Raw genomic sequence first — 144,179 nt, forward strand, 5'->3', positions numbered from 1 at the left:
TATCGTGTTAGCTAGTAGGGGGTAGGGCTTTCCTTAATGTCATGCAAATGAGCAGCATTATGTGCCCGCCCTGCACCCAGAGTAACTGAGATGGAAAACTTTGAGGGCAATTTTCTCCCTTTTCTGTTTTAAGAAGTATACACTTTCAAAAGGCCACACATTCTTCAAATATTGTCAGATCTCCACATGGACGGCATCATTGGAAAGCTTAGAAACTGTACTTTCTGAATCTGTCAATAACTCAAAATGCCCCCGGGCCGACATGTGTCCCTGGATTCTGTGATCTGCCACATATGTGTGGACTGTTGATGCATGTATAGGTATCGCTTAGATACCATCAGAAATGGGACTGAGAGCTACAACACTTATTCAACCCTTGAAGCATATCTTGTTTTACAAACCTTTTTTTTTTTCTTTGACTGACCAAAGACTTAATTGAAGAAATCTGTATATATTATGTGTCACCCCCGAGCAGAGAAAACGTAATAAAAAAAAAAAAAAACACATACGGCGGCACGGTGGTGTAGTGGTTAGCGCTGTCGCCTCACAGCAAGAAGGTCCTGGGTTCGAGCCCCGTGGCCGGCGAGGGCCTTTCTGTGTGGAGTTTGCATGTTCTCCCCGTGTCCGCGTGGGTTTCCTCCGGGTGCTCCGGTTTCCCCCACAGTCCAAAGACATGCAGGTTAGGTTAACTGGTGACTCTAAATTGAGCGTAGGTGTGAATGTGAGTGTGAATGGTTGTCTGTGTCTATGTGTCAGCCCTGTGATGACCTGGTGACTTGTCCAGGGTGAACCCCGCCTTTCGCCCGTAGTCAGCTGGGATAGGCTCCAGCTCGCCTGCGACCCTGTAGAACAGGATAAAGCGGCTACAGATAATGGGATGAGATGAAAAAACACATACTAAAGGTACAAAGGATGGACACTTGAGGTGGACCAGAAAAGCTCTAACCCCATTTCCTTAGCACTTGTATAAGGACACAAATCTGAGTGATCTGGCAACCTGCAGCACCTCTCTGCTCAGGTTTCCTCCAGATGTCGCTGTTGGAAGTGGAACACTGTACTTGGGACTGTGGGACTCAGAGCGCATGGTCACGGTTGTGTTTTTCCATCCCTCCTCCTCCCCCCCCCCGGCTCCTGTGTGATCTCGGCGCGGTTATAAAGTGGCCCCCCGCCGCCCGGCTCGCTCTCTTCCCCCCGGCCACCGCACCGTGAGTGTCCAACTCACTGCTGTCTCTTTTAAAAAAAAAAAAAAAAGAAAAAAAGAAAAAATATATTTAAAAAAAAAACAAAAAAACAAACAAACAAAAAAATAATAATAATCAGGACCTTTAAATAAAAAGAGAAGATAATTTATTTTTAAAAAATTCCCCAAATTTTGACAAGGCCTCGGTTTTGTTTATTATTATTATTATTATTATTATTATATTGTAATTATTTCCCGGCGCTGTGGTGTAAGAGCAGAGTCCAGATTTGCGCGCCGGCCGCAGCTCAGAACCCCAGCGGAACCCCAGCGGAACCGGAGAATTCAAGGCGCGTCAAAGTTTTATTCCGGGTCAGAGCAGAAGGCGCACTTTGGATCAGCAGAACCGGGATCATGAACACGGCGGGGAGCAGCTACCCGATGGCCTCTCTGTATGTCGGCGACCTGCACCCGGACATCACGGAGGCCATGCTGTATGAGAAGTTCAGCCCGGCCGGCCCGGTGCTCTCCATCCGCGTCTGCCGGGACATGATCACGCGCAGGTCTCTGGGCTACGCGTACGTCAACTTCCAGCAGCCCGCGGACGGTAAGCGCACACACCCATACACACACACACACACACACACACACATCCCCGCAGTCACACCACCGCACTCTGGAGGCATCGAACCAAATAAGAGCGAGTGCGCAACCGGAGTGTCGGGGATTCGACCCAATGACCTTCCACTCATGACGCACTAGTGAGCTGTGTAGTGTGTGTGTACCCCATGTAACCTTCACCTGCGTGTCACCATATTGTCGGCTAATACTGCTGGTTGGACTACATGTGAACAGAACCACGTTTTTGGCTCGAGTAATCCTGCGCTATGGCTACCTTCAGGGGTTGCCAGATTTCCACATCAAAATCCTATACAGCTCCCATTCCTTTCTTGCAGTCACCTTAAAGAATAGATACATGACAAACCAAAAATAAATAAATAAACAAATAAATAATACACCTGAAGCCTTTTTTTTTTTTTTTTTTTTTTTTGCATTTTGTGTCCGCCAAATATCTCAAGTGTCCAGATGTGTCCAATCTGGCAACATCATAGCGCACTGTTTCCATTCCTGTTAACACTCGGTGACATATTTAAGATTGTAACAAGTAAAAAATTACTTTGTGTTCTTATCTCAAATCTGTAGAAATGTGACCAATCTGGCAACCTGTACCCAACACTAAACTTTATTCTAAATTGTAGGCTTGTATAATAACGCTCCAAAATATTAAAAAAAATTTTTTTTTTGCATTTTGTGTCTAATAAATATCTCAAAAATGTCCAGAAATGTCCAATCTGGCAACATCATAGCACACTGTTTCCAATCCTAACACTGTAACTGACATATTTATGATTATGATTAAGCTGTATATAAAACAAGTAAAAATTACTTTGTGTTCAACATATCTCAAATCTGTAGAAATGTGGCCAATCTGGCAACCTTCACCCACCACTAAACTTTATTCTAAATTGTAGGCTTATATAATAACGCTCCAAAAAAAAATATAGACATTGATATTGAGACACCTATCTCAAAAGTGTCCAGAAATGTCTGGCAACATTATACAGCACTGTATCGATTCGTGTATACACTATAACTGATATATTTATGATTAAGTTGGCTATACATACAGTATATAAAACGAGTAAAAAAAAAAAGTTAATTTGTGTTTAACATGTCACTCAAGCCTGGAGAAAGTTCACCAATCTGGCAACCTGCATCCACCACTAAGCTTTATTCTAAATTGTAGGCCTATACAACAACAATATTTTAAACTTTTTTTTGTTGTTGCATTTTGTGTCTAATAAACGTCTCAAAACTGTCCAGAAATGTCCAATCTGGCAACTAGCACTATCCAGCACGGTTTCCATTCCTGTATACACTATAACTGACATGTTTATGATTACAGAAGTTATATATACAATATATAAAACAAGTAAAAAGTTACTTTGTGTTTAAAACAGGGCTTTGAACCAGAATTTTTTTCCTATTGGTTCGTTCCGAACAGAAACGGAATTTTAACGTTTCCGGTTTTGGGTTCCACCATTAAATAGACGTTCCCGAACCGGTTAGAACAAAAAAATTTCGTTCCCGGAACGGTTAATTACATTCCCTGTCAGCTGTTTAACAAATGGCTATAAAATTATGTCTCTGTCTCATCCAGCTTAAGCCAAATGTAGGCTAATTCTATTACAACCTTCATTAAATAAGACAAGAAATAATTCAAAACAATTATTATTTCAAATGTTGGCGATTTGGATTCTCAGTATGTCTTCCCATCTACACAAACAGAAAAAGTGCCAAAAATGAAAGAGAATTCGTTTAGTGTGTTACCAAAGGCGAGTCAGGCCCTATGCATTGATAGGCTAACAGAGGTTAACGTCATTTAATGTTCGCGAGCCTCTCATTAACGTGGACAAATATATTGATATCGTGTTTGAAATTGACATTTTTGAATAACGATAGACTGCAATATTTACCTCTTATTTAAGATGTGGAGACGTGATAGTAGTCCACCCTCCTGCTCTCTCCATTCAGTCAGCGAACGTCACACAGGAAGTGAACCCCAGCGGGTCATAGAAACTTGCGCAGGAGAAGAATGACTTTTTTATTTGTAGGCTACGGAAACTTTGAGGAACGAAATAAAAACCGGTATTAACCCGTTACCATTATTTTTAATAAGCGTTTCTGTTCCGGAACATAAAAAATAATAAAGTTTCTGGTTTCGTTTCTGTTCCATGTGAAATAGAAAAAGTTCCCGGTTTTCGTTTTCGTTCCTTGAACCGGTTCAAAGCCCTGGTTTAAAATATAACTCAAACATGTAGAAAAGTATCCAATCTGGCAACCTGCATCCACCACTCAGCAACTACTAGCTTACATTTATCCTAAAGTCTAGGCTTATATCATAATAATCCCCTCCCTCTCCAAAAAATACACTTTCAACGTGTTTGTGTGGTCATATTTTATTTTTCCTCAATATCTCATGAGTGTTTGGAAGTGTCCAATCTGGCAACCTGCAATCCACATGTTTCCGTTACAAGACTACGTGCAGTATAACTGATTTATATTCTTCATAAATGATCTACGCTGTGCCAAAAACAGACTTTAGACCTCTTTTCTTTTCTTGACACTTTACCCATTAAGTTTTGTGTGCAGCAAATATAGCAGGAGTGTGTGAAAGTGTCCAATCTGGCAACCCTGCTCAGCTGGCTGCACTCCAGGCCTGGATAATGCACTACACAGCACATGTGCATTTCAGAGCTCCCCCAACCACCACTTGCTTAGTCATGTGTCAGGCATTTATTTATTTATATTTTATTTTATTTTATTTATTATAAACCATACAGTTTTTTATTTATTCGGCTGCTGTACAGTTACAGGCCGTAGGAATAAAACTAACACATGGGTTGATTTATGATTGTAGATTTCTACTCAAGTGTTTATGTAATATCATACATCATTATAAATAATAATAATAAAAAACGCATGCGTTATTGCGTAAATGATCCGCTGAATTCTAACGACAAGAATTAATTCACGGTAAAATCCACAGTGTTTAAATAACACCAGGTTGAATGAAGTCCAGATGAACTCGAACAATCTGAGAGCTTGGAGTTAGATTAAAGAATTCTAAACAGTATTATACAGTATATGATATTGGTTTATTACTTTTTATTTTTTAGAATTATGTAACTTTTTTAGATGTAGCTTAGACCTGAGTTTTTTTTAATCCTGGTCGCTATTTAACCGGTACTTTTTTAAAAAAAATATATTTGCATTGATTTTATTTGTCGTTATTATATAGTATGAGCTACTTCTGTTAAAATTGTGCGCTCTGATTGGTTGCTTGGCAGGCAGAATTTTCACGTAATGCCCGTGGGCGATTACGGACTTTCTTTCCAAGGCGCCGGTTTTCAATGTTGCCAAAAAAAAAAAAAGATGACTTGGAAAATCAAAATGGAATCACAAACCGCCGGAAGGCAAACAAGAGTCAGCAAGTTATTCAAGAAATGATCAACAAAGAACATTCAGAAACTGCTAACCGCTAACAAATTCAGTTTTGAAACCGCTAGCCGTTTATTCTGATGCGTGACTCAACTACGTTACAAGTATGATGCGACTGAAAGCAGTGTCACGACTCATTATAATGACTGTCTATTTTAATCTTAGAAATAAAAAAACCCTCCTTTATATAATAAACTCCTCATTAACCTCGCTTGCTCAGTCTTTGTAGGAAAATATCAGACTGAAGTCTTGACAGTACGGACTCGGTCCGATATTTTCCCGTAAAGACCTCATGCTCAGTTAATAAGTAGTTATTATTTTATGGCAGAAATTTAGCACCACAATATTGCCCAAAAGTGTAACCTTAAAATTAGAAAGCATCTCTTTTGAACATTATCGTGGTCAAAAGTGTCCCAAAATCCTAAAATTACAGAAACTTATGGCTATTTAAGTTATTCCGCGAAATCGAGTCGTACATGAGCTGACAGCCGACAAGGCGCGTAGCACCAAGTTGTCTATAAGCCATGTATGACAAGATTGAGTGGAATAACTGTTTTATTCTATCCACATTGACTGGATTTTGAGAAACAGAGCATTTTTATTTTTTGCAAAATCGATCAATAAAAATTTCATACGAAACGTCTGACAAAATCATTTCCGCTTAGAATGTAAACAAACCGGCGGAATGACGAGCAATTTGTGAAAAATGTGGTGACAATTCTTGAAAAAGTAAAAAAAAAAAAACTTACCATATAGCATATACACTATAGCTGATATTTATGATTAAGTTGGCTATATATACAGTATATAAAACGAGTAAAGAAAAATGTAATTTGTGTTTAACATGTAACTCAAGCCTGGAGAAAAGTAGCCAATCTGGCAACCTGCATCCACCAACAAGCTTTATCATAAATGGTATGTATGTTTATATATCACCCCCCAAAAAAAACACTTTAAACATTTTTTGTTCTTGCATTTTGTGTCTTGAAAATATCTCAAAAGAGTCCAGAAATGTCCAATCTGGCAACCAGCAGTCAACAGCACTGTTGCCCCTTTTCCACCAAAGCAGTTCCAGGGCTGGTTCGGGGCCAGTGCTTAGTTTGGAACCGGGTTTTCTGTTTCCACTGACAAAGAACTGGCTCTGGGGCCAGAAAAACCGGTTCCAGGCTAGCACCAACTATCTGCTGGGCCAGAGGAAAGAACCACTTACATCAGCGGGGGGCGGAGTTGTTAAGACCAACAACAATAACAAGACCGCGAAAGATCGCCATTTTTAAGCGATGAGAAGCAGCAGCTGTACAAACGCGAAGTCATCCATTATTATTATTATTGTTGTTGCTGCTGCTTCTTCCGGGTTGTTTTTGCTTCGATATTCGCGCCAAGGTTTATGCAAACGTAGCGACATAACCGACGTATACAGCGATGTAATGACGTGGCTTCCCTTAGCACCACAAGCTATGGAAAAGCAAACTGGTTCTCAGCTGGCTCGCAAGTTGAACGAGTTGCGAACCAGCACTGGCCCCGAACCTAGTCTGGCTAACGCAACTTCAAAGCTCTGCGAGCATTTGGTCTGGCAAAAGATATTAAGCCCAACCGTTTCCCAAAGCGTGTGGTTGACCCGCCTCCCTGAAATGCCTCAGTTTGCTACTGGTCGAAGCCAGAAAAGGCTGTGACGAAGCTTAAACCAATCACATCACTCTTTCCTCTGACGTATGTGACGCGACGGAAACTGCTTGAGTAACAGGAAGAAGATAAATACCTCCAGGGCTGCTCTTTGCTCCGTTTTCAATGAGAACTTCCCGTTGAATGCTTTCAATACAGCATCTACCGCTGTGTCAAAGGCTTGCCGCTGCTCCATGTTCGTAATGTTTCTAGTGAATGAAGCGCTTCCGGCATAGATTCTGTAAACAATCTATGGCTTCCGGTCGCAGTTCTACTACGTCACTGCCTTGAACACGCCTCTACCCAGGGCCGTTGGAGATGCTCAAAGTTGATTGGCTCCCGATTTTTCGGGAGCTTGGAAGAGCTGGAGATAGCTTGCCTGGCCAGACTAAGTTCGCAACAGGCCCCAGTGTTGCGTCACACTTAGGATGGGCGGGCCCAGGCTACCCCGAACCAGCCCTGGAACTGATTTGGTGGAAAAGGGGTGTGTTTCCGTTCCTGTATAGACCCTTTTCAGTCACGTGACCTTCGTAAACGCGACCGCCATTTTGGACATGTAGTGGACTTCGGCTCGAATCGGTTTGAATGCGAGGAAGGCGACAAACAAAAAACAAAAGAAAAAGGAGCGAGATGCAGAAAACACCTTCACTATCCAGCGACGTAGGGCATTTACAGGGCGAGCAGAGGGAGAGGTGTTTGCAAAAATTGAGGTTAGCAGGCTTAGAGAACGACGTTTACCTGCTTCCACCAGGATTGTTCACTGACGTACGGAAGTACACGAAGCCCTCGTCTTTACCTGACTTCGGCCCACATGATCTGTATACCTATGTCGTTAAAAACCCATCGCCGTACACAGGTATTGATCTGAAAGCGTATAAGAGTTTGGATGCCTACAAATATTTTGTGTCAGGCTGGGTAACATGCCTACATCAGCGGGTCGTCCCTGGAGCCGGTGGTCGCCATCTTATTACAGCTAAGGTTTGTTCACATTTTCATTTACTTTCGGTCCTCAGGATAAACAAAATGTTATTAAATGTCATTGAAATAACTTCTTAGTCTGTTGAGACATGGCCCGTTATAAATTTGCTGTTACCAGGCAATGACCAAGAACTGTATTATTAGGGTCGGTGTCTGTGTTGTAGCAGTGTACTAGCAGCTAGCTGTTAGCACTAGCTAATGTCAACAACATAGTAGCTAGTATGTTACTGTAGCAATGTTTACGTTCAGTCATTTGGATGACTGTTAAAACCTTTCAGCCTCAAGTTTTTCCTTTACTGGATTTACTAGTTTACTGTAATTATGATCCGACAGCTATTTACACCGGATCCAGTGTAAATAGCTGCCGGAGCCAACGTCCGAGGTTCCGGAGCGCGCTCCGGCTTGCTCCCCCTCAAATTAAACCCTGTACAGGTAAATAGCTATTTACCTGTACAGGGGCAGGTATTTACACTGGATCCGGTGTAAATAGCTGCCGGATCATAATTACAGTAAACTAGTAAATCCAGTAAAGGAAAAACTTGAGACTGAAAGGTTTTAACAGTCATCCAAATGACTGAACGTAAACATTGCTACAGTAACATACTAGCTACTATGTTGTTGACATTAGCTAGTCAACAATAGCTACTACAGAAGAACAAAGAGGTTACAATGGGTTATTTTAGCCTATTTGGTTACACACTCGCCGCCACAGAATGTTAACAGCAATGTAATGCCTTTTCTGGCTAATTTTATTCGTCTTACCTCCAACAAAGTGATCACTACAAGCGTTGGTATGCCGAAGGCTGCCAATCTTTCCTGTTAATGGCCGCTATCCATCTTCTCCGTCGGGATCCGATAAAATGATAAACTTTGCCTTGTTTGTTGATGGTTACTACATCCAGGTGCACAACAATATAGTGGCATGATGGAAGTCTTGCTGAAAGTAAAAACTTTCTTTGCTGCCGTTCCTCAATGTTGGCTGTGGTAAACTACTGGTAGTACATGTCCAAAATGGCGGCCACGTTTGTCGTGACGTCACGTGAAAAGGGTCTATAGAGGTTTTCGACCCACGTGACCGTTGCCATGTCGATAAGTAGATGGCGCCATTTTGGCGGTCACAACAATGGCGACTCCCGCTAGCCCAACATGTCAGAGATTTGTCAAAAAATATGTATTTTCCCTTTTCACAGCATGCATTGTTTGAATGGTTGCCATGACAATATATGCAAAGATTTCCAACAACATTTTGTGGCAAAAAAATTCTATAACAGTGTACGTCAACATGATACCAAATAAAAGTAAATTCATTGCAGTTAGAAAAATAGTGTCCAGGTTGAGAGAGAGAGAGAGAGAGAGAGAGAGAGAGAGAGAGAGAGTTACATTAATCATATAGAAAAACGCATAATAATTAATATGTCTAGTATCGAATTCTAGTTTTGTCCATTACATATTCACATCTAAAAAGTACAACCCACCCAACAACATGGCTCTGCCTCGCCTGAGGGCACCGTGTATGTTCAACCTAGACTACACGTAAGCCGCCCAAACACTAGTAAGAAGCCCGGTGCCAGGTCGCCCCATTGATGAGGCCGAGCGGTCCCCGTCTCACGTATATAAAACCATCGTAGCCTGACTAGTGGGGCTCGGTGCCAGGTAGCCTGGACACCGCCTAACAGGGCTTACGTGTAGGCTAGGTGCTAGGCTACATGTATAATTTGTCATTTATCTCGCATACGATATCTTTAAACTTTTGGAAAAGTTACCTGAGACAAAATGTTCGCCACACAAACGCGTGTGTTCGCTTGATCGCCGCGATCCACTTTTCGCGACGCTGTCAATCGGCCAGGAACCTATGGAACGTTAATCCAGGTTTATCCCCTCTTCTGTTGTGGCAGCTAACTGCACAACACGTATCAGGCATTCTATGATAAAAGTAAGCGATGAAGAAGATGGATATTACAAGCGTTGTTTGCTGATAAGCGTGGCTTTGTTTGACCTCCAAAATGGCAGTGTAGACAGCATCACGTGACCCTATGACGTCAGGTCGAAAACCTCTATACACTATAAATGATATATGCGGGTTTAAGTAGGATATATACGGTCTATAAAACAAGTCAGAAGTTAGTTTGTGTTTAAAATATAACTCACATCTTTAGACAAGTCACCAATCTGGCAACCTGCATCCACCACCAGCCAAAAAAACAAACAAACAAAAATTCTAACCATCAAATACTTTTCATTCCATATTTTGTATTTTTTGGGGTTTTGTTTTTGAGTCGAGTTTTTATTTCGTCCTCGGTTGGTTCAGCAACACGCTCCGCCATTTTGTTTTTCTCTACTCACGGTATATGAGCCGATATCCTGGTCAGGCCCGCCGACAGGGGGGGACAAACGGGTATGTTGTCCCGGGCCCAGGAATGGGGAGGGCCCAGAACTGGGCTCTCATGAAGTTGCGATTATTTTATTTCATTTCAAAATGTGTTGATTTGGGGGAGAAATGTGCTATATTTGCATTCAATAAATGATTTCTAGATCTTTTGCCTTTATTGCAGGGGTCGGCAATTAAGTTTGGACCCGGGCCAAATTTTTTTCTGACAATGGCATCGCGGGCCATGGCCATGCTTTTCTAATGGGGGAAAAAAGTTGTTATATATTTTTTTTCTATTATATTAAAAATAAACGTTATTTCAATTTTTAAATGCATTTAATTTCATTTCATTTAAAACATTAATTTGCTTCTATGCGCTGTTATTATGCCGACTGCTGCATCTCCTGGCGTCTCTCATGAAACAGGCGACCTGCCTAGCAACCTGCCGTAACTAATATATACAATTGCCGGTTGTTTATTCTTTTGGATGACGTGTAAATGATTAGCTGAAGATTGCTAGCTATCGATGCAAAAATGTCGTTGTCAAAAGCCACGGGCCAACTTTCAGTCACGGTTCCAACCCTACTGTGTCCCAAGGGAAATCGTTGGTTTTGTCCGCGACCCATTCTCCATCCGAAGTGAGGAATTCTCCTTATTGGCGAAAAAAAACATCAGCTCGTTAGACGAGGCAACATTTCAGTTGGAGCTCATTGATTTCCAGACAAGCTCCCTCGTCCGTGATGCGTTTAGTGAGCATTCCGTGGAGGATTTCTGGATCGGATGCTCGGAGGAGGACACGGGGATTAAGAAACTTGCCCTTTATGTGCTGACGATGTTTCCATCTACCTACACTTGCGAGTCAAGCTTTTCTTCAATGAACGCAATCAAAACACACGAGAGGAACCGTCTGACCAATACAAACCTGAGAACTGCTTGAGGATAAAAGTGACATCCCTGTCGCCCGACATCCACAAAATTGTGACCAAAGGGAAGTGTCACTTTTCCCATTAAGTGAGTACTGGCCTTGTTAATAGTCTTTTTAAATAGTCATATTGTTTGATCTTATTTAAATCGTAATTTCCTCTTTTTTCTTTCTTTATTCAGGAGCAGCGCAGATCCTTCTCCCACGCCGCTGATGTGGATTCGCTTTTTTCTTTTTCTTTTTTTTTTTAAATTAGGCTATTTGATATTTGAGCCGACCTTGTTTTTTTAATGTAGCCTAATGAAACATATAGGCTATTTTTTCACCTTGTCCGTCGCGAGAGGGAGACAGGACACTTTTGTTTTCCATAAGATTACGCGCACACGCGTGCCAATTACCGTTCCGACCTGTGCGTCAAGTAAGGCTAAACAGGCTGCAAGGATGTTCTACCTGTTGCTTTTGTCACGTTACTTATCAGCTACACTTCAATAAATGTTACGAAATCGGTGGAATTGTTGTATTTTTTTAAAATAAAACATGAGGTTTAAAAAATATATTAAAAATCATATCGCGTGAGTAGAGACTGGGATAAGAGAGGTGGGTGTGTGTGTGTGGGTTGGCCCAGGGGGGTTGTTAGGGGGGGCCCATTCAGAGCATTTTGTCCCGGGCCCAGCCAAAGCTGTCAGCGGCCCTGATCCTGGTAGTAGAGTAGCCAATCAGAGCGTGCAATTGCTCATATCCAGTGAAATGTAGATAGAACAAACAGTATTATAGAGTATATGATATTAGTTTATTACTTTTTTAGAATTATATACATTTTTAGATATTGTTTGAGTTAATCCTGGTCGCTATTTAACTGGTACCTTTTCTTAAAAACACATTTTATTTGTATATATTTTATGGCAGAAATTTAGCACCACAATATTGCCTGAAAGTATAACTTTAAAATGAGAAAGTATCTATGCGGCGGCACGGTGGTGTAGTGGTTAGCGCTGTCGCCTCACAGCAAGAAGGTCCAGGTTCGAGCCCCGGGGCCAGCGAGGGCCTTTCTGTGCGGAGTTTGCATGTTCTCCCCGTGTCCGCGTGGGTTTCCTCCGGGTGCTCCGGTTTCCCCCACAGTCCAAAGACATGCAGGTTAGGTTAACTGGTGACTCTAAATTGAGCGTAGGTGTGAATGTGAGTGTGAATGGTTGTCTGTGTCTCTGTGTCAGCCCTGTGATGACCTGGCGACTTGTCCAGGGTGTACCCCGCCTTTCGCCCGTAGTCAGCTGGGATAGGCTCCAGCTCGCCTGCGACCCTGTAGAACAGGATAAAGCGGCTACAGATAATGAGATGAGATGAGATGAGTATCTATGCTGAACATTATCGTGGTCAAAAGTGTCCGAAAATCCGAAAATCACAGAAAATTGACTATTTATTTTGTATGATATGATAAGGAATAAAATATTTAGTTTTAAATCCTGAGTAACAGGGTGTTGTGACGCAGCAGTGTTACTTTACTTAACAGTAATCTGCTATGATTTTATCATTTACATTTTAGCGAGGAGGAAATCATTTCCGAGTCGGAAAACGTTGAAATAAAATGTTAAATAAACGTCATGTTGCGGAACGATTCCGAGCGTCTGTTCGGAATTGTGTGAATCCCTGTGAACGAGCTGTTACTATAGAAACGATACCGAGCGCGTGAATATAATCCTGTGATTTGTGGCTGCACAACTGTTATAGAGAATTAATCAACACCTTCCCTTCTTCTGACCAATCAGAATCCAGAATTCTATGACATACTGGTGTAATTTGTTGAACAGGAGCTGCCTTCTGAGTAACGATGACATGACAATATCGTTATCCTTGAGAAAGCTGAGAAGATGAGAGGTTAAAGCAGATACGCAGAGCCATGGCCTCACTTTTCGTTTATAAATGCCTTGAGACCTCAAGAATGGCACAGGAATAGTTTTAAGTGTTAACAATAAATCTAATATAGTCATTTTTACGATTAAAGTGATTTATATAGGTAGCGGTCTGAGTGAACGACCTTGACATCTGTGACGTCACAGCAGGAAGTCTATCGGTCTCATCGTCATTTCCGCTATACTACAACACAGAGCTGACTGCAACTCTGATCCTCCATTTTGAGCTAATTTATCGCCATGCCACGTAGATGTGTTGCTGACTTGTGCAGCAACACGACAGAAGGTGGATTTACATTGCATTCACAGCCCAAGAATGTTCAAACTGCAAAGATTTGGACGCATTTTGCGAGAAGTTCATGAGCACATTGGGCGGCTACAAAGTGGTCTCTCCTCTGCTCTGCACATTTTACTGAAGACTTGTACGAGACCTCTGATCTGTTGAGGAGCGTTGGCTATATTGAAAGAGGGTGCAGTCCCAACAATTAAAGAAAAGGAAAGGAAGTTCAGTTGCACCAGGTCTCCCGGAGTGTGAGCTGAGCAGTAATGGCGGAGTACTCGGTATGGAGAAAATGGAGAATGAGTGGACCCTAGGGCGTAATTTTGGGTAGGGATGCTAGGGACATGTCCTTACCAATATTCAGCCGCTACTGTGTAATCACGATCAATAAAACCGATGTCCTAACCTGAGCAATGATTATATGGCACACAAAGGGTTAAATGTATGACACTGCTAATAATCCCCCCTCTAATGTAGATATCATTCTCTGATTAGCTACCTGTTTCTCGCTAACTTACATGGTTGGCTATCCCAGCTGTCACTCCATCTGCTGTAAAAGCAGCACACTTCCCACAGCAGCCGTGACTACCCGCCCATCAACCCCCCGTATCTCACACGTACACACCTGACCTACCCTACGCACCCCCCACTCTCCGTCAGCCTACAAATTGAGCTGGACTTCGATGTCCATGCATGCTTGCCCTACGACTCGCATGCTGACTTGAGTATCATGGATGACGCCCCCCCCCCCCCCCCCCCCCCAAGAAACGAGACATTCGTTCGTTCATTCTTCAAAGTCAAGAATGTAAGTGCAGGGTTTCCGTCGAGCTCAACAAAATCCTTTTGATGTATGGAAACCCTTCATAAAAGTATTGCTGCGGCTCCTTAGGCAGGTTTAGCAACGTGACAGGACGCATCAGAGCTAGGCTACTGCATAGCTGCAGAGAAAAGGAATGCTGGAGCAATGTAACTTGGTGTTAGATAATATCCTCGATGAATGAATGTTAAATTTATAGACCTAATGGTTTTACAGAATGTAAGTAGTCAGATGTAGGCTACTGCATGGCCATGCAGATGTGCGACTTGCATTTCAGAATCAACAGCGTGACAGTCGCTGAGTCTGCTGCGTTCACCGTTTTACAGAGACCTCTTTTTACTACTACTAGGCTAGATACAACAAATCCATGGTCCTTTACTGCCACCTACAGACGAATATTGGTAACTGCCTTGGATCACTTTTGTGTCCCCACCAATGTCAAAATCAAAGTTACTCCCTTGAGTGGACCAACCGTCTGATTTCTCCGCTGGATCTGCTTACCTCAGCAGCAATATCTCGCCCTTACGTGGAAGAAGCGAATCTAACTGAAAGTCAGACTGTTTTGAAACAATCAGCCACAAGATCGGCCTTCGAGAAGCGAGAATACAGACGGGTAAGATGCGACTCTCATTTGGATACAAAACAACAAAAACAACACGTTGTTTACCTGCATTTAGATTAATACACGTAACTTGTATTGTGTGTTTAAGTTAGCGGTATAAGATTATTTAATTTGCTTTCGAATGTGATTGTCTCAGTTCATCTGATTATTTAATTAGCCTTTTACATTTTATCAGTGAAAATGCATGCTTAAGTTGCACAAGTTATAACACCGATCCTGTTTTAATGAGAGTCAACCCACAATCAACGAAGTCAAATCAGTCTTAGTTGAGCGAGTCGGTAACGGGATTTCTTACTTTCACCATAAATTTTTATTTATAAGACTTTGGTCGATAGCTGTCAAAGGCCTCGGCCTTAAAACCGGTTCCCGCTGTGACGTCACGCGATCAGGGCTGGCTGGCTCAGTGGGGCAGCTTGAACGCTGACTTTGCGGTCGATTTTAACTCTCAAAAATATATATTTTTAACTCCCATTTATGCATCATACAAGAGTCAAGGATAGAGATACTATCCAGTCAGAAATTTATTTAAAAATAAAGGTTCTGCGTATCTGCTTTAAGTATGTGCTCTTTGTCCTACATAGATAAAGTGATCGACTTCTTCCATATCACCTGAGCACCGTGACACTTTATTGAGGAATGTGGAACTGTCGAGACTCAGGGCTTTGTTCTGGACACGCTCAAGTCGAAGGCCTTCGAGGTGCGGTACCTGAGACACATGCACAGAAACGGCTCAGGTTCTAGGCTGGCACGTTGACCCACATTTGGCAATGTGATGTGACCCATTTGCGCTATTTAAAGCGCGATCAGGGGAGAAGAGCGTCGTGAAATTAGCATTCTGCTGCCTTTGTGTCCGCTTACAGAGAGATGGAATTAAAAATGGGGTCTGGAATGATCTCGGGATCTGTTACACAGAATTCCACAGGAAGTCGGAAGCTGGGTCGCATCTCTACGGCAGGTCTGATCAGACAGCCGGATTTCAAACACATCACACACATTTGTGTGATCTATAGCATTGCAGTGACTCTTTTTTAAAAAAATGAACAAAAACGACAGTTTAGAGATAAAGACAGGGTTTGATTTTATGCCACACCAGTATCAGACTCAGGTAGGGGGTGTGGCCTAAAGTCTGTAGATAGAAATGTATGTTGGAAGTGATATGGAGGAGAATACTGACATCGTAGCAAGTCAAAATAACACACACACACACACACACATATATATATATCATCTCATTATCTGTAGCCACTTTATCCTGTTCTACAGGGTCGCAGGCAAGCTGGAGCCTATCCCAGCTGACTACGGGCGAAAGGCGGGGTTCACCCTGGACAAGTCGCCAGGTCATCACAGGGCTGACACATAGACACAGACAACCATTCACACTCACATTCACACCTACGCTCAATTTAGAGTCACCAGTTAACCTAACCTGCATGTCTTTGGACTGTGGGGGAAACCGGAGCACCCGGAGGAAACCCACGCGGACACAGGGAGAACATGCAAACTCCGCACAGAAAGGCCCTCGCCGGGCACGGGGCTCGAACCCAGAACCTTCTAGCTGTGAGGCGACAGCGCTAACCACTACACCACCATGCCGCCATATATATATATATCATGTTATTGACCAGCTGGGAGGTCCATATGGTGAAATACCGTGACCGAGGTCTTGAAAGTACTGCGCGAGGCCCTCTGGGCCGAGGTCAGTATTCAAGGCTGAGGTCACGATATTTCACCATACGGACCGACCTTAAGCTGGTAAATAATATATTTATTTTTTTCTTTACCAAATTCTAACAGAAAACGAGAGCGCCCGAAAGGGAAAACCGAGCCGAGCCGCCATTTTGAATCCTCATTCACGGCTGTAATGCAAATTGCTTCCTCCTCGGTATACAAGTGCACTTCCATGGCAGGAAAAAAACTACATTTTGCCACCTATGTAGTCCCCTATTTATACAAATAGGAGTCATTCAGGTCAGGATTCAGCCATGTTTTTGCTCGGCGTTAGCAACAGTTACAGGTTTTTAGCTTTCTCCTGCAATGTTTTCTTTTATTTCTTCTTCCTTAGGGGAGTAAAACTCGCTTTCGCTGTGAACACTGTCGTTATCGCTATCCATGCTGTAAAATTAATGCTATTCTCCTGAGAAATGCTGGCAAAAATTTATAAGATTTTTGATAAAATCTTATAAATAAATCTTATAAAAAAGATAAATGTTGACAAAAATTGCTACTATGTTTGTTGTTGTTGTGAACGAGCGAGTTGCCAGAGGTCCATAACTGGGGTTCGTACCGTAGGATACAGACCTGCTCGCCAGCCAATCAGAGCGCAGGATTTGATGGAAACCGGACCGCGAAAAATAAATAGAGGATATTACACAGATGCACAAAGATATGAAGTTTATCTTCGAGTGGTGAATATACATCACAAGTGAAAATATTTTTCAACATGAGAAGTAATGTTCTTTATATTATATTATATGGACACACACACACACACACTAAAAACGCAAGTTAATCAAAAGAAGTTTAATTTTGAACCGGTTCGCCATTTTGCCAACGCATGTCTAGTCAGCAGGAAAACACTGGGAGTGACGTCATCGGTGTGAAATATCAGGAATTATTATACTGTACATCCAGGACACTTTATCAAGGGAATAAAAACGTGTTCTATTCCCTTCTCGCGGGTTTCGTTCATTTGGTTTGATAGCATGCAATATTGTTGGCATATCGCTTATCCTGCATGTATTCCGTCACTCTGCCCAATGGAGAATGAGTGTTGAATATGGTTTACGATATTGCACGGTTGTCAAGACGGCATCACGTCACACGTCGGAGATGTAAAACTTCCACGCTAGCGAATGTAAACAAACATGGCCGCCAGGTTTGCTTCGCTTTGCTAAATAGACCCCTTCGCATGTTTGTAAACAAACCGACCGTTGCCAGGATGCGCGCGCAGCCTGGACTCAGAAACAATGGCGCTGCCCATAGACCGGCATTATGAGCTGTCAGATTATGCCAAACAATTGTCGTTACAAGATCGAGAATGCTACATAAATAAGTTAACTCTAACAAGTGGACATCGCCTACCGGATCCGTATTTAATTAAAGAGTGGACGGACGATGTTAGTAAGTTCTCTGGTATACAATGGCCAGATATATACTCGTACCTTATTGACAAGACTTCAGTGTACACCCACGAAAAACTTCGTGCCTACAAGTCTTTAGACGCATATGATTATGTTATGTGCGGGCATGTACAACTTGATTAACAATGGGACATTCATATTCATTTTGTTTTAATCAAATTATGCCAGTGGTGTGATGGCAATGTGGCTTTAGCTACAACAGCAAATACCAACACTAAACAGCAATTTGCAGGAGGTAATGGCATGAAAGGAATGATAGTATAAAGAGTGCAGCTAAGAGAAATCAGAGCTGCGTAAAAAGCGAGAGGCAGAAATGAAGCTGAACGGGGCGGGAGCTAGGTTAGAGCAGTCAACGTACTGTAAGTTGGCATTTAGAGTGAGGGCACACAATTTTACCTTTCCATCCTTGCTTTAAAATTGTGATTTTCGGCATACACAAATAATGACGGCACAAAATCTGGACTGCTTGAGTCAAGCGAGACCTCTCCTACAAACAAAATTGCATGCTAAGCTAAGTTAACATGCTAACAATATTCATTACATTGTGTAACTATGACCAGCTAATCAGACAAACATTACCAAAGTATTTTGCTACATCAATAAACGAAGACTAGAAAGAATAAAAAAGAAAGATTTAATAAATAGCCTGATCTTACCTGTGATGAAGTGGGCGCTGCAAACCCGCGCATTTTTGATAGTGCTTTCATCCCAGTCTACACGTTTGATGGCTTGTAGCCATAGACGTCGGCGATTTTTTTTTTTTTTTGGAATGGGTGAGATCCTGCTGGAATTCTGAACATTTTAACCCCATCACTGCTACGATTCTGACACCCGACAACACAACAACTAGGCATTTCTTCCAAACATTTCTTCTCGTCTCTACCGTCGCTGAGTCTTTTTTGGGTCCAGGCTGCGCGCGCAATTTCCTCTTACGTATGAATGACGTTTACTGCGAAGGGGTCTATATGGAAGATTTTGAGAGAATTTTGAAAGAGAAAGACGCGTTGAACACCTGAAAGGAATGTGTATGTATCATAATAATAATATTGGCTGGCTTTTTTTTGTGGTCTATCAGATATGTTCCATTCAGCTACTCGTCTTCGACTCGTTCATTCAATATCATGCTAGCTGAATGGAATATATCTGATATACCATGAAAAAAAGCCAGACAATATTATTTCAACATGTCACTCAGATCCGCGATGGATTTTGTCTGAAAAATGCGAGTTTTTCAACACGAGAAGATAAACTTCAAGCCAATGTGTGATTTTTTTTTTTTCTTTTTATTATATCGACGCATTCACAAACAAAAAGTCCCCAAATTTATCAAAAGAAATTTATCATTGATTTCCTCATGAGTGACAGAGATTTATGTCCCGGTTTTGGTTCTCCATGTCCCGGATGGAGCTCGGATGAAAAATACCAGTGGCGAGTGGCACATTTCCCAGTAAAACACTCAGGTCTATGTAATGTAATATATATAATTTTTTTCGCGGTTCGGTTTCCATCAAATTCTGCACTCTGATTGGCTGGCGAGTGGGTCCGTATCCTATGGTACGGACCCCAGTTACGGACCCAGGTTACGGACCTCTGGTGACTCGCTCGTTCACAACAACAAACATAGTAGCAATTTTTGTCAACATTTATTTTCGCATTTCTCAGGAGAATAGCGTTAATTTTACAGCATGGACAGCGATAACGACAGTGTTCACAGCGAAAGCGAGTTTTACTCCCCTGAGGAAGAAGAAATAAAAGAAAACATTTCAGGAGAAAGCTAAAAACCTCTAACTGTTGCTAACGCTGAGCAAAAACATGGATGAATCCTGAATGTAGTTTTTTTTTCCTGCCATGGAGGTGCACTTGTATACCGAGGAGGAAGCAATTTGCATTACAGCTGTGAATGAGGATTCAAAATGGCGGCTCGGCTCGGTTTTCCCTTTCGGACGCTCTCGTTTTCTGTTAGAATTTGGTAAAGAAAAAAATAAATATATTATTTACCAGCTTAAGGTCGGTCCGTATGGTGAAATACCGTGACCTCGGCCTGGAATACTGACCTCGGCACAGAGGGCCTCGCTCAGTACTTTCAAGACCTCGGTCACGGTATTTCACCATACGGACCTCCCAGCTGCTAAATAGCATACCTGTTGCTATGAACCCTCTGAATTAATTCTGTTGCTATCATTAATCTTATAAGGAGTGCAACTGAAGTGCCACATGATCCCAATATACTGTATGTAAATACAAATAGAGAACATGGCTAAACAAAAGACCAGGTAGCTAAGAAATCCTGTCTCCTGTTCACTCACAGTTTCCTTCATTTCGTTAAAGTGAGGCGGCCTTTCGATTTCATAAAATCGGTGAAATTTAGTTTCGTCTGAAATGTGGTGATTGTGATACATGTTTATTTCTGTAACATCTCACAAAATATCAGGTCATTCTGTGGCTGGGAAGTTATTTAATTTGAGTGGATTAAAGCAAATAATGTGCATGAAATTACGCAGTCGAGCAGACAGAGGAAGTCCGTGTGCGCATGCACAGGTTTACTTTCTTCTTCTTTTGGGTTTTACAGCAGCTGGCATCCACAGTGTCGCATTACTGCCATCTACAGGTTTCCCTTTGAGCGTGCACTGACGGTTCCATCATTCTGTCGCTAAACGAACAGCTGATCACACCGAGGTGCTCGCTGAGCGCCAATATTTATTAGTTTGGTCCTGCGTTTCCTTTCCTTTGTATATAACATAACGTCTTTTCTTCTTGCTTTCTTTCCGTTACTGTAGTCGGTCTTTCACGTTTCATTCGTACACTCGCGTCCTTGATTTTTCTCTCCTGTTTCAAATTTGTATCCCACAATGTCTTGCGTGACCAGGGAAAGCCCACCATGTGATGTGATGCATGACGTAGTATCTTGAATTGGATCATGGTGAAGCAGGAAAAATTAGCGGAGAATTTAGGGCCATGTGGCTCTAAAGTCATTAATTGTTCTATTATTTTTATAAAACCTAATAAAATTGGAAGTCTGATTCGAATTCAGTAGCTTTTGGTCCACGAAACAAAAATAATCAGATGTCTGGGAAAATTCTTTTTATGACCTACACTTGAAAAATCTGAAAGGCGGTCTAGCTTTAAATTGTCATGCTGCCTTATTTTTCATTCATTTGACAAACAACATATGTAACAGTTATTCTACAAAATCAAGTCGTACATGAGCCGACAGCGCTGTAAGTCATGTACGACCAGATTGAGTGGAATAACTGTTTTATTCTATCTACATTTACTGGATTTTGAGAAACGGAGCATTTTTATTTTTTGCAAATTCGATAAATAAAAACTTTTTTTTTTTAAAGTACAAAACGTCCGACAAAATCATTTCCACTTAGAATGTAAGCAAAGCGGCGAAATTACAGGAGCAAATTGTAAAAAATGCGATGATGATGATAATAATTCTTGAAAAAGATTTTTTTTTAAAAAGATACGTTCTTAACATTAAATACTTTCATTCTATATTTTGTTGCCCTTTTTTAAATTTTTTGGGGTTTTGTTTTCGAGTAAAGTTTTTATTTCGTCCTCGGTTGGTTCAGCAACACGCTCCGCCATTTTGTTTTTCTCTACTCACAGTATATGAGCTGATACTACTCCTAGTAGTAGAGTAGCCAATCAGAGCGCGCGATTGCTCATATCCAGTGAATGTGGAGAGAATAATTTACTTTAGAAGTATCCTTTGTTTGTTAGATTATTCTTGCTATTTAATGCTAGCGTAAAAAAAGCACAGTCTCCTGTAAACATATCTGTACAGCAGCATATGGGGACATTAAAACGAAACTCAGCCGAAAAAAATATTTAATTTGCCTGATTGTGACGTTCTCTCTAGGTTATAGTATGCTCTATAGAGAAAGTTTAAAAAAAATCCAGCAGCTGTTCATGGAGCTTTGAGGTTTGCTTCGTCTTAAACGTTTGACTCATGCTCCCAGGTTAAATTGCAGCTCTTCATCTGGAGTAAATTTTAGTGCAGAGCCCTGTTTTTCTTTTCTCTCCGAGCGAACCGAGTTGTCGTCGGCATGCACCAGCTGTGCATGGAAGCAGTTGTCTCACACACACACTTTTTTTTTTTTGTTTTTTTGTCTGAGGCGTCTGAGCTCCATCAATGGGCAGGGAGCTTGCGGCTCGCTCTGGCTGCCAGAGCACAGCTTTAGCTCGACTAAATATAGACCGAACTAGTGCACGAATCCAACAAACGAGACGCAGCCTGCTGGACAGGATCACTGTCGGCCTACGGGTCTTTTATTACATTAATCAGGTCTGATCAATGTTGACGCAGGGTTATGATGTAATAAAGAAATCAGAATGTTTTCTCGGATATTCTGTAGATTTTATTTTATTTATTTTTTTCATCCAGAAGCCACAAAGAGATGATTATAGATGGAAATGGAAGCATGTGTTATGTATTAGTGCTGACTGTATTATGAACTCACGACATTGGGGGGGAAAAAATTACACCCTGTATTGGTATTTGTATCATTTCTTCATTTTTTACACGTTTTTCACAGTTTCTCGTCTGCATTTTGGTCTTAAACTGAATAACAGGGACAGGGTTGAAAGTAACAGGTTATTTTTAGCCTCGAAGTATCAAATGCACAGAATGTATGTGTATTTGTCTCCGAATATGACGCTAATGGAATGAACACATTAAGCACTTTTGAATAATTTACTTTCCGTACGTGTTTTCTTTAAAACATGGATATAATTAATCATTTCCATCTATAATTTTGCTAATACGATAATACATTCGTTAAAAAGTGACCCTGTTTGGTTCAATATCACAAAAAATAAATACAAAACAAAACATCATTTTCCTCTTCTGATGATTATCAGGATGATGATGAACTCCGTATGATGTAACTTCCTGTTGTGGAATAGTCCAAATAATAATAATAATAATAATAATAATAATAAGTTTAATTTATATAGTGCCTTTCTCACACCCAAGGTCGCTTTACAATTGAGGGGAAAAAAGAAAAAAAATCCACCAAAACAGGGTCAGGATGTAATTCCAGTGGCGTACCTACCACAGTCCCACCAGGCGCACGAAGATAAATCCTACACCTCCTGCACAGCCACCGCGACGCCACCGGGCAACATCACTCGGAACACCGCACCAAGCACATAGCCCTTTTCCACCAAATCAGTTCCAGGGCTGGTTCGGGGCCGGCGCTTAGTTTGGAACCGGGTTTTCTGTTTCCACTGACAAAGAACTGGCCCTGGGCCAGAAAAACCGGTTCCAGGCTAGCACCAACTCTCTGCTGGGCCAGAGGAAAGAACCGCTTACGTCAGCAGCGGGGGGGGGGCGGAGTTGTTAAGACCAACAACAATCGCAAGACCGCGAAAGGTCGCCATTTTTAAATAAGCGACGAGATATCATGGATGCAGTAAAGCAGCAGTCATCCATTGTTGTTGTTGCTGCTGCTGCTTCTTCTTCTTCTCCGTGTTGTTGTTGCTTCGATGTTCGCACCAAGGTTTATGCAAACGCAGCGACGTAACTGACGTATACAGCGACGTAATGACGTGGCTCCCCTTAGCACCCCGAGCTATGGAAAAGCAAACTGGTTCTCAGCTGGCTCGCAAGTTGAACGAGTTGTGAACCAGCACTGGCCCCGAACCAGCCCTGGAACTGATTTGGTGGAAAAGGGGTAACAGAGCGCTGGACAACCCCGATGTTAAAAGAGCAACGAGCTTACTGCAGTCCATAGCGAGGAGCACATGCATCACCCACGGCACACCAAGGCCTGAAGGAAACCGATGCCAAAACTGGGTCTGGAGCTACACTACAACCGTCGGACAAAACATTCAAACAAAAAACAAACCTCAAACTACACACACACACACACACACACACAAAAAGAAAAACAAAAATGAAAAATGAAAAGTTCTGGTGAGAAGCAGCAGCCAAAATGCGCACAGCGTACACTCAACCGGAAACCGGAATATTTCATAAGATTGAATGTGTTCGGGTAACACGACTGAGTGAATGAACTAACGAGCCAAAATGTACATTTTTAATCACCTGTTATGTTTGTAGGTTTCAAGCGCGGGGTTGAAAAAAACTTTACCAGTATGGCTTCAGTGGCAACATCCTCAATTGGTTTCAGTCTTATCTTGTTGACTGTAAACGACAAGTTACCATCCCTGGCGCTACTTCCACTCAAGGTGTCCCTCAGGGTTCAATTCTTGGTCCTTTGCCATTTCTTCTCTACGTGAAAACAGTCTCATCTTGTAGAGTAGGAACATTTGCAGATGGCACTAAACTGTTGAAACCAATTTCCAGCCCGACAGATTCTGCTCTTCTGCAGAAAGATCTAGATGAGCTGTGTGAGTGGTTATCGTCATCATCATCTGGCCTAACATTCAGTGAAAAGAAATGCAAGGTGCAAACCATAAACAGGAAAAAGAATAAGATCTTCCACCCATACTCAAAGAGCAAGATCTCTCTTGAGCGAACGAATGAAGAATGCATAGCTGTCAACCCCAAAATGAAAAAGGAAGTGAGAAAGCCAGGGTCCAGGGGCTGCAGGCCCCGGTCAGGTCCCGGCCAAAGCCCTGGTGGTGGTGGGGGGGTCTAGCCCTCAGCTGAAAATTATTTTGCCAACTTTAAGAGGGGATTGGTGGCGTTAGGATGAATATTTAGTTTTCACTTCCTTGTTACTATTAATAAAAAAAAAAAGGGTACGCAAGGACACCACATGTATTCCCAAAACATTGCCAGGTAAACAACAACAACACATTTCAACATGATCATGAAATGAAAGATGTGCAATGATCACATTAGTAGCTAGGCTAATCAAGTCAAATCAAAGTCCCTTCCACACCAGGATCTGGTCTTCCCAGGTAGTCTCCTGTCCCAGTACTAACCAGCTCTTTTGAGGTGTATGGGTGTGGCACTGATCTCCGTTTCCATAGCCCTCGGTCTCTCGCCTATAGAGGTTTTCGACCCACGTGACCGTTGCCATGTCAACAAGTAGCCGGCGCCATTTTGACGGTCACAAATATGGCGACTACCGGTAGCGATACACTGTTGATCATGACGAAGTCTCATTGTCGAGTATTTTATCCGACCTAGATGACGCGAGTAAGAAGCGATATCACCAGAAAATCAATGATGCTGATGTACGTGATCCGTACACGTTACCAGGCTATCTTTTTTTGGCTTTGCAGCGCGGGTGATCTTCCTGACCTGCAGTCAGGCGTGTGGGAAGTACCAGGGAAAAAACATAAAAGAAAAAGGAGCGAGATGCAGAAAACACCTTCACTATCCAGCGACGTAGGGCATTTACAGGGCGAGCAGAGGGAGAGGTATTTGCAAAAATTGAGGTCAGCAGGCTTAGAGAACGACGTTTACCTGCTTCCACCAGGATTGTTCACTGACGTATGGAAGTACACCAAGCCCTCGTCTTTACCTGACTTCGGCCCACATGATCTGTATACCTATGTCGTTAAAAACCAGGCTGGGTAACATGCCTACATCAGCGGGTCGTCCCTAGAGCCGGTGGTCGCCATCTTATTACAGCTAAGGTTTGTTCACATTTTCATTTACTTTCGGTCCTCAGGATAAACAAAATGTTATTAAATGTCATTGAAATAACTTCTTAGTCTGTTGAGACATGGCCCGTTATAAATTTGCTGTTACCAGGCAATGACCAAGAACTGTATTATTAGGCAAGGCAAGGCAAGTTTATTTATATAGCACATTTCATACACAATGGCAGTTCAATGTGCTTTACAGAAGTAAAAACAAAAACAGTAAACAATAGAGAAATAAAATTACATAAAATAATTTTATCTTTATTCTAAAATAATTAATTAAAAGAATTAAAAGAAAATAATAAGAATTAAACAATAGTAGAAATAAAATATTAAAATGCCAAAAAGAAAAAGGAGAAAGAGAGAGAGAGAAAAAAAAACTAGCAGAATAAAATAGAATAAAGTTAAAATAAATTTAAAACATGCAGAGAAAAAGATTATAAAAAATGTAAAATATTAATTATTTAACAGAAAGCATCTGAAAACAGCTTGGTCTTTAACCTAGATTTGAAGCTGCCAACAGCAGGAGCATTTTTAATGTCCTCTGGCAGTTGGTTCCATAGCTGTACTGCATAGTAGCTAAAAGCTGCTTCACCACACTTTGTTTTAACAACTGGTTTTAATAGTAAATTTTTCTGTTTTGATCTGGTAGATCTGATTGGGTTAGGCCGCTGCAACATATCAGAGAGGTAATTGGGCCCTGTACCATTTAGAGATTTGTACACCAGCAGCAATGCTTTAAAGTCAGTTCTGTAGCTTACTGGAAGCCACAATTAGGGTCACAATTAGGGTCGGTGTCTGTGTTGTAGGAGTGCACTAGCAGCTAGCTGTTAGCACTAGCTAATGTCAACAACATCATAGCTGGTATGTTACTGTAGCAATGTTTACGTTCAGTCATTTGGGTGACTGTTAAAACCTTTCAGTCTCAAGTTTTTCCTTTACTGTATTTACTAGTTTACTGAGCTAGCATGCTCGGGCAGGCTGGGAGCGAGCGCGCTAGCTTGGGCAGCCTGCCCGAGTGCGCTAGCTCAGTAAACTAGTAAATACAGTAAAGGAAAAACTTGAGACTGAAAGGTTTTAACAGTCACCCAAATGACTGAACGTAAACATTGCTACAGTAACATACTAGCTACTGTTGTTGACATTAGCTAGCTTGACCTTCAAAATGGCGGACACCGGGGCGTCACATCACCTGTGACGTCACGTCGAAAACCTCTATACAGCTAGGGTTACAGTGGGGGGCGGGTCCTCTAGTAACCGTGAGAGTTTGACTTCCCTACTTGCATCTGTATTGCAGCGTGCCTTGCCAGATGGCAGTAGGTATAATTTTGATGATGGTCTTTGGTATGACCCGACCGCGAGTAGAACTCACAATCTTCCACCTGAGAGGTGGACACGCTAACCACTAGGCCAACTCATGGTAGCTCGGCCAGTACTGTAACAATAATAAACATACCAAACACAGCATGCAAAATTCCTGTTGAAAAAAATATTTGGCTATACATTTATGAGAACATACAGGGCCTTGCAAAAGTATTCATCCCCCTTGGGGTTTGTCTTGTTTTGTCGCATGACAAGCTGGAATTAAAATGGATTTTTTGGGGGGTTAGCACCATTTGATTTACACAACATGCCGACCACTTTAAGATGGAAAAAAAAAAACAGAAACCTGGAGTGTGAATAAGCATTCACACACTCACCCCCCAAGTCAATACTTTATAGAGCCACCTTTTGCTACAATTACAGCTGTAAGTTTCTTGGGGTATGTCTCTATTAGCTTAGCACATCTAGCCACTGGGATTTTTGCCCATTCCTCAAGGCAAAACTGCTCCAACTCCTTCAAGTTAGATGGGTTACGTTGGTTGGCAGCAATCTTCATGTTATGCCACAGATTCTCAATTGGATTGAGGTCTGAGCTTTGATTAGGCCATTCCAAGACATGTAAATGTTTCCCTTTAAACCACTCCAGTGTAGCTTTAGCAGTATGTTTAGGGTCATTGTCCTGCTGGAACGTGAACCTTCGTCCCAGTCTCAAACCTCTGGCCAACTCAAACAGGTTTTCCTCCAGAATTGCCCTGTATTTAGTGCCATCCATCTTTCCTTCAGTCCTGACCAGCTTTCCTGTCCATGCAGATGATAAACATCCCCACAGCATGATGCTGCCACCACCATGCTTCACTGTAGGAATGGTGTTCTCAGGGTGTTGGGTTTGTGCCACACATGGCATTTCCCATGATGGCCAAAAAGTTCAGTTTTTGTCTCATTTGACCAGAGAATCTTCTTCCATGTGTTTGGGGAGTCTGCCACATGCTGTTCGGCAAACTCCAAACATGATTTTTTTAAGCAATGACTTTTTTTCTGGCCACTCTTCCATGAAGCCCTGCCCACTCTGTGGCGTGTACGGCTTAAAGTGATCCTATGGACAGATACTCTCATCTCCACCGTGGATCTTTGCAGCTCCCACAGCGTTATCGTTGGTGTCTTTGTTGCATCTCTGATTAATGCCCTCCTTGCCCAGTCTGTGAGTTTTGGTGGGCGGGGCCTTCTCTTGTCATGTTTGTAGTGGTGCCATATTCTTTCCATTTTGCTATAATGGATTTTATAGTGCTCCGTGGGATATGCAAAGTTTGGGATATTTTTTATAACCCAATCCTGATCTATACTTCTCCACAACTTTGTCTCTGACCTGTTTGGAGGCTCCTTGGTTCTCATGTTGCTTGCTTAGTAGTGTTGCAGAGTCAGGGTCCTTCCAGAACAGGCTGATTTATACAGACATCATGTGACACTTTGATTGCACACAGGTGGATCTTAATCAACTAATGGCCCTTTTCCACTACCCTTTTTCAGCTCGCTTCAGCTCACTTCAGCCCGACACGGCTCGCGTTTCGACTACCAAAAACCAGCACGACTCAGCTCGCTTCAGCCCTGCTTAGCCCCTAAAACTCGCACCGTTTTGGAGTGGGGCTGAAGCGAGCCAAAGCGAGCCGAGTGAGGCTGGGGGCGTGAGCAGACACTCCCCTGTGCACTGATTGGTGAGGAGGAGTGTCCTCACATGCCCCGCAAGCGCGCTGGGATCTGTAAACACCGCAAACCCGGAAGAAGAATAATTACGAATTATGAGAATTTCTGAAGCCTTATGTGCCTCGCCTCATCTATACGCTCTTGCCAGTATCTGTCCGCGTTGTCAGTGACAACAAGCCACAGAACCAAGACCAGCAACACTAACGACTCCATGTCCTCCATGTTTATTGTTTACTATTCGGGTTGTGAGACTACCGCTTAAAAGATCACTGATGTCACTGTTTGCGCTGCTTAACGACATCACGTGACGTCCACCCACTTTCGCTAACTCCACCCAATGTGTCCACCCACTTCCAGCCAGCACGGTTCAGCGCGGTTGTAGTCGAAATGCAACTCCAACAGCCCCGCTCAGCCCGACTCAGCACGGCACGGCTCAGCCCGACTCAGCCGCGTTTGTAGTGGAAAAGCGGCATAATTATGCGACTTATGAAGTGAATTGGTTGGACCAGCTCTTATTTAGGGGTTTCATACGAAAGGGGGTGAATACTTATGCACACTCCAGATTCCTGTTTTTCATCATTATTTTTGTGTCACAATAAAACAACAATGTGCACCTTTAAAGTGTTGTGTAAATCAAATGGTGCTAACCCCCCAAAAATCCATTTTAATTCCAGCTTGTAATGCGACAAAACAGGACAAACACCAAGGGGGATGAATACTTTTGCAAGGCACTGTATCTGTGGGGCAGGTCAAAACGAGCTATTTTTTTACTTAGCGACTTTGCAAATAGATCTAGTTGAGCTCGGATTAACTGAAACAAAACACATTTAACTTTTTTCAAACACGATAAAATATAACAATATAGCTTCTCACTGACAGAAGTCTGTGCTGCAAACGCGGTCAGGAGTGATCCTGATGACGAGCTTGCTTTTTATCCTCCGCTGGCCGAAAGGCCTGAAGGGGGGTTATGTCGTGGCGATGTCCATCCGTTCTGAAATCAACTCCTCTCACAATTTTGGGTGGAATTTCACGAAACTTGGCAGGATTCTTTGTTATATGTCAGTAATACTCATACTGCAATTTTGTTAAATTCGGTCACATTTTATCAGAGTTACAGCCCTTGATTAACAAAATTATACTTTGACAATTTCATGAGAGAGTGTTTTTTCCTTCTGAAATCAACTCCTCTCACAGTTTTGGGGGGAATTTCATGAAACTTGGCAAGAAGCATTGTTATACGTCAGTAACACGCATATTGTTATTTGTTCAACTCGGTTGCATTTTATCAGAGTTCCAGCCCTTGATTAACAACCTTGTACTTTGACAATTTCCTGAAGGTGTGTTTGCCTTCTGACATCAACTCCTCTCACAATTTGTGGACAAATTTCTCGACGTTTGGCAAAAGGCCTTGTAATACGCAGATTGCGATTTTAATTTCGTTTGTGAAAATTTTCCCAGAGTTTTGAGCCTTGATTAAATAACTTGTACTTTGACAATTTCATGAAGGTGTACGTTCTTCTGAAATCAACTCCTCTCACAATTTGTGGAGGAATTTCACCAAACTCGGCAAAAGGATTCTTTGTTATATGACAGTTATACGCAGATTGAAATTTTGTTTAATTTGGGCAAATTTTCCCAGAGTTCTGCCCTGGATTATTAACAAACCTGTACTTGGGCAATTTCATCAAGGTGTGCTTGCCTTCCGACATCAACTCCTCTCTCAATTTTTGGACGGATTTCTCGAAGCTTGGCGAAAGGCCTTGTTATATGACGGTAATACGCATATTGCAATTTAGTTGGTTTGTGAAAATTTTCCCAGAGTTTTGAGCCTTGATTAAATAACTTGTACTCTGACAATTTCATGAGGGTGTACGTTCTTCTGAAATCAACTTCCCTCACAATTTCTGGAGGAATTTCACCAAACTTGGTAAAAGGATTCTTTGTTATATGACCGTTATAGGGGCGGCACGGTGGTGTAGTGGTTAGCGCTGTCGCCTCACAGCAAGAGGGTCTGGGTTCGAGCCCCGTGGCCGGCGAGGGCCTTTCTGTGCAGAGTTTGCATGTTCTCCCCGTGTCCGCGTGGGTTTCCTCCGGGTGCTCCGGTTTCCCCCACAGTCCAAAGACATGCAGGTTAGGTTAACTGGTGACTCTAAATTGAGTGTAGGTGTGAATGTGAGTGTGAATGGTTGTCTGTGTCTATGTGTCAGCCCTGTGGTGACCTGGCGACTTGTCCAGGGTGTACCCCGCCTTTCGCCCGTAGTCAGCTGGGATAGGCTCCAGCTTGCCTGCGACCCTGTAGAACAGGATAAAGCGGCTACAGATAATGAGATGAGATGACCGTTATACGCAGATTGAAATTTTGTTTAATTTGGGCAAATTTTCCCAGAGTTATGCCCTTGATTATTAACAAACTTTGGCAATTTCATCAAGGTGTGCTTGCTTTCTGAAATCAACTTCCCTCACAGTTTTTATCCCCCGCTGGCTGAAAGACCCGAACAGGGATTACGTCCTGGCGATGTCCGTCTGTCCCGGGAAGGGTACTCACCTTCTGAAATCAACTCCTCTCATAATTTTTGGAGGAATTTTACAAAACTTGGCAGGATTCTTTGTTATATGTCACTAATATGCGTATTGCAATTTCGTTCAATTCAGCCGCATTTTACCAGTGTTATGGCACAGTTGCCTATCCCAGCTGACTATGGGCGAAAGGCGGGATACACCTTGGACAAGTCGCCCTGTAGAACAGGATAAAGCGGCTAGAGATAATGAGATGAGATGGCACAGTTGCCAGCAGGGGATGATCTTGTGCTCTCAGAGCGCTCTTGTTCAAGATCTTTGTGAGACTTTCTTTGCATGCGAAGTTCAACATTTCAAAGGCCTTGGTGTTTATAACTGATACTGGTGCTTGCTCGCAGAATCAGTGATAACGAATGGAGAGATTTTGGTCCAGTTGGAATTAAACTTCGTATCATACTTAACTGCACGTTGCTACTTGGAACGTTTCTGGTTTTTAGAACTTGGAAGGCCCTAAATATTAGGAATCACTCTGGAACCATGCCCTCTTCTAGCCATATTTGGTGTTTCACCCAGTCCACATGTCCTCAGCAAGACCCATGCAAATGTTGTGGCCTTCGCCACTCTACTGGCTAGGCGTAGAATTCTACTTAATTGGAAATCACAACAGCCCCCTCTTCTATCTGTCTGGTTGAAAGACCTCATGTTTTTCTTAAAATTAGAGAAAGTCAGATTCACTCTACGTGGGGACACAAGTAGATTCTTCAAGCACTGGAGTCCTTTTATAGAATACTTTACTGACTTACAAACTCTCCCATGATCTAGTGTGTTTAAGACTACTTTCCAACCCACCAACTTTTAACTGTTCTCCTTCTATACCAGCCTACGGTAGTACTTAGGATATATACAGTAGCTAATCTCCTCAATGGTACTGTAAAGTCTTCCTATTCTTCACTTGAGGGCCTCTATTACTGTCTTGTTATGATGTTATCACAAATACACCATAACTGTGATTGTTATGCAGACAACCACCAAGGATCTGTCCACCAGTGTCCCCTCCCCCCCTTTTTTTTATACGTATATACACTACCGTTCAAAAGTTTGGGGTCACCCAGACAATTTTGTGTTTTCCATGAAAAGTCACACTTTTATTTACCACCATATGTTGTAAAATGAATAGAAAATATAGTCAAGACATTTTTCTGGCCATTTTGAGCATTTAATCGACCCCACAAATGTGATGCTCCAGAAACTCAATCTGCTCAAAGGAAGGTCAGTTTTATAGCTTCTCTAAAGAGCTCAACTGTTTTCAGCTGTGCTAACATGATTGTACAAGGGTTTTCTAATCATCCATTAGCCTTCTGAGGCAATGAGCAAACACATTGTACCATTAGAACACTGGAGTGATATGCCGCTTTTCCACTACAAACGCGGCTGAGTCGGGCTGAGCCGTGCCGTGCTGAGTCGGGCTGAGCGGGGCTGTTGGAGTTGCATTTCAACTACAACCGCGCTGAACCGTGCTGGCTGGAAGTGGGTGGACACATTGGGTGGAGTTAGCGAAAGTGGGTGGACTTCACGTGTCGTTAAGCAGCGCAAACAGTGACATCAGTGAGCTTTTAAGCGGTAGTCTCACGACCCGAATAGTAAACAATAAACATGGAGGACATGGAGTCGTTAGTGTTGCTGGTCTTGGTGCTGTGGCTTGTTGTCACCGACAACGCCAACAGATACTGGCAAGAGCGTATAGATGAGGCGAGGCGCATAAGGCTTCAGAAATTCTCGTAATTCGTAATTCTTCTCCTTCCGGGTTTGCGGTGTTTACAGATCCCAGCGCGCTCGCGGGGCGTGTGTGGGCATGCGAGGACACTCCTCCTCACCAATCAGTGCACAGGGGAGTGTCTGCTCACGCCCCCAGCCTCACTCGGCACGGCTTGGCTCGCTTCAGCCCCACTCCAAAACGGTGCGAGTTTTAGGGGCTAAGCAGGGCTGAAACGAGCTGAGTCGTGCTGGTTTTTGGTAGTCGAAACGCGAGCCGTGTCGGGCTGAAGTGAGCTGAAGTGAGCTGAAAAAGGGTAGTGGAAAAGGGCCAATAGTTGCTGGAAATGGGCCTCTATACACCTATGGAGATATTGCACCAAAAACCAGACATTTGCAGCTAGAATAGTCATTTACCACATTAGCAATGTATAGAGTGGATTTCTGATTAGTTTAAAGTGATCTTCATTGAAAAGAACAGTGCTTTTCTTTCAAAAATAAGGACATTTCAAAGTGATCCCAAACTTTTGAACGGTAGTGTATATATTTTTAGGTGTGTATTTATTATTTACAGTTTATTTGTCTTGTTTTTGCTTTGTTCTCATTTTTTTGTTCTCCTTTACTGTTAATGTTTTAGATGTCCTTGCTTGTGATTTGTGTGCCTGTGATGCATTTCTATGCCTGTTTTGTTTTGTAAAGGGATGGGAATGGTTGGGTGGTGGGAGTTTGTGCTCTTTGACTTTCATACGAATATTTGTACTGTAAAATTTTACATTTGTGCTTTAAAAATAAATAAATAAACCTTGACCAGAACTTGGAAGGCCCTCTGATCCAGAATCGGTCACTCATTTTCACCAGGTGCGTCTTTCCCGCCGGTAACATGGAAATGATGAAGACAAAGTAAGACGCGATTTCATTGGTCGACTTCCTCAACCAATCATGAACATCTTTTCAAAAGCTCTTTCTCTGGGCTTCTAGAAACACGATATCGTGTACATAACGGACATTGCACACACTGGTGCATCAATAACGCTTTGTTTTCCATGAATATATTGTTTTCTGAAAAATCACGAGAATTTGATAGTGGAAGTGTGAGAGCGTGATTCAGTGTAAAAAAAAAAAATAAAAATTGTGAGTCTCATGGCAAAGTCGTAAGAGTTGACAAGTATGAGAACGCAGACTTGGAGTTGGGATTGCTCCTGACCTCTCATGGAAAAACAAGTCCTCATACAGAGGGTGAAAGCAAACCAGTATGTTAGACGGTCAACAAAATATCTAAATTCTCAATGTACAAGACGTTTACTGTACCATCATACACCCGAACTTGGGGTATGCAACACACGGACTAAACTAAAACAAAGACGCTATGAAACATTAGCCTGGGCCCGCCCATCCTAAGCGTGACGCAACACGAGGGCCTGTTGCGAGCTTAGTCTGGCCAGGCAAGCTATCTCCAGCATTTCCAAGCTCCGGAAAAATCGGGAGCCAATCAACTTTGAGCATCTCCAACGGCCCTGGGTAGAGGCGTGTTCAAGGCAGTGACGTAGTAGAACTGCGACCGGAAGCCATAGATTGTTTACAGAATCATGCTGTATTGAAAGCATTCAACGGGAAGTTCTCATTGAAAACAGAGCAAAGAGCAGCCCTGGAGGTATTTATTGAAAGGAAGGACGTTTTCGCCTTGCTCCCGACCGGCTTCGGTAAGAGTTTAATCTACCAGTTAGCCCCGCTAGTAGCCAAATCAATGGGGCTCAGCGAGAATCCTATCGTCGCGTCACGTACGTCAGAGGAAAGAGTGATGTGATTGGTTTAAGCTTCGTCACAGCCTTTTCTGGCTTCGACCAGTAGCAAACTGAGGCATTTCAGGGAGGCGGGTCAACCACGCGCTTTGGGAAACAGTTGGGCTGAATATCTTGGCCAGACCAATAGCTCGTAGAGCTTTGCAGTCGCGTTAGCCAGACTAATGAATTAATAAGAACAAATCTACTCTGTTACTGGTGCAAGTATCTCAACATGGTGCTATTCTTTAACATAGCCACTGGGTCAGCCAAAATTGATTCCCAAGTCCTGCCATCTGCCGTTAGTCCCCCTAAAGTGACAGTACAGCTGGAATCATGTACAAACAACCATTCTGCATGACCTCCACATATCAAAAGTCATTCCTGATAAGAACGAGAATTTGGAACACACTACCACAAGAAACTCGCCAACGTAAACTCGCACTGTCCTCCTACAAGTCCTTCCTCCTACAGTATTCCACCCTGTCCTTGCAGTCTGCTTACAACCCTGACGATCCACGAACATGGAGAACTAAGTGTTAAGTGCAAGTCTACATGTAGCCTTCTTATGCCTTTCACTTGTTTTTTATATTTATATTTTGTTACAAAGTTAGTCATCATTGTTATCTCATCTCATTATCTCTAGCCGCTTTATCCTGTTCTACAGGGTCGCAGGCAAGCTGGAGCCTATCCCAGCTGACTACGGGTGAAAGGCGGGGTACACCCTGGACAAGTCGCCAGGTCATCACAGGACTGACACATAGACACAGACAACCATTCACACTCACATTCACACCTACACTCAATTTAGAGTCACCAGTTAACCTAACCTGCATGTCTTTGGACTGTGGGGGAAACCGGAGCACCCGGAGGAAACCCACGCGGACACGGGGAGAACATGCAAACTCCACACAGAAAGGCCCTCGCCGGCCACGGGGCTCGAACCCGGACCTTCTTGCTGTGAGGCGACAGCGCTAACCACTACACCACCGTGCCGCCCCGTCATCATTGTTATGTAATTTTAATTTTACCTACAGGTCCGCAGTAATTGGCTTTAGCTGTTGCGGCTTCCCTGCCTTATTTTTATCATTATTGTAAAATTATTTAAACTTTGTTTACCCTCAGGCAAAGCTAATAAAAATAAAATAATAAAATAAAGTGTCGTAAAGTTATAGTGAGCGAGAATGCGCAAAGTGAACCATGGAGATTGTTGTTTTGAAGGAAATTTTACCTGGGTTTCAAATAACTTTTCAAATGAACTTTAATTTATAGAAATATTTGTAAATGTGGCGGCACGGTGGTGTAGTGGTTAGCGCTGTCGCCTCACAGCAAGAAGGTCCTGGGTTCGAGCCCCGGGGCCGGCGAGGGCCTTTCTGTGTGGAGTTTGCATGTTCTCCCCGTGTCCGCGTGGGTTTCCTCCGGGTGCTCCGGTTTCCCCCACAGTCCAAAGACATGCAGGTTAGGTTAACTGGTGACTCTAAATTGAGCGTAGGTGTGAATGTGAGTGTGAATGGTTGTCTGTGTCTATGTGTCAGCCCTGTGATGACCTGGCGACTTGTCCAGGGTGTACCCTGCCTTTCGCCTGTAGTCAGCTGGGATAGGCTCCAGCTTGCCTGCGACCCTGTAGAAGGATAAAGTGGCTAGAGATAATGAGATGAGATGAGATTTGTAAATGCAATGTCAGTGGGACACAATTGGTGCCTCGGTGTAATTGAAATTTTGCTATTCTTTAAATATGATCATATCAATTTAAAAATAAGCTGGAATTAATTTACGAACCCCATTTCCAGAAACGTTGGGATATTTTCCAAGATGCGAGCAAAACACAAATCTGTGACTTGTTAATTTATGTGAATCTTTATTTAACGGACGAAAGTACAAAGAAAAGAAATTGTATTTTGTAAATATACAGTAAAATGAAGTTAGAATTTGATGCCTCAAAAAAACACTCAAAAAAAAAAATTGGGACAGAGGCATTATTACCGTTGTGTTACATCACCTTTCCTTTAATAACACTTTTTAATCGTATGGGATCTGAGGATACTAATTGTTGCAATTTTGCAATTGGAATTTTTGTCCGTTCTTGCTTGATACAAGACTTCAGCTGCTTGACAGTCCGTGATCGTTGTTGTCTGATTCTCCTCTACATTCTCAATAGGAGACAGATCTGGACTGGCAGCAGGCCAATCAAGCGCACGCACTCTGTATCTACGAAGCCACACTGTTGTAGCCCATGCAGAATGAGGCGTGGTATTCTCCTGCTCAAATAAGCACGGACTTCCTGGGAAGAGACGTCGCCTTGATGGCAACATATGTCTCTCTAAAATCCCAATATATCAATGGTACCTCCACCCATGCCGTGGGCACTGATGCCCCCCATACCATCACAGCACCTTTCTCTGATAAACTGGATGGTCGTGTTCACCTTTGACACTGAGAAGTTGACGTCTGGTTTTCCTGAAAACAAGCTGAAATGTGACTCATCTGACCACAGCACATGTTTCCACTGTCTTTCGGTCCATCTGAGATGAGTTCCAGCCCAGAGAAATCTGCAGCGTTTCTGTATAGAATTGCACTGATTACTGGCTTCCTCCTTGTGTAATACAGTTTCAGGTTGCATTTCTGGATGCAGCAGTGGACTGTGTTAAGTGAAAATGGTTTTCTGAAGTCCTCCCAAGCCCATGGGGCTATATTTGTCACATGAGCATGATGGTTTCTCAGGCAGTGCCACATGAGGGCTCGAAGGTCACGCCCATTCAACAGTGGTTTCCGACCTCGCCCTTTACACGCTGAGACATCTCTGAATTCCCTGAATCTGTTCTTTTCACAATATTATGGACTGTAGATTTTCATTCATTATCTCTAGCCGCTTTATCGTGTTCTACAGGGTTGCAGGCAAGCTGGAGCCTATCCCAGCTGACTACGGGCGAAAGGCGGGGTACAGGCCTGGACAAGTCGCCAGGTCATCACAGGGCTGACACATAGACACAGACAACCATTCACACTCACATTCACACCTACGCTCAATTTAGAGTCACCAGTTAACCTAACCTGCATGTCTTTGGACTGTGGGGGAAACTGGAGCACCCGGAGGAAACCCACGCGGACACGGGGAGAACATGCAAACTCCGCACAGAAAGGCCCTCGCCGGCCACGGGGCTCGAACCCGGACCTTCTTGCTGTGAGGCGACAGCGCTAACCACTACACCACCGCACCGCCCACTGTAGATTTTGAAGGATCTAAAATCTTGCAGTGAGAAATGTTCTTTTTGAATTGATGAACAATTCTCTCATGAATTTTGGTACAAAGCAGTGAGCCACGCCCCCATCGTCGCTCTTGCTTGCAAAGACTGAGCCTTTGGTGCTGCTTCTTTTAGACCCAGTCATGTGACCAATTAACCTGCTTATTGTGGAATCTTCCAAAATGGTGTTAGTTGAATATCTGATAAACTTTTCAGTCTTGTTTTGTCTCGTTCCCAACTTTTTTGAGTGTTTTGCAGGAATCAAATTCTAACTTCATTCATATGTAAAAATACTGTGTGTATATATAATGAAGTTGGTCAGTAAAACTATTGAAAATCTTTTCTTTTCTGCAGTCTTAGTGGATACTTTGCACAAAACTAGTGAAATGATTCTTGACTATTAAAACTGGAATTGGTAAATATTTTTCTTCTCAAAGTCAAAATCCAAGTGTCAGTTTGGATTTTTTTGGAATGTGAGCTGAAAAAGATCTCAGCACAAGCAGTTTAAATCTGTCATTTTGAATAAAGAAGGCTGCATTTCTGTTTTATATATTTCTCAGAGAGTATCGTGGATCTCGTCAGCACTTTTATAACACTGACCAACTCCATTAAAGCAGGGACAAGTAGCTGTTTGGGTTTGTGAAAATGTTTTCTGAACAGCTTGCTTCATTTTTATCTCGTTCCTTCTAGTAGTACGATACGAATAACTGATGAACCTCCCCAGGACTGAAACACAGGCAGCTCTACTCGTGAGTTTTATCAGACGAGTTCGCTGTATTATCTGAATCATGCAGCTGGAGCTCGTGTGTTTATCAGTCCTGAACTTTCTGCCACGGTTTAGTCGGGTTTATATACAATGATATTAATGAGCTTATTAGATATCAGGTTATTAACCAGCTGGTTAGTAACATAAGCAGAGTGAAGTTAACTTTTCCAGCAACTCTTCTCATCCAAAATGACGTGGAGATAATTCTTCTAGACGTGGACTGGGGTTAATTATTCAATCGCAGGACGCGTTACTGGTTTTGTTGACGGGGCTTTAGATAAGAGTCAGTGAGGTCAGAGCTGGGAATGTTCCAGACCCCCCCATTGATTGAGCCATTTGGCTCTGCCTCTCTCACACACTTTCTCTCACTCTTTCTTTCAGTGTCTGTCTCTCTCATTGTGTCTGTTATCCTCTCTCTGTCTGTCTCTCTTTCTTTCAGTGTCTGTCTCTCTTTGTGTCTGTTATCCTCTCTGTCTGTCTCTTTCTGTGTGTCTCTCTTTCTTTCAGTGTCTGTCTCTCATTGTGTGTTATTCTCTCTCTCTCTTTCATTCAGTGTCTGTCTCTCTCATTGTCTGTTATCCTCTATCTCTCTCTCTCTTTCATTCAGTGTCTGTCTCTCTTATTGTCTGTTATCTTCTCTTTCTCTCTCTTTCAGTGTCTGTCCCTCTCATTGTGTCTGTTATTGTCTCTCTCTGTCTGTCTCTTTCTTTCTCTCTCTCTCTCTCTCTCTCTCTCTCTCTCATTGTGTTATCTTCTCTCTCTGTCTCTCTCTCTTTCTCTTTTTCTCTCTTTCAGTGTCTGTCTTTCTCATTGTGTTATCCTCTCTCTCTCTCTGTGTTTTTCTCTCTCTATTGATCAAGCTATCTGAATCTGACTCTCTCTTTCCCTCTTTCTTTCAGTCTCTGTTTCTCTCATTGTGTCTGTTATCCTCTCTCTCTCTTTCAGTGTCTGTCTCTCTCATTGTGTGTCTGTTATTCTCACTCTCTCTCTTTCTTGCTCTCTCTTTCAGTGTCTGTCTCTGTCATTGTGTCTGTTATTCTCTCTCTCTCTGTCTGTCGCTGTCATTTGTCTGTTATCCTCTCTCTCTTTCAGTGTCTGTTTCTCTCATTGTGTCTGTTACACTCTCTCTCTCTCTTTCAGTGTCTGTTACACACACTCTCTCTTTCAGTGTCTGTTACACACTCTCTCTCTCTCTCTCTCTCTCTCTCTCTCTCTCTCTCTCTCTCTCTCTCTCTCAGTGTCTGTTTCTCTCATTGTGTCTGTTACACTCTCTCTCTCGCTCTCTCTCTCTCTCTGTGTCTGTTTCTCTCATTGTGTCTCTTACACTCTCTCTCTCTTTCAGTGTCTGTTACACACTCTCTCTCTCTCTCTCTCTCTCAGTGTCTTTCTCTCATTGTGTGTCTGTTACACACACTCTCTCTCTCTCTCAGTGTCTGTTTCTCTCATTGTGTCTGTTACACTCTCTCTCTCTCTCTCTCTCTCTCTCTCTCTCTTTCAGTGTCTGTTACACTCTCTCTCTCTCTCTCTCTCTCAGTGTCTGTTTCTCTCATTGTGTGTCTGTTACACACTCTCTCTCTCTCTCTCTCTCTCTCTCTCTCTCTCTCTCTTTCAGTGTCCGTTTCTCTCATTGTGTCTGTTACACACTCTCTCTCTCTCTCTCTCTCTCTCTTTCAGTGTCCGTTTCTCATTGTGTGTCTGTTACACTCTCTCTCTCTCTCTCTCTCTCCATATTAAACACAATCATTGTCCAAACTGCTGATGGTAGCAGAGTCAAGGCTGTTTCGAGTTGTTAACTGGGGGTGTGTGTGTGTGTGTGGTATTAGAGTGATAGGAACAAAAGGAAGCTGATGTGCATGACAACACAGACAAGAGAGCGGGTCGTCTCTCATACACCTCACGGCTGGTGAACTAAATAAGCGGGGGGAGGGGGTAAGAACTCACACTGAAGTGCAAACTCATCAGAAATGATTTTTAAATATTTATTATTCAGTAATACATTATTTAAAACACACACAAATAAATATGAGAAATAAAATCTTGGAATGAAGCTGAAATCTATCTCAGTCTCCCGTTGCATTAAATTTGACCCATGAATCTGTTTAATTGTTGTTGTTTAACGCCAAAGAGCCGTAAACCCGATTCATACAGGATTAATGTCACATGTGGAGGTGAGGTGATGTAATTATTACCGGAGTATCTTTGGGATTTGGGTCATGTCAGTAATTTTTTCCAGACTGTGCGATCCCATGGTCAGGAAAGATCACGCCTTTGTTTTACCTTTTTAAAAACGAGCAGGATGATAGTTTTAGGTAATACAGTACATATCCCGTCCAAAACGGACATTACGGTAATGATTCTGTTCTGTCCTGGTGGAGAAAAGAGGAGGGTTTTTTCAGTATGAACACACTCCAGAAAGCGTTCGCTCTTTCCTCTCGTCTCGAAACGAAATTGAGTGTAAAACACGGACTAATTAACAGTTATTCCATGAAATCGAGTCGTACATGAGCTGATGGGTGATGAGGCGCGTAGCACCGAGTTGTCTATAAGCCATGTACGATGAGATTGAATGGAATAACTGTTTTTATTCTGTCCGCATTCACTGGATTTTGAGAAACGGAGCATTTTTTTATTTTTATGTTTTTCAAATTCGATCAGTAAAAACTTTTGGTACAAAACATCTGACAAAATAATTTCCGCTTAGAATGTAAACAAACCGGCGGAATGACAGGAGCAATTTGTGAAAAATGCGATAATAATAATAATTCTTGAAAAATAAAAAAAAGATACGTTCTTACCATCAAATACTTTTATTCCATATTTTGTTGCTTTTTATTTTTGGGGTTTTCTTCTTCTTCTTTAGGGTTTTTTGATGTTTGGCAAACCAACTTAAAGGTGCATTACTGCCACCAACAGGGCTGGAGAGTGGAACAGGTGATACTGAGGGTGAATGAAAACCATATTCTTTTAGCTATTTCTGTTTCTTTTAAAGACTTGATAACCCTTTTTAGGGTTTTGTTTTTGAGTCGAGTTTTTATTTCGTCCTCGGTTGGTTCACCAACACGCTCCGCCATTTTGTTTTTCTCTACTCACAGTATATGAGCTGATATCCTAGTAGTAGAGTAGCCAAACAGAGTGCGCGATTGCTCATATCCAGTGAATGTGGATGGAATAGTAAAATATCGATGGTCTTTAGAACTTCTCGGGAGATTTCGGTAACTTATAGAGCTCCAAAAGCCTTCGTACATGTTATGGTCATGTGACCTAGTCGTGATCAAACACTACAACAAGAACTTTAAGGATGATAATAAAACAATAAAACACTTGGAGATGTTATTGAAAGTGTATTATTAGCTCACTGGCCATAGACAATGAACTGTTGCCATTACGCGGCGTCCGTCCGTCCGTCTGCCCACAATTCACAACAATCGTTACTCCTCCCTGAACTTTCAGTGGATTTTGATTCTGACTGTTATGTTTGGAAGATCTAATCAGTCTGCACAAAAGTTACTGCCTGGTTTTCTGATTTCTCATTAACAAGTTGCTAATTAGGCCGGTTAACAAACTTTGAGGAGAATCGCTACTTCTCTCTGAGTTTTAAATGGTTTTTGATTCTGATTTTGTTTTGCAGATCAAATTGTTCTAATTGTTCTCATGAAGAACAACTTGGCTAATTATAAACGAGTCTGGTTTCTCATGGTACGGCTGTGTGAGCTCCTGCGTCGCTGATGCTCGGGTTCCTTTCATACCGCCGCGATTTATCAAATCAAACGATCAGGGACGTCACTAACAAGCTTTTTTATATTTATCATACTGTATATCATTCATCACTAATATGATGAGTCTAAGAACCCGTCCACACGTAGCCGGGTATCTGCTAAATCAAAGATAATTTTCTACGTTTTGGCCTGTCATCCACATGAAAACACACCAAAAACGAATATTTAAAAAAACTCCGGGCAAAGTGAAGATTTTTGAAAACTCCGTGTATGCCTTTTCGTGTAGACAGAGATAAACGGAGTTTTGCGTTTTAGAACGTCACAATCTGCGCCAAAAAAATGACAACAAATCTGCCCTGACGTCAAACGTGCGACCTTTGTTTACTGCAGAAGCCAGATTAAGCATGGACAAAGAGTAATGGATCGGATTAGTGCCTTGAAAGCGTTAATTATTGTGCAGGTGCTATTCTGATGTGATTAGAGGGTAGGATTTGGGGAAATAATGCCATCTCTGTTCTGTAAAGTTATCCTACCTCTTGGATTTGTCCTACCAAGCCTACTGCGCATGCGCAGAACACATGACGTCATTACAATTAGCAAGTTCTCATACAGACCGTTTTATTATTCAAAACAAGTCATTACAAATTATTTGACTCGGCCAAAGACTCGACCAATACGCACAAAACAAAAATCGGCAAATGCGTGAAATACTCACCGATTTTCTATCAGCCCAGCTGATCGGTAGGACAAAACTACTGTTGAATTTTCCTACCCTCCTGGATTTCGCGCATGCGCAGTAGGCTTGGTAGGACACCATCTACAGGTTTGGAATGCTTATGAATGTGATTGAAAACGCAGATGTTCGGTTATGTGTGGAAGGGATTTTTTTCGAAGACGAGGTGGTGTGGGTAAAACATTTTTATAAACGGAGGGGGGGAAAATGTTCAGTTTTAAAAATACCCGGCTACGTGTGTACATGGCCTAAGAACCAGAGGAACCCTTAAAGAACCCTGTTTTTTTAAAGAGTTCCTCAAGTTGCTCAGGATATATCCTATGTATGAATAATTGAGGGTGTTTTAGCTTCAATAAATTCTGCTTTGATATATTTTTTTTTACCACTAGCATGTGCTGTGACTTGTACAGTCATTTTTACACTTTTTTACTTCTACAAACCTCTTCTACCCAGAGGTGTTGAGGTTTTCCAGAAGGTTCTCCATCTTTGATAATTCCCCCCCCCCCTTCATTCCAGTCCATTCCTCTAGACCTTAAGCCTTCTCTTATCTCTTCTCATTTTTTTCCTGGGCTTCATCTTGGTCTTCTTCCACTCATCTTCGTGATCCATACCTTCTTCATTATTGCATCTTCTTCCTCTTTTTTTTTTTTTGACTTATCCAGAATGACATACGATGCAGTTAGGTGCCTTGCTCAAGGGCACTTCAGTCATTCCTGCTGGTCCAGGGAATCAAACCGGCAACCTTTTAGTCCCAAAAGTGCTTCTCTAACCATTAGGTCATGGCTTCCCTTAGATAAACAGTCTTGGTACTTGGTGCAAATGGGTTCTTCAAGAGTTTGTAGCCTCTTCAACAGGTTCTACTTTGTTGTCGGATTCTACATAAAATCTTTAAAGGTTCTGTCACTTCACCGGACAACCCAAGAACTCCTAAGGGTTCTTGATTTTTTTTTTTAGCTTGACTCAAATTTTTTCATGGAGAAAATTAGCCATATAATTATTTCACGACATTGTTAGGCATTTACTAACGTGTTCTGTTTTGTAAATAAAAAAAATATGGATTTTTAGAAAAATTCATGTCTTTAGTGGTTCCCGTTGCTCAAGTTAATAAATTTGCAGATATTCATACCAGCATGTTTGTGTTCTAGCCGAGAGAGCTCTGGACACAATGAACTTCGACGTGGTGAAGGGTAAGCCCATCAGGATCATGTGGTCACAGCGAGACCCGTCACTCCGCAAGTCAGGCGTAGGAAATGTCTTCATCAAAAATCTGGACAAGTCCATTGACAACAAGGCCCTGTACGACACCTTCTCCGCCTTCGGGAACATCCTGTCTTGCAAGGTAGAACCAAGACCGCATCATTTAGCATCATGTCCTCTCCAAAAAGTTATTGGATGGCGTGTTGTCAGTATTTCCTCATTGCGTACAGTCACATAGCTGACGAGTTTTCTGTCTGCAGGTGGTGTGTGATGAGAACGGATCCAAAGGCTACGCATTCGTGCACTTTGAGACGCAGGACGCTGCCGACCGCGCCATCGAGAAGATGAACGGCATGCTACTGAACGACCGCAAGGTGTGAGTGTCCACGCAGGGGGTCGAGGGATGCCGTGATGGGGCGGGGCTTCATGCACAGGATTGTTTACTGAACATTAAAGATTACAGATATTTTTACATCAACTTTTGTTCATAACTAATTTTAAAAAATCTGACCTCAGGCCTTATTTGGTTTTTTGTTGTTGTTTTTTTTTTAACAAATAAATGATATATGCTGCCCATCAAAAGTGGTAATATTATTTTAATTAGTGGTTTTGTTTAAATTGTATCATTTTAAATACTCCAGAAATTTAAAAAAATATTAAGTGAAAATTGTAAATGGATAAAGGCCAAAATCTTCATTATCACAATTCCCTAAATCTACTAATTTCATCAGGAATTAATTAAACAAGTCTTTTGCTGTAATGGAGGCGGGGCTTGTACAGCAGTCTTTAACTGTAATGGAGGCGTGGCCTGTAAGCCAGTATTTGGCTGTAATGGAGGTGTGGCCCATAAGCCAGTCTTTTGCTGTAATGGAGGTGTGACCTGTAAGCCAAGCTTTTGCTGAAATGGAGGCGTGGTCTGTAAGCCAGTATTTCGCTGTAATGGAGGCGTGGCCTGTAAGCCAGTCATTGGCAGTAATGGAGGTGTGGCCTGTAAGCCAGTATTTGACTATCATGGAGGCGTGGCCTGTACAGCAGTCTTTAACTGTAATGGAGGCGTGGCCTGTAATCCAGTTTTGACTGTAATGGAGGTGTGGCACATAAGCCAGTCTTTGGCTGTAATGGAGGCATGGCCTGTAAGCCAGTGTTTGGCTGTAATGTAGGCGTGGCCTGTAAGCCAGTCTTTGGCTGTAATGTAGGCGTGGCCTGTAAGCCAGTCTTTGGCTGTAATGTAGGCGTGGCCTGTAAGCCAGTCTTTGAGTGTAATGGAGGCGTGGCCTGTAAGCCAGTCTTTGGCTGTAATGGAGGCATGGCCTGTAAGCCCATCTTTGGCTGTAATGGAGGCGTGGCCTGTAAGCCAGTCTTTGGCTGTAATGGAGGCGTGGCCTGTAAGCCAGTCTTTGGCTGTAATGGAGGCGTGGCCTGTAAGCCCGTCTTTGGCTGTAATGGAGGCGTGGCCTGTAAGCCAGTCTTTGGCTGTAATGGAGGCGTGGCCTGTAAGCCAGTCTTTGGCTGTAATGGAGGCGTGGCCTGTAAGCCAGTCTTTGGTTGTAATGGAGGCGTGGCCTGTAAGCCAGTCTTTGGCTGTAATGGAGGCGTGGCCTGTAAGCCAGTGATTCACCAAGTTTGTTCTCCCACGTCACTCGAGTCACACCTCTTTTGTTTTCCTTGCGCAGGTTCGTGGGGAGGTTTAAATCCAGGAAGGAGAGAGAGGCCGAGCTCGGCGCCAAAGCCAAAGAGTTCACCAACGTCTACATCAAGAACTTCGGCGAGGACATGGACGACGACAGGCTGAAAGACATCTTTGATAAATACGGTACTGAGAAGTGTACTTCACGATGAGGATGACGTGCTGAGAACGTAGCACTGAGTTTATTAGAAAGCCCTTTTTTCCATTCTGACTTTTTTTTTGTTTGATTTATTGATTTATTTATTAAGAATTTAATCAAACACTGATTTGATGATAAAGCACACGACTTTTTGATCGTTTCATTTATTCTTTTTCAAACATTATTAACATCTGAACACTTCTGTTAAAGGTGAAAATTATGTTTTTAAACTTTAATTGCATTTAGGATAATTTAGATTTTGCCCTGTGATGACCTGGCGACTTGTCCAGGGTGTACCCCGCCTTTCGCTCGTAGTCAGCTGGGATAGACTCCAGCTTGCCTGCGACCCTGTAGAAGGATAAAGCGGCTAGAGATAATGAGAATGAGAACTTTAATTGCATTTAGGATAATTTAGATTTTGCCCTGTGATGACCTGGCGACTTGTCCAGGGTGTACCCCGCCTTTCGCCCGTAGTCAGCTGGGATAGGCTCCAGCTCGCCTGCGACCCTGTAGAACAGGATAAAGCGGCTACAGATAATGAGATGAGATGATAATTTAGATTTTATAAGAGTGCACAGTTATTTAATACATTTTCTGAGGCTGATTTTTGGGAAAGTATTGTATTCCTTTCGAGTGATTTGCTTATTTGCTTCAAAAAGTTTTTTGAAAAAAATTTTTTAAACATTTTAACTGCTTTTAATTTAGTTTTTTAAATTTAATTAATTCTCCTAAAATTTTGTAAGAGAATAATTGATCTATTTAACACTGATAATAATTGATAACAATAATAATTGATCTATTTAACATATAACTGTTAAACAGTAAATGTTTTTAAAAGAGATTGAAGTGAATTTATTTATTTATTACTGTTTACTAGCTCCATAAGTTAATATCATATTATTCTAAAACATTCATGTTTTTAATGCTTCTTCTACACTATTTAATTATTAATTTACTATAAAAATGTAAACTAATGCATACATGTAAATTATAATAAAATTACATTTCAAATATTAGTTAATTTTTAGCATAATTATTAACAACATATAATCATACATTTCTGTGTAAGGAGAAAAGATTTATTTGATGGAACAACAGGAAAAAACCCACCATTTTCCTTTTGTCTCTCCTTTTCTGACATGCAGGTAAAACCCTGAGTGTGAAAGTGATGACTGATCCCATGGGGAAATCGCGAGGATTCGGTTTCGTCAGCTACGAGAAACACGAAGATGCTAACAAGGTGCAGTACAAACTCCATCAGCTCCCTGCGAGGACAGGCAGAGAGAGACTGCTGTCTCATATTTACACAGGACAAAAATATCGTTCTTGTCCTGAGACACTGAGTGTTATCACTTACATATTTAAAGATACATTTCCTGAACATGTTCATTGCTATAATTTCTAAAGCAAGTCGATATAATTCTATAGAATCATTATATGGGGATATGGATAGATGTCTTTTGTTGAAAGAGTGGATGAGCAGATGGACATATTACAGCTAAAGAGAAAAAAGTAGCCATTACGGTTCCAGAATTTGGCACGTGTCTATATTCAGAGTGATGTTGTATGTCCTTTTTATTCTCCGTTTAAAGCAAGTCCTCGTGCTCGAACAGATCGGTCAGGACCTGAGAGTCCTGTCCTGTTAAAAGCCTGTTCGTTAGTACAGCAACTAACATGCCTGGGGTTTTACAGGCATTTATTTGTTTGTTTATTTATGTATTTATTACTGGAACAGAAGAATGACTGTTGATTTTCGTCGTGGCTCAGGTGGATAAGGCGCCGTGCCATGTGTGTGTGTGTGTGTGTGTGTGTGTCTGCGCACATGCATTTGTGCACCTATGGCTGCTCTTATTCTCACGTATTTTGTTTGTATTTGTTTTACCTGCCTAGGGACTGCAGATGGAAATTAGCTTTTTAGCTATAATCTGGCGCAAGCCATCTTCTTACTTTTGTAACCAATGACTCTTGTGCATGGTCCCTGTTTCAACTAAACTAAATAAACTAAACTAAACCATGGGTCCGGGGACCCAGGTTCGGCTCCGGCCCGGGGTCATTTCCCGACCCCTCCCCATCTCTCTCTCCCGCTCATTTCCTGTCTCTACACTGTCCTATCCAATAAAGGTGAAAAAAGCCCAAAAAATATCTTTAAAAAAATGGATACATCAAAGGATGGATGGATAAAAGAATGCATAGTAAAGAGATGGTTTGAAGATAGAATGGATGGACTGATTAAAGGATGTATAGCATAGAGAAAGATGGATGGATGAAAAATGTTTGGATGGATGGATGAAACAACATATGGCTTGCTTAATGGATAGATGGAAGAATGAAAAGATGGATGGATGCATACCTAGATGTATGTATATTTGTTTGTATGTATGTATGTGTGTAAGGATGGGTAGATGGATGATTGGGTGAGAGAATGTATGACTAAACAGATGAGTGGATGAACAAAGACATATAGAATAGGATGCAAACGTAAAAAGCATAGAGACGGATGGATGGATGAAAAATGTAGAGATGGATGGACAGATGGATGGGGAATGGATGGATGGAAGAAAAAGTATAGAGAAGGATGGATGGATGGATGGATGGATGGATGGATGGATGGATGGAAGAAAATGTGCATAGAAGGACGGACGGAGGAATTGATGCATAGCTTGATGGATAGATGGAGGAATGGATGGATGAAAAATGTAGGGATGGATTGATGGAAGCACAAGTATAGAGAAGGATGGATGAATGAACGAATTGATGCATAGCTTGATGGATGGGTGGATGGATGAAAAATGTAGAGATGGATGGGTGGATGGATTGATAGAAGAAAATGTGCAGAGAAGGATGGATGAATTAATTGATGCAGAGTTTGATGGATAGATGGAGGGATGGATGGATGGACAGATGGATGGATGAAAAATGTAGGGATGGATGGATTGATGGAAGAAAAAATATAGAGAAGGATGGATGGATGAATGAATGAATTGATGCATAGCTTGATGGATGGATGGATGAAAAATGTAGAGATAGATGGATGGATTGATAGAAGAAAATGTGCAGAGAAGGATGCATGAATGAAGTGATGCATAGCTTGATGGATAGATGGATAAAAAACCGAGATGGATGGATGGATTGAAGAAAATGTGTAGAGAAGGATGGATGGATGGATGGATGGATGGATGGAAATAGAAGTGTGTAGAAAGATGGATGGATGAGATAAAGGATGGATGGATGGATTGAGAGCAGTGTGTTTTTCCACTCCCAGGCTGTGGAGGAGATGAACGGCACGGAGCTGAACGGGAAGACCGTGTTTGTGGGACGCGCTCAGAAGAAGATGGAGAGACAAGCTGAGCTGAAGAGGAAGTTCGAGCAGCTCAAGCAGGAGAGGATCAGCAGATACCAGGTCGCTCACAAAGCTCATGGAATCTCATGACCGTCACTTGGCATCACGCAAACTGAAAGCTAATTCATCGTTACTATACATAACAGTGATGTTTATTTACAGGGTGTGAACTTGTACATCAAAAATCTGGACGACACCATCGACGACGAGAAACTGCGGAAGGAATTCTCTCCTTTCGGCTCCATCACCAGCGCCAAGGTCAGTGCCAGGAAATATATCCACTTCCTGTTTACCTGTTTACTTTTAGCTTTTCATCAGGCTAAGATTCAGAGAATTATATAATTATATAATTGTAACGTATAGAATGAGAATAATTAGATGTGTTGGAATTATTGAAATAAAAAGATAATTACATTTATTTGAGTTAAAAATGAGAATTATTCAAATAAACTGATTAATTAGGTCATTATTGAATTGTAATAATTTGATAATGAGATTTATTATAATTAAAATTAGACTTGTAAGTAAAATCATGACAATTAATAACATTAAAATAATATAATTTGTTGCATTTATTAGAATTAAAATGTGAATATTAAATCATTAGAATGATCATTATAATTAATTAAAATTATTAAAATATTAATATTACTTTGAATAATATTATGCTAATTAAATAATTAGAAAAATAGTGGTCGGTGGGTTTTTTTGTTTGTTTGTTTGTTTTGTTCTTATTCAGTGGACTTTGGTAGTTTCTTTGTTTCAGGTATTTTCTTAAAATTTTCCGGCCCAGAAATTAGCCCCGCCTCTGGTCAGAGCCAGTCCGCTGAGCTGCTTCGTTAAATTGTTACATTATTTAAATATTCATCTCTCTTGCACCAGGTGATGCTGGAGGAAGGACGCTCTAAAGGTTTCGGCTTCGTGTGCTTCTCCTCTCCTGAGGAGGCCACCAAGGCTGTGACGGAGATGAACGGACGCATCGTGGGCTCCAAGCCCCTGTACGTGGCGCTGGCGCAGCGCAAAGAGGAGCGCAAAGCTCACCTCACCAACCAGTACATGCAGCGCATCGCCGGTATGAGAGCCATGCCCGCTAATGCCATCATCAACCAGTTCCAGCCCACCAGTGGGTACTTCATGCCTGCCGTGCCACAGGTGAGCTTAAAGACCGGGGTCACAGCGACTGGTCAGAAGGTGGGGATTCATTTCCTATAACAGCAGCTCAGACAGTAGTGCAGATTTATATTAATATGCTCGTTCTAATATGTTATCGTTTCTATAGTAACAACTCCTTCAAATGGATGTGTACTGAGGACACTCCACATAATCGAAGACTAAAAATACATTAAATTAAAAAAAATTATTTAATAGAGAACATGACTACAAGTTAAAGCTATGAATCTATAAAATCTAGGGATTTTAAAAGTATTAGCATCAGCTGTTGTAAAGTGTATTAGCATTATTTCTTGTGAGTGAAGAGTATTAGCATGAGCTCTTGTGAAAAATGGACAGTATTAGCAGTAGCTGTTGTGAACAGTATTAGCATTAGCTCTTGTGAAAAGTGAACAGTATTAGCAGTAGCTACAGTGCGGCAAAAAAGTATTTAGTCAGTCACCAATTGTGCAAGTTCTCCCACTTAAAAAGATGAGAGAGGCCTGTAATTTTCATCATAGGTACACTTCAACTATGAGAGACAGAATGGGGGGAAAGAATCCAGGAAATCACATTGTAGGATTTTTAATGAATTAATTGGTAAATTCCTCGGTTAAATAAGTATTTGATCACCTACAAAGAAGCAAGATTTCTGGCTCTCACAGACCTGTAACAACTTCTTTAAGAGGCTCCTCTGTCCTCCACTCGTTACCTGTATTAATGGCACCTGTTTGAACTCGTTATCAGTATAAAAGACACCTGTCCACAACCTCAAACAGTCACACTCCAAACTCCACTATGGCCAAGACCAAAGAGCTGTCAAAGGACACCAGAAACAAAATTGTAGACCTGCACCAGGCTGGGAAGACTGAATCTGCAATAGGTAAGCAGCTTGGTGTGAAGAAATCAACTGTGGGAGCAATTATTAGAAAATGGAAGACATACAAGACCACTGATAATCTCCCTCGATCTGGGGCTCCACGCAAGATCTCACCCCGTGGGGTCAAAATGATCACAAGAACGGTGAGCAAAAATCCCAGAACCACACGGGGGGACCTAGTGAATGACCTGCAGAGAGCTGGGACCAAAGTAACAAAGGCTACCATCAGTAACACACTACGCAGCCAGGGACTCAAATCCTGCAGTGCCAGACGTGTCCCCCTGCTTAAGCCAGTACATGTCCAGGCCCGTCTGAAGTTTGCTAGAGAGCATTTGGATGATCCAGAAGAGGATTGGGAGAATGTCATATGGTCAGATGAAACCAAAATAGAACTTTTTGGTAAAAACTCAACTTGTCGTGTTTGGAGGAGAAAGAATGCCGAGTTGCATCCAAAGAACACCATACCTACTGTGAAGCATGGGGGTGGAAACATCATGCTTTGGGGCTGTTTTTCTGCAAAGGGACCAGGACGACTGATCCGTGTAAAGGAAAGAATGAATGGGGCCATGTATCGTGAGATTTTGACTGAAAACCTCCTTCCATCAGCAAGGGCATTGAAGATGAAACGTGGCTGGGTCTTTCAGCATGACAATGATCCCAAACACACCGCCCGGGCAACGAAGGAGTGGCTTCGTAAGAAGCATTTCAAGGTCCTGGAGTGGCCTAGCCAGTCTCCAGATCTCAACCCCATAGAAAATCTTTGGAGGGAGTTGAAAGTCCGTGTTGCCCGGCGACAGCCCCAAAACATCACTGCTCTAGAGGAGATCTGCATGGAGGAATGGGCCAAAATACCAGCAACAGTGTGTGAAAACCTTGTGAAGACTTACAGAAAACGTTTGACCTCTGTCATTGCCAACAAAGGGTATATAACAAAGTATTGAGATGAACTTTTGTTATTGACCAAATACTTATTTTCCACCATAATTTACAAATAAATTCTTTAAAAATTAGACAATGTGATTTCCTGGATTCTTTCCCCCCATTCTGTCTCTCATAGTTGAAGTGTACCTATGATGAAAATTACAGGCCTCTCTCATCTTTTTAAGTGGGAGAACTTGCACAATTGGTGACTGACTAAATACTTTGTGCCCCACTGTACGTATTATGAACAGTATTAGCATTAGCTCTTGTGAAAAGTGGACATTATTAGCAGTAGCTGTTGTGAACAGTATTAGCAGTAGCTGTTGTGAACAGTATTAGCATTAGCTTTTGTGAAAAGTGGACAGTATTAGCAGTAGCTGTTGTGAACAGTATTAGCATTAGCGCTTGTGAAAAATGGACAGTATTAGCAGTAGCTATTGTGAACAGTATTAGCATTAGTTCTTGTGAAAAGTGGATAGTATTAGCAGTAGCTATTGTGAACAGTATTAGCATTAGCTGTTGTGAACAGTATTAGCATTAGTGCTTGTGAAAAATGGACAGTATTAGCAGTAGCTCTTGTGAACAGTAGTAGCATTAGCTCTTGTGAAAAGTGGACAGTATTAGCAGTAGCTGTTGTGAACAGTATTAGCAGTAGCTCTTGTGAAAAGTGGACAGTATTAGCAGTAGCTGTTGTGAACAGTATTAGCATTAGCTGTTCTGAAAAGTGGCAGTATTAGCATTAGCTCTTGTGAACAGTATTAGCAGTAGCTCTTGTGAAACGTGAACAGTATTAGCAGTAGCTATTTTGAACAGTATTAGCATTAGCTCTTGTGAAAAGTGGACAGTATTAGCAGTAGCTGTTGTGAACAGTATTAGCAGTAGCTGTTGTGAACAGTATTAGCATTAGCTCTTGTGAAAAATGGACAGTATTAGCAGTAGCTGTTGTGAACAGTAGTAGCATTAGCTCTTGTGAAAAGTGGACAGTATTAGCAGTAGCTGTTGTGAACAGTAGTAGCATTAGCTCTTGTGAAAAGTAGACAGTATTAGCAGTAGCTGTTGTGAACAGTATTAGCATTAGCGCTTGTGAAAAGTGGACAGTATTAGCAGGAGCTGTTGTGAACAGTATTAGCATTAGCTCTTGTGAAAAGTGGATAGTATTAGCAGTAGCTATTGTGAACAGTATTAGCATTAGCTCTTGTGAAAAGTGGATAGTATTAGCAGTAGCTATTGTGAACAGTATTAGCATTAGCGCTTGTGAAAAGTGGACAGTATTAGCAGGAGCTGTTGTGAACAGTATTAGCATTAGCTCTTGTGAAAAGTGGATAGTATTAGCAGTAGCTATTGTGAACAGTATTAGCATTAGCTCTTGTGAAAAGTGGACAGTATTAGCAGCAACTGTTGTGAACAGTATTATCATTAGTGCTTGTGAAAAATGGACAGTATTAGCAGTAGCTCTTGTGAACAGTATTAGCAGTAGCTGTTGTGAACAGTATTAGCATTAGCTCTTGTGAAAAGTGGATAGTATTAGCAGTAGCTATTGTGAACAGTATTAGCATTAGCTGTTGTGAACAGTATTAGCATTAGCGCTTGTGAAAAATGGACAGTATTAGCAGTAGCTCTTGTGAACAGTAGTAGCATTAGCTCTTGTGAAAAGTGGACAGTATTAGCAGTAGCTGTTGTGAACAGTATTAGCAGTAGCTGTTGTGAACAGTAGTAGCATTAGCTCTTGTGAAAAGTGGATAGTATTAGCAGTAGCTATTGTGAACAGTATTAGCATTAGCTGTTGTGAACAGTATTAGCATTAGCGCTTGTGAAAAATGGACAGTATTAGCAGTAGCTCTTGTGAACAGTAGTAGCATTAGCTCTTGTGAAAAGTGGACAGTATTAGCAGTAGCTGTTGTGAACAGTATTAGCAGTAGCTGTTGTGAACAGTAGTAGCATTAGCTCTTGTGAAAAGTGGACAGTATTAGCAGTAGCTGTTGTGAACAGTATTAGCATTAGCTCTTGTGAAAAGTGGACAGTATTAGCAGTAGCTGTTGTGAAAAGTGGCAGTATTAGCATTAGCTCTTGTGAACAGTATTAGTAGTAGCTATTGTGAACAGTATTAGCATGAGCTCTTGTGAAAAGTGAACATTATTAGCAGTAGCTATTGTGAACAGTATTAGCATGAGCTCTTGTGAAAAGTGAACATTATTAGCAGTAGCTGTTGTGAACAGTATTAGCATTAGCTCTTGTGAAAAGTGGATAGTATTAGCAGTAGCTGTTGTGAACAGTATTAGCATTAGCGCTTGTGAAAAGTGGACAGTATTAGCAGTAGCTGTTGTGAACAGTATTAGCATTAGCTCTTGTGAAAAGTGGATAGTATTAGCAGTAGCTATTGTGAACAGTATTAGCATTAGCTCTTGTGAAAAGTGGATAGTATTAGCAGTAGCTGTTGTGAACAGTATTAGCATTAGCGCTTGTGAAAAGTGGACAGTATTAGCAGTAGCTGTTGTGAACAGTATTAGCAGTAGCTATTGTGAACAGTAGTAGCATTAGCTCTTGTGAAAAGTGGATAGTATTAGCAGTAGCTATTGTGAACAGTATTAGCATTAGCTCTTGTGAAAAGTGGATAGTATTAGCAGTAGCTGTTGTGAACAGTATTAGCATTAGCGCTTGTGAAAAGTGGACAGTATTAGCAGTAGCTGTTGTGAACAGTATTAGCATGAGCTTTTGTGAAAAGTGAACAGTATTAGTAGTAGCTATTGTGAACAGTATTAGCATGAGCTCTTGTGAAAAGTGAACATTATTAGCAGTAGCTGTTGTGAACAGTATTAGCATTAGCTCTTGTGAAAAGTGGATAGTATTAGCAGTAGCTGTTGTGAACAGTATTAGCATTAGCGCTTGTGAAAAGTGGACAGTATTAGCAGTAGCTGTTGTGAACAGTATTAGCAGTAGCTATTGTGAACAGTAGTAGCATTAGCTCTTGTGAAAAGTGGATAGTATTAGCAGTAGCTATTGTGAACAGTATTAACATTAGCTCTTGTGAAAAGTGGACAGTATTAGCAGTAGCTGTTGTGAACAGTATTAGCATTAGCGCTTGTGAAAAGTGGATAGTATTAGCAGTAGCTGTTGTGAACAGTATTAGCATTAGCTCTTGTGAAAAGTAGACAGTATTAGCAGTAGCTGTTGTGAACAGTATTAGCATTAGCTCTTGTGAAAAGTGGACAGTATTAGCAGTAGCTGTTGTGAACAGTATTAGCATTAGCGCTTGTGAAAAGTGGACAGTATTAGCAGTAGCTGTTGTGAACAGTATTAGCAGTAGCTATTGTGAACAGTAGTAGCATTAGCTCTTGTGAAAAGTAGACAGTATTAGCAGTAGCTATTGTGAACAGTATTAGCATTAGCTCTTGTGAAAAGTGTACAGTATTAGCAGTAGCTGTTGTGAACAGTATTAGCAGTAGCTATTGTGAACAGTATTAGCATTAGCTCTTGTGAAAAGTGGACAGTATTAGCAGTAGCTATTTTGAACAGTACAGTATTAGCATTAGCTCTTGTGAAAAGTGGACAGTATTAGCAGTAGCTGTTGTGAACAGTATTAGCAGTAGCTCTTGTGAACAGTATTAGCATTAGTTCTTGTGAAAAGTGGACAGTATTAGCAGTAGCTATTTTGAACAGTACAGTATTAGCATTAGCTCTTGTGAAAAGTGGACAGTATTAGCAGTAGCGGTTGTGAACAGTATTAGCATTAGCGCTTGTGAAAAATGGACAGTATTAGCAGTAGCTGTTGTGAACAGTATTAGCAGTAGCTGTTGTGAACAGTATTCGCATTAGCTCTTGTGAAAAGTGGATAGTATTAGCAGTAGCTATTGTGAACAGTATTAGCATGGGCTCTTGTGAAAAGTGAACAGTATTAGCAGTAGCTATTGTGAACAGTATTAGCATGAGCTCTTGTGAAAAGTGAAGAGTATTAGCAGTAGCTGTTGTGAACAGTATTAGCATTAGCGCTTGTGAAAAATGGACAGTATTAGCAGTAGCTGTTGTGAACAGTATTAGTAGTAGCTATTGTGAACAGTATTAGCATGAGCTCTTGTGAAAAGTGAACATTATTAGCAGTAGCTGTTGTGAACAGTATTAGCATTAGCTCTTGTGAAAAGTGGATAGTATTAGCAGTAGCTGTTGTGAACAGTATTAGCATTAGCGCTTGTGAAAAGTGGACAGTATTAGCAGTAGCTGTTGTGAACAGTATTAGCAGTAGCTATTGTGAACAGTAGCATTAGCTCTTGTGAAAAGTGGACAGTATTAGCAGTAGCTGTTGTGAACAGTATTAGCAGTAGCTATTGTGAACAGTAGCATTAGCTCTTGTGAAAAGTAGACAGTATTAGCAGTAGCTATTGTGAACAGTATTAGCAGTAGCTCTTGTGAAAAGTGGACAGTATTAGCAGTAGCTGTTGTGAACAGTATTAGCAGTAGCTATTGTGAACAGTATTAGCATTAGCTCTTGGGAAAAGTGAACATTATTAGCAGTAGCTGTTGTGAACAGTATTAGCATTAGCTCTTGTGAAAAGTGGATAGTATTAGCAGTAGCTGTTGTGAACAGTATTAGCATTAGCGCTTGTGAAAAGTGGACAGTATTAGCAGTAGCTGTTGTGAACAGTATTAGCAGTAGCTCTTGTGAAAAGTGGACAGTATTAGCAGTAGCTGTTGTGAACAGTATTAGCAGTAGCTATTGTGAACAGTAGCATTAGCTCTTGTGAAAAGTAGACAGTATTAGCAGTAGCTATTGTGAACAGTATTAGCAGTAGCTCTTGTGAAAAGTGGACAGTATTAGCAGTAGCTGTTGTGAACAGTATTAGCAGTAGCTATTGTGAACAGTATTAGCATTAGCTCTTGTGAAAAGTGGACAGTATTAGCAGTAGCTATTTTGAACAGTACAGTATTGGCATTAGCTCTTGTGAAAAGTGGATAGTATTAGCAGTAGCTATTGTAAACAGTATTAGCATTAGCTCTTGTGAAAAGTGGACAGTATTAGCAGTAGCTGTTGTGAACAGTATTAGCAGTAGCTCTTGTGAACAGTAGTAGCATTAGCTCTTGTGAAAAGTGGACAGTATTAGCAGTAGCTGTTGTGAACAGTATTAGCAGTAGCTCTTGTGAAAAGTGGACAGTATTAGCATTAGCTGTTGTGAACAGTATTAGCATTAGCGCTTGTGAAAAATGGACAGTATTAGCAGTAGCTGTTGTGAACAGTATTAGCAGTAGCTGTTGTGAACAGTATTCGCATTAGCTCTTGTGAAAAGTGGATAGTATTAGCAGTAGCTATTGTGAACAGTATTAGCATGGGCTCTTGTGAAAAGTGAACAGTATTAGCAGTAGCTATTGTGAACAGTATTAGCATGAGCTCTTGTGAAAAGTGAAGAGTATTAGCAGGAGCTTTTGTGAAGAGTATTAGCATTAGCTCTTTTGAAGTGTGACAAGTGTTATAATTAGCTCTTGTGACGCATATTAGCATTGGCTCTTGTGAAAAGTGGAGAGTATTAGTAGTAGCCCTTTTGAAGCGTATTAGCAGTAGCTCTTGTGAAGCATGTAGCTCCAAAGTAGCTCCTTTGAAGCATGTCTAGTATTAGCATTAGCTCTTGTGTAGAATATTAGCATTTTCTCTTGTGTAGAGTATTAGCATTAGCTCCTTTGAAGAGTGAAGAGTATTAGCATTACCTGTTGTGAAGTGTGAGGGTTGTAGCATTAGCTTCTGAGTGGAGTGGTAATGTCTTGCCTTGTAATCATCTTGGGAATCTCCTTACTCCCCCTTCAGCCATCACAAGGTTGAAGAAAATCATTCAGTTTTGTTCATCTGAAAATATAACATTAATTTAGATTTACATCTTTGACTTCTATAAATTATTAATAGTGAGTTATTTTATTGTGCAGCAAGGACTTAAAATCAGTGGAAGTCGGAAGCAGCTTTTGATCTGAGAGTGTGTGTATGTATCGTCCAACCCCACAGGCCCAGAACAGAACCACGTACTACGCCCCCAGCCAGCTCACCCAGATGAGGCCGAACCCACGCTGGCAACAGCAGGGGGTTCGAGGTCAGGGGGGCTTCCAGGCTGTGCCCAATTCACTGCGCCAACCCGGCCCTCGTGCCAACATTCGCCACATCGCACCCAGCGGCAATGCCCAGGGACCCCGCGCCATGCCAACAGGTGCCCAGAGAGGGGGTGAGCGAACCCCACTGACCACCTAATGCTAGCATGGGTTACTGCACATGAAGGTCTGATTACACAATGCTAAATCAGGAGGATTTAGGATTTAATATGGTTTCTACCCCTCTGCTCTACAGCTGGTGGCGGTCAGCCCATGGGGGCTCGCCCTGGACTCGGGGTGACCACACCACGTGCCATGCCACCCTACAAATATGCCACTGCGGTGCGTAACACCCAGCCTCAAGTAGTCCAACCCATCACCTTACAACAGGTACGTTTTAACAGTATGATAAACTCATGGTATAGTAACACACGTTATACCAGAGCGCTATCAAATTCTGTATTCTGATTGGTCAGAAGGTCTTGATTAATCAACTCTGATGTTGCCGAGCAATGTTGCTGGCAACGGGCAACTAGGTGAGACTCAGGGCAACTAACAATGGGCAACAACAGTTAGCAACGGCAGTTTACAGTTAGCTAAAAAAAATCGATGTCTTAATTTTTGCTGTGACCATTTAATCAAGCTGTCTGTTGTTTTTTAGAGCTTTGGTGAGGTAAATTCCTCCATATAGAATATTAAAATAACAACTTACCGGCGTAAAAACAGATGAGGAGTCTCTCCATCTCTTCACTCCACTGACACTGAGCGGCCGCCATATTTGTTTGAAATTTCTGATCCGAACCTCACCGGAGGTCACATGACTCGATACTCGCGTTCTGATTGGCTTATCTCAAAAAGTTGCCAGAGATTATCAAAACCATTCAGAAAGAAACAATGTTGCCCAATCTCAATAGAAAAGAGTCAAAACGCAATTGCCCAGCAACATTGCTCGGCAACATTGCCCAAAAAGTTGCCCCGTGTATCATCACCATGACAGTAGTGTAGCTGCAAATCACAAGTTTATATTAATCCACTTGTTCTAATACATTAGATAGATAGATAGATAGATAGATAGATAGATAGATAGATAGATAGATAGATAGATAGATAGAGTGTGTGTGTGTATAATACATTTCATACTGTATATTCTATATTCATTACACGTAAAGTGAAATATTTCAAGCCTTTTTTTGTTTTAATTTTGATAATTATGTCTTACAGCTCATAAAAATCAGAAATCCAGTGTCTCATATTATTAGAGTATTTCCTAAAATCAATCAGAAAGGATTTACAAGACAGACATGTCCAACTTCTGAAAAGTATTTTCATTTATACACTCAGTACTTGGTTGTGGCTCCTTTACCACGAATTACTGCATCAGTGAGGCGTGGTGTGGAGGTGATCAGCCTGTGGCACTGCTGAGGTCTTATTGAAGCCCAGGTTGCTTTGACGTTGGCCTTCAGCTCGTCTGTATTTTTGGGTCGGGTGTTTCTCATCTTCCTCTTAACAACAGCCCATAGATTCTCTCTGGGGTTCAGGTCAGGCGAGTTGCCTGGCCAATCAAACACACCAATATCATGGACAGGAAACCATTTGGTAGTAGTTTTGACACTGGGGGCAGGCGCTAAGTCCTGCTGGAAAAGGAAATTGGCATCTCCATAAAGCTTGTCAGCAGATGGAAGCATGAAGTGCTCTAAAATTTCCTGGTAGACACTGTGTTGACTTTGGACTTGATAAAACACAGTGGACCAACACCAGCAGACGAAATGGCACCCCAAATCATCACAGACTGTGGAAACTTCACACTGGACTTCAGACACCTTGGATTCTGTGCCTCTCCATGCTTCCTTCAGATTCTAGGACCTTGATTTCCAAACGAAACGTAAAATTTACTGAAAAGAGGACTTTGGAGCACTGAGCAACAGTCCAGTTCTTTCTCTCCGTAGCCCAGTTGATGCTGTCTCTGGTTCAGGAGTGGCTTGATATTGGGAATGCGACAGTTTTAGCCCCTTTCCTGAAGACGTCTGTGCATGGTGGCTCTTGATGCACTGACACCAGCCTCAGTCCACTCCTTGTGAAGCTCTCCCAAGTTCTTGAATCAGCTTTTCTTGACAAACCTCTCAAGGCTGTGCTCATCCCTCTTGCTTGTGCACCTTTTCCAGCCAGCCTTTTCAGCAATGACCTTCTGTGGCTTACCCTCCTTGTGGAGGGTGTCGATGATCGTCTTCTGGACAACTCTCAAGTCAGCGGTCTTCCCCATGATTGTGGTTGTGTGTATTGATGAAAAATATTGAACTTCTTCACGATATTCTAATTGTTTGAAATGGCCACTGTAGGAGTCCATATCTATTGGCCCCCTTTGGAACCACCATAGAGCAGATATTATGTTGGATGATGGTTTATTGTCAGCACAGCAGTGGCACTCACGTGGTGCTGGTACAAGTGGATCAGCGACAGCAGTACGGTTGGAGTTTCATCGTGCTTTCACATAGGCAGCGTTTAATCTGTTTAAATTGAGCCCTTGGTGCATTTTCCTCTCTGGTGTGGTCCTTTAGGCAGTTGAGACCACAGCGATTGCTGTCAGGTGATCAAAACAACTGGCCCAAGAGCATCTGAGCGAGGTAGCCTCAGTATGGTATCGCGAGAAACCGACTGAACTCTGAATCGACTCAGCTGTAGGAAGTGAACCAAATGTGTTTTTTGGGTTGTAGGCAACATTTCTCAGCAGATGTAAGCTGCAAAATGATCCGTGGGATGCGAACTGAGCCAAAGGACAGAGCTGGAGAGCTGCAGAAAGTTCATATATAATATATAATAAATGTTGAATGTTTAATGGCACGCAAAATGTTTTAAATTTGATCTCTCATCTCATTCTCATCTCATTATCTCTAGCCGCTTTATCCTGTTCTACAGGGTCGCAGGCAAGCTGGAGCCTATCCCAGCTGACTACGGGTGAAAGGCGGGGTACACCCTGGACAAGTCGCCAGGTCATCACAGGGCTGACACATAGACACAGACAACCATTCACACTCACATTCACACCTACGCTCAATTTAGAGTCACCAGTTAACCTAACCTGCATGTCTTTGGACTGTGGGGGAAACCGGAGCACCCGGAGGAAACCCACGCAGACACGGGGAGAACATGCAAACTCCACACAGAAAGGCCCTCGCCAGCCACGGGGCTCGAACCCGGACTTTCTTGCTGTGAGGCGGCAGCACTAACCACTACACCGCCGTGCTGCCATTTTAAATTTGATATTTTATATAATTAACTTTATTCGGTAATTTATTCAGCTCTGGATCTGTGTTCACACACTGTGTTCAGGTTTCTATGCACACTTGGTAAAGCTTTGTTTACCTTTTTCCATGACCATATTTCTGATCAATGAATGAAAGACAACTTCTCATACGTTTGAAACCTATTCATCCTTCAGACAATGGGTTTGGGGTTTTTTTGTTTGCTTTTTTTGTTTTTAGTTATGTGCCATGAGAAAACAATCCATACCATATAGCAAACAAATAAATAGCATCAAATTTCACTTGGATTCAGAATCAGCAATCGGGTGTAAATAGGTGCTTTTTATTCTTTTGTTGGTCAATAGAAGGGATATATTCAGTAATTGTATACCTATCAAAGGTCAGAAATGGGGGTACAGTAGGAGTCCATTTCTGTCTCCCAAGGTACAGTCTGCACTAATGTACTCCCGAGGGTTTATTATTGGACCTCAAGGTAACTGTGTATACCTTTTTAGGGCCAAAAAGTGGTACTAAGTGGTATATAAAGGGTACAAATAAGTACCTTAGAGGGTACTGATCCAGTGACAAGCCGGCGTACCCTTAAAGGTACAATAATTAAATAATATTGGTTGATGTTGAGTGGTATATCAGATAGATTCCATTCAGCTAGCATGATACTGAACGAGTCGAAGACGAGTAGCTGATTGGAATATATCTGATAGACCACGAAAAAAAGCCATTATTATTATTATTATACATACACATTCCTTTCGGGTGTTCAACGCGTCTTTCTCTTTCAAAATTCTCTCAACATCTTCCCTATTTAAAGGAGAACTGAAAGCAAATTTTTTATCATCAAAATTCTATTTATCTCATTTTTATTAAATATAGGAATGCATTTTTGATCGCTATTTTGTCGCTGCTATAGCAAGTTATGAGTGTTTGAAATCTGCTCTGTAATATATCAGTCCATATGTCAAAGCAATGGCCATAAACGAGATTCGTTGAGACCTCCGCGAGACATCGTAGAACGGAAGTAAAACGTACAGCGGAAATCAAAGTGACTGACATCTGCCAACATTCCCTGTGTCCGAAATCGCTCACTTGTTCACTACTCCCTACTCCCTATATAGGGAATTACTATATAGAGGACTATACAGTGAGCTCATTGGTAAAATGAAAAAACGCTTTCGGACACTACTCCGTCGCGCTGGTATTTACGTAATTACTGTCGCACAATTAAAACGTGCCAGATCAGTCGGCTGGTGGGTTTCAAAATAATAAATACACGCGTGTGTTTTTGTGATAAATCCATATTATACTGAGCACATTTCACACATTAATCAATACAGAGTACTTGCAGCTTTCAGTTATTTTTTTAAATCAAGGCTGAATACTGCCTTTTATTAAATCAAATTTGAGACTTCTAATTTGATTTCTTTCAGCCCGGACAGCACTACAAAATAGCGTCCCCATTATATAGTGCCCTATATAGTGAGTAGGGAGTGATTTCGGACACGGTTTGTCAAAAGACATGCGCACGCCCTCTTTCGAATGCTGACGTGATCAAGCTGGAAGTTTTGTTTGTTTTGAATGCAATCAGGAAAGTTTGAAAAAAGTAGGCAGTAATCGTCATTTAAACTCGTTTTCGTGCAATACTTCGTTTGGAAAACAGTTTTCAAAATGGTGGCGCTGACACTTCATGTTTTGAAGTCTCGTACAAGTCTCGTGAAGATCGCGCGGATAAGCGACGCCTGCCGTGGACCAAACGAACTAAATTCAACACGGCTAAAAACCGAATCGGCCGATAAGTATAATATTTAATTGCAATTAGTTGCCAATACAAGTCACGATATAAGGTTACTAAAACCGAAAACGTAATTGAATAACACGTTAATTAAGAAATAAAGCAAGTTTAAAAATGACTTCAGTTCTCCTTTAACGAAGCAAACCTGGTGCCCATGTTTGTTTACAAATTGTCCCGGTCGCTCGCTAGCACGGAAGTTTTACATCTCCAACATGTGACGTCATGTTGTCTTGACAACCATGCAATATCGTAAACCATATTCAACACTCATTCTCCATTGGGTAGAGTGATGTAATACACGTCGGATAAGCGATATGCTAACAATATCGCATGCTATCAAACTAAATGAATGAAACCCGCTAGAAGGGAATAAAACACGTTTTTATTCCATCGAAAATGTGTCCTGTGTGTATAATCATGTACTTTATTTGCTGAGAGTGTATATACTATAGTAGGAAAATGTAGATGGACTTGATAAAATAGGAAGGGGCAGTTGCGTGTTTATAAAAGTGTGTGTGTTTTCAGGCCCAGCCGGCGGTGCACGTACAGGGTCAGGAGCCTCTGACGGCCTCCATGCTGGCTGCAGCTCCTCCACAGGAACAGAAGCAGATGTTGGGTGAGTGGTATAGTGCCTCCCTTCACTCGTTTTTCCTCTATCTTTCTCATCTTTCCTTTTCCCCTCCTCAATAGACCCCTTCGCAGTAAACGTCATTCATACGTAAGCGGAAATTGCGCGCGCAGCCTGGACCCAAAAAAGACTCAGAAATGCCTAGTTGTTGTGTTGTCGGGTGTCAGAATCGTAGCAGTGATGGGGTTAAAATGTTCAGAATTCCAGCAGGATCTCACCCATTCCAAAAAAAAATCACCGACGTCTATGGCTACAAGCCATCAAACGTGTAGACTGGGATGAAAGCACCATCAAAAATGCGCGGGTTTGCAGCGCCCACTTCATCACAGGTAAGATCAGGCTATTTATTAAATCTTTCTTTTTTATTCTTTCTAGTCTTCGTTTATTGATGTAGCAAAATACTTTGGTAACGTTTGTCTGATTAGCTGCGTCATAGTTACACAATGTAATGACTATTGTTAGCATGTTAACTTAGCTTTGCATGCAGTTTTGTTTGTAGGAGAGGTCTCGCTTGACTCAAGCAGTCCAGATTTTGTGCCGTCATTATTTGTGTATGCCGAAAATCACAATTTTAAAGCAAGGATGGGAAGGGAAAATTGTGTGCCTTCGCTCTAAATGCCAACTTACAGTACGTTGACTGCTCTAACCTAGCTCCCGCCCCGTTCAGTCTCATTTCTGCTCTCTGCCTCTCGCTTTTTACGCAGCTCTGATTTCTCTTAGCTGCACTCTTTACACTATCATTCCTTTCACGCCATTACCTCCTGCAAATTGCTGTTTAGTGTTGGGATTTGCTGTTGTAGCTAAAGCCACATTGCCATCACATCACTGGCATAATTTGATTAAAACAAAATGAATATGAATGTCCCATTGTTAATCAAGTTGTACATGCCCGCACATAATCATATGCGTCTAAAGACTTGTAGGCACGAAGTTTTTCGTGGGTGTACACTGAAGTCTTGTCAATAAGGTACGAGTATATATCTGGCCATTGTATACCAGGGAACTTACTAACATCGTCCGTCCACTCTTTAATTAAATGCGGATCCGGTAGGCGATGTCCACTTGTTAGAGTTAACTTATTTATGTAGCGTTCTCGATCTTGTAACGACAATTGTCTTGCATAATCTGACAGCTCATAATGCCGGTCTATGGGCAGCGCCATTGTTTCTGGGTCCAGGCTGCGCGCGCATCCTGGCAACGGTTGGTTTGTTTACAAACATGCGAAGGGGTCTATATCTCTACCTGCATCTTCTCCTGTTTCACCTTCACCTCATATGCTCTTCTTCCTCATTCTTCGTCATCTGTCCTTACTTCTTTGTACACTTACCCAATCCTCTTTCTCTCAGGTGAGCGCTTGTTCCCGTTGATTCAGGCCATGCACCCGACTCTGGCGGGGAAGATCACAGGGATGCTGCTGGAAATCGATAACTCTGAGCTGCTGCATATGCTCGAGTCCCACGAATCTCTGCGCTCCAAGGTCACAATCTCCGACACGTTCACACGAACACACTGCAGTCCAGAATAAAAACAGCACAGGGTGACTGAACATTATTATTAAAGTGCATATTCTGGACCAAAAGTATGTCCCTTTACACACTCATCCAGAAAGGTAATTTTGCACAAGGCCATCTGTCTACAGCAGAAAAAAAAAACAAACAAACACGTCTGGAAAAATCCCAAGGGAGTCTGGAGCCAGACTCGTGACGTTATCTGCGGAAGCGCCAGCAGGCTGCGAGAGCTTTGCACGGTTTCAGTGCACAGCCTGTGTAGACCAAGTGCTCTCTCATCATTTTTCTCTCATTGTCTGGTCTTTTGGGAAACGATGAGTACTAATCCCATCAAGATTGGTGTTGCTACACCCTCCTACGATACATCTGTTAACCATTTTAATAATTACGCGATAACGTTGAAGAAATGTGCAGAAAACCACCAGGTCGTTTTCTCATAAACAAACCAGCGCTGACGTAAGATTCAGAAGGAGGCGTCCCGCACATATGCGACGTCACGAAAATCAATGTTTCCCGGGAACAAGTTTTTTCAGAGGCGGACCAATTCGCCTCAAATGGCTTGATTTCAACTGAATTTTTCTGGTATTCTCATCTCATCTCATTATCTGTAGCCGCTTTATCCTTCTACAGGGTCGCAGGCGAGCTGGAGCCTATCCCAGCTGACTACGGGCGAAAGGCGGGGTACACCCTGGACAAGTCGCCAGGTCATCACAGGGCTGACACATAGACACAGACAACCATTCACACTCACATTCACACCTACGGTCAATTTAGAGTCACCAGTTAACCTAACCTGCATGTCTTTGGACTGTGGGGGAAACCGGAGCACCCGGAGGAAACCCACGCGGACACGGGGAGAACATGCAAACTCCACACAGAAAGGCCCTCGCCGGCCACGGGGCTCGAACCCAGAACCTTCTTGCTGTGAGGCGACAGTGCTAACCACTACACCACCGTGCCACCCCATTTTTCTGGTATTGCGCAAGGTAAAAAAAATTGCAGAGAATGCAGAATGTTACAGATATTTGACCAAAGTTTAATATAAAATAGGAGAATTATATTGATCTTGCTCCTGAATTTACCCGTGATATGCACTTTAACTTTAGGGGTGTTCACACGGCACATATTTGCATCGATGCTGCACCGATGTATTTTGTTGTGATATATCTTACACCGGTGTAAATTTTGTGGAGCGTTCACACGTCACAAACCTGCTTACTAGAGAGAAGCGTGTTAGCACCGGTGCAGCCCTACTTGCGTTCACACGGCAGTTTTTGCGACCGTGCTATACGATAGTAATAATGCGGAAATGAAATATGCGCATGCGTGAAAATGTACTTCCTTTTCCCGGTTGTCATGGCATCACCAAGTGCCGGGAAAACAACGTGGATGAAGACACCAGTGTTGCCAGATACTGCTGACGTTTTCCAGCCCAAAATATGTTCAAATCCGCCAAAATGCACTTAAAACCGCCCAATCTGGCAACACTGGAAGACACGCAGTTCTGTTGTTGTTGATATTCGCCATTTTGGAAGCGCAAAATACCAGGATGCAAATTACGCAATGCCCGTATGTAATCAACTCTCCTCACGCGTAGCGAGTCTACCCCTGTAGCGTTCAGACGTCCCATTTTATATCGGTGCTGCCCCGCAAACTAGCATTTACTCCGGAGTAAATTTCTTAAACCACCTCCCGAGCAGGGTTAGATTTGCACCGGTTTAAGCAGCTTTCAGGGGCGACACCGGTATAACTTTGTACCGTGTGAACGCTCTACCGGGGCAGCCCCGGTGCTACACCGGAGTAAAAGTTGTCGTGTGAACACCCCTTTTGAGAGAGATCGAGAAAGAGAGGCTGGTGAGGGAATGACCATTTGTAGCTGCTATAACATGAGTGATGACAGGAAATAACTTGCTTTGAGGACATTCCACAACATTAAATGTAACTATAAATGGATTAAAAGCGTGGGCTTTAAAGGTCCCATGGCATGGTGGTTTGTTGATGCTTTAAACGGGCTCGTGGAGGTTTCCGGATCTTATATCCGCAGCCTTTCTCAAAATGAACCCTCGGCACGTAAATATAGCCTCCTGGGAGAAAGCTCCATTTCAGTGCTTTTCCCAGTGCGTCGTTTTGCTAATGAGAAGCAGGAGGCGGGGAAGGGTAGAGGGTGGGGGCGGGCCATGGGGGAGGGGGAGGGGCTTGACCAAGCTGTGCACACACATACTCGCTGCTATCAGCGCCTGTAGCCACGCTGCTAAGACAAAACCCCGTTCTCCCTCGGACTCCTTTTGTAAACTCAACGTGACACAGAGAACAGAGAGTGAGAGTGTTCGGAGTGGTAGTTTATGAACGTATAATACCCTAGGCTTGAACACGCACTCCATAACCAAAGAGGATAGAAGCAGCAACTACAGCAACATATCGCTTATCCAACAGAAGACATGCGTTGCGGAGCAATAGTCAAACATAAGCTCATAAGTTACAGTCAATTTCCAGACTAAACTCAGTTTAACAGAGCATGCTGCATGCTCTTTAGTTATGTAGCGCAGATTACCTGGCTAACTGCAGGAAGCGGTTAGCTGCACAGCTAATGTAGCCATTGCTAGGCTAACGCACCGATTTTAAAACACGGCAAAACGATTTAACAGTTATACACTTACTTGTTCGGTGTTTGTGGCTGATGCGGCAGGGATGCTTGGTACGGACCCAGGCTTCAGTGACAGTTGATGTGCAAAACCTGCCCTGTACTGTCCCAAGTTGTGGAAACATTCATCAGGAAAATGCTTCCGACAAACATACACCGTCTTAGGTAGACTCGACGGCGTATTATTGAAGTAAATAAAATTAAGCCACTGCGTCTTCAGGGGCTCTCCCGTCGGCAGTAAAAACAGACTCTTTTCTGTGTTGTCACATCCATGTACAGCGCAATTTCCATGTTTCGCTCGCTTAGGTGATGCCATGTTGTTGTGTCCTCTATGGTCTCCTCACTACAACTGGGCGGGCAATCCATACAGTGGGTGGGAATCCAGAGGGGGGTGTGGGGATCATCTCCCTTGCTGACGTAGTAAAGGAAAGAGCTCATCAACGCGCCGTTTTGACGCGCCATTCTCAAATGTTGGGCATAGTTTGGTTTACACATTATGACATTTCTAGCCGCTGGGGTGACTTAAGAAGGTCAGAGGAACTCATTTTAACGTTAAAAAACCTCAGAAAGTGAAAATTTCATGCCATGGGACCTTTAAGAATTGACAATTTATAAGGAATAACACACTTCAAGATGCGTTGTTATAGAAAAATAATCAGCTTTAGGGTGGTAACAGTAACTCCACATCATCACACCTACTGTAATTGATTATTTACTTGAACAGAGGTTTATCCCTTACTTAATCCAAGACAACAGTGAAGTTGTTAAAAAGTTTTCCAGCTCGGTTCACTTTTGCTAATCCATCATGGTGTGTGTTTGCAGGTAGAGGAGGCCGTTGCTGTGCTCCAGGCTCACCAGGCGAAGAAAGACGCGACACAGAAAGCTGGAGTAGCTGCTGCCACAGCTACATCTTGACGTGGAAACCTTACGGTCCAAAGGGTAACTGCGTCTGACTTCGTTATGACGTCGGGGTTTTTTTTTTTGTCTGAATTATTCCTTTAATAAACAATTCTCAAAGCTTCATTTCTTTATTATTTGTTTCTTCTGCAGGCTGCTCGAGAAGTGAATGCTACACTGGCTGGTGCCTCCTTTCACAACCATACCAATATTAAAAAAAGAGTAAAAGTGAAAGTCAAAAACATACTTGAACATTTTATTGCAGGGCTTATATTTTATAACTCTGTAATCATTTTTAAATCAACACCCATACCCTATTTAAAGCGTATTTAAACACGGGGAAGTGTGGCCAGGACGGACAGACCCCCTTTTTTTTTCTATGAGGCCATCGAGCTTGGAGTTTTTCTCTTCAGTTGAGAGGTGTGTGTGTTTTCGCTGGTTCCTCAGACTCTGAGTGGTGTGGCCTTCTAAATAAAGGGATGACTATTTCAAATGTCTTTGTGTTCATCTTTACTGACCATCAGTGTATTTTATCTCAATTAAAGAAACATACTCACTGACCACCTTACACCGATCAGCCATAAAATTAAAAACACTGACGGGTGACGGGAATAACATTGATTCTGTCGTTACAGTGGCACCTGTCAAGGGGTGGGATATATCAGGCAGCAAGAGTACAGTCAGTTCTTGAAGTTGATGTGTTGGAAGCAGGAAAAATGGGCAAGCGTAAGGATGTGAGCGACTTTCACAAGGCCCGAATTGTGATGGCGAGATGACTGGGTCTGAGCATCTCCAAAATGGCACATCTTGTGTGGGGGGTGTTCCCGGTATGCAGTAGTTAGTACCTACTAAAAGTGGTCCAAGGATCCAAAGGACAACCGGTGAACCGGCGACAGGGTCATGGGCGGCCAAGGCTCGTTGATTCACATGGGGCACGAAGGCTAGCCCATATGGTCCAATCCAACAGTTCAAAAGAAATTGTCCAGACTAGTTTGAGCAAAAGGCTATGGTAACTCAAATAACCACTCTTTACAACCATGCTGAACAGAAAAGCATCTCGGAATGCACAATAATTCGAACCTTGAGACGGATAGGCTCCAAGAGCAGAAGACCACAACGGGTTCAGGAACAGGAATCTGAGACTGGATAGTGGAAGACGAGGGGGGAAAAGACCAGGAAACATTTTCTAAACATCAACTGTCCAGTCGACTTTAAATACACTTTAGTAAGCGTAGCTTGAATAAAACTGGGGTAATATGTTGTAACATTTTTGTCATGGTGAAGATGCTTTCAGAATGAGCTTTGGCCAGGATCAGGCTCCACAAATTTTAACACGACTTTGTCATGGCCAACAAATGTCCAGCATCGGGCTGGAAAATAAGCATCGGGAATGACAAACGGGTCTTGTGTGGCATAATCGAATTGTAGCGTCTGGGACACCCCACCATACCCAGCCGAAAAATCTCGCATGTTAGAATTTTTTGTATTTTCTCACTTACTTTGAAAACTCCTCCAACATCTTACAATTGATAATTTCTTGACCCTCATCTCCGACGACATGCAAGGACGTGACTAATGATTGGTCAGGATCAAACTTGTAGTGTTGTCAGTCTCCCAACCAAGACACGGTGAGAATTTATGGCACTATGATTATTATGATCACCTAATCTGATGTGAAAGATAAAAACATTATGTATTCTGATCTCGACATCAGTGAGATGTACAAATAATTGAATGTAGAAGTCAGGAAAGCTTGAACTAGTTTCTCAGTGTCGAGTAAGCTCTTTAACAACCATTAGCAACATTTAAAAACCTTCATTCAGGAATAAAACAGAAAGACATTAAAGATAGAACCAAAACATGGAAGAAACACTTCACTGTTCATTTTCTGATAATGAAAGAAGGAATATCTGTAAACGCTAACTTGCATTTAATGTGTTCATTTTAATACCTCAAAGTAAGGCGACCAGATTTCCGAGAAGAAAACTGGGGACATTTTTGGTTCGGCGATGAAAATATCATTAAAACATCTAATGTTTTCATCTTTGTAATGTGTTTTAATCATGCATTGCATAAAAAGTGGGATTTTCCTCATTGAATGCGCTGTAGGCCGATTCTGCACCTGCTTTAGGGTCACGTTAATTAAAGACAATGTGAAAATCTCTGGTATGGGAACATAGTTTAGATTTATAGACTTTTAAATTGTAGGCTACCTGAAATAGATGTTTTAGACCCATGAAAGTCTCATCTCATCTCATTATCTGTAGCCACTTTATCCTGTTCTACAGGGTCACAGGCAAGCTGGAGCCTATCCCAGCTGACTACGGGCGAAAGGCGGGGTACACCCTGGACAAGTCGCCAGGTCATCACAGGGCTGACACATCGACACAGACAACCATTCACACTCACATTCACACCTACGGTCAATTTAGAGTCACCAGTTAACCTAACCTGCATGTCTTTGGACTGTGGGGGAAACCGGAGCACCCGGAGGAAACCCACGCGGACACGGGGAGAACATGCAAACTCCGCACAGAAAGGTCCTCGCCGGCCACGGGGCTCGAACCCGGACCTTCTTGCTGTGAGGCGACAGCGCTAACCACTACACCACCGTGCCGCCACCCATGAAGGTAAACATATGAAATGAATTACCATATATGCCACTAGTAATGAACAATTTATTTAAAAATATACAAAACACAACACAATTTAAATAAACAGTTTACTTCAATCCAAGCAATTTCAAGGTATGGTAACTTATTATTATTATTGAGGATACAAATGATGGGCGGCACGGTGGTGTAGTGGTTAGCACTGTCGCCTCACAGCAAGAAGGTCCGGGTTCGAGCCCCGTGGCCGGCGAGGGCCTTTCTGTGTGGAGTTTGCATGTTCTCCCCGTGTCCGCGTGGGTTTCCTCCGGGTGCTCCGGTTTCCCCCACAGTCCAAAGACATGCAGGTTAGGTTAACTGGTGACTCTAAATTGAGCGTAGGTGTGAATGTGAGTGTGAATGGTTGTCTGTGTCTATGTGTCAGCCCTGTGATGACCTGGCGACTTGTCCAGGGTGTACCCCGCCTTTCGCCCGTAGTCAGCTGGGATAGGCTCCAGCTTGCCTGCGACCCTGTAGAAGGATAAAGCGGCTAGAGATAATGAGATGAGATGAATATACAAAACACAACACAATTTAAATAAACAGTTTACTTCAATCCAAGCAATTTCAAGGTATGGTAACTTATTATTATTATTGAGGATACAAATGATGGGCGGCACGGTGGTGTAGTGGTTAGCACTGTCGCCTCACAGCAAGAAGGTCCGGGTTCGAGCCCCGTGGCCGGCGAGGGCCTTTCTGTGTGGAGTTTGCATGTTCTCCCCGTGTCCGCGTGGGTTTCCTCCGGGTGCTCCGGTTTCCCCCACAGTCCAAAGACATGCAGGTTAGGTTAACTGGTGACTCTAAATTGAGCGTAGGTGTGAATGTGAGTGTGAATGGTTGTCTGTGTCTATGTGTCAGCCCTGTGATGACCTGGCGACTTGTCCAGGGTGTACCCCGCCTTTCACCCATAGTCAGCTGGGATAGGCTCCAGCTTGCCTGCGACCCTGTAGAACAGGATAAAGCAGCTACAGATAATTGGATACAAATGATTCCTGATCTCCCATTGCCTAAATTGTAGCTATAGCTGAATTGACGACCTCGCCTAAATGAATAGCCTTAATCAAAATGTATCGTCCGGTACAAATTACTGACACTTTGGGAACATTACCATAAGCCTACAGCTTTACATAGCCAGCTACTCTGTGGGATAACACACCAATTTGTGTGCAAATTAGCTTATGCCGTTGAACTGTTACAATTTTACCTCATCTGGATTTCTGTTGCAGCAACGCTGACTGACTGGCCGCAGTAGGCTACAGTTTGTTCGGTCAACCGCTACATCTCAATACAGTGTGACAAGCAATGTTATATCATATACAACATCGCAAAATGTAACTTACACATCCATCTATCACCTGTAGCCACTTATCCTGTCCTACAGGGTCGCAGGCAAGCTGGAGCCTATCCCAGCTGACTACGGGTGAAAGGCGGGGTTCACCCTGGACAAGTCGCCAGGTCATCACAGGGCTGACACACAGACACAGACAACCATTCACACTCTCATTCACACCTACGGTCAATTTAGAGTCACCAGTTAACCTAACCTGCATGTCTTTGGACTGTGGGGGAAACCGGAGCACCCGGAGGAAACCCACGCGGACACGGGGAGAACATGCAAACTCCGCCCTCGCCGGCCATGGGGCTCGAACCCGGACCTTCTTGCTGTGAGGTTACAGTGCTAACCATTACACCACTATAGCTTACACATTTAAAAGCTAAATAACAGATGACAAACAATGTCATTTAGGCCTACAAGAAAAGACAAAGGTTCACCTGTCCGGGGGTGGATGAAGCGATCTGTCAAAGCTGAACGAATGACTTTAATTTAGGCAAAGATTCTAGCGTGCCGCTAAAAAGTTGTTCCTCAGCTCTACCAATCAAAATACTAGAAAGGCTACCACCAGAGGTGTTCCAGGGGTGGATCCAGGAAAATGAGAATGGGCAGGGGTCAACCCAGTAAGGTCCTATGGAAGCTCTGTAGCTTTTAAATGCCCGGAGATGCATTTTGAGCTGTCAGAGACATGTTGTAAATGAAATCTCTTAAAGAAAATTACCGTATCGAAAAGTAGGAAAGTTCAAAACCATTTTATTAGTCACTGAGTTGCAGGTATATGCGTAGAACATAATTACAACTGATATATGGTAATATTTATGAAAGTTGCATTGTCATATAATGCATTACCACATGACACACTACAGTGTAGAACACGGACCACAAAACACCTTAAATCAATAAATTATTACTATTTTAGCAACTGCAATCTGATCTCCTGCTCAGGACATTCAGTGCACAGATAAGAATATACTGTATGTATTCAGTGAATATATCCAGGTAAACTGAGGTAATGTAAGGGGCCACTTAAGACCGAGCTTAATAGTGAGGTAAACACGGACCGTAGGAGCTGCATGACTTTGTATTAAAGTCAGTAAGTGCAATCTGAGCTCCTGAGTCTAACAGACTGAGAGAATGATACAAGGATTGTGTGAGCTGCATGTGAACATGTCCTGTAAGGGTAGTATCTCACTGGGCTGCGACAGCCCGCGACTAGTTGGAGACAAAACAATTGCAATAAAATATGCAAATTAAGCCAGTATCTCACTGGGCGGCGACAAATTGCGAACGTCATTCGCGAGAGAGTTTCAAAAGTGTCTTGAAACATTCGCGGGGCTTCTCAATTTCTTCCCATGAGTCGCGAAGTGTCGCTCCTTCGTCGCTGAAATTTTGAACATGTTCAAAAAAATTAGCGCGACAAAATTTATCTCAGCTGGCACGGTGGTGCAGTGATTCTTAGCGCTGTTGCCTCACAGCAAGAAGGTCCGGGTTCGAGCCCCGTGGCCGGCGAGGGCCTTTCTGTGCGGAGTTTGCATGTTCTCCCCGTGTCCGCGTGGGTTTCCTCCGGGTGCTCCGGTTTCCCCCACAGTCCAAAGACATGCAGGTTAGGTTAACTGGTGACTCTAAATTGACCGTAGGTGTGAATGTGAGTGTGAATGGTTGTCTGTGTCTATGTGTCAGCCCTGTGATGACCTGGCGACTTGTCCAGGGTGTACCCCGCCTTTCGCCCGTAGTCAGCTGGGATAGGCTCCAGCTTGCCTGCGACCCTGTAGAACAGGATAAAGCGGCTAGAGATAACGAGATGAATGAGAAATTTTCTCTCAAAATAGCTGCAAATGCATCGCTGGTGTCGCAAAGCCGTCGCGAACCCTTCTCAAGTCAGTTTCCATGATGCTTCCTCTACTTCCCTGCCTGCCGAGGGAAAGCCGGGCTGCAACAGCCTGCGACTAGTTGGAGACACGACAATTGCGATAAAATATACAAATTAAGCTAGTATCTCACTGGGCTGCGACGGCTTGCGACACATTGCAAACGTCATTTGCGAGAGAGTTTCAAAAGTGTCTTGAAACATTCGCGGGGCTTCTCAATTTCCTCGCATGAGTCGCAAAGTGTCGCTCCTTCATCGCTGAAATTTTGAACATGTTCAAAAAATTCGTGCGACAAAATTTCTCTCAAAATAGCTGCAAATGCGTCGCTGGTGTCGCAAAGCCGTCACGAACCCTTCTCGAGTCAGTTTCCGTGATGCTTCCTCTACTTCCCTGCCTGCCGAGGGAAAGCCGGGCTGCGACAGCCTGCGACTAGTTGGAGACAGGACAATTGCGGTAAAATATGCGAATATCAATTCAGTGTGATTCCAAGTGAAAATTGTTGCTAATTTGCATATTTTATCGTAATTGTTGTGTCTCCAACTAGTCGCAGGCTGTCGCAGCCCGGCTTTCCCTCGGCAGGCAGGGAAGTAGAGGAAGCCTCACGGAAACTGACTCGAGAAGGGTTCGCGACGGCTTTGCGACACCAGCGACGCATTTGTACGGAAGCCGCGAGAGGCCCTTCATATAATCTTTTTTCTTCACCTTGTTATCCCGAGATAACGACATAATTAATTCAGGATCTCGAGAAAACAACACAACTAATTCGAGATCTCGAGAAAACAAAACCGTTATTCCGTGATCTCGAGAAAACAAAATTATTTCATGATCTCAGCTGGATCACTGTATCTCCGTCGGTAGAGACGAAGCCGGGCCAGTCTTCTGCGGAGGTGCCGCAGACTAATTTTGAAATTATCCCTTATTAAAAGACTTAATGCAATCTCTCCGTGTCAACCCCTGATCAAAATATTGCCTTATTAGGTGATCGATTATTCCAGACATTCTAATGACCAAAGTTGCGTCTATACAGAATGAGAAATAGCCCCAAAGTCAGCGTATCACAAGTCTCTTGGCGCACCTGAATGAACCATTTCTCAGCTGTTTACTCGAGATCATGAAATAACGGTTTTGTTTTCTCGAGATCTCGAATTAGTTGTGTTGTTTTCTCGAGATCCTGAATTAATTATGTCGTTATCTTGGGATAACAAGGTGAATAAAAAAAGATTATATGAAGGGCCTCTCGCGGCTTCCGTACATTTGCGGCTATTTTGAGAGAAATTTTGTCGCGCGAATTTTTTGAGCATGTTCAAAATTTCAGCGACGAAGGAGCGACACTTTGCGACTCATGCGAAGAAATTGAGAAGCCCCGCGAATGTTTCAAGACACTTTTGAAACTCTCTCGCGAATGGCGTTCGCAATTTGTCGCAGCCCGGTGGGCTTAGTAAGTCTCAGTTCCCAAGACTCAGGGGATTTCAAACTGATTTTCTTCAGAACTGTTGCAGAAATCAACATCTCTCACAGACCCATCCAGCCACTGTGTTAAAATTAAAGTGAGGCTCAACAGGGACGTCTGGCCCCTCTATCTCAAAATAACTTCTGGATTCAAAATGAATTTCTCCATTTAAAAAAAAAAAACAAAATTCTACGCCAGAACAGAAGATGGCGGAAGAACAGTAAAGAAAGAAGCGATGTTTTTTTCTACACCTTATTTCGGTCTAACCCCGCCTCCTGAGCTAGCAGATTACTTCACGTTTTATAGTCGCAAAAACATTATCCACCAAGAAAACTAACTAAAGCGTGATTTAAAACATCTGGAATAAAATCTAAACGTATATACGCGAGCTATTTATGTTTATAACTTTTTAATTATCATTCTCAACAGTTTTCGTTTTTTCTGCCTGGCTGGAATGGTGACGTGACAGACGTCTGAATTGTCCAACCAACTAAAGGCTTAAAGGACTGACCAATTATAGCTCAGAATGCTTAATGGAATGTAACCAATACTAGTTCGGGAGGCGGGATTTGTCCTAATACGAGTGGAGGGGAAAATAACACTGAGAAGGTGTCACATCCTGCTGGTCAGAGGTGAAAGGTTAAAAACAACATGGCGGCGGCCAAACGTGTGCTTTATGTTGGTAAGGATTATTTTTATAATATTTTGATTAGTTTTTTATGATTAGTTTGGAAGAAATTATTTGTTTAATGATAAGTTACAGACGGTACGTATTTATAATCAGATTTTATGCTTTTTTCAGAAAACCAAAATTATTTTCAGCCTTCTAGAAATTCTTTAAAATGTAAAAAGGAGAATTGTACTTTTTAAATATAATTAGAATTTTATTTAAATAAAATCGCATTTTAAAAAAAGCCGTCCCGTTTGACTTGCTGTTTTTTTTTTAATTTTATTATTTAACTTTTTTAAAAATATATATTTTTCATTTAATTTATTTTAATTTTTCACTGCTTTTTTGTGAAGTGTGGCTAGCTAGTTTGTATTTGTGTGTTAGTGTTAAATTTTGTGATAATTTTTAAAAATCCTAATAAAATTATACATTTAATTTAAATATGTAAAATTAATCTCATCTCTTTTTAAATAAAAAAGATTAATATTCTCCTTTATAAGAATTCTGATTCTTATAAAGGTATTTTTTTAAGTACCTTATAAGAATAAGAATTACTTTTATTTATAATACAGTGGGTACGGAAAGTATTCAGACCCCTTTAAATTTCTCACTCTTTGTTTCATTGCAGCCGTTTGCTAAAATCAAAAAAGTTCATTTTATTTCTCATTAATGTACACTCAGCACCCCATCTTGACAGAAAAAAACAGAAATGTAGACATTTTTGCAAATTTATTAAAAAAGAAAAACTGAAATATCACATGGTCATAAGTATTCAGACCCTTTGCTCAGTATTGAGTAGAAGCACCTTTTGAGCTCGTACAGCCATGAGTCGTCTTGGGAATGATGCAACAAGTTTTTCACACCTGGATTTGGGGATGCTCTGCCATTCTTCCTTGCAGATCCTCTCCAGTTCCGTCAGGTTGGATGGTGAACGTTGGTGGACAGCCACTTTCAGGTCTCTCCAGAGATGCTCAATTGGGTTTAGGTCTGGGCTCTGGCTGGGCCAGTCAAGAATGGTAGGGCTGTAACGATACACCCAACTCACAATTTGATTCGTATCACAATTTTTGACCCACGAGTCGATATACCCACGATTTTTTTAAAATATGTTTTTTTTAAGTAGTAAATTTGACTTAACGTTTACTTACTTACATTAACTATTTAATAACAAATAATTCAGACCACTGCAGAGAATGAGTAATATGTATGCAAAAATGAACAAATGTATATCCAAAGATTGTTTTATTTCTCAAAATACTGTTGAGCCGGAAGCTCTGTTTTTTTCGGTTCTGAAAAAGTCATTTTTCCAAATCGTGTAAATCCGTTAAGATTTTTTTTTGGGGGGGGGATAGGGGTGGCTCTCACACTGTCTCACTCTCATAGGGCCAATGATTTTCTGTGATCGCGGAAAACAGATGAAAATTACAGAATTTTTATAGTGAAACATTGCTCGCGTGTCAAAGTGTAACTGCCGCAGAAGGCTTCTGCGTAACTGCCGCTAACGTTCAAGCAGACATGCCTTCAGTGTTGCCAGATACTGCTGACGTTTTCCACCCCAAAATATGTTCAAAACCCGCCAAAAAGCACCTAAAACTGCCCAATCTGGCAACACTGCATGCCTTTCCGGTCAAGGCAGCTTTGTCGGTGATTGTGATTGGCTTGTGGCACACCTAGCCAGCCAATGAGCTGCTTGTTTACAGATTCGCTCCCCGCGTCGCAACCAGAATGGCGACCGCTTAAAAGAAACGAATGCTCTGGTGGCCAAGGACGCCATATGGTTGCCAGTGGCGAGTGTGGACGTTGCGTGACTCGCAGAAGATTGTCGCAGGTCGGCGAAAAAAACGACGTTCTAATAGATATAAAAAATAAAAGTAATTTAAGTAAGTTTAAAATGTAATTTAAATAAAAAGTAAAGTATTCATAAATTGAAGTTTGGAAGCACCTCTGTTTTTGGGCTGAGGAGAAGTTTGAAAGGGTGTACCGCGATTCTGCCTTCTTGTATCTCGACACGGATCGTGGCTCTGCGGATTTCGATACGCATATTGTTACAGCCCTAAAGAATGGTCACAGAGTTGTTCCGAAGCCACTCCTTTGTTATTTTAGCTGTGTGCTTAGGGTCATTGTCTTGTTGGAAGGTGAACCTTCGGCCCAGTCTGAGGTCCTGAGCACTCTGGAAGAGGTTTTCTTCCAGGATATCTCTGTACTTGGCCGCATTCATCTTTCCTTCAATTGCAACCAGTCGTCCTGTCCCTGCAGCTGACAAACACCCCCATAGCATCATGCTGCCACCACCATGTTTCACTGCTGGGATTGTATTGGGCAGGTGATGAGCAGTGCCTGGTTTTCTCCACACATACCGCTTAGAATTAACGCCAAAAAGGTCACTCTTCGTCTCATCAGACCAGAGAATCTTATTTCTCATAGTCTGGGAGTCCTTCATCTGTTTTTTGGCAAACTCTGTGTGGGCTTTCATATGTCTTGCACTGAGGAGAGGCTTCCGTCGGGCCACTCTGCCATAAACCCCCGACTGGTGGAGGGCTGCAGTGATGGTTGACTTTGTGGAACTTTCTCCTATCTCCCTACTGCATCTCTGGAGCTCAGCCACAGTGATCTTTGGGTTCTTCTTTACCTCTCTCACCAAGGCTCTTCTCCCACGATTGCTCAGTTTGGCTGGACGGCCAGGTCTAGGAAGAGTTCTGGTCGTCCCAAACTTCTTCCATTTAAGGATTATGGAGGCCGCTGTGCTCTTAGGAACCTTGAGTGCTGCAGAAATTCTTTTGTAACCTTGGCCAGATCTGTGCCTTGCTACAATTCTGTCTCTGAGCTCCTTGGGCAGTTCCTTCGACCTCATGATTCTCATTTGCTATGACATGCACTGTGAGCTGTAAGGTCTTATGCCATGTACACACGTAGCCGGGTATTTTTAAAACCGAACATTTTCCCCCCCTCCGTTTATAAAAATGTTTTATCCACACCACCTCGTCTTCGAAAAAAATCCCTTCCACACATAACCGAACATCTGCGTTTTCAATCACATTCATAAGCATTCCAAACCTGTAGATGGCTATTTCCCCAAATCCTACCCCCTAATCACATCGCCTGTGCTCTTGGAGCAGTAGTTGGGCTTCTAAAATTAAACATGTAAATAGCACCTGCACAATAATTAACGCTTTCAAGGCACTACTCCGATCCATTACTCTTTACCTAGCCGCACACTACGCCGATTTTCAGCGTACCGAGCCAGCTGAAGTCACGAGTCAGGCGTAAAGACTAGTTTTCGATGGTACCGACTCATCTCACAGCCGATTCGAAAAACTAATCGGGAGCCAGACTGATCGGCGAGAGTCGCTAGCAATAGCCAATCATATCTTTCGCATATAGCACGTGACATCATTAAACACAATTTCTAGCGCGAGAAATACGTGTTGGTAGCACCTAATGCAGGTATATACTGTAATTCCATAGACTGAAGCTTTATCCATAGACACAGTGGGCTGGAAAGCCACTCTGCTCAAGTTGTGTGGCTGAATTCCAAATCGCTTTAACTCCCCTATATAAGTGCACTATTTAAGGTTGGGAATAATAGCTCATGCAGCCTAGATAGTGCGCTACATATTCCGTGTTGTGTCATTTGTAATTCAGCCTGTAGCATCTTCAAGTGTTGGATTTAACAGTAACTATATCCAATAGCCAATCACAAAGCTATTAAGTTGTCACGTGTCGCTTCAATCGCGACTGCACTCGTCAACAGTCGGGGGATATGTGCGTGCCCTGTCGGGAGTCGGCTCTGAAATGGGTCGGTTCGGTACCGCGTGGATCGCCGTGGTGTGCGGCTAGCTTAAGTCCATGCTTAATCTGGCTTCTGCAGTAAACAAAGGTCGCACGTTTGACGTCAGGGCAGATTTGTTGTCATTTTTTGGCGCAGATTGTGACGTTCTAAAACGCAAAACTCCGGTTATCTCTGTCTACACGAAAAGGCATACACGGAGTTTTCAAAAATCTTCACTTTGCCCGGAGTTTTTTTAAATATTCGTTTTTGATGTGTTTTCATGTGGATGACAGGCCAAAACGTAGAAAAATATCTTCGATTTAGCAGATACCCGGCTACGTGTGGACGGGGTCTTATATAGACAGGTGTGTGCCTTTCCTAATCAAGTCCAATCAGTTTAATTAAACACAGCTGGACTCCAATGAAGGAGCAGAACCATCTCAAGGAGGATCAGAAGAAATGGACAGCATGTGAGTTAAATATGAGTGTCACAGCAAAGGGTCTGAATACTTATGACCATGTGATATTTGTTTTTCTTTTTTAATACATTTGCAAAAATGTCTACATATCTGTTTTTCTGTCAAGATGGGGTGCTGAGTGTACATTAATGAGAAATAAAATGAACTTTTTTGATTTTAGCAAATGGCTGCAATGAAACAGGGTGAAAAATTTAAAGGGGTCTGAATACTTTCTGTACCCACTGTACATAGGGCCAAATTACTCAATTCTGATTGGTCAATCAAGGAGGGCTTTTTTCCTTAACACAGGGCCGTATTTCTGAAATGTTATTGGCTAGTCCGTTGCTTGGTTACGGTTACAAAAATTATCAAATTTTGTCAACAAAATGGCCGACTCAGCAATGCCGTGTTTTGCTATATTTGACGAAGAAATGATAAACCAATTGAAAGCTGAAAGCGAAACTGAAAATACCAAAAAAAGTAAATTTTTGGCTTTGTGTTTTAAGTAATGAGCCGCAGAAAGACAAATAAACGACTGTCTAGTGGCGTATGAATGCTGTGAGTTAGACAAGGTGCTATCGCAGTTTTACGCAGACGTGAGGAAAGAAAATGCGGGAAACTGCAAACCAGACTCTCTTAAAGTAATGCAGGCAGCATTGGATCGGCATCTGAGACAAGAGAAATATCCGGGATCAATCCTGAAAGATGTAAATTCTCGTGTCGTGTCGCCGTGTCATGATGAAAGACGCTTTAGAAACTGATTCAAACGTGCAAGATAGTCTCGCGCCCTGATTGGTTCAGAAAACGTGAATGACAAATGTTGTGAACTCGAATGGCTTCCGAAGTATGAATTTGGCCCGATATATTATAAACAAGTAATCGTATGGTTCCTCGTAAAATTAAGGATCCATTTCACTCGTGAAATGGATCCTTAATTTTACTCGGCCCCATATGATTACCTATACTAATCCCCGGAGGGAAATTGAAATTTGCTACGAAGTTCCTGAATCAGAGAAGTAGTAAACATGTCTAAAAATAGAAGATAAAATCATCTGAAAAAAGAATTAAAATATAATAAATTTAAATAAGCTCAGTAACTTCAAATAAAAGCAAAATGAAGTGATTCTATATACAGTGGGGCAAAAAAGTATTTAGTCAGTCACCAATTGTGCAAGTTCTCCCACTTAAAAAGATGAGAGAGGCCTGTAATTTTCATCATAGGTACACTTCAACTATGAGAGACAGAATGAGAAAAAAAATCCAGAAAATCACATTGTCTGATTTTTAAAGAATTTATTTGCAAATTATGGTGGAAAATAAGTATTTGGTCAATAACAAAAGTTCTTCTCAATACTTTGTTATATACCCTTTGGCAGTGACAGAGGTCAAACGTTTTCTGTAAGTCTTCGCAAGGTTTTCACACACTGTTGCTGGTATTTTGGCCCATTCCTCCATGCAGATCTCCTCTAGAGCAGTGATGTTTTGGGGCTGTCGCTGGGCAACACAGACTTTCAACTCCCTCCAAAGATTTTCTATGGGGTTGAGATCTGGAGACTGGCTAGGCCACTCCAGGACCTTGAAATGCTTCTTACGAAGCCACTCCTTCGTTGCCCGGGCGGTGTGTTTGGGATCATTGTCATGCTGAAAGACCCAGCCACGTTTCATCTTCAATGGCCTTGCTGATGGAAGGAGGTTTTCACTCAAAATCTCACGATACATGGCCCCATTCATTCTTTCCTTTACACGCATCAGTCGTCCTGGTCCCTGTGCAGAAAAACAGCCCCAAAGCGTGATGTTTCCACCCCCATGCTTCACAGTAGGTATGGTGTTCTTTGGATGCAACTCGGCATTCTTTCTCCTCCAAACATGACAAGTTGAGTTTTTACCAAAAAGTTCTATTTTGGTTTCATCTGACCATATAGCATTCTCCCAATACTCTTCTGGATCATCCAAACGCTCTCTAGCAAACTTCAGACGGGCCTGGACATGTACTGGCTTAAGCAGGGGGACACGTCTGGCACTGCAGGATTTGAGTCCCTGGCGGCGTAGTGTGTTACTGACGGTAGCCTTTGTTACTTTGGTCCCAGCTCTCTGCAGGTCATTCACTAGGTCCCCCCGTGTGGTTCTGGGATTTTTGCTCACTGTTCTTGTGATCATTTTGACCCCACGGGGTGAGATCTTGCGTGGAGCCCCAGATCGAGGGAGATTATCAGTGGTCTTGTACGTCTTCCATTTTCTAATAATTGCTCCCACAGTTGATTTCTTCACACCAAGCTGCTTACCTATTGCAGATTCAGTCTTCCCAGCCTGGTGCAGGTCTACAGTTTTGTTTCTGGTGTCCTTTGACAGCTCTTTGGTCTTGGCCATAGTGGAGTTTGGAGTGTGACTGTTTGAGGTTGTGGACAGGTGTCTTTTATACTGATAACGAGTTCAAACAGGTGCCATTAATACAGGTAACGAGTGGAGGACAGAGGAGCCTCTTAAAGAAGAAGTTACAGGTCTGTGAGAGCCAGAAATCTTGCTTGTTTGTAGGTGACCAAATACTTATTTTACCGAGGAATTTACCAATTAATTCATTAAAAATCCTACAATGTGATTTCCTGGATTCTTTCCCCCCATTCTGTCTCTCATAGTTGAAGTGTACCTATGATGAAAATTACAGGCCTCTCTCATCTTTTTAAGTGGGAGAACTTGCACAATTGGTGACTGACTAAATACTTTTTTGCCCCACTGTACATGATTCCTATATACATATATTGCACCTGAGTTAAGGATACGTGGTAAGACAGTGTACCACAGTTATACAGTGGCATTGTACAGCTTGACTGCAGCAGGTAGGAATGATTTCCTGGGTCTCTCAGATGTGCAGCGTGGAAGAATCACCCGTTTACTGAACGTGCTCCTGTGGCTGATCAGCTCCTCATGTAGAGGGTGGGAAGGACAGTCTAAGATTGTCTTTATTTTGGACAGTGTCCTCTTCTCCAACACCACTGTCAGCGAGTCCAGCTCCACGCCTACAACATGGCCGGCCTTCCTGATGATCTTATTGAGTCTGTTATGCCGCTTTTCCACTACCAACGCGGCTGAGTCGGGCTGAGCCGTGCCGTGCTGAGTCGGGCTGAGCGGGGCTGTTGGAGTTGCATTTCGACTACAACCGCGCTGAACCGTGCTGGCTGGAAGTGGGTGGACACATTGGGTGGAGTTAGCGAAAGTGGGTGGACGTCGCGTGATGTCGTTAAGCAGCACAAACAGTGACATCAGTGAGCTTTTAAGCGGTAGTCTCACGACCCGGAGAGTAAACAATAAACATGGAGGACATGAAGTCGTTAGTGTTGCTGGTCTTGGTGCTGTGGCTTGTTGTCACCGACAACGCGGACAGACACTGGCAAGAGCGTATAGATGAGGGGAGGCACATAAGGCTTCAGAAATTCTCGTAATTCTTCTCCTTCCGGGTTTGCGGTGTTTACAGATCCCAGCGCGCTCGCGGGGCGTGTGTGGGCATGTGAGGACACGCCTCCTCACCAATCAGTGCACAGGGGAGTGTCTGCTCACGCCCCCAACCTCACTCGGCACGGCTTGGCTCGCTTCAGCCCCACTCCAAAACGGTGCGAGTTTTAGGGGCTAAGCAGGGCTGAAACGAGCTGAGTCGTGCTGGTTTTTGGTAGTCGAAACGCGAGCTGTGTCGGGCTGAAGTGAGCTGAAGCGAGCTGAAGTGAGCTGAAAAAGGGTAGTGGAAAAGGGCCATTAGTGTCCTTCACCAGCAGACGACAGTGTACAAGATGGTGCTGGCCACCACAGACTCCTAGAACATCCGCAGCATCATTCGGCAGATGTTGAAGGACCTCAGCCGTCTCAGAAAATAGAGACTGCTCTGGCCCTTTTTGTATGCTGTGTCCACGTTTTTGGACCAGTCCAGTTTATTATCCAAGTACACCCCCAGGTACTTATATTCCTCCACCATGTCCACACTGACCCCTTGGATGTTAACAGGGTTCACCAGAGCCCTGATTCTCTTCAGATCAACCACCAGTTCTTTCGTCTTCGTCACGTTGAGCTGTAGGTGGTTCTTCCTGCTCCACGTGACAAAATTGTCCACTACCATCCTGTACTCGCTCTCATCACCACCAGTAATACGTCCAACCACTGCTGAGTTATCAGAAAATTTCTGGAGGTGGCAGGTCTCCGTGCAGTAGTTGAAATCAGTGGTGTAGAGAGTGAAAAGGAAAGGAGAAAGGACAGTCCCTTGTGAAGCCCCGGTGTTGCTGATCACTCTGTCCGAGACACAGTACTGCAAGCGCATGTACTGTGGTCTGCCAGTCAAATAATCCACAATCCAGGACACCAGTGGGGCATCCACCTGCATCGCTGTCAACTTCTCACCCAGCAGAGCCGGCCGGATGGTGTCAAAAGCACTGGAGAAATAAAAAAAACATGATCCTCATAGTGCTGGCTGGCTTGTCCAGGTGGCCATAGACTTTGTTGAGCAGTTAGATGATTGCGTCCTCTACTCCAAGACGGGGCTGGTAGGTGAACTGAAGGGGGTCAAGAAGTGGTTGGACCATAGGCCGGATCTGCTCCAGGATGAGTCTCTCAAGGGTCTTCATGATGTGTGACGTCAATGCCGCGGGCCTGTAGTCTTTGAGGTCACTGGGACGTGGCTTCTTCGGTACAGGGATGAGGCATGACGTCTTCCATAGCACGGGGACTCTCTGAAGACCCAGGCTCGTGTTGAAGACATGCTGAAGTACTCCACTTAGCTGGAGGGTGCAGGTCTTCAGGGCCCTGGGGCTAACACCATCTGGGCCTGCTGATTTTCCTGCATGGAGTCTCTTCAGCTGTCTTCTCACTTGCTCCTCGCTGATGATCGGTGTGGAGGTGATGGGTGGGGGAGGGATGGTGTTTCTTGGAGGGGGGGGTGCTCAGCCAGGGGGTCTGTTGAGGAGGTGCGAGCGAGGTCCTGAAATGGGGATGAGGTTGGGCAAGAAGAGGCGGGGGAGGGGAGAGAATGTGAAGTGTGTGGTTGTAACCGTCCTGCAGGAGAGTGGTGGTGGTGGGTTGGGTTCATGCCATAGAATCTGTTGAAGTAAAGATTCAGCTCATTCGCCCTTTCCACATTGCTATCCACTCCTTCACTGTTGGTTGACTTGTAACCAGTGCTGGTCTTCATTCCACTCTCATGTTGTTCTGTTGGAGTTTCCACTCCAACTTCCTCCTGTACTTTTCCTTGGCCTCCCTAATCGTTGCTCTCAGTTCACGCTGTACTCCTCGCACCTCCTCCTTGTTGCCGGCTCTGAAAGCCCTCTTCTCATTTAAGAGGGCTTTGATGTCCTTCGTTACCCACGGCTTGTTGTTGGGGTAACAGATGAAGGTCAATTTATGCTGGCAACCCAGTCCTCGCAGATGGCGTCTGCGAAGCCCCCCCCCTTCGCAGACGCTCTGCGTGCACCTCCCAAAAATTGTGACCACCGCAGACAGCGTCGCAGACAAGAGGGCTCTGATTGGTCCACTCTACATCTGCTGTACACGCACTTCCGCTTCCCTACTTTCCCGGTTTGTTTTGTTTTCATGACCGCTATTTTTAAAAACACGAGCGAAGATGGAGCAGCACGAAGAGCGGTTGATCGAGGAAGTGAGGAAGTACGTACATCTATACGACTCCAGTTCTAGTCATTATAAGTAACCGGAGGATAAACACTCCACTAACCACACCCACCAACTACTCCTAGCGATTTCGTGACTTCGCGCCCCCTTGCGTTGTGGTGGTGAATAACATTGCGCACGCCTATTACTCCCCGCTCAACGATAAATTACAACTGTCTGCGAAAAGCTATTTGCGAAAGCCTTGTTGCAAGAGCATGCAGAGGCCTTGACAGTCCTAGCTGGGACAATGGTGTCCACACAGAAGTTGATGTATCCTGTAATGCACTCTGTGAGCCCATTGATGTCGTCTCCGTGGGGCTCACGCAGTGTCTGCCAGTCCGTCACCTCGAAGCATCCCTGCAGTGTCTCGTTGGCCTCGTCTGTCCATCTCCTCACTATCTTTGATGTGGTGGACAGTCTTCACCAGAGGCACATAGCAGGGGGAGAGGTGAATCAGGTTGTGATCTGACCTGCCCAGTGGTGGGGAGGGGGCAACAGCTGTAAGCCTCTTTGACATTAGCATACAGCAGGTCTATTGTTCTTCCCTCTCTGGTAGGACAGTTCACAAATTGGGTGAAAGTGGAAAGTGTTTTGTCCAAATTAACATGATTTAAAGTCACCCAAGATAGCAATGAATGCACTCGGGTGTTGAGTCTGTAGCCGGGTTATTGCAGAGTGAATAGTGTCACGAGCAGTGTTCGGGTTTGCAGAAGGGGGAACGTAAACAGCCACCATGATGACATTCGAAAACTCCCTGGGCAGATAATATGGACGAAGTCCGACAGCACACAGTTCAAAATCCGGGCTGCAGATGCGCTCCTTCACGGTGATGTGAGCTGGGTTACACCACCGGTTGTTCACAAGGACGGCAAGCCCTTCCCCTTTGCGCTTACCGTTCCCAGGGGCTTCAAAGTTTGGGAGAATAGCAGGGTACAAATAATGCCGCTTTTCCACTACAAACGCGGCTGAGTCGGGCTGAGCCGTGCCGTGCTGAGTTGGGCTGAGTCGAGCTGAGCGGGGCTGTTGGAGTTGCATTTCGACTACAACCGCGCTGAACCGTGCTGGCTGGAAGTGGGTGGACTTAGCGAAAGTGGGTGGACGTCACGTGATGTCGTTAAGCAGCGCAAACAGTGACATCAGTGAGCTTTTAAGCGGTAGTCTCACGACCCGAATAGTAAACAATAAACATGGAGTCGTTAGTGTTGCTGGTCTTGGTGCTGTGGCTTGTTGTCACCGACAACGCCAACAGATACTGGCAAGAGGGTAATTCCAGCGTTATGGACGTGACACTTGAACTCAAAATGGCAACAAATGACCCAGTGCATGTTTTATTGTCTCCCAGTATTTAAACAGGTGTTGCATATTTTAAGGCTGTACCATACTGGAGAAGTGATAGAACAAGAACAATTCCCATAGTACATCTAGGGCATGCCAGAAAATGCCAATAAAAGATGCGTTATGGATGTGACAGAAAAAGTATCACTTTTCTTGGGTGACTGTACATTTTTATCAAACTCTGTGAAATCGTAAACCTAATGTCGAAATGGAGATATCCATTTGATAGAGGGGTCCAAGGTGAATATTAAAAAATCTTTGTATAAAATATTTTGTATTTCATGCAGAGTTTCGGAAGGAAAAGTCAGCATTATGGATGTGACGCGTCTGAAATAGACATGGCATATGTTTAGAAAATCAGCAATTTAACCACCATAACCCTTTGAAAAACTCTCTAAATATCAGCTAAAACTATCAAAGTTCTTAAATAATATTTAGGATGGCTATTGTTTTGCTGTTTTGTGGATTTTAGCATACATTTCTGTGGCTTGTGGCAATAATATAGAATTGTACATGACGCGGTACGCGGTGGTCCGGATCACCGTATTTTCCATACAAAACGAGGGCATTAATTAATTATTTTTCCTGGATTGAGGTCCAGTTCACCGTATGCTGTATTATATTACGATATAAATAAAAACTTACCAAAATCATACTGTGTTTGTCATTTAATACGAGTTTTTTTACAAAGTCGTACATCATTTATTTTTTCTCAAACCGGAAGAGAAATGCATGCGTAAAAAACACGCGCAATAAAAGATACCAGTTCTAACGCATGTAAAAAAGCGGGAGCTGCCACGAGGGAAGTGAAAAATAATTTTCACAGTAAGACTTTTTATTTGTCTTCTGAACTTGGTGGTCCGAACCACACCTGAAAACGGCGTGGTCCGGACCACAACGGTAGTCCGGACCACCGCGTACCGCGTCACATGATCAAAGTTGATTTTAGCTTGGGTTTTACATTATAAGAAAGAAAGACTGACAGTGACATATTAGGTTGGTTACAAATTGGTTCAACTTATTCACATGTGTAAAATACAGGCCTAGGTGATATCTCTGGGAGTGGTTTTGATGTATTACATGTTGCTTTATTTTTGCATGGTGAGGTTGACATTTACATGGAATTGCCCAAGAGCGGAAAGATGAGGCGAGGCGCATAAGGCTTCAGAAATTCTCGTAATTCGTAATTCTTCTTCTTCCGGGTTTACAGTGTTTACAGATCCCAGCGTGCTCGCGGGGCGTGTGTGGGCATGTGAGGACACTCCTCCTCACCAATCAGTGCACAGGGGAGTGGCTGCTCACGCCCCCAGCCTCACTCGGCTCGCTTTGGCTCGCTTCAGCCCCACTCCAAAACGGTGCGAGTTTTAGGGGCTAAGCAGGGCTGAAGCGAGCCGAGTCGTGCTGTTCTTTGGTAGTCGAAACGCGAGCCGTGTCGGGCTGAAGCGAGCTGAAGTGAGCTGAAAAAGGGTAGTGGAAAAGGGCCATAATTTACAGCAGGGTGCAAAATGGTAAAATGTCTGCCAGCGGCAGACATAATGCACGCAAAGCGTGCAGGGATAGATAGATAGATAGATAGATAGATAGATAGATAGATAGATAGATAGATATGCAAGTACGAATTTTTCATGGGGCGGGATGGTTTGGAACAGGCCATCTAAAATTGGGATAACATTTACCCGGGACGGGTATTTGAGGCGGGTCGTCTAGCTTAAGCTTGATTAGCGTTGTTGCGCACGCCAGTGTTTCCCACAGAAATTTTGGAGACTATGGGGGAGGCGCGGGGGTTGTTTAAAATTGAGTGATATGTTAAATATTAAGTTATTACTGAAAAACTGTTGATTAAAAAAACAGACACTGAGAAATGGTCCTATAAACAACTTTACCAATATAAAAGATTACCAGGACTACAAAAATGCAGAAAAATAGGCTTTACTTATCCAAATGCACCTGTTGGTTCTAAAGTTAAAGTGCAGAGAACCTCACAGCACAACATGAAGTTACCTTAAAATATAATATAAATGCCTCAGCTTTCATGTAAGAAAAAACACTATTAATCTGTGTGCAGGCAGTCTCTCCTGAAGACTAAATTAAGCAATAATTATAAACTAATAAAATAAATGGCTCAGGCTTCATAGAAGAAAAAAAACAATTTGAACAGAATCTCACAGTATGATGCTGAAGCTGGCTAAACAATGGAAAATAAAATACCATTTTGGCAAAAACGTTGGCATCCATTAATTTCTTGTATTAAGTAAAAAAATATGTTGCCAGATACTGCTGACGTTTTCCAGCGCAAAATATGTTCAAAACCCGCCAAAATGCACTTAAAACCGCCCAAATTGGGCGGGAAAACCCGCAATCTGGCAGCACAGGCAGCAGTAATGGCTGCACTCGTGTCGAGGATGTAAACACAGTTGACGCGGCAACGGACATACATGACATAGTGGATGTAATTTACGTTCACAACTTTTTTTGCTGTCAGAAATATTTAATATTAAATTTTGTGACTCGACTGACAATAGCCGGCGATTTGCCGCCGGTGACTGGCTACTTTTGAGACCGCCGCGTTCCTGGCGCAGTCTCTGTCCGCACGCACCGTATGGAAGCCCTTGATTGTAGCGTTGTCGTCGGGAACATCCCGGTGCAGCCATGTCTCCACGAAGCACATTAAACTAAAACTACACTCCCGATACTCCGTCTGACTCTGGACCAGTGCTGTCAGCTCGTCCACTTTATTCCCGAGGGACCTCACGTTCCCCATAATGATAGAGGGGAGACACGGCTTATAAGATTTTTCAGTAAGCTTCCGTTGTCTCAAAGCCACCCTCTTCCTCCGTAGCTTCTTATTTCCTCTGCATCCTCTGTGTTTTTTTTTGTTTTCTGCCAAATTACCATGGGGATCTCCTCCGCTCTTGTCGCTAGAGCGGCCGGCTTCAGTTCGATTAGCTGATCGCTGGTCTAAACAATGTGGGCGGCATGAAGTTGTTGTGTCGCTGCGCTGAAAAAAAGTTTGGCGACTGCGAGCAAAAACACAAACTCTTGCAACCCTCATGGTGGCTTGATTACAGTGTTATGGTAACGGAGAATAATCTCATCTCATTATCTCTAGCCGCTTCATCCTTCTACAGGGTCGCAGGCAAGCTGGATCCTATCCCAGCTGACTACGGGCGAAAGGCGGGGTACACCCTGGACAAGTCGCCAGGTCATCACAGGGCTGACACATAGACACAGACAACCATTCACACTCACATTCACACCTACGCTCAATTTAGAGTCACCAGTTAACCTAACCTGCATGTCTTTGGACTGTGGGGGAAACCGGAGCACCCGGAGGAAACCCACGCGGACACGGGGAGAACATGCAAACTCCACACAGAAAGGCCCTCGCCGGCTCAGGGGCTCGAACCCAGGACCTTCTTGCTGTGAGGCGACAACGCTAACCACTACACCACCATGCTGGAGAATAATAGCAACAAAAAAAAAAAAAGCGAAGATAAGACAAGTAGGAAAAATGGAGAAAAGGGATCAGGAGCGTTCGCCGCAGGCTGCACGCAAGCTGGCGCATGCGCACTGACTACTAAGGCTCACCAAGTTCATGTTTCCTGATGAAGATACGTATATTAAAGGTACAAAAGATTAATTAAAGTGCATATCACGGGTAAATTCAGGAGCAAGATCAATGTAATTCTCCTATTTTATATGAAACTTTGGTCAAATATCTGTCACGTTTTGTGCAATTTTTTTACCTTGTGTAATACCGGAAAAATTCAGTCGAAATCGAGCCATTTGAGGCGAATTGGTCCGCCTCTGAAAAAACTTGGCATTTGGATTTCCCGGCAAACATTGATTTTCGTGACGTCGCGTGCGGGACGCCTCCTTCTGAATCCTACGTCAGCGCTGGTTTGTTTATGAGAAAACGACCTGGTGGTTTTCTGCAAATTTCTTCAACGTTATTGTGTAATTATTAAAATGGTTAACAGATGTATCGTAGGAGGGTGTAGCAACACCAATCTTGATGGGATTAGTACTCATCGTTTCCCAAAAGACCGGACAATGAGAGAGAAATGGGAGCGCTTGTTCTACACAGGCTGTGCACTGAAACCGTGCAAAGCTCTCGCAGCCTGCTGGCGCTTCCGCAGGTAACGTCACGAATCTGGCTCCAGACACGTTTTGTTTTTTAATTTTTTTTCTGCTGTAGACAGATGGCCTTGTGCAAAATTACCCTTCTGGACATACTTTCATATATATTAAAAAAAAATTGGTCCAGGATATACACTTTAATGGTACCATATCAGTGATGAGGAACAGTTCTGTTTAATATCTTTATTCCTGAGAGTGAAGGTTTACTCGGATAGTTTTCAGTATAAATGCACAACATAAGTGGAATACATGTCTACTCTGTGATTTAGTCCTATTAGGACTGTAACGTGTGTGTAAATGTGTGTTTTAGGTGGTTTAGCAGAAGAAGTGGATGAGAAAGTCTTGCATGCAGCGTTCATTCCATTTGGCGACATCACAGATATTCAGATCCCTCTGGATTATGAAACTGGTAATAATAATAATAACAAACAAAGACATTCATCTCAGTGGGATAGAAGTGTTTTTGTCGGAACTGTATCAAAACCATCATGTGATTTATGATTATTGAGCTGAACTCGGTGTTTATTTTCCTCGCAGAGAAGCATCGTGGTTTTGCCTTCATCGAGTTTGAGCTGGCTGAGGTGATCACTTTTGGTTTTGATTATTTTATTAGTTTCATTGCTATTCGTTTTTCCATTCAGCTCATAAACACGAGGACAAAATGCAATCTGCTGGAAATATTTCTGTATTGTTCTAATCAGAGATCTAATGGAAACTTTGTCTTTTTTTTTTTTTAAACACCATATTATTTACCAGGATGCTGCAGCGGCCATTGACAACATGGTAAGATTGAATGAAATCATTTGTACACACTTGGCAATGTTTTTAACTTTTTGTAATTCGGTCCAATGAATGAAAGCATTTTAGGAAGATGTTTTCAGCCAACGTTTTTATTTTTTTGGTTTGTTTAATTATGTGCAGTGAGAACAATCCAATTCAATCTGATTTGGACTCAGGAAATGGATTAATAGCTGGTGGAAAAGACACAAATTACTGCTACACCTTTTAATTAATAAGACAGGAAGCGCACGAGTTCAGTGTATAGCCTCGGCTGTATTATTTCTTCTCACACAGCTACTTTGTGGTGAAATAATTCGATTTTTATCGCCGCGTTTCTTAGAACGAGTCGGAGCTCTTTGGTCGGACCATCAGAGTGAACGTCGCCAAACCCATGAGGATTAAAGAGGGCTCGTCTCGACCTGGTCAGTGCAAACGCATGCTTTTAAACGTTTTCCACGTTTCGCGTAGGCTACAGGTTTTAATTAATTTCTACTCGTTGTCTTTGCGTAGTGTTTTTATGCATTAGGGTTTGTTTTTTCCCCCCTCCTCACAGTCTGGTCTGATGATGATTGGCTGAAGAAGTTCTCAGGGAAGACGATAGAGGAGGCCGAGGAGGCGGAGCCAACCGGAGAAGCGACCAAAACCCCGACCCAAGAGGTAAAAGGAAAAAGACGAGCTGTGATTGGTTTACGTCTCAGCAAAACGCATGGAATGTCATTATACAAACCCCATTTGGGAAACATTGGAATGTTTTTTTCCCAAAATGCAATAAAAACCTGACAAAAGTACAAAGAAAAGATTTTCAAAAGTTTTACTGACCAGCTGTATTTTTATTTTTTTAAATACGAATGAAGTTAGATTTTAGATGTGTTACATTCATTATGTCTTCTTATTAAATCAAATCATTAGTTTTCTTTTTTCAGACATGTAAAAGTTTTTTCCTTTACCTGACATGTTTCAACGGTGTAACTTCCGTCTCCATCAGAGGGTCACCCGGATGTTGGTGTGTGACGTGCTTTTATAATCAGCTGATGTTACGGAGGCGTGGCCTCCCTGTCAATATTGACAGGTCGGTCACGCCTCCCGCTGTCAGACAATAAATGCAATGTCATATATGAAATACCATGCCAGTCATGCAATAAAACCTACATTGGGCAGACAGGAAGGAGTTTTAGCACACGAAAAAAGGAACATAAAAAGGAATGTGAAAAAGAAACAGAACAGAGACAAACAAGAGCAATAAAAGATAAAGCCACGCAAGAGAACCTCAAATCAGCAATAACAGACCACTGCAGAAGGGAAAATCATATAATGGACTGGGACAATGCTCAAATCATACAAGAAGAGAATAACAGGTTCCACCGTTGGATTAAGGAGTCAATAGAAATCAGAACGCGTAGCCCAAGAACAATAAACAGGGATGAGGGGGCGTACATGCTCTCCCACACCTGCAGCGCCGTCCTGAGGGGGCAACACTGACAGCGGGAGGTGTGACCGACAGGGAGGCCACACCTCCGTAACATCAGCTGATTACAAAAGCACGTCACACACCAACATCCGGGTGACCCTCTGATGGAGACGGAAGATACACCGTCGAAACATGTCAGGTAAAGGAAAAAACTTTTACATGTCTGAAAAAAGAAAACTAATGATTTGAAGTTAGAATTTGATGTCTGCAACACACTCAAAGTTGAGACGGAGACAAAAGACTGAAAAGTTTATTGTATATTCCACTAACACCATTGTGGAAGACTCCACAATAAGCAGGTGAATTGGTCACATGACTGGGTCTAAAAGAAGTAGCACCAAGGGTTCGGTCTTTGGAAGGAAGGATGGGGCGTGGCTCACTGCTTTGTACCAAATCACCAGACTTAAACTTAACGAGGATAAATCTGAACAGTCACCATCACTGGGTTTGGTGACGATACTGTTTATACTTCTATTCATGCTCGGAACATCGGAGTCATTTTTGACTCAACTCTGTCTGACTAATCACGTCAACTCTGTTGTTAAATCTGCCTTCTACCATCTCGGGATTGTTGCTAGAATAAAACAGCACTTCTCTTTAGAGACTACCAAGATTTTAGTTCATGCTTTTGTGTGCTCGAAGATGGAGAGAGAGCTGTAATGCTCTGCTTTTTGGCTTTCCTAAATGTTTAGTCAACCAACTTCAGACGGTTCGGAGCGCTGCAGCCCGGGTTCTTCGTATGAAGGGCAAATACGATCACATAACGCCTGTCTTACAGGAGCTGCATTGGCTGCCAGTTGAATTTAGAATTATGTTCAAGATTAATCTACTTTTAAATGTCTGAATGGTCTCGCGCCTTCTTTCCTACCTACAAGAGCTTTTGACAGTGTATTATAGACCTAGAAGAACCTTGCGTTCCTTTACTTCTGCTATCCGGCTTGTCCCAGTCTCCTACAGACTGAACAATTATGGCTTCGGGTCTTTTTCTTCACATGCTCTGTTTCTTTGGAATAAATTGCCTGACCATGTGCATATTTCCGAGAACGTTAATGTTTGCAAAGCCAGACTGAAGACACCGTTTTTTTTTTTTTTTAAGGCTCGCTTTTAATCTAGTTTAAGTTATTAGTCTTTAGTTAGTTATTGAATCATTTACTAGTTTCTGATTGTAATGCGCTTGGATCATATTTGTATAGGCGCTAAATAAATTGCATATTATTAAAATTCGTGAGAGAATTGTTCGTCAATTCAAAAAGAACGTTTCTCAATGCAAGATTTTAGATCTTTCAAAATCTACAGTCTATAATATTGTGAAAAGAAAAGATTCAGAGACGTCTCAGTGTGTAAAGGGCGAGGTCGGAAACCACTTGAATGGGTGTGACCTTCGAGCCCTCATGTGGCACTGCCTGAGAAACCATCATGCTAACGTGACAAATATAGCCCCATGGGCTCAGGAGGACTTCAGAAAACCGTTTTCACTGAACACAGTCCACCGCTGCATCCAGAAATGCAACCTGAAACTGTATTACACAAGGAGGAAGTCATCAGTGCAATTCTATACAAAAACCCTGCTGATTTCTCTGGGCCTGATGAACTCATCTCAGATGCGCCGAAAGACAGTGTGCTGTGGTCAGATGAGTCACGTTTCAGCTCGTTTTCTCAGTGCCAAAGGTGAACACGACCATCCGGTTTATCAGAGAAAGGTGCAAAAGCCAACATCTATGATGGTATGGGGGCATCAGTGCCCACAGCATGGGTGAAGGTACCATTGATTGATTATATTGGGGTTTTAGAGAGACGTTCATCAAGGCAACGGCTCTTCCTGTGAAGTCCATGCTTATTTGAGTGAGACAATGCCACGCCTCAATCTGCACGGGCTATAACAGCATGGCTTCGTAGACAGAGTGCGTGCGCTTGACTGGCCTGCTGCCAATCCAGATCTGTGTCCTATTGAGAATATACGGCGCATCATGAAGAGGAGAATCGGACAACGGTGACCACAGACTGTCGATCAGCTGAAGTCTTGTATCAAGCAAGAACGGACAAATTCCAATTGCAAAACTGCAACAATTAGTATCCTCAGATCCCATACGATTAAAAAGTGTCATTAAACAGACCCTCCAGGATTTCGCGATGTTGCGATTTGCAACTTCAACGCAAATTCAACCAATCCCCGCGAATTCAGGGCGGTGTTGCAATTATATCCAATCACCGCAACTTTCCTGCAAATTTGACCAATCATTGGCATCGTCTTGAGGTGACGTCGACAAACTACCTTCCACCTTACTTCCGTGTATACGTTCAAGAGAAGCAGCATGTGCGCAGTGTTGTCAGATTGGGTGGTTTTAAGTGCATTTTGGCGGGTTTTGAACATATTTTGGGCTGGAAAACGTCAGCAGTATCTGGCAACACTGCATGATGCGTGAGTCAGTGTTTCTGTAGGCTTAAATTCTGTTACTGAAAGTGTGTGATGTTTACAGTGAAGGACTGTGTGCACTTTACATTATTTTTTTTACTTGATACAAGAAATTAATGGATGCCAACATTTTTGCCAAAATGGTATTTTATTTTCCATTGTTTAGGCAGCTTCAGCATCATACTGTGAGATTCTGTTCAAATTGTTTTTTTCTTCTATGAAGCCTGAGCCATTTATTTAATTAGTTTATAATTATTGTTTAATTTAGTCTTCAGGAGAGACTGCCTGCACACAGTACTAGTATTAATAGTTTTTTTTCTTACATGAAAACTGAGGCATTTATATTATATTTTAAGGGAACTTCATGTTGTGCTGTGAGGTTCTCTGCACTTTAACTTTTGAACCAACAGGTGCATTTGGATAAGTAAAGCCTATTTTTCTGCAGTTTTGTAGTCCTGGTAATCTTTTATATTGGTAAAGTTGTTTATAGGACCATTTCTCAGTGTCTGTTTTTTTTAATCAATAGTTTTTCAGTAATAACTTAATATTTAACATATCACTCAATTTTAATCACAAAAAGAGAAAATCGCAACAATTTCTCGCAACTTTCACTTCCTCCCGCAATGTAATCGCAACAAAAACCTAAAAAACACCGCAACTTTCATCGCAATTTTTTGGAAAACCCCCCGCAACATCAGACATTTTAGCCTGCAACAATCACAAAAAGGCCCACGAAATCCTGGGGGGACTGATTAAAGGAACGGTGATGTAATAATGACTCAAATCCAAAAGACATCAAAAAGTAAATTTTGTTTATATTTACAAAATGCAATTAAGTTGGTCAGTAAAACGATTGACAAGCTTTCCTTTATACTTTTAACAGTTAAATAAAGGTTCACATGATGATGTTATTGATTGGTTGTGTGTGTGTGTGTGTTCAGGGTGAACTACCAGCGAAGAAGGGCAGGGTGAACCCACAGGTCTACATGGACATCAAGATCGGTAATAAACCTGCAGGAAGACTGCGCATGTTACTCAGAGCAGATGTGGTGCCCATGACAGCAGGTACGAGTGCAATTATAAAATATTCCAGCAGGTTCCCTGAACCGATTTGTCAATTTTCATGATTTTTTCAGTTATAAGTGATTGAAAAAAATTCCAGTTTGGTGATCCAGATCAGCACCAAAAGTCACAGCAAAGTAATTTAACGCAGAGGTATTCTTCATGTGAAATAGCATCCTAAAAAGGTTAGGATAATCAAAAGAAGAAAATAGAAAGATCCTGAGTGAGAGTAACAATTACTCCAGTACTGCTAGCACAAATTAATCAGTGATTGTTTTGAGAAAGTTAAATGAAGTTCCTGACTCAACCACTGGGTGTCGCTATTACACAAAATCAAATCCTGAGGACGATCAGCTGTCAGTCTTCCTTTTCTCCCCTCTTCTTCTCTTGACTTCATGAACACTGATGGAAAAAGAAAACGTTTAGTTTTCTAAGTTAACTGAAGCTTTTTGTGATTTTATAATTCAACACTGGCAGTGAGCTGCACCTTTAGCAGCTCGGTGTCAATTTTATTCATTGTGCTTCTTTGCGCTAGAGAACTTCCGCTGCCTCTGTACACACGAGAAAGGTTTCGGCTTCAAGGGCAGCAGCTTCCACAGAATCATCCCTCAGTTCATGTGTCAGGGAGGAGACTTCACCAACCACAACGGCACCGGCGGCAAGTCCATCTACGGACGCAAGTTTGACGACGAGAACTTTGTGCTCAAACACACCGGCCCAGGTGAGGATCTGTACGAAGTGAAAATCACAGACGTCGTCTCAAAGCTGACGATGGTCCTCCTTTAGTCTTTTATTAAGGTTGTGTCAGAGTTTTCGTGGTCAGACCCAAGGAGAAAACTTCTCACCTTGTGGCTCATAAATATTTAGCGGATTTCCTGGACGGACTCGTTTGCATGTTGTGTATTTAAAATTAGGATTGAGAGGATGTGAATATGTACGATACATCTGTGTGTGTGTGTAGGTCTGCTCTCAATGGCGAACTCTGGGTCGAACACAAATGGCTCACAGTTCTTCATCACCTGTGATAAAACGGACTGGCTGGATGGCAAGCACGTGGTGTTCGGAGAGCTGCTGGAGGGCATGGACGTGATGCGGGCCATGGAGGTGTGTGTGTGTGATTCTCAGTGTATGATTATCTTCGTGCTGCTCTTTTAGATGATCATTAGTGATGTTATTTAAAGAAAAAAAAAACAGATTTTTTTGGCTTCATATCCTATTTCTGGAAACGTGTGTAAGAGAGTCCAGTGAAAGACTGAAGAAGCGCAACTGATACCCTGAACATGTCCTGGCGACTGTATTTAAGGATAATTTAAGAGCATTAGATTTGAATGTTTACGTTAATGGCTGCTTCTGGGTTTTCTTCGTAGGCTCAGGGAAATAAAGATGGCAAACCCAAACAGAAGGTGATTATATCTGACTGTGGCGAGTACGTCTGAGCACCTGCACAACGTTTGTGTGTGAAGAGAGAGCTTGAAATTCTTCTGGTTTAAACAGATGTTTCTTTTGTATGATGGATTTGTAAATATCGAATAAATTTTTATAATGAAAACTGGCTTATGCTTTTACCTGGATCTTCAGTCTTTATTTAAAAATGATGTGCTTCAATTTTTTTATTTTACTTTCACAGCGAGTGTGAGGATGTAAATGAGTGTGACGACAGCTGCCAGTGTTTGTTAAAAAGCATTATTGGATGTAACAGTATAGCAAAAGTAGGCTAATTTATTAATATTTTCGGAAACTTGGGTGTAAAAGTTTTTGTAGACCAAACTGAAATAAAAATTCCCCAAAGGTTTACAAAAGTTTTGCTGTTTTTTTGGGTCCCCCCCCCAAGTACCAATCAAGCATAAATACAGCAAGCTGTCCGTACCTGAAGGCCCTAGAGACTGCCAAAGACTCACAGCCCTGGCTACCTGTCTAAGGAGGTACACAAGCAAAGATCAAAGGCATACACCCAGTGACAGGGTAACAACAACATGGTTCCAGATCCACCAAGGCTGGAGACTGAACAATACCGGAACGGGATATGGGAGAAGGGAAAAAAAAAAAAATCGCATAACTATAGTGTTCAGAGGCTAATAGACCTGAGAGCCAAATACAGCAATCTCCCTGAACAAGACATCCAAGTAAGAGTCTCGAAAATGAAGAACTGGACAGCACCAGGCCCGGATATGGTTCACGCCTACTGGTTAAAGACGCTAACCTTACTACATGAGCGCTTGGCAGCACAGGTGAACCAGCTGCTCATGGATGGGACTCGCCCAGAATGGCTGACTGAAGGCCGGACAGTCCTGATCCTGAAGGCCCCACAGAAGGGAGCAGACCCATCCAACTACCACCCAATAACCTGCCTCTGCACAACATGGAAGCTCCTGTCAGGCATTATAGCGGATAAAATGAGTAGGCACATGACTCAATGGAGCACTTGCATGTGACGTCACAGCCGATCCAGATTGTGACAGACGCCATCGTGTCGGTCAAACGCCATATTCCGCCTTCTACTTCTGGTTCTACTTCTGCTTTTACTTCTACCTTTTCTTCTGGAAAACCCTACTATATACAATTCTACTACAACGGCTGCGGCTACAAGCTCTCCCTACCTGTGCACGTTTTTTATGTTTTTTGTGTGTATTTTTGCGTGTTGTTCGTCTGTACCGGACTTCAATATCCACTACAACCGTATGGACTTACTGGACATTGGTTTCCAGCAGAAAATGACGGTTTGTAGCGATTTCCATTGCATGCACAACATTCCGGACGAGAAAAAAAAACAAACATTCCGGACGAGATAGCGAGACCAGCGGGGTCTCCGTGGATTGTTATCGGAAGCAAAGCGAAGGAGGCGGTGCCGGGAGCGGAAGCGAGGCTGCAGAGCCGGCCTGTTGACTAAGCTCAGAAAACAGCCACTCAAACCTCCACTGCCAAGCCTCTACCTCTCCAACGCCAGATCCATGTAAACAAGACAGACGATTTGGAATTACCTTATTCTATTCTATAATCGGCTGGTCAGTGCTATACTCAATACTTAAGTGACTTACCCATCCAATGAGGATTCTTGTTTACAAGATGCCATATCTGAGTCGCTGACAAATCCTGAATTTCTGTAAAGATAACTGTCCAGAGATTTATAAGCACGCAGTGCTTCACCACTGAACAGCGAGGGAAAGTTAATGAGGTAATTATACACGTCTGGGTATTCCGCTGGCAGTTCAAAATCCGGTCGTGAAAACTCCGTCCGGTAAGCCATAAGGGTCACAAATCTGTAGATCGTTTATTTTAGACATATATCTAGTTATCTGTTCATTAGAAAAATGAGCCGTGTAGTCCGTCGGTTGAAATTGATCCATTCTGTACACGAGTGCAGCAGTATTCAGCGGTGTTTTTGACCGACAAGATGGCGGTTGTGTACTTTCCGGTCACGTGACTGCAAGATCTCTATACAGGAGTGAGGCCCAGAAAGGAATTGGTAGGAACACCCAAGGAGCAAAACATCAGCTACTGGTAGACAGTGCAGTAGCTCAAGACTGCAGAACCAGACATACCAATCTGTGCACTGCCTGGATTGACTACAAGAAAGCTGATGACTTGATGCCCCACACATGGATCCTGGAATGCTTGAAACTGTACATCATCAACAGGACTCAGAACCTTCATCAAGAACTCGATGAGGTGTGGGAAAACAAACCTAGAGACCAACTTCAAGCCAATAACACAGGTCACCATCAAGCACGGCATATACCAAGGAGACGCCCTGTCCCTGCTGCTGTCCTGCATAGTACTGAACCCCTTCAGCCAGATCATCACCAAGAGCAGCTATGGATACAGACTGCGAAATGAAGCAACCATCAGCCACCTCTTCTACATAGATGACATCAAACTGTATGCCATGTCTGAGGGAGACATCAACTCACTGATCTACACCACCAGGACCTACAGCAGCGAGATCAGAATGTCATTCAGACTAGATAAGTGTACCCGGATGGTAACAAGGAGCAGGAAGCCAGTCAGAACTGAGGGGGTGCTGCTATGAGATGGCATAATAGGAGATGTGGAAGACAACTACAAGTACCTTGGAATCCCGCAGGCAAATGACAACCATGAAGAGGCTGCTAGGAAAGCAGCAACAACCAAATACCTACAAAGGGTAAGGCAAGTCCTGAGAAGTCAGCTGAATGGGAAGGCCAAGGTCCAGGCCTCTGCCAGGCATCAGATACCCTGCTGGCATAATAAGCTGGCCAAAGGAGGAGATGGAGGCCACCGACATCAGGACAAGAAAACTCTTGACAATGCACGGACGGTTTCACCCCAAGTTTAGCATCCTGAGGCTGTACGCTAAGAGGAAAGGAGGAGGCCGAGGACTAGTGAGCATCAGAGCCACTAGCCAGGATGAAACAACAAAGATCCACGAGTACATCAGGGAGATGACCCCAAATGATGAAGTGCTTAGTGAATACCTCAAGCAGTAGAAACCCAAGAAGGAAGTGCAAGAGGAACCATCATGGAAAGACAAACCACTGCATGGGCTGTACCACCAGCAGCTAGAAGAAGTGGCTGATATTGAAAAATCCTAACAGTGGCGAGATAAAACTGGACTGGAAGATGGCACAGAGGCACAAATCATAGCTGCACAGGAACAGGCCCAAAGCACAAGATGAATAGAGGCCGGGGTCTGCCACACAAGGCAGGACCCCAGGTGCAGACTGTGCAAACATGCCCCCAAGACAATCCAGCACATAACAGCAGGGTGTAAGATGCTAGTAAAAAGAGTGTAAATGGAACACCATAATCAAGTGGCTGCATAGTGTACAGAAACATCTGGGCCAAGTATGGAGTGGAAGTCCCAAGGTCAAAGTGGGACACACCTCGGAAGGTGGTTGAGAATGACCAAGCTAAGATCCCATAGGACAGACGGACAAACTGGTAGTGGCTAACCAACCAGACATGGTAGTGGTGGACAAATGGGAGAACAAGGGTGTGGCGATAGATGTGGCAATACCAAGTAACAATAACATCAGGAAAAAGGAACTTGAAAAGTTCAATAAGTATCAAGGGCTGAAAGAAGAGGTAGAACAGATGTGGAAGATGACAACTGTGGTCCCTTTGGTGATAAGAGCCCTCGGTGCAGTGACCCCCAAACTGGGAGAGGTGGCTCCAACAGGTCCCAGGAACAACATCCGAGATCTCTGTCCAGAAAAGCACAGTCCTAGGAACAGCCAAGATATTGCGCAGGACCCTTAGCATCGAACTCATTTGATTTAAGTACATTTTTTATGTAAAGTAGGTGAACAAGGACATGGCAGTTTGCGCAAGTCATTAAGTCTGAAAGAAAACAACTAGCAGTTCAGTTTTTCACGCATCACAGAAAGCTTCTGAAGGACACAGAGATGTAAAAAACTCAAATATTGTTTACCTTCTTTACATCTCAGGCATGTTTCAGTACTCTACTTCAGTTCTTAGGTTATTTCCTATGACTTAACGGGAAATGTTTTGACATGATTTTGGGATAAATAAATGACATTTCTTTGGATAATTTCTTTTTAGTAATAATATAAGATTAGTACAGTGTAGACACTTTACAAACCATCTATATACCATCGTGAGATCATATACTCGTGGAAACCAGAGAAGCCAGGGAAAGAAGAGATTTAATTTAATTTAATTGGAGCATGAGGGAAGCATCAATAAAAGACAATACAGACCCCTCTAAAGAAAACACCATGCATGATCCAATCATCATCATTGCAGAAAACCATTAAGAAGAGCAATCACTCTTGACAACCTTAATTCCAAAAGTTGGACCTGGCACTAAACAGCAATACAACTACACAGTGAAAAGAAAATGCATAATAGTAATAAAATGTACCTTATATAGGGCATTTTTCAATTCCATAGTCACTTTATGCAACAGGGATTGTCAAGAAAAGTTGATTCAAGAACTTGAAAGAGCTACACAAGGAGTAGACTGAGGCTGGTGTCAGTGCATTAAGAGCCACTACACACAGACGTCTTCAGGAAAGGGGCTACAACTGTCACATTCCTAATTATCAAGCCTCTCCTGAACCAGAGACAATGTCAGAAGAGTCTTACCTGGGCTAAGGAGAGAAAGAACTGGACTGTTGCTCAGTGGACTTGATAAAACATGGTGGATCAACACCAGCTGATGACATGGCACTCCAAATCATTACACACTGCAGAAACTTCACACTGGACTTCAAACACCTTGGATTCTGTGCTTCTCCGCTCTTCCTCCAAACTCTAGGACTTTGATTCCCAAATGAAATGCAAAATTTACTTTCATTTGAAAAGAGGACTTTGGACCAATTTCAATACTTTGAGATACACTAGTAAAACGTGTAAAATAAAATGTGTAAAAATCAGCTTAAAGAATTGAAGCACAACCCGGACTCCAAAAAAGTTGGGACAAAGTACAAATTGTAAATGAAAACAGAATGCAATAATTTACAAATCTCAAAAACTGATATTGTATTCACAATAGAACATGGACAACATATCAAATGTCGAAAGTGAGACATTTTGAAATTTCATGACAGCAACACATCTCAAAGTTGGGACAGGGGCAATAAGAGGCTGGAAAAGTTAAAGGTACAAAAAAGGAACAGCTGGAGGACCAAATTGCAACTCATTAGGTCAATTGGCAATAGGTCATTAACATGACTGGGTATAAAAAGAGCATCTTGGAGTGGCAGCGGCTCTCAGAAGTAAAGATGGGAAGAGGATCACCAATCCCCCTAATTCTGCGTCGACAAATAGTGGAGCAATATCAGAAAGGAGTTCGACAGTGTAAAATTGCAAAGAGTTTGAACATATCATCATCTACAGTGCATAATATCATCAAAAGATTCAGAGAATCTGGAAGAATCTCTGTGCGTAAGGGTCAAGGCCGGAAAACCATACTGGGTGCCCGTGATCTTCGGGCCCTTAGACGGCACTGCATCACATACAGGCATGCTTCTGTATTGAAAATCACAAAATGGGCTCAGGAATATTTCCAGAGAACATTATCTGTGAACACAATTCACCGTGCCATCCGCCGTTGCCAGCTAAAACTCTATAGTTCAAAGAAGAAGCCGTATCTAAACATGATCCAGAAGCGCAGACGTCTTCTCTGGGCCAAGGCTCATTTAAAATGGACTGTGGCAAAGTGGAAAACTGTTCTGTGGTCAGACGAATCAAAATTTGAAGTTCTTTATGGAAATCGGGGACGCCGTGTCATTCGGACTAAAGAGGAGAAGGACGACCCGAGTTGTTATCAGCGCTCAGTTCAGAAGCCTGCATCTCTGATGGTATGGGGTTGCATTAGTGCGTGTGGCATGGGCAGCTTACACATCTGGAAAGACACCATCAGTGCTGAAAGGTATATCCAGCTTCTAGAGCAACATATGCTCCCATCCAGATGACGTCTCTTTCAGGGAAGACCTTGCATTTTCCAACATGACAATGCCAAACCACATACTGCATCAATTACAGCATCATGGCTGCGTAGAAGAAGGGTCCGGGTACTGAACTGGCCAGCCTGCAGTCCAGATCTTTCACCCATAGAAAACATTTGGTGCATCACAAAACGGAAGATACGACAAAAAAGACCCAAGACAGTTGAGGAACTAGAATCCTACATTAGACAAGAATGGGTTAACATTCCTATCCCTAAACTTGAGCAACTTGTCTCCTCAGTCCCCAGACGTTTACAGACTGTTGTAAAGAGAAAGGGGGATGTCTCGCAGTGGTAAACATGGCCTTGTCCCAACTTTTTTGAGATGTGTTGTTGTCATGAAATTTAAAATCACCTAGTTTTTCTCTTTAAATGATACATTTTCTCAGTTTAAACATTTGATATGTCATCTATGTTCTATTCTGAATAAAATATGGAATTTTGAAACTTCCACATCATTGCATTCCGTTTTTATTTACAATTTGTACTTTGTCCCAACTTTTTTGGAATCGGGGTTGTAAATATTTGACATTGACTCGATGTAAATAATTTATTCAGTTTCGCCTATAATCTAAATTACTACACTGAGTCAATGTCAAATATTTATTGTGATGGATTACACCAATTTTGTTAAGGTTTTACAACATTTTATTGTTTTTTAGTGTAAGCAATGTGTTCAATCTGGCAATACAACTACAACATTTACTACTACTAATAATAATCATAATGATAAATAATTATGCAGCAGATGACGTTCTTAGATTTCCAAATACCTGCAATACTCCAATATTGCCACAAGGAAACATGCATACGCCAAGTTGGGACTTTACATGGAACTAAGTACTTTTCCATGTCAAGGACTTTTTATAGGCAAGTCTGAACTTTGGTATGGATTTGAGCGTACACGTGTTCTACGATCAAATCTGTGCGTAAGAACGTTTTATCAATGAGGCCACAGGCATAGCAATCAATCTACAGCTAGAAGACGTATCACAAATGTATGATCAGTGCCAGGAGTAATCTTTGGGTCTGGAGTGCTGCAACCTGCTCATAATTTGAAAAAATTGATCAGCGACTGGCTCCTATATGCCACCACCATGCCACTCCATCACTTGGTACCTTCTCCAAGTTCTACAGGGTTAAAATTTGCCACCAAGTGCAGCAACTATCTCTGAACACCTGTCATCTGTTATGCAAATTCCTTTGGAAAGTAGGCAAAGACGTCATCAGATATGAAAATGACAAAGAGCTACTCAGTTAGTCAGATATTACTGAAAGTCTTTGAAGAACAGTGAGATGTAAAAAGCTGCAACAGTCATTGTTTAGCTCCTTAACATTTCCGGTATGTTTAAAAACTCTTCAATAATACTTCAGTAATTTCCTATCACTTGTCTGTGGAACCTGTCTGTGAAACTGAAAGCCCAATTACAAACCCTTATTAAGAGAGCAGGGAAGATAATGGGCATGCCCCCTCCCACATCGCTTCAGGTTTTATTGGATGAGGCAGTGAGGAGGCAGGGACTGAAAATCGTAGAGGATGATGAACATATTTTGCATGGAGAATATGAACTCTTACCATCAGGAAGAAGATATAGGCTGCCAAACTGCAGGACAAATAGGTTTAAACTGTCAATGGTTCCTTGGTCTATTAAATTACTCAATAGTAGGTAGTGTGGGGGTGTTGGGGTGGGGGTGTTAGGTTTTTAGGCTTTGCCACCCGTGGTATCATGTTAAGTGCAATTTTATTCCCTGGTCTTTTAATTTTCTCAGAAAGGGAGGGGGGGGGGGTGATGGGGTTGTGTGTGTGTGTGTGTGTGTGTGTGTCTATGGGTGGGTGTGTGTGTGGTAATATTTATTATGAATGCTGTTGTGTGGATGTTAAACGTTAAATGTATTTTGTGTTGTCCATTGTGTGTATAAGTCGATGTGAATTGCCAGACTTTGTGCCCAAGACAAATTTCTCTCTTGAAGAGACAATAAAGGCTCTTACTTACTTACTTACTCACTTAATAAATGTGACATAGATTGACGGGTGGGATCATTTCTTATTTTAGAAAGATCAGTGTTATTTACAGCTGGGTCATACTGACATTTTTACACTAGCAGATTATTGAGATTTTTGAAACACCAGCTATAGCATAAAATATAGAACAAGAACCATGAATTAGCTTATATTAGACAGTTTAATGCCACATAATACGTTACGGAACTTTTTTGGTCACTTTCCCCTCTAGCTTGCTCATTAAGGATCTAAATCTCCATCTTTGTAAAAAAAAAAAAAAAAGAGCTATACAAATAAAAGGGAATGTAGTTGAATTTCAGTGTAATGCTGTAAATAAAACACAATAACATACAAGCAACTGGTGTAGGGTTGAATGCTTTTAAAGTGGTATACATACAATATGCAGTTAATTAAATTACAGTAATCTCACTCACGTCCACAGTGTGTTTCTTTCATAGCACAAAATCAGCTTAAGGGACCTATTCATGGCTGATGGGGACCTTTCTGTGGGGAGTCTGCATGTTCTCCCTGTGTCTGCATGGATTTCCTCTGGGCACTCTGGTTTCCTTCCACAGTTCAAAGACACGCAGATTAAGTAAAATACCAGCCACTGGGGTTGCACAAGCCAGTCTATACTTAGTGCCAGTCCCAAGTGTGGATAGATTTGGGAGGGTCCCATCAGGAAAGGCAGCCGGTGCAAAAACCAAATTGAATATGCGGATCTAGATGATCCGCTGTGGTGACCCCTAATAGCAGCAGCCAAAAGAAGAAGAAAGGCTTCTATTTTATTCTTCGAAAACAACTGGGTTTCACAAAATTTTCTTGATAGTGGTCTTATCAAGAGGAGGAAGTGAGGGAGACGGGGCGGCATTAGGAGGAAACTGCGGCAGAGGAAATTTAGACCAGCATTACCCCCCATGATTCTAGTGAACCTACGGTCCATACAAAACAAGATTGACGAAATAAGAACATACGCCAGGTATTCTTTTTAATTCCGCGAAGCGGCCCTGCTTTGCTTTACTGAAACTTGGCTGCACGCTGGTGTACCAGACTCCCTCTATAATATTGAAGGGTTTTCACTCGTTCGCGCAGACAGAAATGAAAACTCGGGGAAAGCTAGAGGGGGCGGTGTCTGTGCATACATCAATGAACGGTGGTGCTGTCAGTATTCAGTGAAACAGACAACTTGTAACAGTGACTTTGAACTGTTGGCTATGGGGCTAAGACCTTTTTACCTCCCACGGGAATTTGGCTGCATCTTGCTATTTGTTGTTTATGTCCCACCCAGCAGCAAAATGCACTGTGCTGCAGCTGCAACAGCAGATAGTGTGTGCAATCTGCAGCAACAGTTTCCTGAAGCCCCTGCCATTATCTTAGGTGATCTGAACACTTGCAGCCTGGAGAAAGCTCTGCCAGGGTTTCATCAGGTCATTAAGTGCAAAACAAGGAAGGAAAATTTATTGGACAAATGTTACACAAACATAAGCAATGCATATACATCTAGAAGTAAACCACCAGTGGCAAACTCTGATCACAATGTGATACACCTTATTCCAACTTATCGGACTAAACTGAAAAGCCGTAAGCCTCAGAAAAAATTGATACTAGTGTGGACTAAAGACAACAAAGTGACACTGGGTGCTTGTTTTGATTGCACTGACTGGGAGGTGCTAAGGGAAAACACTCTGGACTCAGCTTGCACTGTTACAACAGACTACATAAACTTCTGTGTTGAATCCATAATTCCAATGAAAACTGTTAAGGTGTACCCCAACAATAAAACATATATAACGAAGGACATTAAACAAATAATGAATGAAAGGAAATTGGCTTTCAAACAAAATGATACACAGGAACTGAGGAGGAAAGACAAGGAACTTAGGGAGAGGATAAGGAAGGCAAAGGACACACATAGAAAACATCTGGAGGAACTGTTTAAGACTAACAGCTTATGGACCTAGATGCATGACCGGACTCTGTAGGCCATATTGTGTTTTTTAATGTGTCTTTTACTGTGCGTGGATTGTGGAGAAGTGCAATGCAAGACAAATTTCTGTGCAAACAGAATTATCTTATCTTATCTAATCTTATGCTACATTCACACAGCAGGTAAAAGTGGGCCAAATCCGATTTTTTGTGAAGCTGTTCACACCATGTTTTCTACTTAGCATGAACAGCTATATATGGCCTGTAAGATCTGACACAGAGACAGAGATTGCTTTTATGAACTTTACTGGAGACTTAAACAACATGGCGTTACATGACTGTTAGACTCAGAAGCAACTGAGCCATATACAAATCGTAACTATGGCAACAGCCCTAGACGGTGTGCATGCACCGTAACACAAACCCAAATACACTAACACAAACCCCAATACACTACACCCCTTTCCCCCAGTCCACAAAATCTTCAAAACGCCGTGGTGGGTTGCGCTCCCTTGCTGGGTGCAGTTGGGGAGTGGTAGGCGTAGGCACCACCACGGGGACAGAGGTACCACCTGGCTCCACGCTGTCTGGTGGTTGCGGAGAGACAGGTTGGGTCAGTTCAATAGGCTCCTGGGCACTGCGGTCAGGTGATTCTTCAGAACCCGGGTCAGCACATGCCGGCACTCGACCACAAAGTTGATCCACATGGCGCCGATGCAGTTGCCCATCTGGTGTTTGTACTCTGTATGAAACAGGGCCTGTGGTATCCACGATGACCCCCGTGACCCATTTACGCGCCCCAACGTAGCTCCTCATGTACACATTATCTTGAGGCTGAAAACTCCTAGCACTGCCTCTCTGCTTATCAGCAACCACCTCTTGTTTGTGATGCATGTCCTTTTCAAAATCTGGATGAAGGCGATCAAGAGCCGTGGTAAGGCACCTATTCATGAGCATCTCAGCAGGGCTTTTTCCAGTTGACGAATTAGGAGTGGTGTGTTGTGACAATAGGAACCTAGCTAGACGTGTCTGCCAGTCCCCAGCGGTGATTCTGGACAAGGCCTCCTTGGTTGTCTGGACCATGCGTGCAGCTTGACCATTGGAGTGGGGGTGATAGGGCGCTGTAGTCACATGCCTTATGCCATTGTGCCTGGCAAACTCCTTGAATGCTTCAGAGGTGAAGGAGGCCCCATTGTCAGAGACAATAACGTCTGGCAAACCATGAGTTGCAAACAATAGTCTCAGTGTGCTAATCACAGCAGAGGATGACATTGAACTGACCATGGCTACCTCCAAGCACTTGGAGTGGGAGTCCACAATGATGAGGAAAGTCTTTCCTTGGAATGGACCAGCAAAGTCTATGTGCAGTCGAGACCATTTCTTTGTTGCCCACTCCCATGGATGCAGCTGTGCAGTGGGCGGAGCATGGCGGGACCTTTGGCAGATGTCACAGGATTTCACAGTTTGCTCAATGGCGGCATCCATACCTGGCCACCATACATAACTCCTACCCAGCCCTTTCATGCACACAATACCTGGGTGTGCGTCATGTAGCATGGCTAATACTCCCTCCCTTGCCAGATTGGGAACAACCACCCGACTTCCCCATAAGAGGCAGTCCTTATGTGCCGACAGCTCATGTTGGCGGTTGAGGAATGGCTTGAAACGGGCATCAGGCACCTCTGCTGGCCAGCCATGCAGGACCCAGCGTAAAACGCGAGACAGAATCGGATCTTTCAGAGTGAGGGCAGCAATTCTGCTTGCATGTAATGGGGCATCTGGTACCATTTCCAATAAAAGTACCCCCAGGGGTGGTGGGGTCACTGCCGCTGTAGAGGGTAGGGGCAGACGGCTCAAAGCATCAGCATTTGCTAGCTGTTTACCTGGTCGATAGCAGAGCTCATAATCACAGGCTCCAAGAATCACACTCCAGTGCAGCATGCGAGGAGACAGTACAGAGGGCATGGGCTTAGAGTGTTGCAGCAGGCCTAAGAGAGGCTTGTGGTAAGTAAAAACCACAAAATGGTGAACAGCGAGGTACTGGTGAAACTTCCTGACGGCAAAAATGACGGCCAGCGCCTCTTTATCAATTTGTGCATAATTCCTCTCCGTCGAAAACAGCGTTCTGGACGCAAAACAGATGGGGGCCTCTCGTCCGTCTGGCTCAATATGGAAGAGAAGTGCCCCCAAGCCATCAGGTGAAGCATCACATGCAACGGCAAGGGGTTTGCTTTCATCATAGTGGGTTAGCACACCATCAGCTTGTAGTAGCTGCTTTGCAACAGTGTAAGCCTTTTCATGTTCATCATTCCAGTGCCACGTGGAGGACTGGTCCAGCAGATGATGCAGAGGTTCCAACACTGTAGCTTTGTTGGGCAGAAAACAGCTGTAAAAATTTAGGAGGCCAAGAAAGGATTGCAGCTCTGTTTTGTTCTGGGGTAACGGCACCTTCTGGATTGCCTCCACTTTTTCACTAGTTGGCCATACACCATCCTTATCCACCCAAAAACCCAGGAACTCAACCTGGATTGCTGCGAAAATGCTCTTTTCTTTCTGCAGCTGCAGACCTGCTTCTGTAAACCGCTGCAAGACAGCGGAGAGCCGCACATTGTGTTCATCTATTGTTTTTCCTGCAATGAGGATGTCATCCAAATATGGTTGAACACCTGGAATGCCAGCAAGAAGGGTGTCCATGAAGCGCTGGAATATCGACACGGCCGTTGACACCCCAAACTGCAGACGGCGGGCCCAGAAAAGTCCACGGTGTGTGTTAATGGTAAGGAGTTCTGTTGCGGCATCATCCAACATGAGCTGCTGGTAAGCTTGTTTGAGGTCCAGTTTACTGAAAATCACCCCACCTGCTAGTCTGGAGAACAGTTCTGCCACAGTAGGAATAGGGTACACATCAGGCTTTACAACAGTGTTAACTGTGCAGCGGTAGTCGCCACAAATCCTTAAGCTGCCATCTTTTTTTGCTACTGGCACAATGGGCGTGGCCCACCTCGAGGTACGTACTGGCTCAAAAATGCCTTGAGCTACTAGCTTATCAAGTTCTTCATCTAACTTGGGACGAAGAGCAAATGGCACAGGGCGGGCTTTGAAGAACTTGGGTGAAGCTGTAGGATCAATGTCAATGGAGATTGGAGGTGTGCGTGTGGCCCCCAACTCTTGAAACACTTCTGCATATTCATTCAGGATTGACTCTACGGATTGTATGTGTACTTGATGCATGCCCATCATGGATATGCCTAAGGCATCAAACCAGTCACGGCCCAAAAGACTTGTCCCCTGTCCTTGCACAATAAGCAGGGGCAATGTGACCTCATGGCCCTGGTATTGCACTTTTGCAAAAATCTTCCCCCAAACCTGCAGCTCTGCCTGTGACCACTGCTTAAGCACACTATTGTCTTTATGTATTAAAGGAGGTTGGTCCGGCCACAGGGTGTTGTAGGTGTTTTCACTGATCAAAGAGCATGCCGCTCCAGAATCCACTTCCATCACATGTGCTTTGTTGTTTAATATCACAGTGGTCTGATATGGTAGCCTCTTTGCTGCAATCACCTGCCTGCCCATTGTGTAGATTTCGTATTCCTGCTCCTCTCTTTGTGTGACAATGTGTGCATGCTGTGTTGATTGGGCACCTGCCCCTGAAGATTCAGAGCCATCCTTGGCTTTCTTTAGGCAAACACGAGCAATATGCCCTCTCTTCTTACAGTAATGACATACAGCTGAGTTGAATTTGCAGGTACGAGGGTCATGCACCCCCCCACAACGGAAACACGGATGATTTTGGGTCTCTGTTTGTTTCCCCTTTGTTGAGGTCTGATGAACATCAGCTGTTTGTGCAGTGTCAGTCCGTTCTGGATTAAGAATGCAAGCATTTGAAGCGGCTGTCTCGGCAGCCAGGGCTCTTTCCTCTGCATCTTTAAAAGTGAGCTTTGGTTCTGCCAGCAGACGCCGCTGGAGTGCTTCATCTAGCACCCCACAGACAATCCTATCATGCAGCATTGCTTCTAGTTGTGTCCCAAATGCACAATGGACTGAAAGTTTTCGCAGTTCAGCTATGTAATTGGTGATGCTTTGGCCCGGCTTCTGTTTGCAGTTGTGAAACTGAAAATGCTGCACTATTTCAGAGGGTGCGGGGCCATAGTGGCATTGTAAGGCTTCCTTAATGTCTTTGTAGGCACTTTCAGTGGGGCGGGTGGGGGCCAGCACGGAGCGCAACGTTGAATAAGTTGCAGCACCACACACACTAAGCAGGACAGCGCGTTTCTTTTCATCCCCCTCTATCTTATTAGCAACGAAAAAACATTCCAATCTCTCCAGGTATTCGTCAATACAATGACCAGAGCTTTCATTAAACTCTTCTATCCGACCTAGCGTGGTCATGTTGTAGACTTATAGAAGTCACTACTCACACACCGTCTTGGGCTTGAATGAAAGAAAGTGTCCAACTGTCCGTAGCCAGGTGATGCGAAAAAAAACTTCATTTAGTCAGAATCCGCTTCATCGCCAGTGTAAGATCCGACGCAGAGACAGAGATTGCTTTTATGAACTTTACTGGAGACTTAAACAACATGGCGTTACATGACTGTTCGACTCAGAAGCAACTGAGCCATATACAAATCGTAACTATGGCAACAGCCCTAGATGGTGCGCATGCACCGTAACACAAACGCAAATACACTAACACAAACCCCAATACACTACATGGCCTATATCTGATTTTAGTCTGAATAGATCATGCTCCTAAACTGACCTGCATGTGCAAAGGAACACTGTGTGACATAATCTATTCAAGCTTGCTGTAAAAAGAGCATGTTATTCGGCCATGGCCACTTTGTTCACATCATTGTTTTCTTTAAATTTTGCTTTTAAACTTTTAACTTTCTTTCGGTGGGCGGCACGGTGGTGTAGTGGTTAGCGCTGTCGCCTCACAGCAAGAAGGTCCTGGGTTCAAGCCCCGGGGCCGGCGAGGGCCTTTCTGTGCGGAGTTTGCATGTTCTCCCCGTGTCCACGTGGGTTTCCTCCGGGTGCTCCGGTTTCCCCCACGGTCTAAAGACATGCAGGTTAGGTTAACTGGTGACTCTAAATTGACCGTAGGTGTGAATGTGAGTGTGAATGGTTGTCTGTGTCTATGTGTCAGCCCTGTGATGACCTGGCGACTTGTCCAGGGTGTACCCCGCCTTTCGCCCATAGTCAGCTGGGATACGCTCCAGCTTGCCTGCGACCCTGTAGAAGGATAAAGCGGCTAGAGATAATGAGATGAGATGAGAACTTTCTTTCGGCAGTGCAGCCAGGTTCTCCTATGGCTGTGTTCAGCCATTTCTTTTGAGATCTCTTCAAACACAGAGCAGTGGTGATATGTGCCTTCAAATTTTGCTTGCATAGCAACATCATCCCAAATGTTTATGAGGCCCGTTACCTCACTATCCCACTCCTGAAATCCTTCTTCATGGTTATCCTCCATCTTTCCTTCCTGGTAGCAGAAAAATATGACAAATGTCAGGATTGAAGTAAAAGTTGCATGAATTCTGTTCTATCTGTTCAGACAGAGCTTGCACTGCCATGTATCAGATATGTATCAGATTGCAGTCCTACATAAAACTGGCCCAAATTGGAATTGAAAATGGCAGATTTAGGCTTATTTTGCTGTTCACACAGCCATGCAGTGGCGATCACATTTGGAGAAAAAAAAGAAAGAAAGATCAGATTTGCACCACTTTTGCCTGCTGTGTGAATGCAGCCTTTGTCCTTGTCGTAGTGACATAGCATGAGGCTGTGCTTGTGTTAGAGACTACAAAGCACTCTGGATAAGGGTGTTTGTGAAATGCTGTAAACTTAAAAATAAGAAATTTAAACTTGACAGTATAATGTGCTTTTCCCATTCTGGCTCTTACATCCTTTTCTGTTCCTCCTGTGCTGTCTACGATGCTGCCAAGATAGGTGAAATCCTCTACTTCATCTATGATGTTTCCTTTTATCTTCACTGGCTCTCTGTTGGTGGTGTTAGCTATCAGCACCTTGGTTTTGTTGATGCTGATGTGAACTGGCTTGGTCCAGTTGATGTGGCATATCCATCCAGTAGTAGATCTGCCTTGTCTTAAAGAACAGCCTTTGTAATGCTGGGTAACATCTGGAAGGCACACAACATCTCAACCACCACAAAACTGTGGATCTTCAACTCAAACATGAAATCAGTTTTGTTGTATGGGGCAGAAACTTGACGAACAACAAAACCACTCTTAAAAGAAGATCCAGGCTTTTGTCACACACCTACATAGGATCCTAAGGATATGGTGGCCAGAAAAGTTTACCAATGAAGAGTTGCTGACAAGAACAAAAGAAAACACCCATCTCGTCTCATCTTCTTCTGCTTATCCGGGGCTGGGTCGCGGAGGCAGCAGTCTGAGCATGGAAGCCCAAACTTCCCTTTCCCCAGACACCTCGGCCAGCTCCTCGGGAAGAACACCGAGGCGTTCCCAGGCCAGCCGAGAGACATAGTCCCTCCAGCGTGTCCTGGGTCTTCCCCGGGGCCTCCTCCTGGGGGGACATGCCTGGAACACCTCCCCAGGGAGGCGTCCAGGAGGCATCCGAAAGAGATGCCCGAGCCACCTCAGCTGATTCAGAAAACACCTATGGTAACCCAAATACAGCAAAGAAAATGGGGGCGGATTGGCCATACCCTACGGAAACCTAGGAACAACATCACAAGGCAGGCATTACAATGGAACCCCCAGAGGAAAAGAAAGTGAGGTCGCCCTCAGAATACCTGGAGTGGAGGAAGATTGTCAGTAGCCTGTGTTCCTCTTTGGAACCACAGGCTTAAACAAAGCAAGTAAGCAAGTATAATGTACATTAATCCATGCAAATTGTATTATTTAAAGTCTCTAAATCTTAAAAAAAGCTATTTACTATAATTAGATTATAAGAATTAAACAGCATTTAAATAAAGAAAAGAGACTAAGGGTAGTATCTCACTGGGCTGCAACAGCCCACGACTAGTTGGAGACACAACAATTGCGATAAAATATGTGAATTAGCGACAATTTTCACTTGGAATCACACTGAATTGATATTCGCATATTTTACCGCAATTGTTGTGTCTCCAACTAGTCGCAGGCTGTCGCAGCCCGGCTTTCCCTCGGCAGGCAGGGAAGTAGAGGAAGCCTCACGGAAACTGACTCGAGAAGGGTTCGCGACGGCTTTGCGACACCAGCGACGCATTTGCGGCTATTTTGAGAGAAATTTTGTTGCACTAATTTTTTGAACATGTTCAAAATTTCAGCGACGAAGGAGCAACACTTTGGGACTCATGCGAGGAAATTGAGAAGCCCCGCGAATGTTTCAAGACACTTTTGAAACTCTCTCGCGAATGATGTTCGCAAGCTGTCGCAGCCCAGTGAGATACTGGCTTAAGAAACATAAATTCATGCCCTGATTGCAGTGCTAATTATTTTTAGTGGAAAGTATGGACAGACAATACATATGTCCCTATAATTTCACCTGAGAAATTATAGTTGTGAAGTGTAAATATTTACACTAGCCCCAGTGAACCTATGATGAAGATGTAGACTTTATGGCCAGCATGCCCCAGTCAGTATGACTGGACGAGATCTCGATATCAAGGCATCAAGTACCATATGTAAAGATTTTGAAAAGCAAGCACCACAAAATGAATCAAACAGTAGGCATAGTTGTTGCTTCAAATTATTCCTTCACTGAATGTTTCTCTACCTAACTTCTTTCTCATCTGGTTACATTTCTGTTAAAGCTATACAGTGACGTCTAGTGGCCAATATAAACCTCAGCCACAACATCCCTAAATCTTACTTCAAGGAATCAGTCTCTCACCTTTTTTCTCCTTTTTTAAATCAGTTTTTTAAATCATTTTTCCTTTTCATGAAGCTGTCTGAAAGACTTAACACTTAACATACCATAACTTTTTGGAAGTCTGGGCAACTGGAGAAACACTGCACATACCTGGAGGCCATGTTGGCTTCTGAGCAGGAAAGAAAGATGATCAAGCTAGACATTAAGGAGAGGAACACCATACTACTGCAGGACATGTCTAAATGACAGGCATTTGTGAAAAGCTGTGAGGAACAAAAGATTTCAGAGCAGGATAAAGAGAAGATCAAACAGACCACAGAGGAGAGGAATCCTGTACATTTCCAGAACATCACCAAGCTTCAGGCTTCAGTGAAACTTTGTGAGGAATGGGAGAAGACCACAGAGCTGGAGAGACCAAGAGCGACTGGAGAAACAGGTTACTCAGCTGAATGCCCCTTTGGCTACAGAACAAGAGCACCATGAGCAGGGGAAAGAGAAGATCAAACAGGCCATAGAAGAGAGGAATGCTGTACATCTCCAGAACATCACCAAGCTCCAGGATTCAGTGAAAATTTGTGAGGAACAGGAGAAGATTGCAGAGCTGGAGAGCAAGAGCTTGACGAGAGACCGAAGGCAACTGGAGAAACAGGTTGCTCAGCTGGATGCCACTTTGGCTGCAGAACGAGAGCACCATGAGCAGGAAAAAAAAAGATCAAGCTGTGAATTAAGGACAGGAACACTGCAATTCTGCAGAAAATCGCCAAGCTTCAGGTTTTCCTGAAACCCAATAAGCAAGGACAGGACACAGGCAGCACTGGAAATCAAAAGGAGGAGAACAATTGAAAAATCTACACAACTGGAGGCCAGTTTGGATTTGGAGCCAGAGTACCAGAACCAGGGACAAAAGAAGGGCAAGCAGGATGCCTGCAAGAAGAACAGCAGCCAGTTCTCAGATAAAACCCTGGAAAATGGAGAAAGAGTGTTGTTCATGTGTCTAGGATGAGGTGATGTTTGTCCTTCGGGGTCGAAGATGACCATGACTTCAGTTTGGTGGGTGGCGGTTGTGGGTCCGGAGGTGACTGATAAAGCCAATCTGTGCTTTGAAGGTATGCCCACATGTCGGGCACGCATGGGGAGGTGCCGTAGTGGGGGTGGTGATAATCCAAGCCTTCTGCACCCTAGGATGAGGGAAGGGAGCATGGGCTTCTATCAAAATGATCAGTAAAAATCTTAAGCATGAACTACTTGTATGTGTGATTTATGTTTGTTATTAGTGTTAGATAATAATAATAATAATAATAATAATAATAATAATAATAATAATAATTAAAATCGCTAGCGGTCTTGACGGGCCCTCACACGTGTGGTTCCGCAACCCAGGACATCCTGCCACCCAACAAAACAGTCACATGTCATATATTCATCAAACATTCAAAGGTGATGTGCATGTTGCAAATGCCATGACTGCTTGACGGATGAGAGATAGACAGACAAAGAATGTAAGTGTGTGTGTGTGTGTGTGTGTGTGTGTGTGTGTGTGTGTTTCTGTGGTGTGAAAATGTACATTTATATATGTACAAAACTATGCATGTGTCTCCTCCTTATCTCTATCTCACGCTGTGATCTTAAGTCATCTTAGCTTTCCTGTGTCTGCAGTGTGTGTGTGTGTACATGCAGAGTTTTCATATGTCTGCAACAAAGCACAATGATGGCAGGTCACTAATATATAGATTTAGGCACTGCCTAAAAGCGGAACTCCCATCTATTTCTGGGTTGTAGAATTTTCTTATATCCTAGCCAGTCTCTTTTGTTTTATTTCTTTACTGGCTAGCACTGGCCACTAGGCGGTGTGTATGACTGGTAATTACTAACACTGACCACGGGGCGGTGTATATGGCTGGTAATTACTAACACTGGCCACTAGGTGGTGTGTATGACTGGTAATTACTAACGATGGCCACTAGGCGGTGTGTATGACTGGTAATTACTAACACTGGCCACTAGGCGATGTGTATGACTCATAATTACTAACACTGGCCACTAGGCGGTGTGTATGACTGGTAATTACTAACAGTGGCCACTAGGTGGTGTGTCTCATCTCATCTCATCTCATTATCTCGAGCGGCTTCATCCTGTTCTACAGGGTAGCAGGCAAGCTGGAGCCTATCCCAGCTGACTACGGGCAAAAGGCGGGGTACACCCTGGACAAGTCGCCAGGTCATCACAGGGCTGACACATAGAGACAGACAACCATTCACACTCACATTCACACCTACGGTCAATTTAGACTCACCAGTTAACCTAACCTGCATGTCTTTGGACTGTGGGGGAAACCGGAGCACCCGGAGGAAACCCACGCGGACACGGGGAGAACATGCAAACTCCACACAGAAAGGCCCTCGCTGGCCATGGGGCTCGAACCCGGACCTTCTTGCTAACCACTACACCACCGTGCCACCGAGGCGGTGTGTATGACTGGTAATTACTAACACTGGCCACTAGCCGGTGTGTATGACTGGTAATTACTAACACTGGCCACTAGGCAGTGTGTATGACTGGTAATTACTAACACTGGCCACTAGCCGGTGTGTATGACTGGTAATTACTAACACTGGCCACTAGGCGGTGTGTATGACTGGTAATTACTAACACTGGCCACTAGGCGGTGTGTATGACTCGTAATTACTAACACTGGCCACTAGGCGGTGTGTATGACTGGTAATTACTAACACTGGCCACTAGGAAGTGTATATGACTGGTAATTACTAACACTGGCCACTAGGCGGTGTGTATGACTGGTAATTACTAACACTGGCCACTAGGCGGTGTGTATGGCTGGTAATTACTAACACTGACCACTAGGCGGTGTATATGGCTGGTAATTACTAGCACTGGCCACTAGGCGATGTGTATGACTGGTAATTACTAACACTGACCACTAGGCGGTGTGTATGACTGGTAATTACTAACACTGGCCACTAGGCGGTGTGTATGACTCGTAATTACTAACACTGGCCACTAGGCGGTGTGTATGACTGGTAATTACTAACACTGGCCACGAGGAAGTGTATATGACTGGTAATTACTAACACTGGCCACTAGGCGGTGTGTATGACTGGTAATTACTAACACTGGCCACTAGGCGGTGTGTATGGCTGGTAATTACTAACACTGACCACTAGGCGGTGTATATGGCTGGTAATTACTAGCACTGGCCACTAGGCGATGTGTATGACTGGTAATTACTAACACTGACCACTAGGCGGTGTGTATGACTGGTAATTACTAACACTGGCTACTAGGCGGTGTGTCTCATCTCATCTCATCTCATCATCTTTAGCCGCTTTATCCTGTTCTACAGGGTCGCAGGCAAGCTGGAGCCTATCCCAGCTGACTACGGGCGAAAGGCGGGGTACACCCTGGACAAGTCGCCAGGTCATCACAGGGCTGACACATAGACACAGACAACCATTCACACTCACATTCACACCTACGGTCAATTTAGAGTCACCAGTTAACCTAACCTGCATGTCTTTGGACTGTGGGGGAAACCGGAGCACCTGGAGGAAACCCACGCGGACACGGGGAGAACATGCAAACTCCACACAGAAAGGCCCTCGCCGGCCACGGGGCTCAAACCCGGACCTTCTTGCTGTGAGGCGACAGCGCTAACCACTACACCGTGCTGCCCTAGGTGGTGTGTATGACTGACTGGTAATTACTAACACTGGCCACTAGACGGTGTGTACGGCTGGTAATTACTAACACTGGCCACTAGGCGGTTTGTATGGCCGATAATTACTAACACTGGCCACGAGACGGTGTGTATGACCGGTAATTACTAACACTGGCCACTAGGCAGTTTGTCTCATCTCACCTCATTATCTGTAGCCGCTTTAGCCTGTTCTACAGGGTCGCAGGCAAGCTGGAGCCTATCCCAGCTGACTACAGGCGAAAGGCGGGGTACACCCTGGACAATTCGCCAGGTCATCACAGGGCTGACACATAGACACAGACAACCATTCACACTAGGCGGTTTGTCTCATCTCATCTCATTATCTGTAGCCGCTTTATCCTGTTCTACAGGGTCGCAGGCAAGCTGGAGCCTATCCCAGCTGACTACGGGCGAAAGGCGGGGTACACCCTGGACAAGTCGCCAGGTCATCACAGGGCTGACACATAGACACAGACAACCATTCACACTAGGCGGTTTGTATGGCCGATAATTACTAACACTGGCCACGAGACGGTGTGTATGGCTGGTAATTACTAACACTGACCACTAGGTGGTGTGTATGACTGGTAATTACTAACACTGACCACTAGACAGTGTGTATGACTGGTGGTCCACGTACACGGACAAACCACAAAAAATCGACTCGATGGGTTTACCATTTTTTCTTAGGTATAGTGCTGCGCTGGAGCTCCACTATTATTGTGTGTGTGTGTTTGTCAGAGGGAGAGAGAGAAAGTGTGTGTGTGAAAGAGAGTGTGCTCATAGATGTTGCGTGTGCATGTGAGTGCATACTTGTGAGTGTATGTGTGTATGCATAAATATGCATATGACTTTGAGTGTGTATGAGTGTGCACAGAATTGTATATGTTCTATCATCAGACTCACGATATCCAATACTTTGTCAAGTTTCAGATCAATCTATCAATGAATTGAACATTTTTTCCCCATTTCCTGCTTGGCCAGATGGTGGTGCTGTGCTAGGCATCTGAATTACACGTGAATATCATCACAATCATAATGCACAATATTTTGTAAAGTGTCAGATCAATCAGTTAAGGTATTGCCAATTTCTGGCACATTTCCTGCTTGGCCAGGTGGTGGCGCTATAACAGGCAGGCTCATTGGGCGTCAGGTTATCATAATAATCATAATATCTATTGAAGTAAGAAGTGTCCGACCATACAGTCAATGCACTGTGGCTTTCTGACACGTTTCCTGTTTATGTGGCAAGATATTAAAATCATAACGTCATTTCAACATATTACAAGATATCAAAAATCCCCTCGCAATTTAATATCAGCAACATCTTGGCATCACGTATAACAAATTTCACATGAATCTCATGAACCGTCTAGGAGGAGCATGTTAAAATTCATCATGTGTCAAAACACACATATTCAAAACCCTATTCTTTCCTTGGCCAGTTGGCGGCGCTATACATACAGGCCCATAACGGCTAAAGAGAATCAGAATCATATTACAAGATCTCAAGTTCAACATTCAGCAATATCTTGGCATATTATATGTTATAATATTTCAACATATTACAACATATCAAAAATCCCTTTGCAATTCAACTTCAGCAATATCTTGGCATCATGTTTGCCAAGTTTGACATGAATTTGATGAACCGTCTAGGAGGAGTACGTTAAAAATGACCATGTCTAATTTCACTCCAAATGGCCTTATGACATCATCATCATTCCAAAGTTCTACCCATTCATTTCTATGGGAAATGGAAAAAGGGGCGCTATGAAGTCCCTGGGCCATGCCCAGGGCCAAAAGTCTGTGGCTGAGTAGCGATGACAATGACTGATGTGTGTATCAAATTTCATGAGTTTTCGTGCATGGGAAATGCCTCAAATAAGGCCAAACGTGACAGAAAAAAAATAAAAATAAAAATAATAATCCTTCAAAAAACAATAGGGTCTCGCACCGAACAGTGCTCGGGCCCTAATAATACAACCCCGATTCCAAAAAAGTTGGGACAAAGTACAAATTGTAAATAAAAACGGAATGCAATGATGTGGAAGTTTCAAAATTCTATATTTTATTCAGAATAGAACATAGATGACATATCAAATGTTTAAACTGAGAAAATGTATCATTTAAAGAGAAAAATTAGGTGATTTTAAATTTCATGACAACAACACATCTCAAAAAAGTTGGGACAAGGCCATGTTTCCCACTGTGAGACATCCCCTTTTCTCTTTACAACAGTCTGTAAACGTCTGGGGACTGAGGAGACAAGTTGCTCAAGTTTAGGGATAGGAATGTTAACCCATTCTTGTCTAATGTAGGATTCTAGTTGCTCAACTGTCTTAGGTCTTTTTAGTCATATCTTCCATTTTATGATGCGCCAAATGTTTTCTGTGGGTGAAAGATCCGGACTGCAGGCTGGCCAGTTCAGTACCCGGACCCTTCTTATACGCAGTCATGATGCTGTAATTGATGCAGTATGTGGTTTGGCATTGTCATGTTGGAAAATGCAAGGTCTTCCCTGAAAGAGACGTCGTCTGGATGGGAGCATATGTTGCTCTAGAACCTGGATATACATTTCAGCATTGATGGTGTCTTTCCAGATGTGTAAGCTGCCCATGCCACACGCACTAATGCAACCCCATACCATCAGAGATGCAGGCTTCTGAACTGAGCGCTGATAACAACTCGGGTCATCCTTCTCCTCTTTAGTCCGAATGACAAGGCGTCCCTGATTTCCATAAAGAACTTCAAATTTTGATTCATCTGACCACAGAACAGTTTTCCACTTTGCCACAGTCCATTTTAAATGAGCCTTGGCCCAGAGAAGACGTCTGCGCTTCTGGATCATGTTTATATACGGCTTCTTCTTTGAACTATAAAGTTTTAGCTGGCAACGGCGGATGGCACGGTGAATTGTGTTCACAGATAATGTTCTCTGGAAATATTCCTGAGCTCATTTTGTGATTTCCAATACAGAAGCATGCCTGTATGTGATGCAGTGCCGTCTAAGGGCCCGAAGATCACGGGCACCCAGTATGGTTTTCCGGCCTTGACCCTTACGCACAGAGATTCTTCCAGATTCTCTGAATCTTTTGATGATATTATGCACTGTAGATGATGATATGTTCAAACTCTTTGCAATTTTACACTGTTGAACTCCTTTCTGATATTGCTCCACTATTTGTCGGCGCAGAATTAGGGGGATTGGTGATCCTCTTCCCATCTTTATTTCTGAGAGCCGCTGCCACTCCAAGATGCTCTTTTTATACCCAGTCATGTTAATGACCTGTTGCCAATTGACCTAATGAGCTGCAATTTGGTTCTCCAGCTGTTCCTTTTTTGTACCTTTAACTTTTCCAGCCTCTTATTGCCCCTGTCCCAACTTTTTTGAGATGTGTTGCTGTCATGAAATTTCAAATGAGCCAATATTTGGCATGAAATTTCAAAATGTCTCACTTTCGACATTTGATATGTTGTCTTTGTTCTATTGTGAAAACAATATCAGTTTTTGAGATTTGTAAATTATTGCATTTCGTTTTTATTTACAATTTGTACTTTGTCCCAGCTGTTTTGGAATCGGGGTTGTAATAATAATAATAATAATAATAAAAGCACTATAAGGTAGCTAGTGTGACTGAATTATAAACACATATCATTAATGTTACGATAATCAGTGCTTAGATAATGCTTGATGAATTTATTTTACCAAATTTTCACACCTGGTCTGATTTTGATCACTGGCCACACCCCCTTGCTCCTCCTCTAACATTACTCTAGTTTGTTTTTGCTTTTTTTTCCCCTGGCAGTACTAGTTAGCTAATCAGGTTAAATGTGTAACCTTCTCTAAGACTGAACACTGAGTTCACAATTGCATTATTTAATGAGCAGTGTTGCCAAAAATGACTTGGGTATCTAATGTTTACTAGCATTGGAGTTTAGATAAGTGTCCATAAACACCAAATTATAGCGGAGAGGAGAATTCGACCAATAGTCGAACCTCGGATCCAGGAGGAACAATGCGGTTTTCGTCCTGGTCGCGGAACACTGGACCAGCTCTATACCCTTCATAGGGTGCTCGAGGGTTCATGGGAGTTTGCCCAACCAGTCCACATGTGCTTTGTGGATCTGGAGAAGGCATTCGACCGTGTCCCCCGTGGTATTCTGTGGGGGGTGCTTCGGGAGTATGGGGTTCGGGGCTCTTTGCTAAGGGCTGTCCGGTCCCTGTACGAACGGAGCAGGAGTCTGGTTCGCATTGCCGGCAGTAAGTCAGACCTGTTCCCAGTGCATGTTGGACTCCGGCAGGGCTGCCCTTTGTCACCGGTTCTGTTCATAATTTTTATGGACAGAATTTCTAGGCGCAGCCAGGGGCCGGAAGGAATCCTGTTTGGGAACCACAGGATTTCATCTCTGCTTTTTGCGGATGATGTTGTCCTGTTGGCTTCTTCAAACCAGGACCTTCAGCATGCACTGGGGCGGTTTGCAGTCGAGTGTGAAGCGGCTGGGATGAGAATCAGCACCTCCAAGTCCGAGGCCATGGTTCTCGACCGGAAAAGGGTGGCTTGCCCTCTCCAGGTTGGTGGAGAAGTCCTGCCTCAAGTGGAGGAGTTTAAGTATCTCGGGATCTTGTTCACGAGTGAGGGAAGGATGGAGCGTGAGATCGACAGGCGGATCGGTGCAGCCTCCGCAGTGATGCGGTCACTTTACCGGTCCGTCGTGGTGAAGAAGGAGCTGAGCCAAAAGGCGAAGCTCTCAATTTACCGGTCGATCTACGTTCCGACTCTCACCTATGGTCATGAGCTTTGGGTAATGACAGAAAGAACAAGATCACGGATACAAGCGGCTGAAATGAGTTTCCTTCGCAGGGTGGCTGGGCGCTCCCTTAGAGATAGGGTGAGAAGCACAGTCACTCGGGAGGAGCTCGGAGTAGAGCCGCAGCTCCTCCACATCGAGAGGAACCAGCTGAGGTGGCTCGGGCATCTTTTTCGGATGCCTCCTGGACGCCTCCCTGGGGAGGTGTTCCAGGCATGTCCCCCCGGGAGGAGGCCCCGGGGAAGACCCAGGACACGCTGGAGGGACTATGTCTCTCGGCTGGCCTGGGAACGCCTCGGTGTTCTTCCCGAGGAGCTGGCCGAGGTGTCTGGGGAAAGGGAAGTTTGGGCTTCCATGCTTAGACTGCTGCCTCCGCGACCCGGTCCTGGATAAGCGGAAGAAGACGAGACGAGACGAGATAAGTGTCCATAAACACCAAATTATAGCGGAGCTCACCATGCACAAAGCACTCAGAGTGGAGCCCCATACTTAAGGGAATGCATTGAACTGATTTTTTATGGCTTTTACGACGGTACAATGCCTGTACGACATCCATATACCACCACAGGGAACCTGGTCATAAGTACAAAGCAACGTATCTCAAACACTTGCCCATCAGACAATGAAATTTGTCTATTTCCATGAGATAGATGGGTTTTTATCCAGTGCTTATTTTTAATTTGCTTTTTTTTAATAATATGGGATTATTTACTAACACATTTTACAGAAAATATTCACGGCAGTTTCATATAAAATAAGTTAAAACAGTTTTATTAGTCCACTAGCTTGTTGGCCTAGTGGTTAGCGTGTCCGTCTCTTCACTGGGAGATCGCGAGTTCTACTCGTGGTCGGGTCATACCAAAGGCCATCATAAAAATGGTACCTACTACCATCTGGCAAGGCATGTTGCAATACAGATGTGAGTGGGGAAGTCAAACTCTTGCAGTTACCAGAGGACCAGCCCCCCCACTGTAAATCTAGCTGTATAGGCGAGAGGCCAAGGGCTATGGAAACAGAGATCGGCGCTGCACCCATATGCCTTAAAGAGTTGGTTAGTACTGGGACAAGAGACTGCCTAGGAAGACCAGATTCTGGCGTGAGAAGGACTTTGACTTTTTGACTAGCTTGTTGGACAGTTGACAGTTTGTGTCATGTAAGGGCAATAGACAGATGTAAGTGCAGGAAAAGTTTTATTGAAAACACGCTCACAAACAGATCCAAAACAGAGACAAAGGCGGAGTCGAAAAACAGACAGTGGTGGAGTGAGGCACAGACAGGATATCAAAGGGAATACAATACTCACAGTCCAAAAACACAAACAGGGCCAAAACCAGAAAAGCGGCACAAAATTCAAGGCTTGGTAACATCAGACGCAGGGTACAGAGCGTATACGTCACAAAGTCTGTGTGTGACTGAGAGTCCTTGAATCTACGCTGTGATTGCACTCTAATCAGGAACAGGTGCATGGGAAGTAATCCTAATTGTGCTGCACACAAACAAGCTGGGATGTGAAGGATATAACCAGACAACTGTTTGAAATATCAAGTTTGATATTGCATGGTAACTCTACAGTAATGATGTACATTGACAATTCTAAAACAATTTGGGATGCTGTGTAAACTGAAAATAAAAACAGAATGTGAAGATTTGCAAATCATGGAAACCCTATAGTGTATTCCATTGAACACAGTACAAAGATAACATATCAGATGTTGAAATGGACAAATTTTATTGTTTTTGAAAAATATATGCTCATTTTGAATTTGATGTCAGCAAAGCATTATGGAAAAGTTTGGATGGGGCGTGTTTACCACTGTATTGCATCACCTCTACTTTTAACAACACTCTGTAAATGTTTGGGAACTGAAGAGACCAATGGCTGTAGTTTTGAAAGAGAAATACTGCCCCATTCTTTCCTTATACAGAATTTCAGTTGCTCAATCGTTCGGGGTCTCCTTTGTCATATATTGCGCTTCATAACGTGCCAAATGTTTTAAATGAGAGACAGGTCTGGACTGCAGGCAGGCCAGTTTAGCCCCCAGACTCTTTTATTACTGCGCCATGCAGTTTTAATATGTGCAGAAAGTGGTTTGGCATTGTCGTGCGAAAAGAAGGAAGGCCTTCCCTGAAAATGATTTTGTCTGGATGGCAGCATATTGCTCTGAAATGTGTTTATATCATTCAGCATTAATGATGCCTTCCCAGATGTACAAGCTACCCATGTCATGTGCACTAATGCCCCCTCATACCATCACAGATGTTGGCGTTTAAACTCTGCACTGATGACAAGCCAGATGGTCCCTCTCCTCTTTAGCCTGGAGGACGTGGTGTCCATGATTCCTAAAAAGAATTTCTACTTTTGATTCGTCAGACCTCAGGACAGTTTTTCACTTCACCTCAGTCCATCATAAAAGAGCTCGGGCTCAGAGAAGGTGGCAGTGTTTCTGGATATTGTTACCTCGCCTGGGACGGAGTCCACCAGGGGGCAAGGCATTGTTTTCGGGTGGGGTTCCTTTGTTTGTTTCTTTGTTTTATTGTTAACGATATTGCGGGAAAATGGCTGGACCAATCTTCATGAAACTTTCAGGATAGATGGGCATTGATGTCAAATAGAACCTCCAACATTTTGAGGTTGATCAAGATCAAGGTCACCAAAAAGGTCAAAATAATTTTTGTTGTGTCTACTGCCTCATATAGAGATGCTAGCCACTATATCATCCTGCTGTAAGAATGTAAGAGTGTAACAGTTGCGCACTGCGCATGTGCATACATGTGTTCTGATTAAAATGGCTGGTGAGTGTATACAATTCAGTTCACCATTCTAAATAAATGGACATAACCATGTCTGAGTTCCTGGTTTCCTGATTTCTGTGCCTGTTCCTAGTTTACATTTTGCTCTTTGCCTGTGACACCCTGTTTGTGCCTTGCCCGATCTTTTGCCTGCCGATTTGGGACTGTTTGCCTGTGCTTGTTTGCACTGTTCAAATAAATATAATTCTGCACATACATCTACCCCCTACCTCGCACCTGACATTGGTCAACTTCATTTCATTTGTTAATATACGTACATCCATTCCTGTGCTTCAGACCTGCAACACATTCCAAAAAAAGATGGGAGGGGGGAAATTTAGGGCTAATAATCAAGTAAAACTAATAATGATGTGATTAGAAACAGGTGATTGTAATCATGAATTTCATTGCTTAAAGGTCAAGAGCTCAAGCCTAATCTGAACCCCCGTGATCTCTGATCCCTCACTGCATCAAGAACCGTTATTCATCTATAGCTGATATAACCACATGGGCTTGGGATTACTTTGGCAAACCTTTATCAAGCTACAATAAGGAGTTACATCCACAAACACCAGTTAAAACTTTACTGTGCTAAAAGGAAGCCTTATGTTAACTGTGTCCAGAAATGCCATCGACTTCTCTGGGCTCAGAGGCATCTGGGATGGACCATCACACAGTGGGAACATGTATTCCAGGTCTTTTTTTGGAAGAAATGGACGCTGTGTGCCCTGAAGATGAAAAGGACCCTCCAGCCTGTTACCAGGAACAAGTCCAAAAGCCAGGGTGTGTCATAGTATGGGGTTGGGTCAGTGCCCTTGGCGAAGGTAACTCATACTTCTGTGATGGAGCATTAATGCAGAAAGGTAGACTGAGATTTTGGAGCAACATGTGCTGCCTTCAAGATGATATCTTTTCCAGGGAGATTTCAACAAGACAACGCAAAACCACATTCTGCACACATTACAAAGGCGTGGCTGTGGAAGAAGAGGGCGTGTCCCCTCTGTCCCCAATAGAGAATGTGTAAAGAATTTAGAAATGAAAAATATGACAATGATGACGACCTCGTCATAACTTTTTCGCACTTTAAGACCTGTTTGTAGGGAGAACGGGACAAAATAACACCTGAAACACTTCATCACTTGTTGTCTTCAGTCCATAAACATCTTTTAAGTGTTGTGAGAAGGAATGGAAACATTATAAAGTGGTAAATGCTTTACTGAACCAACTTTTTTTTAAATGTGTTCCAAGAATCAAAACTGAATTGTCTATTTTGAAAAAATAATGAAGTTCATGCAGTAAAACATCGAAAAATGTGCTGTTGTATTGTTTTCAGTGAAATACGGGTCAAAGATTGTTTACAAATCATTGTTTTCAGTTTTAATTTCAATTTCAGCATACTGTCCCAACTTTTTCTGATTTGGGTTTGAAAGACAAAGTCCTTAAAGCTAGACGGCCTTTCGATTTCTTAAAATCGGTGAAATTTAGTTCCCTCTGAAATGTGGTCATTGTGATGTTTATTTTTGTAATATCTCAAAAAACTCAGGCCATTCTGTGGCTGGGAAGTTATTTAATTTGAGGGGATTAAAGCAAATAATGTGCATGAAATCGCTCGCTTCGTGCAGTCGAGCAGACAGAGGAAGTCCGTGTGCGCATGCGCAGGTTTACCTTCTTCTTCTTTTGGGTTTTATGGCAGCTGGCATCCACAGTGTCGCATTACTGCCATCTACAGGTTTCCCTTTGAGCGTGCACTGACAGTTCCATCATTCTGTCGCTAAATGAACAGCTGATCACACCGAGGTGCTCGCTGAGCGCCGATATTTATTAGTTTGGTCCTGCGTTTCCTTTCCTTTGTATATAACATAACGTCTTTACTTCTCGCTTTCTTTCCGTTACTGTAGTCGGTCTTTCATGTTTCATTCGCACACTCACGTCCTCCATTTTTCTCTCCTGTTTCAAATTTGTATCCCACAATGCCTTGCGCGAATGGAGAAAGCCCACCATGTGATGCATTACGTAATATCTTGAATTGGGTCATGGTGAAGCAGGAAAAAATAGCGGAGAATTTAGGGCCACATGGAGATAAATTCATTAATTGTTCTATTTTTAAAAAATGAAATAAAATTGGAATTCTGTGATTCCAATTCAGTAGCTTTTGGTACACTAACAAAAATAATTGGGTGATGGGGAAAATTCTTTTTATGACCTACACTTGGAAAATCTGAAAGGTGGTCTAGCTTTAAGTATTCTGCATGTATTCTGTATTACATTTTATTTCTCTTAACCATCTCAAATAGGCAGAAATAATTTTTGCAAATTGAATTTTTTGGTATGTAGGTTCTTTAAAATAAGCGAACCATGGTGAGCTCTGTTCATGCAAAAGCAAGGAATTGTTGTACAGCTTGCCTTGTAAGCAAATACTTGAAAGAGAAAGCAATTTGGATTCGAGGAAATCGAGTCGATGTGATTTTTATGAAACTAGCATCAGTTTAAATTTATTCGGCATCAGTGAAAAGCAGCACAATACACACAAAGGCATTTTAACTGCATATGATAAATTTTGTCCTTTGTAATTATACAGACCCGCGATCCCACATGGGATAAGCGGTTACAGATAAAACAAACAATCATACAGACTCATTTTATTCTGTTCATCTTCCATGGGGAATCCATAGAAGCTGACTCAGATGTAATTTGTTTACAATTTTACTACATGTGCCCATGCACAGAAAGGATTTATTTACAGTATTTATGGTTTATTTAACCCCTTCAATCTCGTGCAATTATGTAATTTCTTCTTGTACAGTATATATATATTTTTTCCATCAAATGACTGGTTTTGTGAATGTGAATGGTTGTCTGTGTCTATGTGTCAGTCCTCAGATGATCTGGCGACTTGTCCAGGGTGTACCCTGCCTCTCGCCCATAGTTAGCTGGGATAGGCTCCAGCTTGCCTGCGACCCTGTAGGACAGGATAAGCGGCTACAGATAATGGATGAATGGACTGGTTTTGGGGTTGTTTTTCATAATGAAAGAGAACAAGGGTCTCAATAGGAAACTCAAGACTTGCGTACGTTACATTAAAGGCATTTAGCAGATGTTATCCAGAGTGACATACAGCACACCCAGAGCAGCCTGGAGAGCAGTTGGGGATTCAGTGCCTTGCTCAAGGACACTTCAGCCATTCTTGCTGGCCCAGGGAATCAAACCAGCAACTTTTTGCCCCTAAGGCTGCTTCTCTAACCATTAGGCCATGGCTTCCTCTGAATAGACCAAAACTAAAGGACACTGTAGTATAAACAAATTCAAACCATATGTGCTCTGCACTTACATAAAGTTTGCATTGTCCTTTCCATCAGTCCGGCATCTTGGTTTTGCATTTCCATTTGTATGATGCTGTCACCAGTAATTTAATTCCTGGACAAACTTCAGATCCGTGCTCAGACACACCAAGGTGAAAGATGATGGCTGTTCTTTCCATCCTCCTCTTGCTGGCTCTAACAGATGCATCCGCAGGTCTGTTCTGGAGAAACTACATTCATTACAAAAATTCTTTATCCTGGACTGAAGCGCAGACATTCTGCAGAAACAATCATGTAGATCTGGCAGTTTTTAACACACAATTGGAATTCACAAGTTTCTCCATGTTTTATGCCTTTTATGAAGGCTGGCTCGGCCTTAGAAAAAACCCAGGTGAGAACGAGTATACACAGTGGTCTAATGGACATGTACTGAATTTCTTCAAGTGGGGACGGGGAGAACCTAACAACATCAACACTGAAGACTGTGTGTTAAATAAATATGGCCGGTGGTACGATGAACAATGCACAACGACCAATTACTTTTTCTGCTACTTTTGGGCACCTGAGATGATTGTGGTGCAGGAGATGAAGAACTGGGACGAGGCTCTGGCACACTGCAGAACGCACTACACTGACCTGGTGAGTCTCACCACGGAGACAGATCACTTGCTGGTCAACAACAGGACAAGAGAAATTCTGACACCAACGTTCTGGACTGGTCTACGCTTCATGGATGGTTCATGGTTCTGGGTGAACCAGAAGTTTCTGTTGACTCCGTCTTCATTGCCTCTATGCCCCGCCAAGCCTTACCGGTGTGGGGCGCGAAACATTATCGACGGCGTCTGGGAGAACAGAGACTGTGAGGAGAAAATGAACTTCATTTGCTACCACATTTAGTAAGTGACTCGACTCCTAATATCTGTTTAGTAATGTTCTTTAACTGATTAATCAAAATCAAATGTAACACCAATAAAATTCCTCTCTGTAGAGTTCATGAATTCACTCCTAAGATGAAGAGGTTCACTGCGATCGAGATGATGAAGAAGTGACGAGCTGAGATTCCGAGAAGATTAATATCAATGAACAGGATACAATATTGTCTTGTAAACTGAATTATTATATTTGAATTGTTACTCCAATATTCAATATTTACTCCAATATTTGCTTTCTATAAGGGTTAAATTATCTTGTGGTACACAGTTTTCTTTAATAGATGTTCGTTTAATCCTCTGTAATTGTTTCCTATCAGTAGGCATATCAGGTGAAATTTCAAATTTAATCCAAATTGCTTCTCATTGAATTCAGAATTGAATGCACAACAACAGACTTTTTACAGAATTAAAACGTTTATCTGTTCTTGAGATATTACAAATCAAAGATTGAAAAAAGGCTTCATTTTTAGAAAACGGCCGTAATATTCTGTAAGAGGATCACATGGTCCAAAATGGGCCTCATTAACCAATGAGATCAAATGTTTTTTCTTCATAACTTTTCTATTTTTCAATATATTTATATGGAAATTGGTAGGAACATAGATGGTTGGATACTAAATACAAAGTTTGAAACATTAGTAAAAACAAATTACACAAATTAGTATTTAATTATATTAATTTTGCTAATTCGGTAAAAACGTTAAATCGGTACACTCAATAAAAAAAGTCATAAAAGATTATTTCTAATCCCCTCTTTGTGCTCTGTAGGACTTTGTGTTTCTCAAAAGTAGGGCCTACTAGTGTTTATATGAAAGAATATAAATGATTATTTTGATTAATATTCACAGCTTTCAAGGTGAACCTCGAAAAAACTGTCTGATCCACATCCAATAAACAATTCACATTAACTGAACTGAAATTGACACTCGCGCTTCTGACTCCCGTTTTTTTTCCAATCTCATCCCGACCACTAAGATCTCAATATTTTTCATCAAAACAACGACAGTTATATTCTAAACTAAAATAGTTATTTATTTACATGAATCGGTTTGATTTGAAAAAACAAGTAGATCAAGCTACAAAAACTCGCCTCAGAGTCTCCTGTGAATCATAACATCAAAACTAGCAGAACATCAAAACTGAATCCTTCATCAGAAACAGTGAGAGCGAGAGAACATCCCTATATAAGTGATCTGTTTGATATTCGCGAGTAATCCAGTGGGAAACCGATCAGAAGAGAGAGAGAGAGAGAGAACCTGAGCGCTTTCCCGTGACTCAAAAAGAAAAGCACTGGCAGTTTCCCGATGTCCCGCGAGCTGAGTTTTTACTCTGTTATACCAACTTCAACCTGCCGTTACTCCCAAAGTCCTGAACAGATCTGAACCAGATACATTTCTTTAGAAAGCAGAGATTATAAGTTTTTTAATGAGAGCATTCACGATGGAAAATATTCAAGAGTTAAGTAATGACAGGTTTGAAAACTTAGATGAACGTCTGCATGGATAGTTTTCACAGCACAGCCAGTGAGAGTCTGATATGCCTACTATAGGTATATGTTATATGCTCTAAGATATGATGTGTTATCAGCTTTTTCTGAGTAAATGAGATATTTGTATTTATCTTCCACTGTAGTGATAATAAACATTCAATAAAAGTTTCAAGTTTCAAGTTTTGTGTCACATTCACAAGTTTTTTGTTTGGAAACATGCACAGACTCCCTAAATCGAATATAGTCTCTAAACTTGAATACTTTGGTTTTAGTACCACATTTGCAGTTAGTGAGTGGTTTCTTCTTGCTCTTACATGCAGCAACTCTCTCACACCTTACATCCTTACACTCACTGGGTTTCTATGATGGGAGAGCATTCAGTTTGTATCTTCCTCACCAAGCAAGTTGAAATGGAGACAGGCCTGTTGTAGCATGGGACATCATTTTATTTCGTAAGTGCATCAACACATCTGACTTCCACTTCACAGGGTTTGTTGCGGCCTTGACACAGATGAACAGTTGAAGGTTTAATTCCCCTTTCCACATGTGATTGCAGATTTTTAACATACTACTACTATTAATAATAATAATCCATCCATTATTCATAACCGCTTATCCTGTGCAGGGTCGCAGGCAAGCTGGAGCCTGTCCCAGCTGACTACGGGTGAAAGGCGGGGTTCACCCTGGACAAGTCGCCAGATCATCGCAGTGCTGACACACAGAGACAAACAACCATTCACACTCACATTCACACCTACGGTCAATTTAGAGTCACCAGTTAACCTAACCTGCATGTCTTTGGACTGTGGGGGAAACCGGAGCACCCGGAGGAAACCCACACGGACACGGGGAGAACATGCAAACTCCACACAGAAAGGCCCCAGTTGGCCACTGAATTCAAACCCAGAACCTTCTTGCTGTGACGCAACATTGCTAACCACTACACCACCATGCCACCCGAATATTAATTGGGACAGGGGCAATTTAGGGTGAGTAATGAGGTACAAGAATTAAATTAAAGCCGCTAGCAGCCTTGACGGGCCCTCGCACGTGTGGTTCCGCAACCCAGGACATCCTGCCACCCAACAAAACAGTCACATGTCATATATTCATCAAATGTTCAAAGGTGATGTGCATGTTGCAAATGCCATGACTGCTTGATGGATGAGAGATAGACAGACAAAGACTGTGTGTGTGTGTGTGTGTGTGTGTGTGTGTGTGTGTGTGTGTGTGTGTGTTTGTTTCTGTGGTGTGAAAATGTACATTTATATATGTACAAAACTATACATGTGTCTCCTCCTTATCTCTATCTCACGCTGTAATCTTAAGTCATCTTAGCTTTCCTGTGTCTGCAGTGTGTGTGTGTGTGTGTGTATACATGCAGAGTTTTCATATGTCTGCAACAAAATGCACAATGATGGCAGGTCACTAATATTGTGCGCGCGCGTGTGTGTGTGTCAGTCAGAGGGAGAGAGAGAGAGAGAGAGAGTAAGTGTGTGTGTGAAAGAGAGTGTGTTTATAGATGCTGCGTGTGCATGTGAGTGCATACTTGTGAGAGTGTTTGTGTGTATGCATAAATATGCATATGACTGTGAGTGTGTGTATGTATGTGCACAGAATTGTATATGTCACCCACTCTTGTGTGAGTATTCATGTGTGTGTATATGATTGCAACTGTGTATGAGTGTGTGCATGCATGCGAGTGTGTTGGTGGCGCTATGTAAGGCATGTCATAGATCAATCCGTCAAAGCATTGAAAGTTTTTGGCACATTTCCTGCTTGGCCAGATGGTGATACTGTGCTAGGCCTGTGAATTAGACATGTCAATATCATCAGAATCACGATATCCAATATTTTGTAAAGTTTCAGATCAATCCATCAATTAATTGAACATTTTTTGCCCATTTCCTGCTTGGCCAGATGGTGGTGCTGTGCTAGGCATCTGAATTACACATGTGAATATCATCACAATCATAATACCCAATATTTTGTAAAAAGTGTTAGATCAATCAGTTAAGGCATTGCCAATTTTTGGCACATTTCCTGCTTGGCCAGATGGTGGCACTATAACAGGCAGGCCCATTGGACATCTTGGCATCACGTATAACAAATTTGACATGAATCTCATGAACTGTCTAGGAGGAGCATGTTAAAATTCATCATTTGTCAAAACACATATTCAAAACCTTATTCTTTCCTTGGCCAGTTGGTGGCGCTATACCAGACAGGCATATTGGGCATCTAGATGTCAGAATAATCACATTCCCTAATAACCTGAAAGGTTTCAGCCAAATCATTAAATGTATTATGACTTCATGACACATTTCCTGTTTATGTGGCGAGTATTAAAATTCATAATATTGCCATTTCAACATATTACAATATATCAAAAATCCCTTCGCAATTCAACATCAGCAATATCTTGGCATCGTGTTTGCCAAGTTTGACATGAATCTGATGAACCATCTAGGAGGAGTACGTTAAAAATGACCATGTGTCCAAACGCATATAAGCCCAATTACCTCACTTCCTGTTAGGCGTGGCTAATGCAATGCATATACAAAAGTTGTTCATCTGGGGACAAACTACATACATACCGAATTTGGTATGTGTAGCTGAAACTATATGCCAATCCAAGGACTCCATGACAATAGGGGGTGCTATGAAGTCCCTGGGCCATGCCCGGGGTCAAAGGTCTGGCTGAGAAGCGGTCACAATGACTCATGTGTGTATTAAATTTAATGAGTTTTCGTGCATGGGAAATGCCTCAAAAAAAGCCAAGCGCGACAGAAAAATAATAATAATAATCCTTCGAAATAGGGTCTTCACACCGTTCGGTGCTCGGGCCCTAATAATAATAATAATAATCCTTCGAAAAACAATAGGGTCTCGCACCGAACGGTGCTCGGGCCCCAAGAATGATGTGGTTTGAAGCAGGTGATGTCAACATGTGACTGTAATCATGATTTGGTACAAAATCAGTATCCAGGAAAGGCCGAATCTTTGAGGAACAAAGATGGGACAAGGATCTCCATGTAATAAGCATTAAAGGTCTTAAGGAATCTGGAGGAATTTCAGTGGGTAAAGGGCAAAAGGCTCAAGCCTAATCTGAACCCCCGTGATCTCCAATCCCAAAGATGGCACTGTATCAAGAACAGTCATTCATCTATATGAAGTGGTAAATGCTTCATTGTCCCAACTTTTTTTGAAATGTGTTTATTTTGAAAACAACAACAACAACAATAATAATATGAATGAAGTAAAACATCAAATAATGTGCTGTTGTATTGTTCTGAGTGCAATACAGGTCAAAGATTATTTACAAATCATTGTTTTCAGTTTTAATTTCAATTTCAACATACCGTCCCAACTTTTGCTGATTTGGGGTGATAACAGGTAGTATCAGAGAAATCTATATTTTACTATAAATTTATGAAAAGGGAGATCTTTCTTTTGCTATGAAACATAATTGACAGGTTACATGATATGTTGGCTGTCAAAACTGAAGCATTGTTCAGTACTGAGACAAAAGTCCTTCAAAAAAAGTTAACAACACTATCTGTGGCAAGTAAACGTTTAAATTTTTATCCTTAAAACAAGTTTAGATGTAATGAGTCATTTGTAAAATGGTAAAATGTAATTGTTGCCATATGACAACTAAACGCAAAATATTTAACTTAAGTTTGTCCATTCAACTGATTGGAATGTAATATGCTTATATAAAACTTGGATACTCGAAGACTATATTTACAACTACTTATGAATACTTGTGGCAATTGCTTTAAATTTATCAAGAGTCTCAGGAATTGTGGATACAGATAAATTATTCCAAGGCTTTATCATTCTTGGGTAAAAGGAGTATTTAGATGCATTTTTTGATGTACTAAGTTGGTGAAAAGGCTAACAGTGAGGTAATCCAGATGCCCTTGTGTTATGAGACACTTCGGGTGGAAGATGAATGCCAAGATGCCCTTGACAGATCTTGTAGAACATACACACTTGGTTGACAGATCTACGATGTTCCAGAGTGTTCCAGCCCAGTGCTTTGATCACGGCTGATACATGACTGAAACGGGAATAATCACTGGAAACAAATCTAGCCGCGCAGTGTTGAACCATTTCAATCTTACTGACATTGCACTGTGTGTAGGGATTCCATGCATGACTAGCAGACTCAAGTTTAGGATGTACGAGTGTAAGATCAGCTGTGTTCTTAACCTCCGGACTACAACCAGATAGAACACACCTGAGTAGACTAAGAGTTGAATTCGCCTTTTTACAAACATTGTCACAATGTTCGTTCCAGCATAGATCATCAGTAATAGTTATTCCCAAAAATTTTATTGAAGAAACTCTTGAGATAAAGTTGACCATTCAATAAATAGTTGAAATCAACAGTTCTCTTGCACGTTATCCCACTTAGTTACATTGAAGGTGAGTTGCCAGGTATTGCACCAGAGGAACAGACAACAAAGATCTTGCTGTAGGATTTGACAAGCTTGCTGATTAACGGCCTCTTTATAAAGAACACAATCATCTGCAAGTAGGCATAAATTTGATTGAATTGATGTTGTTAACAAACAAAAGAAATAGCACCGGTCCCAAAACTGAATCTTGTGGGACTCCAGAAACAACAGTTTCTGTTATGCAGTATTTCTTATGTTACGCAATATTTTCTGGTTTTATATAAAGTATTTGTAATAAACATTTGAATACTTACTAGTTTTTGACAGAATATTAAGTCTTTCATTTTTTTAGAAAATGATGTGACTATGAATAACTATGAAAGCTAGTGTGAGGATGTTAACGCCTTTCTTTAATTGCTGTAATTGATAAGTCTATGAGTCTGACCAATTGGGGTAAAAGGTTTCATTTAGAAGACGATACCCCATCAAAGTTCTAATTAATTTATGTAATAGTAATTTTAACACGTAAGCCCAGACATAAAACAAACCTTAAGCACAATTTAAGTATAAAAGACTATACTGTATCAAGGCCATTGACCTCATTCTAAAACTCTAAACCGAGTACTAACGACAAACATTTTAAGACTTTGTATAAATAAATCTCCCACATATACTAGGTTATCAAAACTGAACCAAATCCTAGTTTCTATAAGTTCTATAACTCTTTAAGGACAACTTGGTAAAAGTCTCCAGTCCTGTCCTTTTTTGGACACACCCCAGCTCCAAACTCATTTGATTTAAGTAAATGTTTTTGGAAAGTCGCCATTCAAGGACATAGCAGTTTGCATAAGTCAACAAACAGCAGCTCAAGTTTATCACAAACTGCACAAAGCCTCTGAATGACACAGACACACTAGAACATTGTTTACCTTCTTTACATTTCATGTATGTTTTAGTACTCTTCAGCAGTTCTATGACTTAAAGGGAAATGTTTTTGACATAAATTTGGGATAAAGACGTTTCTTTGGATAACTTCTTATCTTTTGTAATAATAAGTATCAATAGTTTCATGTAGACACTTTACAATCCATATATACACCATCATGAGGTTATAAACTCCTAGAAACCAAAGAAGCCATGAAAAGAAGAGCATGGATCTCAAAAAATAGAAATCCACAGCCAAGTGGGTCAGCCACATGACACCCTCAAATCACCACAAAGGGAGCATTGGGGTAGCAGTACTAAAAGGCACCAGAAACTAACGTGCAAGATCCAAATATCAGAGTTGCAGAAAACCATCAAGAAGAGCAGTACCGTATGTCTTTACAGACTTGGTTCTGTTGTGGATCGGCAGGAGCAGGATGCAAATGCAGGAAAAACATTTTATTGACACAAACACAGGAGGACAAATCCAAATCGTGAAGCAGGCTTGTAGACAAACAAGCAAGGGTCAGCTGATCTGCAAACAACACAAAGACGGCTAAATACAAATTAAAACAAAACAGGAGATGAGGCAAAGCAAAACAAACAGAGTAGCACATAAAAAAACAAACAAAGGCTTGGTAGATGCTGGTAAGAACATGGGCTGAATACTTTGCAAAGGAAAAAGCCAAACATGAGGGCTCAATTAGAAACACAAATCACTGAAACAGGGAAAACAATCATGACACAATGAAACATATACCATTCGCATAACAAGGGAGGAGAAAAAATGGAAGCCAAAATAAAATACACATGTGGTAACGTAAACAAACAAAGAGCAACTCAGAAGTGTGGCGCTGTTTGCTGCAGTGCCTTTCAAACCTAAGTTTGGGAGGTCCTGGGCCCCTGGGTAACCTGTCTAAAATACACATGGTAATAAGCAAAGAGCAACCCAGAAATGTGGCACTGTTTGCTGCAGTGTGCACTGCGAACCATGAATGCGTGGAAACTGGTGCAAAGGGGATTTACATAATAGATCTCCCACAGGCTCTATTCCCGGAGTGCCTTTCAAACTCATGTTTGGGAGGTCCTGGGCCCCTGGGTAACCTGTCTAAAATACACGTGGTAATAAGCAAAGCGCAACCCAGAAGTGTGGCACTGTTTGCTGCAATGTGCACTGCGAACCATGAATGCGTGGAAATTGGTGCAAAGGGGATTTACATAATAGATCCCCCAAAGGCTCTATTCCCGGAGTGCCTTTCAAACCCATGTTTGGGAGGTCCTGGGCCCCTGGGTAACCCGTCTAAAATACACGTGGTAATAAGCAAAGCGCAACCCAGAAGTGTGGCACTGTTTGCTGCAATGTGCACTGCAAACCATGAATGCATGGAAATTGGTACAAAGGGGATTTAAATAATAGATGTCCCAAAGGCTCTATTCCCGGAATGCCTTTCAAACCCATGTTTGGGAGGTCCTGGGCCCCTGGGTAACCTGTCTAAAATACACGTGGTAATAAGCAAAGCGCAACCCAGAAGTGTGGCACTGTTTGCTGCAATGTGCACTGCGAACCATGAATGCGTGGAAATTGGTGCAAAGGGGATTTACATAATAGATCCCCCAAAGGCTCTATTCCCGGAGTGCCTTTCAAACCCATGTTTGGGAGGTCCTGGGCCCCTGGGTAACCCGTCTAAAATACACGTGGTAATAAGCAAAGCGCAACCCAGAAGTGTGGCACTGTTTGCTGCAATGCGCACTGTGAACCATGAATGCATGGAAATTGGTGCAAAGGGGATTGACATAATAGATCCCCCAAAGGCTCTATTCCTGGAGTGCTTAGGAGGTCCTGCGCCCCTGGGTAATATGTCTATGGGTATGGGCACCAACCTTTGTAACAGGCTTCCCAGATTGTGAGACTAGCATTGTTTATAGTGCCCATTCTTGGGGGGATGGTGGGGGGGATGGTCTGGGCTGGCAGGCAGTGTGTGAATGACTCTAATTAGCATCTAAATAGCAGTAAAACTGGAAGTTTAACCTAAAACTTACCTCATTCTAGCACTGGATGAAACCATCAAGAAAAATCACTCATGATTGGTTGGTAGATCCATCACTATTGGTCAACCTTGGCCATTAACACTAGAGTCCCAGAAGGCTGCAAGAATTTTCATTCCAAGCCCCTCCCCGTCGATCTCCCCACACAAACTCACCCCTCCTTGTTCAGTGCAGTTATCACCTATGCAACTTCACATTGTTATGCAAATGTTGAGTGCTTATCAATTTCAACAAAGCCGCACCTGAGGAAAAATACGTGCGTGCGCTTGACACAAGCACGATACACGCATTACTGCAGATTGTGCCTTGCTTAAGGACACTTCAGCCCAAGGCCACCCCATGTTAACCTAACCATGTGTCTTTGAACTATGGGGGAAACCCACACGGACACGTGGAGAACATGCAAACTCCACACAGAAAGTCTCCCATTGGCCGCTGGGCTCAAACCTCGAACCTTCTTGCTGTGAGGCAACAGTGCTAACCACTACACCATCGTGCCACCCACAAATTTACTTACAATTTACTGAAAGACAAAGTATGGACGACAGAAAATAAGAATAAGAAAGAAAAATGAACGCAAATTTGTATAATTTTAAAAAGATGTTAATATTAAGTTCAAAAAGAGACTAACAGTTCCCTGATGTGGGTGAAGTACAGAAGCACGGCAGGCGGGAGTTGATGTTCACACACACACACACACACACACACACACACACACACACACACTATTTTATTTGTCTTCGTAGCACACACACGTGTTCTGATTGGGAGAGCTCCCTTCTCTCTGCTCTCTCCCTCCTTTTCTATCCTCTGTCACTGCAACACAGACACACAACATTAATTAGCCACAGGTGCATTGAATTTGCCACTCACCTTCCCTGGCCCCGCCCTCCATTTGCAAACTGATGCTAGGCCACGCCCTTGCTGCCACAGAGACCAGGTCGGACAGTATAAAAATATGCAGTGTTGTCCATGAACACATTCATATTTTGGTATTCATGTTGAACTGAATGAATCAAGGGTTATGCCATGGCCTAATGGTTAGAGAAGAAGCTTTGGGACCAAAAGGTTCTGGTTTGATTCCCTGGAGCAGGAGTTGAGCAAGGCACTCAACCCCCAACTGCTCCCCAGGCTGCTCTGGGTTGTACTCTGGATAAGAGCATCTGCTAAATGCCTGTAATGTAATGAATCAGTTTGTAACCAAACATGAGTGTAGTTCACTGGTGAGCGTAAAGCCAGTATCTCACTGGGTTGCGACAGCTTGTGAAAAATTGCTAACGTCATTCGTGAGAGAGTTTCAAAAGTGTCTTGAAACATTCGCAGGGCTTCTCAATGTGCTCGCATGAGTCACAAAGTGTCGCTCCTTCGTTGCTGAAATTTTGAACATGTTCAAAAAATTTGTGCGACAAAGTTTCTCTCAAAATAGCCGCAAATGCGTCGCTGATGTCGCAAAGCCATCACGAACCCTTCTCAAGTCAGTTTCCACGAGGCTTCCTCTACTTCCCTGCCTGCCAAGGGAAAGCCGGGCTTCGACAACCCACGGCTAGTTGGAGACACAACAATTGCAGTAAAATATGCAAATATCAATTCAGTGTGATTCCAAGTGAAAATTGTCGCCAATTCACATATTTTATCACAATTGTTGTGTCTCCAACTAGTTGCGGGCTGTCGCAGCCCAGTGAGATACTATCCTAAACAATGCTCCCTCAACAGAAGTAAGGCTAACAGGTAAAAAAAATAAAAAATAAAAAAAAATCAACTTTCATATTGTGAAATGACTTGGGATCTCACCTTGGAGCATTTTACGTTACCTTCTTTATTTTTTCATGCGTTCCTTGTCTGATGGCGATGCGCTCCAATATGCTGGTCATGACAATACTGATTTGCTTATATCAATAATGTAGACTACAAGAGCATTCTAGTAATGGTAGGTGAAATTTGATATTTTAGTTGCCGATCAACAATTTCAGCAAAATTGGATTCAGTGAGGCTTATTAAAAAAATTCAGAAGACATGAACGTGAACTAATCTAGCTCATTTTTGGCACTGTGTACTATGAATGTGAACTAGTTCATTTTAATCTGTGTGAACTGAGTTTTGAATGATGGAAAATAAGAATAGGGGAAAAATTTTAAGTTGACGTCGGACTGTACAAATTAACAGCTGTTTATTACCATCTGTCTGGACGACACAGTCTACGCTTGAATTTAATCATTTTTTTAAACCTATTCTTATTTTCTGTCATCCACAACACAGTAAACATACTAAAACATGCATATAGGCATCAGTCCTGAACAAAATCAATGTATTCACAGCAACATTTGAATCAATGTTTTTTTTTTTTCTCTCTCAGGTGCTGCTTTACTCAAACTGACTTGCACTCAAGATTTGCATAACAA

At 42.7% G+C, this 144,179-nt stretch overlaps 2 protein-coding genes across 3 annotated transcripts; both read left to right on the forward strand.

Moving 5' to 3' along the window:
• The first annotated feature begins 1,180 nt into the window (after positions 1-1,180).
• Positions 1,181-69,618, forward strand: pabpc4 (poly(A) binding protein, cytoplasmic 4 (inducible form)). Of its 2 annotated transcripts, none has more exons than XM_060933315.1 (14): positions 1,181-1,784; positions 44,178-44,371; positions 44,490-44,605; positions 45,903-46,042; positions 47,201-47,295; positions 49,318-49,455; positions 49,558-49,653; positions 50,278-50,547; positions 58,326-58,524; positions 58,662-58,795; positions 63,977-64,067; positions 65,426-65,556; positions 69,051-69,167; positions 69,279-69,618. In XM_060933315.1, exons 1-13 carry the CDS (start codon positions 1,592-1,594, stop codon positions 69,141-69,143), a joined length of 1,890 nt encoding a protein of 629 aa, XP_060789298.1. In that variant the 5' UTR covers positions 1,181-1,591; the 3' UTR covers positions 69,144-69,167; positions 69,279-69,618. The 2 variants fall into 2 exon arrangements, with proteins under 2 accessions (XP_060789298.1, XP_060789296.1); XM_060933313.1 differs by having other exon boundaries at positions 1,182-1,784; positions 58,326-58,539.
• A 7,410-nt stretch (positions 69,619-77,028) lies between these two features.
• Positions 77,029-99,708, forward strand: ppie (peptidylprolyl isomerase E (cyclophilin E)). The gene is made up of 10 exons (XM_060933316.1): positions 77,029-77,106; positions 92,747-92,845; positions 92,974-93,017; positions 93,193-93,219; positions 93,557-93,638; positions 93,770-93,873; positions 98,039-98,162; positions 98,695-98,880; positions 99,121-99,263; positions 99,527-99,708. Exons 1-10 carry the CDS (start codon positions 77,076-77,078, stop codon positions 99,593-99,595), a joined length of 909 nt encoding a protein of 302 aa, XP_060789299.1. The 5' UTR covers positions 77,029-77,075; the 3' UTR covers positions 99,596-99,708.
• The last annotated feature ends 44,471 nt before the right edge of the window (positions 99,709-144,179 follow it).

This window comes from Neoarius graeffei, chromosome 11, assembly GCF_027579695.1.
Source record: "Neoarius graeffei isolate fNeoGra1 chromosome 11, fNeoGra1.pri, whole genome shotgun sequence".
Lineage (NCBI taxonomy): Eukaryota > Metazoa > Chordata > Actinopteri > Siluriformes > Ariidae > Neoarius > Neoarius graeffei.

Bases quoted from the DNA above. Each gene is read 5' to 3' on its own strand.
- pabpc4 (XM_060933313.1), top strand. From the start codon at position 1,592: ATGAACACGGCGGGGAGCAGCTACCCGATGGCCTCTCTGTATGTCGGC. The intron at 47,296-49,317 runs GTGCAGTACAAA...TTCCACTCCCAG, and splicing joins AACACGAAGATGCTAACAAG to GCTGTGGAGGAGATGAACGG. The intron at 65,557-69,050 runs GTCACAATCTCC...GTGTGTTTGCAG, and splicing joins ACGAATCTCTGCGCTCCAAG to GTAGAGGAGGCCGTTGCTGT.
- ppie (XM_060933316.1), top strand. From the start codon at position 77,076: ATGGCGGCGGCCAAACGTGTGCTTTATGTTG. The intron at 77,107-92,746 runs GTAAGGATTATT...TGTGTGTTTTAG, and splicing joins CAAACGTGTGCTTTATGTTG to GTGGTTTAGCAGAAGAAGTG. The intron at 93,018-93,192 runs GTGATCACTTTT...ATTATTTACCAG, and splicing joins TCGAGTTTGAGCTGGCTGAG to GATGCTGCAGCGGCCATTGA.